This window comes from Rhinolophus ferrumequinum, chromosome 22, assembly GCF_004115265.2.
Source record: "Rhinolophus ferrumequinum isolate MPI-CBG mRhiFer1 chromosome 22, mRhiFer1_v1.p, whole genome shotgun sequence".
NCBI classification, from domain to species: Eukaryota; Metazoa; Chordata; class Mammalia; order Chiroptera; family Rhinolophidae; genus Rhinolophus; species Rhinolophus ferrumequinum.
Genome location: NC_046305.1, coordinates 6,258,574 through 6,386,404, shown reverse-complemented (window position 1 = coordinate 6,386,404; position 127,831 = coordinate 6,258,574). Strand labels below are relative to the sequence as shown.

Here is a 127,831-nt window from a genome sequence, read left to right as displayed (position 1 = left end):
GTCAAAATGGCTTGGGATTCACGAAGAAAAGTGGAAACTGAGGATGGAAAAAATCCCCAAACTCAGGGCGATTAAACATGTGGGTTTGAATCAGTTCTGACCCTTTAAATGACAGCAATCTGAGGTTAGTGTCAGAAATGCAACTTTGACAGAGACCCTGCTGCAGACTGGCCAACCCTGTCTCCATGTGGTGGGGAGACGCCGAAAATGCCTGTCCATGGGGCTCACCAGTGACTGATCAGTTTCTTGTGGACTTCGAGTTAACAGACAGGAGGCACGTTTGATGGTGTGAATGACTTGTACAATTGTGCTAGTTACTTCTGGAGCATTGTATGAACATTCTGGAGAAATCGGTATCTCTTTAGAAAAAGCATCGACCCACAGGAGTAGTTTCAAAATTTTTCTATGATGAGGATCACTCATTAAAATTTAACAAATTAAAGGATAGTAGTTATTTTTACTACTCACTAATGGAGAAAATACAGATGTATATATGGATGAGCAAAATAAAAAACTTCTTGCCTGGGGGTAAGTTAAGGCCCAGAGATTAGAAACGACTGCTTATTCCCACGCTATGCAATAGCTTTAAAGAGCCCAACGTTAGAATATCAGGATTTTCATCTCCATTAGATTATGTATTTACCAGTAATCCCCATGCAAAAAACACTTTCGCTTGATTTCATGGATGAACATATGTGGAACACTTCACTTAACAATTAGCCAATTCTACTACCTGTGAAATATGTACAAAAAGAAATCATATAATAGGTGGTAAAGCAAGTGTCAATAAATTTCAAAGAACCAGACTTATATAGATCAAATTCTCTTCTATACAAGTTAATAAGAAACAATTAACTTTTAAAAATCCCAGAATGCTTAATCACTTTTAAAAATTTAATTCAGGTCAAAAAAGAAAATCACAAAGAAAATTTTGAATTATCATTAAATAATATTAAAAATACTATGTATCTGCAATTGTGGAGTATCAAGGAAAATTTATAATTTTAATGCTTATATTAGAAAAGCAAAGAAGTCTAAAAATTAAACACCCAACTTAAGATGTTAGAGGGGGAAAAAAATAGAATAAACCATAAGTAAAAAGTGGGAAATAATAAATTTAAGAGCAGAAGTTAATATGTAGAAACAAAGAACAATAGAAGATCAAAAATAAACACTGATCAAGGAAAAAAGAAAAATAGCATAAATATACAGAACTAGGGGTACAAAAAAGATATATCCAAACATATCACAGATTTTAAAAATAATTAAACTGAAAAGCTTCTACACAGCAAAGGAAACCTTCAATAAAACAAAAAGGCAACACACAGAATGGGAGAATATATATTTGCAAATGAAATATCTGATATGGAGTTGATATCCAAAATATATAAGAAACTCATATAACTCAATAACAACAAAAAATAAACAATCCAGTGCAAAAAATGAGCAGAGGACATGAAAAGACATTTCTCTAAAGAAGACATCCAGATGGCCAACAGACATATGAAAAGAGGCTCAACATCATTAATCATCAAGGAAATGCAAATCAAAACCACAATGAGATATCACCTCACACCTGTCAGAATGGCTATCATCAATAACAATCAACAAATAACAAGTGATGGCAAGGATGTGGAGAAAAGGGAACCCTTGTGCACTGTTGGTGGGATGACTGCAAACTAGTGCAGCCACTATGGAAAACGGTATGGAGGTTCCTCAAAAAACTGAAAATGGATATACCATACAACCCAGCAATTCCACTTCTGTATGCACCCTTATGTTCATTGCAGCATTATTTGCAATAGCCAAGATGTATACCAACTATACTTAAATTAACAATAAATTAAATTTAAAAAAGAAAACATTAGGAACAACTTGATGAAAATATATTTAGTAATAGACAAAATAAACAAATCTGATGAAAAAATTTACTTGCCAAATTTACTCCTGAAGAAACAGAAAGCCTGAACCAGGTCTCCTATAATCATTAGAGAATTTGAATGTGGAGTTAAAAGTCTTCCCACAGAGAAAACATCAGGCTCAGATAGTTTTACAGATGAGCTCTACCGATTAAAAAAATTTTCTCCAACTATATTTAACATTTTCTAGAGATATAAAGTGAAACACGATTCCCCAATTATTCTGAGGCCAAAATATCCTTGATTCAAAAACCAGACAAAGAGTTTGCAAGAAAAAAAACTCATAGTCCAATCTCACTTATGAATATGTGTGAAAAAGTCTTAAACATAATATTAGCAAGCCAAAGATAGCAGAAAATAAAAAATATAACCTCATGCTCAGTTTAGGTTTATTTCTGGAATATAAGGGTAGAATTTACATAAGAAAATCTCTAACTATAAATCACCATACTAATAAATTAGAGAAGAAAAACCACATAATCATCTCAAGACTGCAAAAAAAAAGAAGAACAAGAAGAAGGAGAAGGAGAAGGAGAAGGAGAAGGAGAAGGAGAAGGAGAAGGAGAAGGAGAAGGAGAAGGAGAAGGAGAAGGAGAAGGAGAAGGAGAAGGAGAAGGAGAAGGAGAAGGAGAAGGAGAAGGAGAAGGAGAAGAAGAAGAAGAAGAAGAAGAAGAAGAAGAAGAAGAAGAAGAAGAAGAAGAAGAAGAAGAAGAAGAAGAAGAAGAAGAAGAAGAAGACTTCATGGTTTTAAAAAGGAAAAGGAAACCTTTTAGCAAGCCAGAAGTGGAAATTTATTTAATCAAAAAAAGAAAGAAAAATAGATGCCTAGTAAACACTGCATATAACAAACATAATCCTTAATGGCAGATTGTAGAAGTTGTGCCACTTTAATCAGAAGTCACTCATGACTGATCAACTGGGTAGCCACAAGCATCACCACTCAGGGACAATCCCACCTGCTACCCCTCTGGAGTCACCACACTTCATGCTGAGGCTACACACCCCTCAGGCTGCTCCCAGCCAAAGACTGGCAAGGTGTGTGACTAGTGCAAGCCCATTATACAGGTATGCTACTCCTTTAATGGACGACTTTGCCTCAAGGATTCCCTGTTGCCCTGGCTGAAACTGTCTCAGGGCTGTGCGGTAATGTTTCCTACCCTTCCCTCTCCCTCCCTTCCCACTTTTCCTTTTATAGGTGTCCTGCTCGCACCCCATTCTGAAGGCTCTCCCTACCTACCTCTGTGCTTCGTTCCCTTTATCCTTTACAGTGTTTCTCTCAACCCAGCTCTCGACTGTCTACCCATCTAAGCGCCTGTTTGTTGAAGAATCTTAACTGACACACCATCAATGCTTCTAGTCATCCTTGTGCTGTGCCATGGAGGTCTGGCCAGCGCAGTCTCTGATCCTTGACTCAGGTTCCAGACACACTCTAGCAGTTGCCTTTCTTTGAAATCCTCTATGCTTTTCTGCTTCCAAATCTCTCCTTGAGCTGGTGCCTCCACTCCCCCCAATCTCCATTTACTTACGTCTCACCCATCCTAACTTACGACCCAGTTCATGAAAGGGGATTTCTCCCAAATCCCCAAGTTGGAGTAATCTCTTCCTCTACTAAAGCTCAACTGCACTTCATGGGACTATAGCACTGGTCACAGCGAGTCACACATAGCTTATTTATGTGTAGAATTCTTCTACCAGATGATTAACTCCTGAAATATTGACCATGGCCAGATAACTAACTCCTGAGAACTGCCTGTGGCAGTAAATGTTAGAATGAACTCAAGAACGAAACCTAGCCCACGGCCAAGATATAGAAACAACAAAGTGTCCTTCGATAGATGATTGGATAAAGAAGATGTGGTACATATGTGCAGTGAAATATTACTCAGCCATAGGAAAGATGAAATACTGCCATTTGCAGGAACATGGATAGATCTCGAGATTATCATGCTAAGTGAAATAAGTCAGACAGAAAAAGCCGAGAACCATGATTTCACTCATAGGTGGGATGTAAAACTGAATGCAACAAATGAACAAACAAGACAAACAAATGAAAACTCATAGACACAGACCACAGTATGGGAAAGGGGGTGGGGAAGAGGAAGAAAAGGGTAAAGGGGGTCAAATATATGGTGATGGAAGGAGACTTGACTTTGGATGGTGAGCACACAAATATACAGATGATGTATTACAGAATTGTACACTTAAAACCTATATAATTTTATTAACCGATGTCACCCCATTAAATTTAATGAAATTAAAAAATCTAATCCATCTATTTATGCTTGTAAGTAAGAATAAAAACATACTAATATACAGCATTTCCCTTATTCCACCACACTTCGTTACAGAGATAACAGAGTAAGTCCGTGTGGCTCCAAACCCGCAGACTGTAAGACCCTTCCAGCTTTCCTTCTACCAGAAGGATCCTGCCCTGTTTTCTGAACAAACAGTTCCAACAGATAATTAAATTAGCATTCAGGAAGCTCTTTCTTACATCTAGCCTAAGTTCCTCTTGCTGCACCCTCAGTGTATTTTCTCTCCTTTAGGGGAACTGGTGCAGATGATACTGGCCGTCTTCCACACAGGGAAAGCCAATATTCTAGTCAAATTTAACCCAAGATCATTTATGTTTGCCAACATTTGAGTGTTCTTCCCGTTTTTAACAGGATCTGCCAGTGGTCCTGAAGTATTACCCCTGGGTCGGGGTCCGCTTCTCCTGGTTAGGCACTGCATTTCTTCTCTGTCATCTGTTCTAGGCTGAGCCACAACTTCCTCAGAGCAGAGAGCCTGGGGATGGTTATCTGGAAAAATTCCCTGAGGTTACAGGTCACACTTCCCCTTCCCGCTCTATTGAAATGCAGTGCCTGGGCTTGGCCAGACCTGGCCAGGCCCCAGGTGGAACCTTTTGTGTGCCAGCCTATGATGACTCACCAAACACGTTTTCAGATAACACCCTTAAGAAAATTCTGGGGAAACCAGAATCAGGGATGAGATCCTGATTCACACATCAGCAGCAACAATAGCAAATGGAAACTAGATGTTTGGGCAGCAGCCTGTGTTGGTGTAAGGGAAGATGAATTTAGCTGTCAGCTTTGTAATGCTGACAAGGAAAATGGCAAGAAACTCATGTTTCCTTAGAAGCAACTTGTTATTGCCAAGTGACCCATGCGTCTGACTACAGAGGAGGGTCTGTTTGTGTTCCGTAACGCACTGAACTGCTGTGGAAACCAGTTGACCTGAATCCATGCCAGGATGCAGGGGAGGTTTGGGTGCAGAACGGCCTTGATAGCCCTTAGCCGCAAAGCATCTACCTGGCCGTGGCTGGATGATTGGTAAACAGCACACAGCAACAACACCAACGCTACCTTGTTTATTCAGGGAGCTTACCTTACCCTTCTCCCTCTGTCACTGTATTTCCTCGGTTTTAGAGAATAGTAAACAGAGAATTCAAAAGGCTTGAGCTTAAACCCAGGTCCTGGTTTATAGTTATGTCTTATTTTCCATGGCTTCAAAATGAGAACATCACCTGCAGAGGTCTCTGCAGCTGGTATCAACCCTAAATGGCTCTTATGGGTCACAAGTAACCCAACCCTGAGAGTCTCTGATAAAGGGCTACTCTGTAATATTATGAACTGTGAAGTACACTGTGGGTACAGTGGGACCCCAAACTGTACGATTTCAGGGGTCGCCGTTTTTGTTGCATTCCACATGAATAGTATACCTTGGATTATGCAAAGCAGTGCCTCTGGATACTATAATGTAATATTTGTACAAAAATATCTACTATTCATCAATAAATTAACACAGTTATCTCAAGTCTACATAACAACATTGCAAGAAAGAATTGTTATCTCCATTTTATAGAAGGGAAATCAGAAAAGCTCAATAGCACACCCTTCCCCCAAAACAGTCCATACATAGTTAAGGATAAGGAAATCAGGCTTTGAAATCTGTCTGCCTGATTCTGAAACTTGGGCTTTTCCCATCTGTCTATCAATATCAAATAACAGAAAATGAGTGTTCCTTCACCCATTCAGCTAATATTTACCGAATACCATTAATCATAACAGTTAACAACTACTGACCACACACTGTGTACCAGGCTGAGGATACAATGGAGAAGACCTCCATCGTCCCTGCATAGGTGGAGTTTAATGGAAAGAAGGACATTCGGGCAAATGCGACAATAGCTAACCATTGGGCTTAATATGTGACACAGTGTTCTACGGGCTTCACACACATTCCTTTCAGGCTCACGCCAACCCTCTGAGGTAGATATTATCTTTGTCTCCATTTAACAGATGAAAAAGCTGAGTAACTTGCTCGGATTACACAACTGGTCAGTGACAGAGCTGGGACAGAAATCCAGGGAGTCCAGCTCCCGAGTTCACGGACTTTCTTCGCAATACTAACAATGACCGTGTAAGTCATTATGCCATGACTGCTGGGATAAAGGCTGCAAAGGCATAGTGGTAAGGCATCCAGCACTATATGTATTTGTTTTTTACTCAAAGGGTGTCAATTGCTCAGTTTTTATTAAAATCTATATATGCATTTATACAGAGGAAGAAGTTTAGGAATTGTGTGCGTGTGTATGCGTGAGTACATATGTACATATTTTATATCAAATTCTTGACCACTGTTATCTCTGGGTGGTAGGATTTCAAACTATTTTTAAAGCTTTATTATTTAGGATTTTTTTGTAATATCTAATTTTAAAAAACAAGAACCATGTATTAATTTCACCAATGTAAAAAAGATAAAGCTATTTTCATTTTGGAAAAAAATATACCATGTACTATAAAAACTAGGTTTTGACTTTAAAATTATCTTTCTGTGGGGCTGAGGGTTGGGGGAAAGCTGATATCCAAAAGGAAAGAAATTCGTAGTGAGCATTTCCACGACTTATCTCTGAGGTGAAAACACATAAAAATTGAGAACCATATCCATGAAATTTCTCAATTAAACATTGAATAAGAGTTCTTTGGCTTCAGAGGAGCTCACACTGTACTCAAATCTTTGATCATTTCACAGAAAATCTTACATATTTAAACAAGTAATTGCCTGACTTAAATAAGAGAGACTCCACAAAGAGCTTACTCTTCACGGGAGGCCCGCTATAATGCAGAAAGGGCAAAGCCTTCCGACCCATGCACCACTGCGTCCAAAGCCTGACTCTTCCACCTCCTAGTGAAATGACTCTGCCCCGCTTGTGAAGCACAAGAAGTCTAGGATGTACACACACACACACACACAGCACATATCTAGCACATGTGTGTGCATGTATGTACTTATTTATATATCAAATTCTTAAGTACTATTATCTCTGGGTGGTAGGATTTCAAGTGATTTTTCAGAAGTGCCTTCTTACTAAGGTGACTTGCATTTACACTTGACTTAGAAGTATTAGGGTGACTTCCATGTGTGCTCCTGTGGGGAGCCCTCCCTGGCCCGAGCCAGGGATGAAGAAGCAGCAGCAGATGAGACAGTTTCCAGCGACTTAGGCAACGGATCTGGAGAACACAGAAAGGGAAGTCTGGAACTTCCATCCAATGGCATACATTCATTTATTGTCAGACTATTTTTCCCCGGCAAGTTTTAAATACTTTCTGCTATATCTGAAAGAAAATAGAACGATATTTCTCCTGCCAATACCTTGTCCCTGTTTACCAGGTGTGACAAAGGCCTGTATCAGGTGTTGGAGGCAGAGATTATCTTCTTAGAAGAAAAACACAAGGGTTGGAATCAAGGAATAAACCCATGTTGCTATAATATGCAGAGAATAAACCTATAAACTTAAGAAACCTATGACCAATAAACCTGCCTTTTGAATTTTTCACCCCAATCCCCCCAAATTTGCCCATTCTTAAAACGATTGATGGCTTCTTTTCTGCAAAGGTGAAATCATGATGAAGCCAGAATGCTAACTGCTGTTTGAGCTTTTTTGAAGTACAAAACACACAAAGAAAAGGGAAACATCAAGAATGTACAGCTTGATGAATTTCAACCAACTGAACACATCCATGTAAACAGCGCCCAGATGAAGACACAGGTCAATACTATGCCCCAGAAGTTTCCTTCACGACCTTTTCCAGCCATTAACTGCCCCCTCCCCTCCAGGGCCACACCTGAACTGATTTCTGAGAGCACAGACTGGACTCACTGTCTCTGAACTTCATCTACACAATCGTCCAGTATGCCCTGTTTTGGGAAGGGGGCTGGTTTCTTTCACTCAGCACTGCATCTACGAGACTCATTCATGTTGCTGTGTATAAACTGTTCACCATCATGGCTTTTACAGCAACCTGTTAAATGTGTAAATGCTTTGACCAGATATTTGTTGTCAACACATGAAGTTAAAAATACTTATGCACTGGTTGTTAAGAAGACTTTCTTTTCCCAATTTCCTAACCTCCCAAAATGGAGCTTCCTAAGAGCTTGGCAAGGAAGCCTTTCACCCTGGAAAGGAAGATGTTGGATTCCTGTTAATTCTGGTTTGTTTAGATTTGTCCACAATGGGAGGTGTTAACAGGGGAAGAATAATGCTGCCTGGGAAAGGCATCCAGTGTTTATCTTCCAGCTATGCCAGGGCCGTGTAACTGACTTCCTGTATGACTCTCGAGGTGCTTGATGACAGGAAGAGACAAGAGACACTGCTGTCTTGCGGCTCCTGTCGAGGTGCCCCAACCAAAGCTGGGGACAGCCCCAACTGTGACCTCATTTAAACTGGTCTCTGAGGATGTGCACATTCTCCTTGCCACCATCGGCCTCTCCGGTGGCTCATTAAGGAACTGTGGCCCTCTTCTCACCAGTAGGTTCACACCACTTGGTCATGATTTAACTCGGTGGTTTGCCATGGTTCCTCCATCACTCATCAACACGGTTGGGATCTCAGAGATATATGCATAAGACGATTTTCTTAGACCCTGCCATGATGCTTTATATGTAGCTCCGTCTTTATATCAGAGATATGTGGAGAGGAGTATCTCCTAAGGAGAGGAATGTGAGTTGACCAACCTAAGAAATGGATATGTGAATATGAATTTTCTACAGGCAATGGAAAGCAACTGGGGTCCCGTACTCAACAGTGGGGGCTGCTAGACCCACCAGCATTCCTGGCTGGAATTATGTGGCTGGAAGGGTGAGCTCAGTCATGTGCATGGGAGTGCGGGGGGAGGGGTGTGTGCCAGAAATCGGGTGCCTCCCTCCGTGTCACCCTTGACCTAGTGTTTTTATGCTCGACAGTGGGAGACTCAGCTTGTCTCATTCTTACAAATGATCATCTCTTCCCCTTTCTTAGGCGGTTGTTTCATAAACTTGCCTTGTACAAGCAGGTGGCACCAGTATTGATAATACTGTCATTCTACTTCTCGGCATTTTAACAGAGGATCCTGAGTGCCTAAATCCAAAGACTAAATGTCAAGTTTACTGGTTAGAATAAAAATAATAAGGGGCGTCATTTGATGGGGCATTTCCTACATGCCGGCTACTATGGTAAGCACGATAAATGTATTATCTTGTTTAATCCTATTATTCTCATTTCGCGAATGAAGCATAGGGCTCCAGTCAACTTCTCAAGGTCAGAGAGCCGATAAGTGGCAGAACTACAAGCAGAGCCAAATCTGACTCAAGAGCCAAGTTGTCAGTCATTACAGCATAGAGACTGTCTAGCGTGTTGTACGTTTGCTTTTCTGCAGTAATACTTCTGCCATGATTTTCTTTGCTCTGCCACATATGTCACTGAACTTGCTTTTCTCTTCTCTGTCCCTGACGCCCTGCCCTCCTCCTTTATCTCACTGAGCATAGTAAACAGCCAGTTGTACATTTTTTATTTTCCGATTTTTCAGATTCATGAAGTAAAATCCTCTCTGGAGAAAACCCTTTTCTCAGCTCGTGGCTCGGTTCTTCTTCATTATGAAGCATTTCTTTCCTTTACTGTTTAGTCTCCACGATTTTGGCTTGATGCCCATTGTCACTCACAAATTGCCAACCTGCGTGGTAACATGGTAAGATGAAGGAACAGGGGCTCTGAAGTCAGACTTCGTGGCCTTGAATTGAAGAAGTGGCTCCAGTTCTTACTTGCTCTGGGGTCTCAGACAAGGCAACCAACTTGTTTAACCTTCAATTTCATCACCTGTAAAATATCACTCCCACAACCTCTAATCAACATTTCTTGGACACTTGTCTTATCGGGGAGACCACTTCATGGACAGTGTAGATGCCTGACCACTGTGCTGTACACCTGAAGCTGAAGCTGAATAATAGCGAATGTCAACTATAATTTATATATATATATGGTCACAGGATGTGGAGTAGAGCAGAGGAATAGAGTCAGTATAACTGTAACAGCTATATGCGATGGCAGAGGGTAGTAGATTGGGGCCGGGGGTTATCACTTTGTGAGGGATGTAAATGTGTAAATATTATATTGTTTTGTACACCTGAAATAAATTTTAAAAAAACATAAAAAAAAATTTCATACCAGCAATTCCTGATTTTAAGTCAATTTCTCCCACTACACAAAGGTCCATAAGAACTGGGACCTCATGCCTTGCTCCTGCTATAACCCACCATGCCTCGTACAGGTCTGGCAAGTACTAGGTTCTTTCTAAATGCGTATTAATATAATAAGAAGCTCTATCATTTGGAAAAGGCTGGAGGATTTTTATTAGAATTACATTAAATCTATAGATCAGTTTTAGGAGTATTTACATTTTTATGATTCATAAACATAGTATACCTTTATTTTATGTTTCTGTAATGTTTTCAAAATTTTATAATTTTTTGCTCTAAAGGCACTGCATGCATATCTTTTGCTAAATTTATCCTTAGATAGCTGAAATTTTTGTAATACTGTAAAAGCCTTTTTATAAAAACATCACAGTTTCTAATTCTTTGTGTTGATGCTCAGAATTGCAACTTAATTCTGTGTATTGTTTCTTTACTGAGCCGCTTTTTAAAGCTTTTTATTAGTTCTAATAATTTATCTGTAAATTCTTTGAGGTTTCTACTCAATCATATTATTTGCCAATAAAGACCTTTATTTCTTACTTTCCAATCCATATATCGTTTATTTTATTCTTTCATTCCTTACTGCCTTGTCTAAGACAACTAGTACACAGAAGTAGAAATAGAGGGATTCTGACGTGTTACTGATCTTAAAGGGAGTGCTTTCAGTGTTTCCCCATTAGGTGTAATGCTTATTATAGGCTTTCTTTATAGACACCATTTATCACATCCTGGAAGTGTCCTATCCTTCTGCTTTTTTGAATGAATGTTGGATTTCACTAAACATTTTTTATGTATTGAGAAGATTACATTTTTCTTCTTTAATCTGTTAACACTATTTTATGTGTTGAGAAGATTAGATTTTTTTCTTCTTTAATCTGTTAATATGATTTTCTAATGTTAAAACCTATTTTGCATTCCTGGGATAAATCCCAGTTGGTCACGGGGCATTATGCAAACTTTTCATTGTTTACATAGGTCATAGGAGGAAAGTTAAACTCAGAGAAGTTGAATCACTTGCCCAAGGCCACACAGCCCAAACACTTGTAAAAAGCAGATTACTGAAACCTCGAAGTTATCCTAGATTGGAAGAAATGGATTTAGCTTAGATAGAGCCAGCAGAGCACTTCGTTCAGAAAGAACCACACTGCCCCTGGGATAATGGCACCTAGAACTAATCTCACCTGACAGTGCTGTTGTCTAGAACACGGGGTTCCATTTAGGGTCACCTCTTAAGTAAATCCTCAGGGAGGCTATCCGACATCTGGGTAAAGCGATTCCCTCTTTTCAGGACCCAGGATTATAGAATCATGTGAGGATTAAAATACTGGTCTTGATTGGATTTCCTCCAGCTACTCCAGTGACTTTATGCAGTTGCTGTTTTTCCATTTTTTTATGCTATAATCTACTGTTTAATATCACAGTTAGAGTATAAATGCATTTCTTTCAATGACCTATTTTGATAACCAAAATTATATGGATGCCAAATGTTCCAAAATACATATGGATTTTTTTTTTCTTTTTAAAAATCATTCAAGCTTATATGTTTGCTAGATTTCCCCTCTTTGAATTTAACAGGTTTCTCGCCAGATGGTCTCTAGCACACAGTAGTGAGGCAGGCTTCTTTCCTAAAAATGAGCCAACTGACCAACCCTGTTGAAGCCGGGCGGGCAGAGCCGAACCACCACAAAAGAACAGGACCAAAACCCGAGAAGCAGTCCCTGTTTGTGTCTTGAATACCTATCTTTTCATTTATTTTTCACCTTTGTTGAGCCTGTCACCACCTTTCATGCCTCACTGCAAGTGACTGTACCTAAGTCCCCAGGCTTGCAAAGTGGCAGGAGGTGACCTCTAAGGCATCTTGGTGCAGTGTCCTCATTTTCTGTGTTACTTCTCAAGACATTACATACTCAGTAAGCTCCATCGTCACCTAAGTCATAAAAATTAGAAAAATGAGATTTTTGTTGTTGTCTACCAACTAGGCCAAGTTTCTTCAAACTGACAAAGCTGAGTGTTGGAGTAGGAGTACGGGAATGGCATGGTCATACACCACTGGTGAGAGTTCAGATTTATGGTTTTATATGGAGGAAAAGGAAATAATATCTGTCGGCATTTTAAGTGTATATGTGTACACACTTTGGCCTAGTAAATTCACTTCTAGTACTTTCCCTAGAGAAATTATAGGAGAATGTAGGCAAAGAGAAGTATCCAGGACGTTTTGCAGAGCTGATTATGATAGCAAGGAATTACAAATAGCAAGATTTTCATCAATATGAACTATTTTAAATAAGCTATGGCTCATTATACAATAATATATAATGCAGCCATTATACAGACTGATGTAGACCTGTATTTATTAACTTGAAAAGATGGCCTTAATATATGGTTTAGCTTTAAAAACTAAAATACAAAAATAAAACTTGAATCTATGTCGTTGAAAATTTAGTCGGGAATATAGGAATTCAAAAAATTCTGAAAGCCTACCAGTTAACAGGGCTTGTCTTTGGATGGGGTGACATAATGGACAATTTTTACTCCTGCTTTATGCTTTTCTGCAGGGTATGCATCTTTTATAAGAGAATATATTACTTTCATATTTTCATTTTAGCAAAAAACTATTTTCTTGAGGAAATTTATTTTTCTTAATCCCATTGTCAGGTGAGCTACAGAATTTCAGTTTTATTGTAATAATGCTAGCTATAGAAAAGGAAAACCACTTATTAAGCACAACTTAAGTACAAACAAGTCATCCAAATTAAACTCTCAAATGTTGCCTTTTCCTGTCACTTCATTGTTAAAAAGAAAACAAATCCCTTAGAGGCTATCAAACCTCTGGGTAAGACAATTCCCTTTCATCAGGAGCCAGGATCATGGAATTATTTGAGGACTAAAAAACTGGACTTGATTTGATCACTTCCAGCTAAGTGACTTTATACGGCTGCTATTTTTCTGATTATTTTATTATAATCTATTGTTTAATGTCACAGCTGGAGTTCCTTGTGTATTTCAATAAATTACCCATTTTGATAAACAAGAAAAGGAAGCAATTTTTATACATATATGCCAATTTTGAAACAGTTTAAAATTACCTGTCCACTTGTGGGACTCGCTCAGGGGCCCTCAGGCCACTGGACGGTGCCATTAAACTTGAAAAGCCCCTCCTCTCCTACCTTTTGGCTTTGATGTGATCTGTGGCCTCTGGGTTTTGACTCTCAGATTTTCAGACTTTCCCCTCTGCCGCTTTCCTCTGAGGGCCTCCCTCATTCAGTTCCCAGGGAACTGGCCCACACTTGGCCTCTTAAGAGGGTTCAGACCCTTCCTGTCAGTACAAGGCAAGGGTCTCAAAGGAAGTCTTACATTTTTGAGTCTGAATTTAGGAACCTATAATAGGGGCAAATACTAAAGAAGATGGAAAAATTCTATATTCACCTGAACCACAAGAAATGCATTCTAGCTGAAAATAGTACTCTTTTATTTTTTTCTAAAGAGGTGCATGTGCAGATTGTGTGTGTGTGGTGTATGTGTCTCGGGAGGAAGTCTAGGACGCATTTCTCCCTTGTAGTTCCTCTGCTTACGCTGCTCGATGACAGAAGAACCTGCCCTGAGATGAGATGTGTCCCGACATGGGTGTGGGAAGCGGCCTGATTTTAGTTTTACTCTTGATTCCTCTCCAATTACCAGAGCTTTTGAGCACAGTCTACCCACCAGAAAACCAAGAGAAGGGGGTCAGAAGGACCTCTTCTTCTCTTCCCAGAAAGCACTTTTTCACGAGTTGAATGATAAAACCCAGGTTTCAGTGTAGTGTTGCTTCAGCTGGACTTGGATGCAAATTCCATCTTTTCTACTTATCAGCTCTGTCATGTGGAGCAAGGCGTTTAACCCTCCACACCTCAATTTCCTTTTTAACAAAATGTACGTCCGAACAATCTCTAAGGAGATGGGCCAGCTGTGCAAGTGGCATCTGCCTCTCCAAGTGTGGGGAGAATTAAATGTGATACAGCTTCTAAAATGCTTAGCACAGGGCCTGGCCCAGGAATAAGTGCTCAGTAATGTCTGCTTCACTTCCTCAGTGACTTTTAAATAGTCGATTCATGGTGGCAGTCGATTCTAAGCAGGTCACCCATTTCACTGCATCTCGTGGTCTAATGTAGGTGAGAACCCGTCTGTGGTTATCACAGCCTCTAGTAGTCAAACGGCCCCGGACACAACACGCTGTTGGATTAGTAAAAGTACTCTAATGAGAAAAACCACTTCCTAATTCCTCCACCGCGTGCAGGGTATTTTCTGTGTGTGTATGTGTCACCACTGAGCTTGCACAGAAGAATCTGGCTCATTCCACACAGCCAAAGGCTCATGTCCTCTAAGCGCCCTTTCCAACCACCTCTGCCCTGCCACCATCAGACGCAGCGGGCTGTCCTCTGGGCGGGGGGTGGGGGCCCACCACAGGGCATGAGTTACACTGCCTCCTTCACACTGGCCATCATTATCTGTTTCAGCCTGTCTCTCCACTGGTCTTGGGGTTCCTTGAGGACCGGGACGTGTCTTCCTCACCCCTGTGTCTCCAGAGAGTAGCTTAGATGAAAGTACAGAGCAGGCCCTCACAAAGACGTATAGGTTGCATCAACGAATCCCTGGAAGGGGCCAAGTGGGCATGAGCACGGCCGTGTGGAGTGTGCCCGGAGACCCCAAGCCCTATGTAAGGCCATGTGGGTGGAGAGTTCTGTGAACGCTCATATTTACTCAGCGGAGATGACAGATTCCCTGGCCTTTCCTTCCCCTTCAAACACTGGAGCGCACAGATAGAGAGAAGAAATGCTTGATCAGAACACCACAGACCAATTTAAATAGAATTGCAGCAGGAAGAGTTAGAAACGCACGAAACTTGTGTAAGATATCTTCCTAAAGCTGCATGGGGCGAGCTGACGTCTTTGCTCCTGACAATGTCAGCCGCCAGGGGAGGGACAGACACTTCAGCCCATGGCCGAGAGGCTCCCACGTCTGGGACATTTTGATAAGGCCATTTAAGTCGTGGGAAGGTTGGATTCATCCTTCATTCCTCGTCTTCATGTTGAATCTATGTCTATACTGACATCTACATATATAGAGAGGTTTTTTTCAGTTGTAACTTGAGCAGCAATGTATTTTAAAACATCAGAAAGGTTTATGATATATTATCAAATGAAAAAAGCATTGCCTTGAACATACAATTTGATTCTAATTCCAATTGGTGACAGTGTTATAGGTGATGCTTCTTTCTTCTGCGTTTTTCTGAAATGTCTTGTTTTCTTCAAACAAACATGTATTATGTTAACAATAAGGGGGAATCGCTGTATGTTGATTTGCTTTCAGTTCTAACTTGTTCATCCTATAGCCTGTTCCGTAGTGACTTGCCTGGTCTCCTCTGAGTAGAGGGACCAGCTGTGCGGTGAGCTTCCCTGAGGAATCACCTGTCTTCTGTTTGATCTGATGACAGACAGCGCAGAAGAAGACACAGCCCCAGCGTGGCCTGGGACCCCCTCCCTCTCCAGCCTCCGTGGCTGTCAGGAGGCTCCCAGGCTGCTCCAAGCCTCGCCGGGCCTAGAATGTGCCGGAAGCCCCCCAGTGTGGCAACGCTTATTGACATGAAGACCTCGGCTCTGAAGTCACTCAGGAACGGGGCGCCTTCCCTGGGTCCGGCTCCCATCGTTCCCTTTCACGGCACCACATGTGTTTCTTCGTGCATTTACTGCTGTGATTTTTATTAATGTCTTGATGCCCCACCCCAAAATACAACCACCGTGAGCGCCACGATAGTTTTGCTCACTACCGAGACCCCAGTGCTGGCACCTGCCCGCAGCTTCAAAGGCACTTAACTATTACTTGTGTCTGTGAATGCACCACGGTAATCAGAGAAGCAGAGTGCAGAGGGACGATGGAGGGGACACATCCGTCTTGCCTGCCCACAGCCAATAGTGTCTTCAAGGCATCCACAAGTGTCTGCTCTCCGCTAGATGCCGCGGGAGAAGCAGGACTCACAGAGGAAACGGCCCTGCCTCCTGGGGACTTGTGGTATAACGTGAAGAGACGAGCAAACATCCGCAAGACAGATAATCCACTAATGAAGCTCTATTGGAAGTATACTGTACGTTTAATGGCCCCATAATTAGCAACTACCTAAGCTCTCCACATAGACTATCTCCGTGTGAGCAAAGGGTGTTCAGCCTGCTGCTTTTAAACAGTCAGATGGTATTTCCCTCCCATTCCTAGTCCTAGGAATCCTTTTCTCCTTCCCTCAAAATCCCTAAAATGTAACACTATCCAACTTACAACACATTATCAATAACAACCCAGGGTCTACATAGCACTTTCCCTCATACCCATCTGAGAAACTAAAGGAAAAAAAAAGAAAAGAATGAGGCGTTGCCAAAAAGAGGGGCTGCAGAGTGAGAATAAGAACAGGAGAAGTGGAAGCAAGTCTTATAAAAAGAACAGCTAACGCTGACATTGCACCCACAGTGTGCCGCGTATTGTTCTGAGCACTTTATATGCAAATCCATTTAATTGTCCTAACGCGCCAAGGCGGCGACTATGGGTGACTGTTCCCCTTATTTATTAACACAGCGGAGGGGACTGAGTCACAACGATGACGGTAGGACCTTGCCCAGGTCACACAGCTGCTGGCTGGTGGAGACAGGGTGTCTGGCTCCCCGAGCCGGGCTCTGATGCCACATCATGCTGCCTCCAAGTCTCCCATCCTTTCCTCGCTCTCAGCGTCCCTTGTCCCCACTCTCCTTCCTTCATCGCCACGTCCTTTCTACGTCCAATTATGTAACTCTTCCTCTCCTCTCGGTGCCAAATTGCAAAAGGCACATGCAGCCCCACCCAAGCTCCCTAAATCATCTTCATCTTTGGGCTTCCTTCCATTTTATTCTCGTTTTAATCTGTCCACGAGATGCCCCCTTTCAAGCTGTAACAACCGTGGCGTGGGTGAAGAATAGCACCCACGAGGGCACAACTGGAATTCCGAGAGGATGCCCGGGAGTAATGGTTTCCCTGACTCGGCACTAACTGTATGGATGCGTGATTTTATTGTCAGACCATAAATCTGACCCTAATAACGGCTCACACCAGTTCCGCGCCAGCTGTATACCAGGGGTTCTCTAGTCCCCGCCACGGATTAACTCGTTTAACCACACAACAGTGCTCTCAGGTGACTTCTGTTGTTGTCGTCATTCTGTTTCAGTTGAAAAGTGGAGGCGCAGTGAATGTTGGTACTTTGCCTAATGCATGGCCACCCAGAGCCAAGATGAGGCTCAGACAACTGAATCCGCCCGAGTCCTCTGCCACACGGCCGTCACTTCCACACACGAAGCCTCCCGTTTCTTCATCTTTCTTTCTGATATAGAAGCAGAAGTTCCTTTCTAACAGTGAGCCACGTCTGTTTCACATTTCATTTCAAAATGGTTTCTAACACCCCCCCCACTCCCCGCCACATACACACACACATTGCCAGAAAACCCTCCGTGGCTTTTTCCTTTCCTACCTAATTATTCTTGCTGCTATTTTTTGCTCCTTTCCCTCAGAAGGCTGCTGGAATAGTCAACATCACCAAGATTTCACAATAACTGGAAAATGAACACTAGAATATTATGATTAAGACAAAGCATGTTTTCCAATGATCTGACCTTACATTGGGGTTCAGATCAGAATCAAAGGAAGCATGACCCCTGGGGTGTGGGTGCGATTCCTGCACTGCTCAGCCTGGGATGTCCAGGAGTGAATCACACTGGCCTCTGGCCCCAGACCATCTCCCGTGGAACTGGGTGACCCCCCTGCCCCTCGTTGACTGCCAGCATTGCTCCCGTGTTATCAGCATTCCAACTTCATGGGAAGGGCTGTGGTAAATTTCTGGAAGGAAGTTGCTTTTCTAAATAGCCTGACATTGAGGGGAGGCAGAGAGACTATAAGAAGTCTGGGCTGGGTGGACGGCAGAAAGCCAGCCGAGTGTCAGAGGAGATGGTAAGTTCATTTCTCTTTTCTATGGGAAGGGGGTGAGAGGTGAAGTGGTTTGGGGCTGAATCACGCAAGTTCAGGTTTAGAAAATGAGGAATAGCAGTAGTCAGGGAGCTTTACGTGGCATAGACCTTTAGGGTTTGCAAGCATTTAATAACCTGCTGTCACTCTGGCCCTTCCAACCTCCTCGTGAGCTGGGATCATTTCTGGGTTGTGATGAAGCCGCTGTCCCCTCCAAGGCTGGGTGTTTCACCTAAGGCTGCATGGCAGGCTGGACGCTGTCTGCCTCTGGACTCCTGTCCTCGGGCCCCCTTGGGGCTCACAGGGACTCTCTGGGAGCAGATCTTGGTAAACCTGGACCTCTTTCTCCAGGGTCGCTCTTCTCTCTAGGTTAAATCCAAAGCTGAACAAGAGCCTGGAACAAGCCTAGGGCTGCCCAGTGTCTAACCCCCAGCCTCCTGTTCCTTCTCTGAGCCCCAGGAGCCTGCTGGGATTGGTGCGGGGTGTCCATGTGGTTTCTCCATCTAAGCCTCAATCCTGTCGGTGACTCAGTTTCCTCATTTGTAAAATGGATATAATAAGAGTATTCTATTTTAGAGTACCATTGGGAGGATGAAATAATATTACACTGAAAGCATGTAGCTCTGAAGCTGGCACGTAGTGACTGGTTAGTAAATGTTAGCTCGCATTGTTATGAGAAAGAAAAAATTCTTGGATTGAGAGGAATTTGGGATCCCAGGAAGAAGGCATTCTTGAACTCATCGACATTATTCTAGATGCTAAGACACACACAGCTTTCCCCTCAGCTCACCAGGAGCACCTCACACAGGCCCAGGGTCCCAAATCCCGCACCCTGTGGCCAGACAGGAACCGGCTGTCTGTTTGTGAGTCTCTTTCTATGGGATACCACTTCCACCTGATTCACCCACCTCTCTCCTGTACCGTAGTGCACTTTTCCAATTCTTATAATAAGGATTTTCTATGTCTGGAGAATAGAAGTAAGAGGAGAATGAGGAGAAGCGGGAATGACGTAAGACTATGGATTCCTTGTCTTATCTTTTGTGTATCACACTTCTCCTGGACTGGTCAGCTTGAATCTATGAGCGGTTCTCCCCCTCTTCCTTCTGTTCTCTTTGGGGTCCTCCTCTATTTCTGGGCTATGTTAACACATGGGATCACAGAGTTCACTGAACATCGTCTTCCCAGATGAAAATGCAAACATCCCCTTACACAGCAAGATTCACAGACAATCATAGGGGGTTCCCCCACCTCCCTGTGGGTCCCAGATGAAGAGCCCAGCCTGTCGTCATGTAGGCTTTATGCTCAGAAGCTCCTGTGGCATCCCCAAGTGAGGCTGGAAGTCTGCAATGAAGTGCTAAGGCCCCAAGCCCAGAATCGTTTTTAAATATTCCAAAGGCAAGACCGCTTCCTTTGCTCTTGAAGACAGTTCACTTTCGGGGATTCAGGAACCTCAATGCCTGTGTGCAATCAGGTTCAGAGAGTGGCTGCAATGAACCTCTAGGGCCCAAGGAGAGAGATTAAGGTTTATTGGTGGGGTTTTTCAATCAGGTAGAGTTGGGGGGTTGGGGGAAAGGGGAGCTCTAGACTGGGAACTTCCAGTAAAATGATGCTGGTATTAGTTAAGGTTTTAGGAGCTAAGGAGGAGGTCGGGATTCTCTTCCATTTATACCTTTAACCATCTTTAGGTCTGTGGCTTCTAGTTCTGACTCTTCCTCCTATTACCTGTTTCTCAAAATGCAGCTAAATGGTTCTCACTCTCCTCTCACTAGCTCTTAGAATGTCCAGCTTCAGAGTTTCGTAAATACTAGCTTATCAAGCATATCTATCCTCAAAGGGCAAAACGACTTACTGCGAAACAGACCTGAGAAAAGACCCCGGGCCTCACCCTAGAGAGTAGGCACATGGTGGTTTCGTAAACGACACTCATGCCATTGTCTTCTAGATGTTTAACTTCTCTGATTGAGAAGCAAAACAGAAATTTTATTACATCAAATACAAAATGAATCCTTTGTATTTGTAGGGATATAGCTCAGCCATGATCCAACAGACTGTTAAAAACTTTTAGGCATATTCCTTTATTTTGAATCTAATATTTCACCCTAAATAATGGTGACCGATTGTCTAATTTAAATATAGGCTTTGATTCTTAGTGTTGATGTCCTGGGTTTCCTCCTGTCCCTGTTTCTAATTTGCTGTTCGGCTTAGAGACCTCTTTTTCTTCATTGGGTTTCATTTTCTATGTTTAAGCTGAGGCTCCTAATATGTGTGTTAACCCACCACCACCACCACCCAGAAACTGCAGGGAAATAATAGTGTGTCAGCTGTAATGCCTTGACAAATCTGGCCTCTGCCACCGCCAAGTTGTATAGCTCGGCTTCCTCACTGACTGTCCCACCTACCGCCCCCTCTGCATCTCCATTTACTCCAGCTCAGGCCAGGTGTCTCTAACTCCCACTGGGATTAGGGCAGTAGCCTGCTCTTTGCAGCGTGCAGCCTCCCTGCTTCTAATTCATCAAAAACACCACTGTTAGATGCATTTGCTCAGCTGCTTCTCTGTTCAGAACCCGGGCGGCTGGATTCCCAAGTGCGACGGTCATTTCAGACTCACGAGATCTGGCCCCAACCTACCTTTTCAGGTAACCTCTAGGACGCCCCCCACCCCATTTCAACATCAATCAGACCGGGTCACCACCTCTCTTCAAATCCTCCCTCCGTCCCACCCCCAGCATCTCATTGCACTTAGAACAAAATCTCATCCCCTTGTTTCAGTTCCCAAAGCTCAAAGTGGTCTGTCACCAGCGTCATCTCATCTCCTTCCTTCCCCTGTTCGTTTCACTTCATGTTCTTTGAAGACTCCACGTTTTGCTTCCACCTTAAAGCCTTCAGATTAGCTTTTCCTTCTGTCTTTAACGCTCTTCTTTCTGATTCCTGCTGGCTGGTTTCTTCTGGTCATTCTGTTCTCAGCTTAAATGCCACCTCCTTCGAGAAGTCTGCCCTAACCCCCCTGTTCTATAATGTAATTGCCCGATTTATCACATAACCCCACCTTAATTTCCTACCTGTCACTTATAACTATCTTATAACTATTTTTCACGTGTACTTGATTAGTTCTATTGTCTATTTATTGGTGTTCATTTCATTGTCTGTCTTCCTCAATAGAATGTACGTCCCATGACGACAGGAATTAGGTCTGTTTTTATCATTTTGACATCAGTGCCTCGAACAGAGGCCAGCACATTGCAGCATTTACTAAACCAATGGGAAGGCACCCAGGCAGTACTAAGCAAGCGTCCATCCTGGTGTGTGTGGGTGCGGGGGAAGGGATAGGCGACAGGGCAGGCTCCTTTGAGGAGGAGATTTTTGAACTTGAAGAGCTCGACATACACAGAAGGAAAGGGTGCTCTGTGTATAAGAACATACGGTTTTTCCCTGAAAATAAGACCTACCCCGAAAATAAGCCCCAGTTAAGATCGTCAGCCAGACGGACGCATTTAGTACATTATGATGATGTCCCAGACGAAGATGACATGACTGCATTTGAATAAATGTAGATTGTTGTACATGAAAAAATAAGACATCCCCTGAAAATACGCCCTAATGCGTCTTTTGGAGCAAAAATTAATATAAGACCCGGTCTTATTTTCAGGGAAACATGGTAGGGAACACATAGTGCGTTCTGGAAACTATAAAACGTTTTGTTATAAATGCATTGTAGAATTATGTGGTGGGGGGCATTGAGTTGAGGGGTGATGGTAGGAGATGAGACTGGACAAATAGGAAGAAACCACATCTTGAAGGGTCTTGCAAGTGTCATCTTGAAGAGTTTGTATGTATTGCTCAGGAAGTAGGAACAGCTGATGGATATTAAGTGGTGAAGCAATATGATCAGATGTTTGTGTTAGAAATATCATTCTGACTGCGTTATAAACATGGGAGATGGGTAATCTTGAGGAAAAGAGACAAGCAGAGGACTGCCCAGGTCCAGAAAAGAAATGATGATGTCTGAACTAGTACTCTAGCAGTAAAGTGGAAATTTGGAGAATGGCCAGTATCTCGTCAGAAGGTAAAGTCCAGAGGATTTGATGGCAGATTCATGTCAAGGGTTTGGACAACGCAGAGATGTCTGGTCTTCCCTCCCTGGTCCCACTTGATGGAGGACTTCAGGGTCTTTGTGGGCAGGTAGGTTACGGGGCTTGGGTAGGTGACACTGTCTGGTAGAGAGCACATACGTCCCTTTGATGAGCCCCCTTGGGTGCTGGAGATTTTCAGAGTCACACCCATCGCAGAGTGAATGTTGGTGGAAATTTGCTTTCTCCTCCCCCACTTCTCAGAGCTGCGGTTATCTGATGCCCTTCCAGGCTTTCCTGAGACACACCACCTATGGTAACAGGTCTCGATTCCCGCACGTTTCCTCCACTGACCCCTCCATCCCACTGGCGTGGAGTTAAGAGAGTGAGTCCTCCTCACTGTTCTCTCGCATGGGATATGAGCCTTCATGGCTCTTGTTTCCCTTGCACTCAAATAGAATGAGACAAAGGGCCAAGGACATTTTTTGGTTTTTGCACAGCCAGTTTATGCTAGTCTACTTATCATAATGCACTTTTACATTTGATACAATCACAGCTGTAACCATAATGTACTTAGCTATACCTACCACCCATTTCCCCAACATTTTCCTATCCAGCACACACTTCTATCTTACTTTCAGTTATTCCCCTGCCATTGTCATCCAGTCATTTGTCCATAAAATAGTTATTAAGCATTCGGTATCTGCTCTCTGCTACGACCGGGATTCAAGACCCAAGTAAGTCTAAACCCCTGCCCTTGAGAAGCCTCTGCAGCATTTCCCTGCAGCCGTCTGCTCAGATGTTTGCTTTGCATTTGGAATCCAGACCTCGTGCTCAGGAGGGAAGTCGGGGCTGGAGATGCAGACTGGGGGTCACTGGCAAACAAATGAGCAGAAGGAGCCCCAGGAAAGCAGGTCATGGTATCGGGAACCCAGGGAAACCTTTGTCGCTGCAAGCGATGGCAGAGGGTTGAGGCGAATTCAGAGGAAAATCAGAAAAATTGCTCAAGATATCAGAGAAAAATCAAAAGAAGAATTAAGGGAAGCATTTTAAGGAAGTGGTCAGCAGTATTTGTTGCTGCAGAAAGGTCAAGGAAGAGTGAAAAGTCTTCATTGGATTTGCTAATTAGGATATTAATGGTAAAGTTAGCAAGGGGAGTTTTGTAGGCCGGTGGGGTTGGGGTGGGGTGGCTGGAGAGTAGAGGGGAGATGAGTGAAGAAAGCTGAGCTATGGAGGAAGATGAGAAACTGGGCAGTATCTTGGCCTATGACAAAGGGTTTGGAGAGGGGCACTGTTCAGTTCTGCTTCTAAAAGCGCAAAGCTGTGATCTACAACATAGAACAAAATCTCCTTGGGTGGCACCATTTCTGCCATCCTTGTAAGGCCCAGGGGGACCCTCGCAGCCACGGGACTTCCTACTGGCATCCAGTGCTTCTTCCTATGCAAAGTGAGGTCCAGGGAAAAACACGTGCTCCTTCCACTTTCTCTTCACCCTGCCATCACTTTCAGTTCTTTGGAAAAGTAAAAGGAAAGGTACCCAAGGTGTGAAGCAGCCCTGATGATGGATATACATAGACACAGGGTGTGATTCTGAGGACCCAGTCTCTGATTCCTTCCCAGTTTGAAGTGGGCTGCCAGAGAACACTAAAACGTAGAAATCAGCAGAGCCCATGGCCGCTTCTCCTAGAGAGGGTTTCCTCTTGTTTCAACACTTAACTTGCTTAGTAACACAAGGACAAAGTCCTTAACTCTTCAGCAGCCTAGACCAGTACTGTCCCAAAGACGACACTGTAGAGAGAGCAGGAGCAGGTGTAAGATGGTCTGCCCACCCCAAGGAAGTTTTGGAAGAAATTATTACTCAGAACAAGATTTTTCAGAGTCATCCATCCTCCCCACCCATACACAAAACCCTTGTCAATTGCCAATGCGTCAAGGTGCTGCCTTACAGTTAACACAGAGATTTGAACTTGGGGTCCATTCAACATGGACAGACTTAGTGGGTCCATGAACCTTCTGCAATTGTCTAGAAAATTCTAAGTGTGCATTTTTTGAAGAATCCTGACTATGGCTTTTACCAGACTTTCAAAGGAGGTCATGAGCCCTGTGAGAGTAAGAATCACCGTGTTAACCTAACACACATTCATTCAGGCGAGCGAGCCTGGCCATGTCACCAAACTCACTGCGTCTCAGTGGTGGGGAGTGGCAGTGGCCCAGTGGCCCGCTGGAGAGCTCTGGGGAAATGCCAAATTGACTGGGCATTTGCTCTTTAGGGTCTCTGACAGCTCTCCTCTCAAATAATCTCTGAGAGGTGATCCTTGGTATTTGGTGATTTTATAAAACAGAAAGTACGGTCAAAAGAAAGCAGAGGACACACATGACTTGCGTTTCCCTTTCTTAGAGGGTGTCCTGGATCAGAAGCGCCTCCCCGTCTTCTAAAACCTTAGTGTTTAAAACCAGCTCACTCGCATTCTCTCGCAATTGAAAAGATTCAGTTTTCTGAAATCCCGAGTCTCTATGTGTTAAATGTTTTCCTTTTTGATGGTGTTATGGTGTGACGATTACTTTTAGGAAATAATTAAGTAAAATAGCATAAACACACTACAAATTTGGATACGTAACTTAGACTTTTATATTTAAAATGCTGTTGAAGATGCAGCTCTAAATAAAAAGAAGGGCTTTTCCCCTATTTGTTCACGTAGTCGTGCATGGATATCATTGATCGACACAACAAGGTAAGTCCAGCATCAATCCTATTCCTATATTTCATTTTTAAAGATTTAAATATTGAGGACCTACATTCACATGAATAAGTCAATTCTTTGAACACCTTCCAAGTTATAAGCCCATAATTACATAGTGATTTATCATCACCATTTACTCAATGGTTGAGCGTCTGACACACTAACTGGGTCCTCCATCAAAGTTGATGAAAGGAGAGGAATGGAAACCACTGGACTTGGAAAGGATTTGTCACGCGATCGTTTGAAGCACTCACGGTCTCAATTCCTATACCGATATTTTGGATTGTCTCTGTTTGGCACACTAGTGTTTTTTAACATACAGGGGCAGGGCCCCATAATATATAAGAGTCAGATCAGCAAAAGGTGTGGTTTCCTTTGTAAAATGGGAGATGGACACCCACGTTCTCAGGTACATTGGTTTTAAGAGAAGTATACTCTGGAAGCTGGAGATCTGAACAGAGACAGACTTAAATTTTCCGTGTCTGTGTCCCCTTTGGGAAGTCAGGCTCATCCTGGTTTAAAGATTTCAGCTGTCGCACCTGGCATGGTACTTGGTGAGTACTGGGCAGAAATGTGGTCCTACTATTAGCTGGTGATACAACAGAATCCAGAGAGAACACAGTGGGATCGGTCCCCAGGAAGGGACTGTCAGCACACTTCCTGTGCAAATAAACAGGCCATTCATCATAACATCATGATACTCTCGGTGTTTAACCAGAGGTCACGCAGCAGCCAGTTCGTTACTGACCTTGCTCATGTGAACACAAAGTATGCCGACTTACCAAAGCCAGTGTTCAGGAACTCCTAGAAAGAAGGGTGCCAGGCTCCCTCATCACAGAGAACCCCAGGATCTGGGACACGTGCCGGCTTCAGTTATGTCTCCCCCACTATCTGGTCAGGCGGCAGTCAACCGTGCACGTGCGCGCGCGCGCACACACACACACACACACACACACACCACCCCATACACCCTATATCATCCATCACTGGAGCATGGTGCATGGCAATTCAGAATTTCTACATAGCAGGTAGCAGTCTGGCTGGGAGAGTGATAAAGCCTCAATCGGATAAATGCACCCTTTTTATGTTGGCGGTTATGTTGGGGTGGCTTTGGGGGGGTACCCGTGCGGCAGCGAGGCTTGATGATGTCACATCCTCTGTCATCTCCGACGGCAACGCATGGAATCGGAAGCCCGGAGGTTTAGGGAGGTAAACGAGTCACATGGAAAAAGTTCTAGCTTCACAGTCAGGCTCTACGGCTGCCGTCTGGAACATGTTATGTTAGACCCTCCAGCCTCAGTGTTCTCATGTGTCACAGGAGGGAGGCGGATAAGATGAGCATGTAAGAACTTACTTGTCTATAAACATTTTGTAAAGGTTAATAGGGTTAATGGAATCCCTACAGAAGGGAGCGCATGAGAAATAATACTTGCTATAGATCGGGGGGAGGGGCACGCTTATTATGTATGTTAAGAAATATTACATATAGACGTGCACATTCACATATGCTACACTTTGAATAGTATTATAGATACATGCTGAAATGGTAAAGCAAGCGGACAGAATGTGGATCGATAAGACAGAACAGACAGTATAACAGACCTGGCCTGATTAGCGATTTTCACTGTATAGGTCAGATGTTATCTGTGTGGGCCAGGGAGAGTGTTCATGTGACTTCCTATTATTCTAGGGTATGGCACACCAGTTCAAAAAGAGAGATTATTTCATAATAACAATGACAGTATTTTTCTTACACGCAGATTACAAAACGTACTATAGAAAAAAAAGCGTTAGTGGCACAAACTAGTTACTCAATAAATATCAGTCAGACGCATGAAGAAACAACACAGTCTTGGTGCAGTGTCCCACTAGGGGAGGTCTCGAAGCAGAGCAGGGACAAACAAGAAGGGGAAAGAGGCCATGAGCTGCCCCTCCATGGAAACAGGTGGGGTTCTCACTCACTAGAATGATTAACTGAAATATTTTTGGCCACGTTGATTGCACATGAATACTAAAAGGAAGTGTCCTTTCCTTGCTTGTTCCAGGCTGGCCGCCTGAAAACCATCGGGAGCTGGAGAGTTCAGAGCGTGGTCTTCGGAACTGCCCAACTTCTTTACTTCGGTGCCCTCATCTCTGGTAAACGTTACGCTAACCCTTCTCGTGGCCCTGAGTCATTACGGCAACTTCTACCAGGAGGAGGGATTAAGGAGGGTAGCCCGTTGTTCTGAGTCAGGGGAAGCTGCCCGAGCCCAGTTCCTGGAAGAAAAATGCACCTAACACCATCATGTTGGTAGAAAAGACTTCAAGAAGGAGTTAAATGGATATATCCAGGACTGACTTATCCATTAGGGACAGTGGGCACAGGCCTACGTTACTCTCAGGGACCCACAGAAATGTTTTCATTTCTCGAAAAATGATTTCCTTCTAGGTCAAAGAAAATGTTTTACTATATAGTATTAGTATATTCATCTTTACACCAATGCAGTTGTGAAATATAGTTTTTAATATATTATGATGGAGGAAGGAGTCTGCGAAGGCCAAATGACCTAGAACCCATGAAGGTCACAATCAGAGAAAGTCTTCTGGCAAAACAATGCAATAAAGGTGTCAGTGAGGGAGGGACGGCCGTAAGGGATTCTCACGCAGGCAGCTGAGGAGAGAGTTGAATAGGAAGAAGACTTTATAAACAGGAAAGGGAGCCATTTCCAGGCCCGACTGCTGCCATTGTACGCCTCTGCCTCTTCGTGTGGGAGCTGGCCTCTTCTGGGGGGGCGGGGGGGGCTCCCACTGCCTCCTAAAGACGTACTGCCTCATCGTGCAATCCTTGGATGCTCCCGAAGGGCCCATTCTTTACTTCATTTGATATCACAAACCTCTCTTTAAAGGGACTCTTTAAAACCCTGTTCTAACAAGGGACTAAGCAGAGATAGAGAAAGTAATTTATCAAAGACAAACAGCCAAGAGCAGTCGAAGGATTGTACGATTGCCAATTGGGAAGTCTGATGTCTAACCTGCCTCTGCCACAGACTTGCTGTGTTTCACTCAAGGAGTATTTATTGAACAGCCAAGCTCTATGCTCAGGGTTAAGGATCCAGAGCTAAAAAGAGACCACCATCAGGATTCACAATCTAGCAGGTGTGGACCATGTCATAGCACCAGACATTACAATACACAGCTCCAAGGGAGGTGGAGGTGGGAGCATGGGGGAGGGAACACCAAGCCTACCTGGGGAAGTCAGGGAAAGGAGAGGAGGGAACGTTCAGCAGGCATCAGTGGGGCGGGCAGCCAGAAGAGCTGGAAGAGCACTGAAAAGGCATGGAAGCGGGAGTTCTGTTTTGCTAAGAAAGTAAATATGGCAGGTGATGAGGCTGGGCCAGCCGTACGCTCTGGATCATAAAGCATCTTATTCTCCAGGTGAAGAGGCAGAACCCCTAGATAGGACGCAGCCATCAAGACACTGTATGGGTCACTTGGCTAATTACTTACTATTTCCTCCATTTATAAAAGGAGGAGAAAATTAGATGACTTGGAAGGTCCCTTCCGACTCTGGTATCTTATGATTCCAAATCTTTTATACCAAGGGTCCTCAGAAGAGGACATTTTCCTTCGGTAACTTCATGTACACTTTTAAGTGAAAGATGGAAACCACTCCCTTTCCTTAAAACAACTAGATTAGACATAAAAGAGTCGCGTTTGGGCATTCGTCTCCTGGTCAGAAACTCATCTGACTACACAGAAGTCTACTTAGGCTCACAGCCCCGCTTCCGGTTAGGGGTGCTAACCAGGTCTTCACTCTCCTTTACTTAGAGCTCATGAACCAGCAAGAAGTGGCTGCATGGACCTATAATTACAGCAGCCATGCCTACACATGGAACGTCTCCCGGAGTTTCTGCCAGAAGTACTTCACAGACTTAGTGGCCATCCAGAATAAAAACGAAATCGCCTACCTCAATGACGTCATACCTTACTATCGCTCTTACTACTGGATTGGGATCCGAAAGATCAATAATAATTGGACCTGGGTGGGAACCAAAAAGACTCTCACTGAGGAAGCTGAGAACTGGGCCGAAAACGAGCCGAACAACAAAAAGAACAACCAGGACTGCGTGGAAATCTACATCAAGAGTGTGTCGGCCCCCGGCAAGTGGAACGATGAACCCTGCGGGAGAAGGAAACGGGCACTGTGCTACACAGGTAGGGTCTTCTCTACTCTGACATGTCTCTGTGTAAAACAAGTGCTATCCCCGGTTCGTTGACGTAGCCACTGAGTCAGGAACAGGGAGTCACAAAATCAGAGACATGTAAACAGGGCACACTGTGAATCCATCAGCTTTACTGAGCGCCTCGAAAAGCAGAAGGTCGGGATTAGAGAAAACTGGACTTTTGAAATGAGAAGGAAATTTTGACCCCATCCAGCCCACTCTTGTCATTTTAAAGCGGACGCGATAGAGGCGCAGGAGGTTTTTGTCTCCTAAAATGTATGCCCAGAGCTCTCTGTACCCCTATGGCCTCGTAGAAGAGAGAACAGGCGTTGAGGGGGAACTTGGCCCTTCCCCAGGAGACACAGTTGTAACTGATACGTATTGGGCGTCGTTTTTAGTTCACGTGTCATAAATCCAGTTTGTATCAGTTAGTCCCCGTGAGAACTTCATCAAGCACGTCCTGCCGTAACTCTCATTTTGCAGATGAAGGAAAGGCTCAGAGCTATTAGGAATCTGCCTAGGGTTCTAAGCTACTTGTTGGCGGAGCCAGTTTCAAACTCACGTTGACTCCAGAGTGGGTGTCTTTTAGCCACACAGGCTACCGTACCCTTTGCTTTACATTCTCGTGAGACAATTTGGGAATGTGACCCAGGATCACAAGGGCCTTATAGATTACCTTCCATGGCAACACATCTTCAGGTCTGTTGGACTTTGGTGGGGGTTGGGGAGAAGGAAAAGGAAGAGGTCAATGAAGGTGTGATCCTGTGACTAGATTTGCTTCTCAGTCTCCCGGTTCCAGACTAAGCGGACGTGCACGAAGGCCTGCTCTTCCTGTGGCCACGCGCCTCGTGCCAGAACGGATGCCATCTTTCTCATGTGGCTTCCCATTTGGAAAAGCCCCTCCCACCCTGAGCGGCCCTGGGACACGGTGATCGCCCTGAGCAAGGGAGCCCCGGGAACTCAAGCTTCTTCTGTAATAAGTCATCTTACAGATGCCACACTCTGCTATATACGTTTGACACACTCTCGATTATAAACACCTCCTCCCAGAAGCCCTCAACAATAGGGAGCAGAAGGCACAGTACAGAGTATTCCCCCCATTTTATCCCTCTCCTCACCCAGGCTCCTAGCTGAGGGAAAACACCCATAAGTAGTTGTCATGCAGTCAGGTCTCGTTTTATAAATAATTTATTTCTTATCAGATTAAGTAATTAATTAATTAACGCCCTGGTCTGCAAAGGCCAGGATGGATGATGTTACCGGGGTATTTGCTCATCCACCCACTCTCCCAGTCAGCCCCCACCCTTCCTGGGCTACGCCTCCCTAGAACTGTCCCTGTCACATTATCTTGGCTTCCACCACATGCTCCGGCCATCGCTTCCAGTCCCCACCCAACCTTCAACATCCCTATTGGCAAGACAGTCTTTTCCAATCAAGGGAGCAAACAGTTACAAGACAGAAAAGAGATTGAAATCACGGGCATGAATGATGCCACGCCAACCTGCGCCAGTGGCAGACATCACTAGTGGGCACCGTTTCACCCGAGTGGCTTCCATCTCCACTAACAACACCCCAGGCAGCCTGATTGGCTATCACTGATTGGCGTCTGCCATTCAGGATGTACAGCGTGTGGAGAACCATCAGTTCTCTGTACGAGATAGAAGAGAAGTAGATATGTACACTGCAACAGGAAATTAAGCTGGAACAATTTTTTAAGTGTCAGGATTTGTTAGACCTCAGAACAGGCTATCGAAAAAATATTTATTAAGTGAATCATCTCTATATTCATTCTTTCCCGGAATTCCAAAGGAATAGACAAGTGACTAACCTGCCTGGAAACTCTGAAATGGAGTAGAATACAGAACATAGGCTGTTTTTTCAATCCTAGAGTCCCGGGATCTTGCGAGCACTACAATCTGAACAAAATTTATGTGCACCAAGAACACAGGGCAGGCAGGTGCTGCTGCGGCAAAGCACTGGTGGGGTCCTGGTGACTGGGGTGGAAGGTGTGGACGAGACCTCTGTCTCCCACTCCTGCTCCTCCCACATGTGCTTTACTCAGACCCTACCCAGTGCCCTGGTGCAGCTTCACCAAACGCTCTGGCTGTCAGGGAACAACTCCTGCAGAACCATGCATGGCTTATATGTTTACAGCATCTCAGAATTGAGAGGAAACGCTACGTTTCATCTAGTGCCGTCCTCTATGTGACCTATGCATCGCCTCTCGTAACAGAGCCCAAAGAGGGCCAACGTGTGGCGAGGCCTCCGTGCAGAGGACAGCCCACGGGAACACAGTGTAGACGCAGACCCTGGTCCGGCTCTGACCTCACCAGTAAAAACAACCATGAAAACATTCTTAGTGCTTCCACAGCATCCGTCCGAATACTAACGCTCCGCCTCCCCCATGCCGCAGGCCCCTCAAAGAGGCCCTTGCAGGAAAGAAGCGCTGGCCCTGCGCCCTTCTGTCGTCACCCAAGTGGCACAGACTCAGTGAGGAGGGCCTGGCAGGCCCCGCACTTGCAGACCTGGGAAAGGTCTCCTCCTACGATTGCTTGTCCTTTACTGAGTGGGCTTTAAACAGCTCGTTTGGCTCTGCTGCTCCTGCCTGGGGTACTGGGCATAGATTTGAAATGAAGAAAAGGGAGAAGGGCATTGGCCCCAGCAGAGGACAGGCTGGGCTCGGCAGAGTCACTGGCTTGAGGTCACATACTCGTAGGCGGCAGAGGAAGGAGGCTGATCACACGTGCATGGCCCCATGTCTGGCTCCTAACTGCTGTACTGTACTGTCTGTCGGAGGGGCTTCTGGAGTAAGACGCCTCTGTAGGAACCTTAGAAAGCCACAGCCACTTGTACCACACAGAGGCGTTTCTCTGTCTACACTGCCATCGGTGACTCCGTTTGTCCCTCTGTGTCCACACACAGCCATTCCGCCTCAGGTAGCACTACATGCAGCCTAAAGCAGAAGCCATGCGAAGCCCTTCATGGCTGATATGCTGGCTCTCCGGAGGACACTGGGTTCCGTTGTCTAGCTACCTCTGTCTCACCGCAGAGGGACTGGGTCTGTGCTTGAAACAAGAATCCAGCTTTTCTTCACACGTCCTGCCAATGCACTCGATTCTGACCCTTCTGTGTCTATGCAGCCTCGTGCCAGGACACGTCCTGTAGCCAACAAGGAGCGTGCGTGGAGACCATCGGCAACTACACCTGCTCCTGCTACCCTGGGTTCTATGGGCCAGAGTGTGAATCCGGTGAGGCAACTGTCTTGTTGGTATTACAGTGCGGGAGGTGATGGTGGGAAAGAAATCACACTGGAGAGGTCAGTGAGCAAAGGCTCATCCTGGGTCCTCGCTGCCATCTGTCAGTTGCTCCTAGACACCCACTCTGGGTTGCAACACTTTATTCTTAGAGAGCACGTTTGCTTAGAAAAATCTCAGAAGGGAAAAGGGGAATGTAAAAGAAGCAAAACAAAGGCCAGTTTCACTTCTTTGAGAGAAAAAAACAGTGAAAGAACGATTATTTCCCAAGATGCAGCCCATCCAAAGGGACCAAGATGACCGGGTTGGGTTAGAAGCCTAGGAAGCCGGGGATGACAGAGTTCCAGCTTTCAGCGAACCTGACCTTGTCTTCAGGCTGCAATGAAAACACCCTCTTTTGTCCCTGCAGTCAGAGAGTGTGGAGAACCTGATGCCCCTCCACACGTGCTCATGGACTGCCAACACCCTCTGGGGAGCTTCGCTTTCAAGTCCCAGTGCAGCTTCCACTGTGCCGCAGGCTACACACTGACCGGGCCCCGCCAGCTGGAATGTCTGGCTTCTGGAAGCTGGAGCAGTCCACCCCCACAGTGTGTCGGTACGTAGACCCTTTCCCTTCCATCCCACTGACAACTTGAACTTCAGAGGGGAGGATACGCTTTCTCCATCAAGAAACGTGGGGAGCAGCGAGGATCCACGTTAGCTGAGGAATTCGGGTCATTACTATTACCCGTCGTCAGGGTAACACTAGTTTTGATTTTCAAGGTATCGTGTATCTGCAGAGTGAGGAAATCAGTTTCAGTCTCGATTCTCGGGCGAAAACATCACATCCTCTCTCCTTTTGTTACTTGCAAAGCAAAGTACAGTAATGGGGACGTAGGGGTCGAGTGTTAATTTGATCATTTTGCTTTGCTTTTTTAAAAAGGTAAATAAACATAAGGGTGTTTGGCTCTTTAAAATAACGGCTACCGGAAGCACCCTCTCACCACCCAAGTTCATGGTCCTGCCTGTCACTCTGCTGCACTGTCCTGAGGCTCCCCAGGTCCTTACACCATTGCTCTGCGGTTGTTGTTTGTAGCCACCCAGTGCCCTGCGCTGAAGCCTCCGGAGCGGGGAAGCATGACCTGTCAGCACCTTGCAGAAAGCCCCCGACACCAGGACAGCTGCAGCTTCAGCTGTGAGGAGGGGTCTGCCCTGGTTGGGTCCGCGGTGCTGCAGTGCACGGCTGCAGGCATGTGGACAGCCCCTGCCCCAGTGTGCAAAGGTGAGTCTCAGGCTGCTGGGGATGTAGCATGTCCACTGCATCCAGCTTGTGCTGGGAATACACATGAAACCAGCCTGCTCACGGAGAAGCTGGCCACCCTTCTATCTTCCACTCAGCTGGATGGGTATAGCTGGGGTACGAAAAGCCTACCAGGCTCTAGGGAAAAGGAGCTGATTTTACTACAAGTGAAATTGAAGAGTCGTCTCTTCCCCCAAATTCACAGCCCTCAGGCAGGTTCAGAACGACCTCATTCAGAAACTGCACATAAGTACAAAAAGGGTGGTGTCCACATCTATGGCAGCTAGTAGTTTCCTTTTGGAAAAGCGAGGTTTTGGGGTTCTGAACATCCTGGTAATGTGGGTAGAAAGATGTAGCTGATCTCTCTCTCGGGGGGCTCTCCGGAGACAGAACTGACCCCTCCGTTACCCAGTTTCAGACGATGCCTTTGTCCGTTTAGCCATTGCGTGTGAGCCACTGGAGAGTCCGGTCCACGGAAGCGTGGCTTGCCCCCCGTCCCCGAGAGCTTTTCAGTACAACGCCAACTGCAGCTTCCGCTGTGCTGAGGGGTTCGTGCTGAGAGGAGCTGACACAGTCCGCTGTGCTGACGGGGGACAGTGGACAGCACCAGCCCCGGTCTGTCAAGGTACGGTGACATCGTGACGTCCCTTCTGTGCCTCCTAGCCTATCAGAGGCGCCAGCATCTGTCTTCCACTTACTCATCAGACATTCACTAAGGACCTACCACGTGCCACGCCCTTTGTGCTGGGCACTAGGGATGAAATGGGGAGCAAAGCCAGTCTGAGGCACGTGTCCACTACCGCCTATTGGGCCTCAGGGTTGGGTTGCATTGATCGGCACGTGTGGGGTGGGTTGGCGTGAAAGAGATGGGGGCGCGGGGATGGGAATGGCACATGCGGAACGGAGTCATGGACAGATGTGGGGTCCAGTCCTGTCATTTCCTGGCAACAAGTTTCTGGTCTCTCTGAGGCTCCGTGGCTTCTGTAACGCGGGAACACTATTTTCTGCCTTACGTACGTGCTCACGTGCTTGTGAAGTAATTAATGTGCGTGTAAACAAGCTTAAAACTGCTATGAGCTTCAGAAATGTAGATAAGGATAATAGCCTTATCTTATAAATCGTATATCTGTGATCTGAGTTTACAAAACGATCTTTCAATGGTTCATGTTTTCAATTTGTTACTCTTACATGAGAACTAAGGCATAGGATTATTTTTGTACAAGGGGTGTCCCACACAGAAGCCGTGTCCCAAAGTATAATACTGGCATCTCGTGTTGCCATTTACTGGGATCCTTGGACAGTTTATGTGAATCCCTTGGCTCTAAGCATACCGTGATTTAAAAGCAAGGCAGTGGTTGACAGCAGGGTCTTGAAGAGACATTAGCACAGCAATGTTCATAACACATTATTCATAACAGTTAAAAGCTGGAAACAACTAAAGCATCCATCTGCATCTGACGTGTAGCTCTAATGAGATTCCCACTATCGATTGCTACTACTTATATTAATAATCAGAGCAGGTGGTAGTCTAACTCCACGAGGTGGTCATAATTATTGTTCCCATTGTAAAGATGAGGCTTAACAGATACAGAATCCACGTGTTCTTTCCACAGGTGACTAGCTGTTTTGTGTGATGTAGATCACACAATTTATATTCTGCTTTTTCACTTAACAACATATACGACGACATCGCGCCTGTCTTTCCAAAGTAAAATAGATCATTTTTAGTGACCTTTACTCTTCCTTTCATGGATCCACCATAATTTATTTTTAGCCTCTGATACGTGGCATTTGTGTGTTTTCAGCATTTTTGCTCTTACAAATAATGTCTTGATAAAAAACACACAAAAGTCTCTGCACTCATATGCATCTTGATTACACAGCATAGATTCTTGGGTCCAAAGTATGATGCTTTAAAAATTATTGACACATATTGTGAAAATACTTAACAATGGCTCTCAGCATTTTTGTCATAAAATCCTTCATGTGTCACTGTGATTATTTTGTCATCCCCCAGGTTAAACATGCTCAGAAGTCCCCGTTCTGGCACTAGAATGGGTTAAGGGGACAGAATCAGTGAGTACTGTACATTACTGTCTCCTCACAACCTTTCTTCCTCCCTTCTTCACCCCCTAGCGTTGCCGTGCCAGGATCTCACGGCTCCAAACAAGGCCCAGGTGAGCTGCTCCCACCCCCTGGGCACCTTTAGGTACCAGTCCACCTGTCGTTTCACTTGTGACGAAGGCTTACTCCTGGTGGGAGCGAGGGAGCTGCGATGCTTGGCGACCGGGAACTGGAGTGCTCCTTCTCCAGAATGCCAAGGTAAGACGGATTGTTGGTGGGAGTTTAAAAGGCTACGCAGCCGCCTTCAGGGCTGGGCCAATAACACGAGCAGCAGGGCGTTGGGGGGTGAGAACAGCCCTGCCAACAACAGACCGGGGCCGGTAGCAGGACCTGGGCTCCCTCCATGAGCAGGCAGGCGAATTGCTTTCAGTTGGCTGAACACAGTATTTGGAAACGCCAGAGCAGAAAGACGGCTTGAGGATGGCTGTCCCAAGGGAGACCTGGCACTGTCCTCCTGGGGATCACAGAGCATCGTATGGAATGGGGGCTCCCTCCCAAGGGGGTCACAGTAAAACAGGAGGGGCAAAATTTACAGGTGCCTGCCTGCAAGCATCCTCCAGTTCTGTGTAAGGCTGGAGAAACAGACTTAGGATACATGAAAAAGTGATGAAAAGAGGAAGAAACTAATCTATAAACGCAGGTTAAAAATACTCAGAATAAAAAAAGTACAGATTTCACTCATGTGGGATATAAAACTGAAAGCAACAAACAAACAGAAACTCATAGACACAGACAACAGTTTAGTGGTTACCAGAGAGAAAGTGGGGAGGGAGGAGGTAGAAGAGGGTAAAGGGGGTCAAATATATGGTGACAGAAGGACATTTGACTTTGGGTGGTGAGCACACAATGCAATAGATGATGTATTACAAAAGTATACACTTCAAACCTACATAATTTTACTATAATATAATTTTATTATATTTTTATTATATAAATCTAATTAAAATATAATAAAATACATTGACAAAAGTGCATATTCAGCATAAGCATTTATATCTGCTTTGTACATGATATAAAACAAAACCAGTGTGTTCTATCAATATCGTATGAAATCCATTGGCTCTAGTCACCGTGTTTGGGGTCTAAAGGATGGCTATATGCTTTTCATTTTCCTTTCCTTTTTCCATTCAATGTTTCCATTTCTGTTGGCAAATACTGCTTTTAAAATGCGAGATTTTCATTTATAAAAGCTAGAGAAAAAAAAGAAAATGGGGAAATAAAAATCCTCTTAAATACCCCCACCTGAAAATACATACAGTTAGCATTCTTGTAGGAAGCCTTCCAATATTTCCCATCCACTTTCTCCTCCATGCAATTAGGATTTTTATGACACTTCCACAATTTTAATAAAATTAAACAGGTAAAATACCCGATAGTTCTGCATTGTTGGCTGTTGCCTGTCACTTTGCATAGGCTCTCAACACGGGAGTGAAAGCAGGCAGATACATGTTTTTCATGGAGAGGAAAGCCACTTGCTATTCAGGTTACACATAAGCACACACACACATAGGCACCACTGTTCAGTTAGGTCAGTGAATAAATGAGTGAGTGAGTGAATGAATGAACTCAGCAGCACTGGATGTCCTTGCTCAGCAGCACTGGATGTCCTTGCTCCCCAGGCAGACAGTGCACAGAAAGCCATTGGAGCTGGGGTTGGGGACACCTTCTGAACTGGGTCTGGATAGACCAGGGTGAGGCTTGCGACCTCAGCTCTCATCCTGGCTCCACTGAAGCCTGGATATGTGACAAAGTCCACACAGCTTTGGGGAAGAAGGTGGGGTCCCTGGAGAGGGCTAGTGCAGTGACCAGAATTCTCCTGGACCACCTGCTGTGCGGGGCACAGATTACAACTCATTGCCGCATGCTGCCCTGGTTGTGGGCATGTCACAGCGAGGAGGGTGACATGCACCATGGCTTCCTGTGAACTTCCAGTTCCCTTCTGCTTTTAGAGCTTTGTTTACTCTGATTGAACTTTCTCCTCTTGTTGCTGGGTGAGCATCAAGTAAAATACCCACATGTGGGCTGGGCAGAGAGGTGCCGGGAGGCGTGCAATCCACTAGCTGTTGTAATACTTCTGAGACAGCGTATCAATTTCCCTTTTCAGTGCCCCTCCCACCCCTACGTACCCACCCCAGCTATCGGAAGGCATGGCCACAAAAGAGCTGGAAACGGACTCCGTGGCACAAGACCCTCCCAATTTGTCCTTACAGATTATATGCTTCTTAACTTGCTACCCCCCCTGCACCACCACCACAAACACACACACACACACACACACACACACACACATACACACACACACACAAACAGAATACAAAAAGACTTTTCAAGTGGCAGAAAATAACTAGGTCTTCGGAGAAGTTGATCAGATTGAGGGAAATGTGGTTGGAGAGGGGAAGTGATGAGGGGAAGAGAAAGGTATAGAAAATGCTCTCGAAACCTCAGGCCGCTCGTCAGTGGATGAAGATTCAGCCATACTGCCACCGTCCCTGGCCTAAAGCCATTGCACTGCTCAGTCAGGTCAAACAGTGAAGAAGAAATACCCTACACCAGGTGTTCTCTTAATCTTCACTTTTTAACGTCAACATGTTTAATCTGGGCTTTCTAGTTGCATTGATTAGCAGAGGGTCATCTCACCAGCTATTAACATTTGCATGCAGTCTTTTCACTTTTGACCCTTGTAAGAATCGTGGGAGCTATGTAATGCTATTCTCCATATTTGAAGGGAAAGCTACTGAGGCTCTGAGAGGTGAAGTGACTTGCCGAAAGTCACAGAGCAAGTCCCCTAGCACCTCAAACTCTACAGGTATAAACTGTGGCAAAGAACTGGAAGATCTAATTTACCTTTTTGTGCAAGTCATTTGAGGCTGCTTACTGCATGCAGGATGAAACAGGTGGAAAGAGCATTTGCAGGTGGTCATTTCTATCAAGAGCCTATGTTGTGTCCATGAATTAAAAACTATTTTTAAATTTAATTTTTACATCTAATTTAATTAGCTTATTTTGAAAAAAATAAAAGTAAGGATCCCTTCAAGGCAAGGATTATTATTTTCCCAATTTCCTAGATGAAGCAACTGAGGCTCAGAAAACTCTTTGTGCAGAGACACACTGCTAGTCAGTAACAGAGCCAGGATGTGAACCCATGGTGCGGACACCACTTGATTGGGGAAAGGAAATTTGGAGGGGAAGGAAAGCACTGGACTCCATTTTCCTCTTTCCAATCGCTTGCTTTTGTGTTCTGGTAAGGTCACCAGGTCTGCTTCCGAAGAAGAAAGTAGTAAGGAAGCAGCCACTTTCACTCCTGTCCAGAGGCCACTGAAACGAGTTGCATCACTCTTTGCAAACAAAGCACCAGCTCCCTTTTAAAATTACTGCAAAAGCTCTTTGAGGGTGAGCGTTTCAGGATATCAGTCAACTGTAAGCTGCTGCTATGTTACATGAACTGGTGATAAAGCATGACCAAATTCAAACAGTGGTTTCTAACCAAATGCTGCCCTGTGTATGAAGCGCACACACACACACACACACACTGATTTCAGGTTGCTGAGTTCTAAAACAACCTCTTTTCTCCTCCTCTGCCACCTCCACGGTAGCCATTACCTGCACACCTCTGCTAAGCCCTCAGAATGGAACGATGACCTGTGTCCACCCTCTGGGAGATTCCAGTTATAAGTCTACCTGCCAATTCACCTGTAATGAGGGATTCTCTTTATCTGGACCAGAAAAACTGGACTGTACTTCATCTGGACGCTGGACGGGTTCCCCACCAATGTGTGAAGGTAGGATTGTGGGTCTGTGTTTTCTCATGGCTTCTCAGGTAACGCCATAGAATGGAGAATCATTAGGGATTTGTGTAAAACTGTCTGCAGCTTAAAGGAAACACACTCTCCACCAAGCATGGTAATCTCGACCGATAGCAGCTTCTGTCTCTCTCACTCTCTCTCTCTGTCTCTCGCATAACAACTTCAGTAAACATTTCATAGTTTTATTAACTGCCTGCACGTCATATGGCATGAGATGTTTACCACAATTCTGAAATAACGAGGAAAGCCAGTATCATCTCCATTTTACAGATTAGGAAACAGGTTCAGAGAGGTTAAGTAACCTGTCAAAATTTACACTATGAGTGAGGGATAATGCTCAGCTGCGTCACTGGAGCTTCCATTTCCTTACAGTCTTTCTCGACTACACTCGTCATCATGCTTTCCTACATTTGCCTGCACCAAGCACACTAAACCCCAGGCCCTGAGCCTGTTCAGGGTGGACGTGATTTCATCCCAGCCCCTCGAGACTCTCACAGCCTAACCCCTGTGTTCTGCTCTCCCTCCCCCACTTCCATATGGATTATAAGTTCCCTCAAGGAATTGAAGTTTATCACTCACTGGTAGTATTTACTCAAGCACAAGCCCTACTGATAGTGAATTCGTGGAATTGTCAAAGGTGGGGCCTAGATCTTATCAGTCTTTGATTTCCCCAAAACATCTGGCTGACGCAGTGCCTAGTATACAGTACCCTCTAAAATAGAAATGTACTGAATTCATTAATTCACAGCTCATGTTACCTTTCCAAAAGCACCACCGTGCCAATTTATTGTTCAGGCTACTCAGCAATAATGAGACCAGCACAAACAGCTCATATTTATTGCTTGTGTAATAAGTACTGGCTGTTTCATATACATCACCGCCTTCAATCCACACAACCATGTTGAACATGGTTGTTTTTATCTCCATCTTAAAGATGAAGACAAGGAGGCTTTGAGAGGATAAACAGCCGGCAAAGGTCACACAGCTAGGAAGTGGAGAGCGAGGATCCAAAGCCACGTCTAGTCTGACGAAAGGGCTGGCGTGTTTACCACTACACGACACTGCCACCCGGTGGCAGGGCTTCTAAACCCTGGGGCAGTCACTTGTCAGTTTTTTCTTTTCCACTCCCCAGGGTACAAATACAATTGCTGAAATGAACTTTAGAAAGAGCAGTGCCTGGTGATCAGACGAGAGAACGTGTTGATAGAAATTCATTAGCAATATATGGAAAACAGCTAAAATATTATATATTGTTCCGTGTGGAATAAGCACTAGATGAATATCCCAAGATCTGTATTGTTCTTCCCTGCCATCAGGTGCCATTTTAGAAAGGCATGTCACGCCTTTAGATGCTATAAGAGTAACGGTACTATACTAAAGATACTATAAAGAGTAAGACACTATAAGAGTAACTATGCTTATTGGTTCCAAAAGGAAAGGAGTGGACAAGGTTGTCTCCGGGGGCTCTTCCTTGGTCAAGAATTCTGAAGGTTAAAGGGCATAAAGTGCTACCATCTGCTGTCAGAAAGATAGGTTACAAGCCGCCCAAGACAAACTCAGGGGTGACGGCATGAGGTCTTCGTCACTCACTCACTCACGTTTCACTCGACATTTATCTTGAGCTCCATTGTCCCACATTCTGCTTTAAGGTTCAAGATGAAAATATCCCTAAGAAGGATCTCACTACAGTTTTAAGTCGTATATGCAACCAACATGGTTGTTAAATCTGTAAGCTTTGAAGCCCCTGTTCCCCCTTATGCCTTCTGAGCCCCCCTTTCTCCATGAGAAGAGGCCCAGCTCTGCCCAGCGTCTTGAACCAACCGTGACCATGGACAGCGGTTTAAGCCAACGAGGGGCCTCAGCCCTGTCAGCTGTGTCCGAGCCCGATCTGGGGCTCCGGCTTTTATACCTGTGCTTCAACCTCATTCTCCATTATTTGTTTCTTCACTCCAACATTTCTCTGACTCCATGGGGATTCCTAGTCTTGATTTTTAAAGTTTGAGTTGAGAACGCCCAACTTAAATTTATTAGTTACACCCTATCTTGTTTCCAAAAAGTTCTCAACAAATCTGTGTCCAACTCAAGTAAAAAGAGACCACAAAAAGAAACAGAGAAGAGTTGACTAAATCTATTTAAAATAATAGGAACCAATACGTTGTAAGGTGATGGTGGAGTGCCAGTGAAGCCTAGAATTCACACCTACTTCAAGGATTACAGAAAAACACGAGTACAGACGCTGACGGTAGACAGCACTGCCTTGAAAATCCATGAAAACAGAGCGCTAAGCATGTGATAAGAGCAGCCCTCGTCTGTCTGTTATTTGTCTTATAGTTACTCAGTTTTTGGTAAAGTTTTACAAGAGGCTCACGGATATGACCACTTTTAAAAGTCACTCCCAGGGCTCATGCCTTCGTCAAACGTCTCTTCCTCTCCGTCTGCAGCAGGCCCCTCCCCTCCAACAACGCCCTTGGTAAATCCACAAATTTATTTCAGCCCGTGTGTGCTGGGTGCCCACCAGACACCACATCTGAGTGAGGCTTCCATATACCTCACTCAGCAAGGCTGCCTCCTGGACGGGAAAGTCTGCTTCCTTACGTGACTCAATGTCAAACCCTTAAGGTTATTTAGAGGCCTTTGGTTGCATAAGGTTGGTTTTCACATAAGAGGGTCCAGAGACTTTCACAGATACAAAGGGCTGTATCTATAATCTTGGCAGAGCGAGACCGACAAAACTGAGACCAGAGAAGGATCTCCCAGGTGACAGAATGCTGTCGTCATTCTCTCTGTGTACCAGGGGTTGCTTGAATCAATTTTTTAAAACAGTAGTTGTTCTTGGTTCTTTTCTCACCGGGTAAAAAAATTTGTCAGAAGGTATCCAAATGAAGTTGTGCCCACTAACTTATTCGTTCATTTGACAAATATTGTTAGAAGTCCTACTATGGGCCAGGCCCTCTTCCCTGGAAAACAGTGATGGAAAGTGCTGACAGGGTCCCCACTCTCAGGCAGCTAACGTTACGCATTTTCTTGGATTTAAATATGAAATCCTGGGAGATTCTTAAAAAGTTATTTTAGGGAGAATGTTCATAGATGATTTAATGTCTATGACTTACACCAACAGATATATTTAATAAATGTTTAATAAATGGAACTGATCTGCCACATAAGCATTTATCAATGACTCAAAAATCTGAGACTACTAAACTGAAATTCAGTATGTTACTTTGGTTTTTTGAATGGATTCACACCGTAAGCATCCACAATCCTTCGGTGAAGAGCTTGTCATTGAAAAGCCCATGAGCCAGTATATAAAAGCCAAACATATCACTTTTCTTTTTTCTATTAAAATTTATTGGGGTGACAATGGTCAGCAGAACTACATAGGTTTCAAGTGCACAATTCTGTAATACATCATCGATATATTGCATTGTGTGCTCCCCACCCAGAGTCAGTTCTCTCCATCATCATACATTTGACCTCCTTTACCCTCTTCTATGTTTCCCTCTCCCCACTTACCCTCTGGTAACCACTAAACTGTTATCTGTGGCTATGAGTTTCACTTTTCCATGAGGCCATGCTTAGGACTTCAAGAAGTTTGTTTTGTTTGCAAAGCAAAATAGCTAGGCAAAATGAGCCTTATCTGATGAAAGCATTGCTTTCAGAATAGCCTTGGATTTAAAGAAAGAATAGTCACTCCATTTATCAACAACCCTATATTTGTTGCTAAATAATAACCTTATGTCAGAGAATTTAATGGGGAGATAGACATGATGCTAAGAGAAATATGTAACTGCAATAATTTATAAAAGACATTTGTGGGGGAAGTGGTAAGTAAATTAAGATTTTATTTATTCATCCACTTTGGCAAATGTTTGTTGAGCACCACTTGAGATCTTGCCATGTGAGCTGCAGGACACACAAAGATTTATGGTTCTTGGGTTTTAGGAGATTTCCAACTAGTAGCAGAGGGAAGAAAAGACATGTGATATGACAGCATATGTGTCCAAACACAAAGCTGATGTGCTCAGAGGAGAAGAACTCAGGCTGCGGTGGTCAGCAGAGGCTTTGGAGAGGCTGTGTTCAGTTGGATCCTAGCGGATGGGTGTGATTTTATTCAGGGGAAATAGAAAGGAATTAAGGGCAGTGTGAGCCAAGAACCAGAGGCAAGAACCCAGGTCAGTTTGGGAAATTCCCTACACTGATCTAGCTTGGCCGGGAGGTTCTGAGCTTTCCTGCACCTCGGAGTTGTGCTGGAAAGAAACAGCCTGGGGATCCAAGTGGAGGAGGCAGTGCAGGACAGAAGACGACTGCTGTGGGTTTGGATAGGTTGGATTTGAGGAGACGGCAGGAAACCTAAGAGGAAGTAGTGTCCGGCAGAAGTGAAATCCTGGACTGCACTCATACAGATAGGACAGTGAGAGCCGAGGGAGCGCCGAGGTCTCTGGGGCACGAGGTGTACGGGGGAGGGGAGGAAACTGTGAGCTCCTGACTGCTCCAACCCTAGACCTCTTCACTGTTGCATCTCCTCCCTGTACTCCCCATGCCAAGCCCGCCATCCCTCCTCCCGTCCCCTGCAGTAAATGATCTGTCACATTGACTGTGGGGTGCCTGCTGCCTAGCGAGACACCTGACAGTAGGTACTCAATAAATATTGAATATACGAAGGAATGACTTTGGTGTGAAACAAAGCTTCTGGATAAACTGGAAGACTCTGACGTTCCTCATTTGATTCTGCAGCCATCAGGTGCCCAGAATTATTTGCCCCAGAGTGGGGCAGCCTGGATTGTTCTGACGTTCATGGAGAATTCCACGTGGGCTCCACCTGCCATTTCTCGTGTCAGAAGGGCTTTAAGCTGGAGGGGTCCAACAATGTCAAATGCACAGCTTCTGGAAGATGGACAGCACCTCCTCCAACCTGTGAGGGTATGTAATATACATCCGAGAGGACAGCTCTTCTGGAAATTTCTTCCACAATAGTAGCAAATACTTCTTACTATGTGACAGGTTTATATTATATTATATTATATTATATTATATTATATTATATTATATTATATTATATTATATCATTGTTATTATTATTATTATAGCACTAATTCTTGGTATGCAATAGGGTCCAGGGAACATAGAGTATGTATTTTAAAAATGGATAGGGAGTGACAGGACTTTTTTTTTTACATTTGTGATAAAAGATGCATTGATTCTTACGCAGAAATGTTCTTTCATGACTTTGGCCTCTTTTTCTCAAAGAGTTTCATTGGGTAGATGGATTGGTCTCCATTGCTTCGTTGCGAGGAGAGAGTACAGGGGTGGAGTCACTGGCCCAACTTTTCAAAGCACTGCAGTGCAGAGAAGTCCTCTCTGTGTAAGAAAGGAGTGGACGGCAGTTATCCCACGACGGCCCTCCCTCTGTTCTGCGCCTTTGGCTCGGAAGCTCTCTGAATGGAAACATTTCCTCCCAACAGGTGTAGCACCAGCTCCTCCGGCAGAGGTGCGATGCCCAGCTCTTGTCACTCCGGGCCAGGGAACGATGTCCTGTAGGCATCGCCTGGGGACCTTCGGTTTGAATACCACGTGTTACTTTGGATGCAAAGCCGGGTTCACGCTCCTGGGAGACAGTGCCCTCAGCTGCCGGCCGTCAGGACAATGGACAGCAGCCACGCCGGCCTGCGGCGGTAAGATGAAAGGAGGGGGCGGGGCCGCCGCTACCTGCGCAGGCGCACACCACTCATTGCACCTGCCGCGGAAATTCCGCCCCCCCCCGCGGGGACCACCTCACGTGTCCGCTCCTCCATGAAATGCACACGGATCCCAAGTAGAAGTAATATACGGCTAACACCTCGCTTCTCTCCTTTTCTTGCATCGCAAACGAATGCCCTGGTACTCAAAGGCCTAAGAGAGAAAGCATTTGTAAATGCCTGACAATGTGTCGGAACCATAAGCAAGCTAAACATGAAACCAGCTGCATGCATTATGCAATACCAGGTGCGATTCTATTAATTACGTGACAGTGTAGGCATCCATACTTTAATAGCAGGGAGCTAAATGAAAAGACCTAGCACGCGGTACTCTGAAGAGCTCTGATGCTGCAGGTGAAGGACCGTGTCTCTTCCACCTGTGCGTTCCCCACAAAGCACCGCACGGTGCTTCGCAAACGTCACTGCTGCCCAACAATGTTTATTTGAATTAAGTTTAATACCCTGCGCTTTGGTTTCCTGTCCACAAATTAGGGAGAAGAGCCTGAAGTTCCCTGAAAAATAGTTTAAAGAGGGTGGTGGTCTCTACTTCTGTCAAACTTCCAGAGTCCAGCTATGCTGAACACTTACTGAAATATTTTAATAAACACGTGCTGACATGCCAGCGAATTGCCAGCTGTAGTAATAATAACCGTCACAATAGTATTTTCGAGAAGGAAGCTTTTATCAATAGTGTTTGTGTAGACAAGCTCGATCGATCCCTTAGCAGGTATTTGTTGGATGGTGCTATGCGTCCACCCTTCGTCTTTGGCCACCACACTCTGAGTGGATGTCTTGGTCTGCGTGACGTCGGCCGAGCTTGACGGAGTGTTGGAAGTGCCTCATCTCCTTTCTGACCTTTTCTATTCTACCTCACCTGCCGGCAAGGCTAGCCAGGTTACAAACAAAACCGTAATCTCTTTTACCGTCACTCTATATGTTTGTTTTTCCTGCATTCTTTTTTCCTGCAGCTGTCAAATGCTCGGAGCTGCACATCACTGAGCCAATAGGAGTGAACTGCTCCAACCCTTGGGGAAATTTCAGCTATGGATCAACCTGCACCTTCCATTGTCCAGAGGGTCAACTACTGAATGGCTCGGTGAGAACAGCATGCCAAGAGAATGGCCAGTGGTCAACTACTATGCCAACCTGCCAAGGTATAGTTTTCATACAGTTTAGGAAGTCACATGTGGAAAATAACCAAAGCAGTGTTTTTTCTCTGTGTGTTCCTGACAGTGGTCTCACTTTCCATCACTGGGTTTTCCCTGCATTTACACATGTCACATGAATCGAGCAGAATCTTGCCTTATCACAGCAGAGGGAATGAAAATCAGTGACTCTATGCAGACGGTTACCACTCCTGTTTCAGAGCTCAGATTTGTGATTAAAAACCCTCTCATTTCTTTAAAGTCTATGGGTAATACATCTTGAAGTTCCAAAATGCTTTCAACTGGAGGTTATTTCCTGCAGATCCCTAATTTATCTCAGAACTTTAACGCATCTCTAAAAACAGAGATCTTCCTTAATGAAGTTCCCTCTGTTTGTCAGGTTTCTTTCATCCTCCATCTTTCTTTTTTTTCTCTCTCATTTTCCGCCCCTCTATAGCTTGTCATGACTACTTTTTGTTTGATAACATATCTTTGATTGCAAAAAAAAAAAATTAACTTCCATTTTTGTGTCTACCATTTAATCAGTTAACTCCTTTTATTATATCCTTAGCACAACTCCTCTGGAAATTATGCTTACTATTTACATGTTAGGGATGAAATACGGTTTTTATGACCTTCTCTCATGCCAGGCTATCGGCAGCGCCAGGACCTTAGGCGATCCTACCTGATCTCACCGCTTAGAATTCTTGGCACCTTTCTGGGAGAAGGATGGCTTTTTCCACAATACACGCCTAAGTCTTGCATGTGTGTGTGTTTGCTTTGCAGCAGGGCCGCTGACCATCCAGGAAGCCCTGACTTACTTTGGGGGAGCAGTGGCCTCTACAACAGGTTTGGTGATGGGTGGTACAATCCTGGCGCTGCTGAGAAAGCGCTGCAGACAAAAAGGTAAATAGGAGAGCGTCTTCTCCTTATTTTCTTCTTTCATGTGATTTGGGATGGGGTGGTGAAAGCCCAACTTCAGTTGTTCGTGTTTGAAAACATTTGCATTAGAAGAAAACAAGGCCATGAGAGGTGATCCTGAGAACTGACTGCCCATCAGAATCACCTTTATTAAAATCCAGGGAGATCTGGAGATGGGCCTGCAAGTCTGAACTGGTCAACACCCTCCCATTCACACGCACCTCGGCATTTGGGGGCCTCTGGTGTGGGTACCCTTCGTTGTCACCCAAACTAATTTAAGTAGTGCCACGCGTCTCTCCTTCACGCATTCTCTCCACCATTCTTTCATGCATCAGTCACTTATTGACCGGGCGTGTTAGGTAGTGGGGCCGCGAATGATGGCACCTGAAATGAAGGAACAGATAACCCAGGAGGGACGATACACACGTGAAATCAACGCTAATATTGAAAAATAAAACTGTGTTAGGACACAAATACAATCCGGCTGTCACTGGAACACAAACTAGAGGCGTCCCAACCAGACGGATAGGTCAGAAAGGGTCTTTTAAGCCTAACTTTGAAGAATAAGAGAGATTTTTGCCAAGGGAAAGAAAAAGAGTGGAAACAGAGTCCCTCCCAGCAGAGAGAACGGTGTGTAAAAAGGCCTAAGAGGGTGCAAGAGGTGGGAACGTGCTGTGCGCAGCAGTCTACTGCATCTGAATCAGAAAAGGCTTGTGGAGGAACCGAGAAAAGCAGCGAGAGGTGTGAAGAGCTGCTGCTTTATTTATGACTTGCTTTGAAACGCTAAGAGACAAGCATGTGCTCATGCAAACGTGTGCATCAAGTGTAGGATGAAAGCAGGGAAGTGACCAAAGTGGACAAAGACCCTGTAAGGGAAACTGTGCTTATCAGACTGTTCATCAAAAAGAACGCTAGCCAACGAAAGAGGGGAACCGTGTCTTTGGGGTTAAAACATCCTTAGCCTGTCTGGCTCACATGCGTAGCCTGTCCGTAGTTTAGAAACTTCTCATAAGCAAACGGGGCTGTTCTTCGTCATTCCTCATGGAAAGTAACCAGGGGCCTCAGCGGGGTGGGGGATGCGCAAATGCAGTGGCTCTGTCAGAAGTCGGTGACACAGTTGCCATGGAGTTGAGGAGTTTCAACACTTACTCTTAACTGCTCAGGGTGGAGCCACGTGCTCCCTTCCCTTGCGCTCTGACCACTTACTAAGCCACCATTGCACGGAGGCTGGTTTGCTAAAGCGCCTTCCTTCATGGACTCTCCTGGGAGTGGGTGAGTAGCACAATCAACAAAGAGTGACACTGTTTAAACATCCACGCAACATTTGTGGTTGCTTCCCCCAATCCCAAAGGCAGAGGCAGCAGTTGCAGGGACAGGGACTCTAATCTCCGTACCCAAGCATGAATGACACTGTGCCTGCACTTCCCCCCAGCTCTTTCTTTCATCTTAAGACATTTCTAGGGAACCCTCTGAACCATGAAGAGGGACCCCCAGCCACTATCTTTACTCGTGAATAAATTCATTTGTGAGGATGGGTAATTTTTCCCTTGTCCTGTCCCAATTTGATTTTAATGTTTCTTGGATTCTGTGGTCAAATAATAAGGGAAAAGCTGCCTGCTATGTCCTCCTCCCGCAAATCCAAACGGCACATTCATTATCACTTTAAAGGCTCAATAATGCCCTGTAACAAATATAGTTGTTCACATTCAATTGACCTAATATTTCAAAACATTTTTACCCACGAGACACTTTGACCGACAGGCCTGCTGTCATAGTTTAAGTGTCTACTCTCAGAGTTCATGGTTTGGATTAAGACAGGATGCCCCTGATCACATGTGTCACCAGGGAACGAAAACTCCACTGCCATGTTGGTATGGACTTGTTCATGGGGGTAAGCGTGCCCAACTGATGGCTGAGGGAGTGTGACGCAGGATGCACTGAGGGGACTTCAAGGGCCAAAGAAATGGTTTTGAGAACCAATGATCTCAACAACAACCAAACAGTCAAGAAGCTGAAGGCAGGGACCCGACATAGGAGGAGACGCTGTTATTGAACGGGAAGAGGAGAAAGACGAGAGGACTCTGGATTACACATTGTCAAAAGTTTAGTTTAGCCTAAAACAGGATCGACCTCTCAGGGAGAGAGGGTTCCCAACACACCTCTTCCAACGAGCCCATCTGAAAAACCAGTCTACCTACTGCCTTTCCCCAATAATTCCTATTACGGATGACCTTTCTCTTTTATCTTGTTTTTTTTTTCTTTTAAATCAATCATTTGTGTCTTCTTGCTTATTTCAGATGATGGGAAAAGCCCCTTGAACCCTCACAGGTAAGAGGAAAATGTTTTATGATTGAGTACATTTTTCTAGTTTGACTTTTTACTGTAATGTATCAGGATGATTATACATAATGCCCCTTTTTTCGCAACAAATCTTTTGCAAGGTCCCCTTTTCAAATTCTGAAGTAAAACACACAGATAATATATCCTCTCTACACATTTTTAAAAAGCAGTGTGCCCTAATGATACATAAAGGAGAAACAAAAGGGACAGTGGTTTATAACAGGAACAAAATCCTAAAGCTGGCGCACTACTCTAGAAGATGCTATGAGGTCATCCCAGCTTGCACCTTTGGGTAGAATCTGTACGAAGCCAAAAGCCACCGAGGCCAATTGACAGGAATATCGTATCAGTGACGCCAACAGAATCGGAGGCATTGCCAATCTGATTTTCTAGAATCATTCACAACTCCGATCAAGAGTTGGAAATCCTGTTATAATCATCCCTCTCAGTTCACACAACAGTTGCATTTTAAAAGATGCAAAAACAAAATACTTAACGGTGAAGTTCCAGGCTCAGAGATTTGTCGCCTATATCAATAGTGAGTAGATAGATATTCTAAGTTGTATGGCGTGTGGGACAATTCTTTTGCGTCCAGGCCTGTTAGGACATGGAGCGCCCTGGTCCCTGCCCATAAATTCTCACTTAACTCCTGACCATTATGAAAAATCAAACACCGCCTGTAGGGGGCAGTACTGCCACTCTGTGAAAACCACTGCAATGCCAGATAATCAAGTATGGTGGCTGGGCATTCTGTAATGACTTCCTCTCACCAAGAACAGGCTGCAGCCCCATAAGGGCATGGCAGGTATCCAGGCCCTAGAGTATCAGCAATAACCTGACTTGGGCGGAAAGTGCAATGCAAATTTCCCAGAACTGGGAAGTGGGATCCAAAAACCTCTCCTTGGCAATTCTCCTTCCCTTTTTAAAGCAGAATTCTGGGGGTGGGTGGTAATCCGTGGTCCTGGAGGAACTAAGTGCTGGACTGGAACCAAAAATAAGTGCTCTAAGGACCAAGTGGGTCATTTTTGTGTTTCTGTTCTTTAGCCACCTGGGAACTTACGGAGTTTTTACAAATGCTGCATTTGAACCAAACCCTTAAGGTAAGTTACCTATGAAGATATTTTTAAAGGAAGTAGGACACAAGGGGAAAGGGGGAAGATATAAAACTTGAATTTTCTTTATATAATCATGAGTTAAATTTTGAGCATGTATTAAATTTTAAAGCCATGAAGGAAACTGTTGGCGTAGGACGTAGCGATGGCAGCAGAGTGACAATAGAAAGTGAGTTCATGTGAGGATCTCCTTTTCCTCCAGAGTAGAAAGGTTCTAATGGGACCTAACTTATTTCAGGATGTTTGACATCCCCACTAATGGCTGCTAGGTAGTAGTGACACTGGCTTGATAACCAGAAGTCACGACTGCTGGAAAAATTTTACAAACTTTACGGAGCCGATTCCCTGCGTGGCCTGCTGGGAAAATAAAAATATTCCTGACACCTTCTCTCTCCCACAAAGCTCAGTGAGTAGTTGAGCTTCCTAAGAAAGGTAGCATAGATGGCGGAATATCTGGAGTCTAGAAAGAGATTATGCCGAGGAGGGGATGGGTATGATGCAAGCTTTCTTTTTCTCCTTTACTTTTTAAGGGAATACGGTCATTTTCATTTCTTTTGGCTCATTTTCAGAGAGCTGTCCTCCTGATCACCGCACTCAACCTCAGGATTCTATTGTTGGACATCAGGCTTCCTGTTAGACTTGACGTTAACTGGAGTGTATCGACTGCAGTTTTCTGTAAATACTTGTGAATAAAAGACCTGGAATTTCCTTTAGATTAGCTCTGGAGCAGAGCAGGATTATACCACAGTCTGAGTGCAGACTCCCCACTCACCACCCCTTCCTGCTCCACCTCTCCTCTTCCTCCAACACCACTTCAGCACTAAATGTTTCTGCGGTGGTCTGTGGGCTCTGGCCCGGCTGTCACTTGAAATCCTAATTAGCCAGAGACTGGAATGAATGTCTGACTCACCAGGAGCCCAGACTGTGGAGGAATAAAAATGCCTCTTGTTTCGAACTGGGGGAAGGCATCCTCTCCTTTGTAGAAAGGCACGCGGTGTCTCTGACGTGACGGAATTTCTGTAAGATCTCCGGGGTCTCCAGGGCTACCGTGTGTGACGCCTGTGAGCCCTCTGCTGTGGAAGCTTCCAGAGAGGCCTCTGGATGGCACCAGAGGCTGCAGAAGACCGAGAATCAAGACAGGAAGGCACATGATGTCATTGTGGACACTTTCTCCACTGGTCACTCTCTCCCAAAATTCAATATTCAAATGAGTAATAAAACGGACTCCCTCCAAATGGCATATTCCATTATTTGATGTCTGTTTACTACGGTCTGTGTGCGTCACTTTGTTTACATCCATGTGATACACAGTTACTGTTGCCCCAGTCACAGGTCTACCTTTCAATCAGTCAGCAAATTCATGTCGTACCACCTTCCCACAAGGAGAGAGTCAGAGGAGCTGAAAGAGTCTTCACCACCCATTTGACATCGAAGAACAGATGTCTTTTACACGTTTCATAACTAGGTTGTTGAAAGTTACACAGTAGCTACCTGGAGCTAATGCAAAATTAGAGAACCAAAGAGTATGGCTACCGTGTCTCTGAAATGTGAAGCAATGAACATGTCACGCAGACTGAATGACACATAGGCAAATGTGCAAATAAACGTGGTGAAACAATCTCACTAAAGGTCACAAGAATTTTGCAAGAATTTTGGTAGTAGCCTTGGGATTTAGGGACACAATGCTTTTTAAAAGGTTTCTCTGATACACTGTCAAGGACCCCTCTGACTGACGAGGTTATAGGATGACGGTTATCACCCTGGCTCCTGAGACAGAATCTGCATTTCGTAAAAGCTTCCCAGGGAATTTGGAAGGTTTACTAACAGACACTGGAGATCCAGGAGAGTAAAGCACTGTCCTCTCCTGAATAGTTTACAATCCAGGGGGGGAGACAATAGACACCCAGCCAGTCATCAACGTGAGCGTATTGTTTGAACAGTGTTGTAGGAGTTCACAGAATGGAAAAGCCCACGTGAGCCCAGGATCAAGGAGACAGGTAGGACTCTGAGTGGACTTGAAAGAGTGGACAGCAACGAGGAAGAAAACGCGGAGTTGACAGGATAATGCCAGCAGAGGAGCAAAGACGGAAGCTTGTGTGTAGGGGAGGAAGCTGCTGAGACCTTACACCACTGTGACCTCCTGGGAGGGGCCAGGTGCCACTATGCAATCTACTGAACAAATCCTAAGACAGAAGCCTAGAGGCGTATAGGTTCAAGAACCCTGGGACAGGTCACCACAACGCTTCAGACAATACCCTTCCTTCTCAGATTCCTAGGAAAAGCAAAACAAGATCTTAAGGCAGTGTGGGACAGCCAGACCCCCGGAGAGACATAGGGAGCCCTGGAGGCAGGAAAAACACACTCGTAATAATGAACACGATGTGCTCAGTGCTTTCCAGCTGCTAGGAGTTACACACTTTACAGTATTATTTTATCCACCCAAACCCCCTATCACAGACAACTATTACTATCATCCTTATTGTGCAGATGTCAAAACTGAGCTCCAGAGAGGCTGAGTAACTTACTCAGGACCACACAGCTAGTAAGTGGGATGGGAACCGGGTCTAAGCCCGTCTCTAAGCCCCCTGCTCTGCGCTGCAGCCTCAGTGGCCGCAGGCCCTGATCTAGAGGGAACTGTGCCGCCTGGGAGTCGGTCAAGTGGCGCAGGTCGGCGGCCCGGCCTCCTCACCACCTGAAAACATGTTTCTGAGCCAGTAACAGTCCATCACGCCCTTTCCCTCAGATGGAGACACTGGCGTGGCAGTGTGAGGTCTCACGGAGGGCGGTGAGGGGCTGCGGGGGCCGCGGCACAGCGCGTGGAAGGCCTGGAACACAGCTCTGCCCGAGGTTTGGGAATCCCTGGGCACTGCCCACCTGCGCACAGCCTCTGAGCTCGGCCCCGTCTTCGCCTGTAGTAAAACAGCCCCGAATCTGCTTCCTCTCCCCAATACCTCTTGTCACCGGGGCAGTGATGCAGCCAACCCAATGGCTGGAGAGGCCCTGGGAGGCGGGGACAGCCCCAGGCTGCAGCGGCGCGGGGGAGCCGCCGGGAAGGAGGACACTGCCACCCGCAGCCTCCCGGCGCTCACTGCAGCTGGGTCAGCAGACCCCCGGCGGCACCGGGGGCGATCGCGGCTGCGGGGAGCCCCGCCCAGGTCCCGGGGTGGAGGCGGGGGGCAGGAGCTCGAAAGGAACCATGTTCGCAGGCTGCCCCGGCCTCTGGGTCCTGGTGGTCCTGGGCGGCAGCTGGGCAGGCGCGGGGAGCCTGGGCGCCCAAGCCGCGCCGCTGAGGCAGTTCTACGTGGTCGCTGAAGGAATCATCTGGAACTACCGCCCTGAGCCCGCCAACCAGAGGTACGGCAGGTGTGGGGGCCACGGGGGCTTCTCGGGGAGCGTGATCTGAGCCCTTTAGAGACCATTCCCTTCGCAACTCCACGGGTTTTTTTGGTTTGTTTGTTTTTTAACATCAGGTAAGTGAACAGAATTAATAGAAGGGGATAACGAGTAAAATAAACTTGGTAGGTGCTAACGTTGCCTCCAAGATTAGTGGATCATTCTGAGGATGTAGAAAATACTCAGTTTGACTGGCGGGATGCTGCTTGCAAGAATTTGTTGTTAACACAGTCTTGTTAGTGTGAGTCATTGTTGGTTTGCTGTATCGATTCATTCAACAGCACCAGGCGCCCACACTCCCTCATTAGCCTTTCTGCAAACTCCTGTTCCAGGTTTTTAGTAGTCTAGCCTTTTTATGGAACTTCTAGTTACAGATCCTTTATTCCACTTTGGACGTAGCTTCATCTTCTAAAACTAAAGATGTACACCTCGTACTTTATTATAAGCAGGTTATTCAATAAATAGTTGCCATAATTTTGATGTTTTCTTATATGTAAATGACTTTCAAAACATCATCAGTCTATAAAAATGCACCATTTTTGTTCTTTCATTCTTTTCCTGTTTCATGTGACTCTTCTCCCATACTTAATCACTTCCTGGGACATGGTCTACCCTGGCTATTTTGGTGGGGTCGCTATTGAAAGGCATCTGTAAATAAGAGGAGGTTTACATAATAGAACGCTATCTTTGAGTAGCAAACTATTTTTCCTAATTGAAAGGCTGAAAATAAAACTTTCCAGAAACGAGACAAATTATAGGATCTACTCAACATTTCCAGTTGGTTATATTTTGACTTGTTTTAATAGTAAGCCGCTTAGTGTGACTCAATTTTTAAAAACTTAGCATTGCACTTTCAAGGATTGTGAAAGATGAGTTCCTCTCTTACAATTACAAACCGATCTACCAAGAAATATTGTAAGAGCCTCTTACCATATAACATTAACCCTTTTAAAGTTTTCTTTGTAACTGGGTTATTTTGGAGGGCATTTGCGTACTCTCTTGGTATTGTAATAATAAGAAGTCCTTCTTTTAAAAAAATCATTTTAAATATTGCATTTCAAGGTGATAATCTAGGTCCCTTAGGGAACTGCCAAGAACTAAAACCCCAAGGAAAATAACAGTCCTTCCAACACTAATAGTTCCTGCTCCTGAGTAGAACTAATTTGGTTGCTGGCTTTCCTGTGGCCTGCTGTGTTTATGCTTGGAAGTTTGGTCTTTCTTCTATAGTTAACACGGAAAAAAACATGCAGGAAACTGGAGGCAGAATCACCCAGGACAAAAGCCTGATTCAAATGGTGAGTCTGTAGGGAGCCACGATGGATCATCCCGTCCTCTTACTCTGTGGCTGAGTTTCCAGAATTCTAGGAAGAGCCATTCCTCGGGTGTCAATTATTGAGTCAAAACCACAGAATGAGACCCCAGACAACTCGCAATATTTTTGAGCCTCAAATCATGTCATTTCTCTCTAGTACTTTCATGTGAAAAGTCTAACCTTCTTAAATGAAGAACTTATTCGAAATTGTCTAGCACCTAGAGCTGTAGGATACTCACTATAGGAAACTAACACAGATGATGCCATCTTTTGGCGAAGTGTGTTTTTTAGCACGAAGATCTTTCATTTTATTTCATCTAACATTAGCAAGACAGTGCCTTTTAGAGGTGAAATGTTTCTATTATTCTTGCTCCAGGTCTAAAGTAAGGATTTTGACAATTTCCCTAAGGAAATCACTTACACGCATGTAGTAACAGATATTGAAAAAAAAGATTTTCCATCCAGGGCTCTAGCATTATATGACTTTTACCACAAATAAATCATCTTTAAGGAATCCTCACAAATGGAAAATTCATCATGCACATTATTTGAATTCCTATCATTTTTAACTTTCTGTTCGGGTTATTTTCCAATAGCAATTCAACTGTTCAAAATCAAAACAGATACACCTCAGTATGTACACACAATATATGCAGTGAAATATGTTAGGAAACACCCTCTATTAAAATTACTCCACGCAAAAGACTAATTTTTCTTAGTAAAGCTTTTACATCATCATCTTTAGAGCTATATTTAAAGATCTGAAGCGGGGGAAGAAGAGAAATTTTCAGTTTTACTAAAAATAAAATAAAATAAAAATGGAATCCCACATTAGGGACTAAATCGACACCTAGAATCCTAGGCTGCTTGGACTCTAAGAACTCTAAGAGGTCCTTTAATTCATTTTCAAATGCTGTGTTTTCCTTTTCTACTTTCCCCCACAGCCAAGCACCAAGACAGCTACTATGGTCCCTGAAAATAAGACCTAACCAGAAAAGAAGCCCTAGCATGATTTTTCAGGAGGACATCCCCTGAACATAAGCCCTAATGTGTCTTTTGGAGCAAAAAGTAATATAAGACCTGGTCTTATTTTCGGGGAAACACGGTACCAGGTGGTTGCCTAGTTTCTCCTTGAATGCCTCCCGTGACTGAGAACTCACTACTTCTAATAGCCAGCCATTCCAAAAAGACTTAGTCATGCTTTCTTTCATTCTCCCTAAACTATCAACACTGCTCTCGAATCCCATATTTAAAATGTTATGACAAATACCATTGTTACAGATTTTTCTGCTTTCTGGGAAAACCTGAAGGCTAAAAACCAACTCTTATTACACTTTTAAAATATGACTCTCTAACATGTATTGAATATTTACGACGTGCCAGCAATATGCCCTGTGCAGATATCAACTTATTTACTACTCGTAACGATTCTGTCAGGGAGATTTTACGATGATTCCCATCTCACAACTGTAGCACCTTAGGCACAAATGGTTTTAGTATACCTCTCAAGGTTATACAGTTACTAATACGTGATTTAAATTCAGACAGTGAATCCCCACCCTGTTCTCCTGGCCACTGTGCTACACAGCAGTCCCGGCGAGTGGGGCTGGCGTCCTGCTCTGTCATGCCCTGGTCACAGCTGGGCCGCTCTCTGGCTGAGGAAGTTTAACCGTCAGTCTGGTCAACTGGTTCAGACATTTGTAAGAAATGCCCCCAATTCTCTTGCCTTTTACCTTCGTCTTTGGGTTTAAGACAGGGAGAGGAGTGAGGTACCTGTCTTTGGAGACACAGAAGCAACAAGACCGGAAATTATCCCATTCTCCCTCTCTGAATTCTTCACCACGAATACAATGGTTTCACCTTTTTGAATTTTGGCTCTGCCGTCTATCAGCAGTTTCTTTGGACAAGTTACTTAAACTTCCTGAGACTTAGTTTTCCTTGTTTCTTTGTCCCCAATAAGAATACCAGGGCTTTTCCTCCATTAGCCATCACCAGCCTGTCGACCGGAAGTAGGGTCCCCCAGCCAGCAGATCTTTACAATGCCCCCAGCAGTTACTACTGTATTCGATGGATCTGTTAAAAAACAGCCCACATACTGATTCATAAAGGATTTGGTCATATTTTCAATCAGTTAGAATCTAAACCTAAAGTTTATGATCTTGGGTTCTTTTTTAGAAAATTGATTCTGAGTAACAGGATTAGTTTGGGAAGACTTAACTGTGATAGAATGATTATCACAGCAGAATATTCTTCAAGAGAACAATTATTTATTAACTTCATTTATCATTCATATTCATAAAACCGTGGGTTTCTGAAATACAATTAAAAATACTGTTACTGCTAATGCAACTCTGAGGACACGAGAGATCTTTTTTTTCTTTGTAATGTGAGAAGTAGATGTCATATACGCCTTAAAAATTAATTTTTGTATTTTATTTCCAGTTTGAATCCTTTTGCAACTTCCTTTAAGAAAATTGTCTACAGAGAATATGAAACACATTTTAAGAAGGAAAAACCACGATCTAGAAATTCAGGTAAGCCTGAAATATATTTTTTAATTTAAAGATAAATCTCTACAAATAATTTGGTATTTATATCCAGAATATCCATTTAGTGACATTTTATAGAAATGTGTGCTTTTGTTGCTTTTAACCAGTGCAAGCTACATAATTAGTGGGGCCCTGTGCAAAATGAAAATGTGGGGGGCCCGTATTCATAGTATTGAGAATTTCAGAACAATGACAGCAAAAGATTAAGCCAAGCAGGGGGCCCAGTGCAATTGCACTGGTCACAGGTCACATGCCCATGAAGCCAGCTGTTTTTAACCTGATTAAAAAGCTAAAAAAAAAAAAAACAACACACCACTTTTAAGTGTTTGCATTTTTAGTCATTCATCTAATAAACTACTGTCAAGCACGTGCTATGTGCTGGGCATTGAACTAGGTTCTGTGGACGCCATAAGAGACAAAACAGACGCCTATCCTGCCTTGTTGGAGCTTATGGTCTAGTTTGGTGAGTGCAAATGAGCCTCCACAAATGGTCTTTTGCTTCCATCTGGCTCCCTGCACTCATTCAAAGGAGCAGCATATGGCTGGTTCTTTTGTATTTATCTTCCCCAACCCTTCTCCTGTTTTATTCAGTGTGAGGTATGCAATAGCTATCATCTTTGTAAAAGAAAATCTCTCCTTTTTTTCTCATCTCTTCTTTATTCAAGGAAAGTAGGTTGAATGGGTTTGGGGATCTTAAACACGGTGCCATACTCCACGGGAGTGAGAGAGGCCATTAAGAAAAAAGTCCCTCCAGTTGCGTCCCCTAGTCAATAATTCACTCATCCCTCCCCCCAAACCAGGTAAAGACCAGTCATTTGTGCTGGACTCATCCTTCCACCTTGCAGCTTATTCTGTCCTGCCTCCTCTGTTCTCCCTGTGTCTTCAGTTTTACCCCGACCGAAGCCTTCCCTCCAGTCAAAACTCAACAATAAAACCAAACAACTGTGTTTCGGTTAACCTCTATCTAGCAAAAATGTCCCCTTGCCTCTCCCTGCCTTTCCTGTTTCTCTTTCCTTCACTACCAATTTCCCATGTCAATGGTCCATTTCGTTCTCTGTCTTACCATTTCCTCTCCTTACGTTCCCTCCCTAATCTGCTCTAATATGAGTCCCCTAAAATCACCCCCAAAAGAGGGCACCCACGACTGTCTAGATGCCAGAGCCAGTGGTTTCTTCCCAGGTCTTTGCCGACCTGACATGACTGGGACATTTAATGCTCTCTCTTAACCTGCTTCCCCTAGTGTCACTTCCCCTGGTAAATAGAAGTGGATTGGAAGTGAACAGAGATAAAGAAATGGAAGCAGGACGAACTGATAAATAACTCCTTCCTGCAACTTGGCTCCACACGGGAGGAGACAGGGTACTTCTGGAAGGGAACAGAGGTTTAAGGATATTTTGGAATTTTTATAAAAAAAAGAATACAGTGACTTAAAATATCCAAGTGCCCAAGGAAGAATGTAATACAAAAGGAGAGGGTAAAGACATCTGAGAGAGAATCATCGATAGAGCCAGAGTCAGAGGAAACAGGAAGTGATGGGATTGAAAGCTTGAGCTGGGTCAGCCTGAGGAAGAAGAGACAGGACCTTCCCTGGGGACCAGGTAAAGGGATGAGGCAGTAAGGTCACTAATAAAATTCAGTTTGTCATTGTGGGCAGGGAGCTAAAGGATCTCCTGTCCTCTGTCACAGGCTCTTCTTTTTCATAGCTCCACCTCCAAGTTTAGTGTGATAGATACCTAAGAACCATCAAATTAAAGGCGTTTGTAGGTGGGTGAAGGTAAAATGAGCCGGGAAGCATATTCATTAGGCCTGCGCAAAGAACTGGGCAGACATTTAGAGCCCTGCCTGTGTGGCTTTTGCCAAGTACACTGAATTTGAAGGTCTGTGCTGTGTAAGCCGTTGTGCAGGTTACCTGCCTGGAGTGACAGGACCATTCGGTAAGCAGTAAGCAGGCATGGCTAGTCTGGGGAAGGAGAGAGCTGGGATCCAAATCCTTTCAGATGAGAATCTTTGGTAGTGATGTCTGATTCAACCTCATTCATTGGAAGGAAACCCTGACAGTTGATTTATGGTTAACCCCTGTGCACTTAAAACATTACGAGAGTGTGCAGGTCAACAGATTTGGTTTACATGAGCTCTGCAACATTTTACATCCATCTGTATGCAGCTTCTTCCCAGACTCCCAAAGGCGCTTAATGAGAAGCCCCTGAAGGGCAGGGGTGGTAACTTACTCCTGCTCGTATCCGGACAGCAGATGAGACAAGGTGGCCAGGCCGGTGGATAGGAGAAGCCTCAGATGCTAGACGAGAGTACTCGCTGCCCTGGAAACACCCCATTGCCCAGCCTAGCTCTGTGTCACGGGCCCGTCCCCACTTCCCTGCTCCACTCCTCTGCTGCGGATGATTGTACCTGAGCCCGAACCGGCCACGTGCCCACCTGTTTTTGCTGCAGGAGTCGGGGCCTCACCGTCACTGCAGCGGGGCTCGGCCGGTGAGGCTGGTGGCCGTGTGGACAGGTGGACGGGCTGTGCTCATTTCCAATTCTGTCTTGGGCTTTCAAAGGGCCAGTTTTGAGTCTCAGCATCTTTTCAAAGAAATTATGAAACATTTGTCCCTGAAGGAGCTTTTAAAAAGCTGCAGCCATGGGTCGCCCTGTGCTCTGTAACACTTTGTTCCCCTCGCCACAGGGACTGGGTCCGCTGGTCCCTGCTGTCCTTCCCACCTCCAAACCCCTATGGCATGGGGCATATGCAGTGCGCCACCCTCCTGGTGTGGAACCCAGCATAGGCTACTCCTTCCCCCAGTTTGGCTCTGGGCCCCTGGGGACAGAGTAGGAAAGGTCTTAGGATACCTGACTGATGGAGGAGCTGAACAGCAGCTCAAACAACATTCTTCATGCATGAAGGTATTTGATTTGCATGTATGAAAACATTCCTTTGTTTTGCCTTAGTTCTGAAGAGCAGAAAGGGAGGCTAACTAATAGCCCCGAATAGTCACTGCAGCAGGAGGTCTTATTGGGGTACATAACTTGGGAGACTTAATTCAGGGCATCCGGCACCCGCAGCCATGTGATGCCAACCAATGCACCAAGCAAGGTAACAGGGCAGCACACTGCAGGGCACACTGTGCCCGCACAGGCAGCAGCCTGCTGGGACCAGGGGCACCCCGGGCAGGTGGGAGTGGCCAGCAGAGCTGCCCTGGGAGCCAGGACTGAACATAGCAGCCAGGAGCGAGGGGTCAGCCAACCGATCAGAGGTGGTCAGGAGTCAAAAATGGTGTTGTTGACATTGGGGCTATTCCAGGAAAGTGGGGGTCTGAACCTGCCCTGCAGGAAGTGACAGAGAAAGCTTTGGTTCAGGAGTCCAGAGCGGAGTTCCAGTCCCAGCCCTGCCACCCAATCACTGGCTGACCTTGGCCAAGACACCCTCCCTGCTCCCTTCAGAAGCTTTATAAACACGGAGACAGCATCTGTTTTACTCACCACTGCAGTTTGGACCTCTAGGATATCGTGGGCACCCAGTTAGTATGTGTTGAATGAATAAATGCATGACCACAAGGTGCAATATAAAGACGTGGTGAGAAGCTCAGGATCTAGAATCAGACAGATTTAAGTGTCAACCATGGGTCTGCATCTTCATTTGCTGTATAAAATTGGGTAAGATATGCAAATGCTCTGAGGCTCAGCTCCTTCATCTGTAAAATGAGGATCATAATATCTACCTTAAAGATTTGTTGGAGGGATTAATGTAAGAACCTACAGTGCTCAAACATATTGAGAGGGACAATAAGTGGAAGGCCTACGATTATAATTATCGTCACGACTGCCAAGGAATGCCGGACGAACTCCATCACTGCCGAACTGCCGTCTGCTCCGGTGATTCTTACAGCACAGAGCTTACGGGTGGTTTGGAAGTGGGGCCGGCAGTTCCGTCACTTGTCTGAAGTGGGGTTTTTGTTGACAGGTCTTCTAGCTTTAAAGGACCTCAGCATCACACAAGAACATATGCTAACAATGCAGGTTCCCCCACTCTACCTGCAGAGACTTGGGTTCACTGGGGCTGGGGTCCCTGAGCCTATAAGTTGGACCCCAGGTGATTCTGATAGAGAGAACCCAAGGGCTACACTTTGGGAAATTCAAAATGTGATTCTTCAAAATTCTGACTCAGATATCAACACTTCCCCGAACTCCCCAGGCGGAGCTGGCCCCCATCTGCTCTGCCCCTGTAGCATTTTCCCCGTAGCTCAGCACAAGCTCCTCCCATATGTCTATCTCCAAAGTAGCTGGGAAGCTCCTTGAGGTCAAGGACTGTCTGATTTATCCCTGTGGCCCCAGGACCTGGCACAGCGCCTGGCCGGCAGTAAGCGAAATTGTCCTCTTAGTTTCTGCACCCCTCACCCACTGTCCCCGCTGCGTTCCCCACTGAAGTAACTGATAACATTATTTATCCAGTTGCTCAGATCAAAAACCTCAGGGTCATCCTTGACTTGTCACTCTCACGTGCCACATCCAACCTGTCAGCAAATCCTGCTGGCTCTACCTTCAGCGTGTCCAGAATCCACCCCTTCTCGCCTCTTCACTGGCCCCATGTCTCGTCTACACCACTCAGTCTCAGGCTTCCACTCTTGTCCCTACACAGCAGCTAGGATGAATTTTTTGTCTTTTGGGGTTTTTTTAGGGTGAACTCTTAAAACATGTCAGACCCTGTCTCTCTGCTGCACAAAGCACCTGTGCTTTTCCATTCCTCTTAGAAGAAAATCCAGAGTCCTTACTGCGGATGGGAGGGGCGGACGTGACCTACCCCCACCCCCGGCTCTTCTCACTCTGCCCAGGCTGTTTTCTTAGTGTCCTTTGGATACCTCAGCTCTCTCCTGCCTCAGGGACTTTGAACTTGCCTCTGGAACAGAGAACTGGGTGATGTGCTCCCTCCCTTCATTTAGGGCCCCGAGGTCTCCCACCCCAGGGAGATGGAAAGTCGCCAGTCACCCTCCCTCCCAGCACCCTGGACAATCAAAAGTGAACGTCCTTTTCTTGACCAAAGACGGTGGATAGTTTCTAAAGAATGACAGTGCGTCAGCAAGGGTGGACGTGATCAGAACAATTTCTCCTACTCTCTTGATTTGCTTTGGGCCCAAGCCAAGTGTTTCTACCTTCCTGTCCTTGTCTGACTGCGTGTAATGTAGAGTTAATGAGCTGGCTAAACCTTCTAGATTGAAAATGAGCATGGGGACCTCAGCTCTTGGAGGAACAACAGCAATTGCTCCCGTGGTTTTCCGCACAGTGTTTTTTGTTTGTTTTGTTTGTTTTGCTTTGCAGCTCTGTTTTTGTTGATCCTGACGTAGTTTAAATCTTTGCTTCCATAGGACTTCTTGGGCCTACTTTATATGCTGAAGTTGGAGACATCATGAAAGTTCACTTTAAAAATAAGGCAGACAAGCCCGTAAGCATCCACCCTCAAGGAATTCAGTACAGTAAATTCTCAGAAGGTAAGAGGAGTTTCATATCCCTCCAACAAGTAATGTACAACTCCTTAACACCAGTGGCAAACATTACAAACCATATTATTAACCACATGTCAGAGAACTCTCCTGTCCTACAACTAATCGTTATAAAAATCGTTGCCTTTGTAAGTTTCAGAGAGGAAATGAAAAAGTTCTGGAATCATCTAGACCTCAGTTTTTCACTAGGTTCTTGTTCTTTAATAGCTGGATGAAATAAAAATTTACCCAAGACATTTTGAAAACAATTGGGAAATTAGAATAGGGGCTGGGTATGGCTTATATTATAAAACTGTTAATTTTATTAGGTATTATAATGGTATTGTAATTATAAAGGGGGCTGTCTCTATTCTTTTTGCGGGGAGATGTCTTAGAAGGTGCAGACTGAAATGTTTAGGGGTAAAGTATTATGGTATCAGCAACTTATTTTCAAATAGTTCAACAAAATGTTATATATTTAAACATAGAAAAAAAGCAAATGTGAAAAAATGTTAACTGGTGAATCTAAGTAAAGAGTTTATAGGTGTTTATTGTATGATACTTCAACTTTACAGTAGATGTAAATATTTTAAAATAAAAAGTTGCGAATAAAAAAAATAGTTGAGTGGGCAAGTTACCTAATCTCTCTGAATTCCAATACGTTCATCTGTAAAACGAGAATAGTCATACACACACTGTAAGATGGTTTAAGGCAGGGTCTGCAAACTTTTCTGTGAAGAACCAGAAAGTATATTATTTTTGGTTTTGTGGGCCATGGGATCTCTGTTGCAACTACTCGACTCTACCTTTGAGTACAAAAGCAGCCAAAGGTAATATGTCTGTAAATGAATGAGCAGGGCTGCACCCCAATAACATTTTATGTGCAAAGAAATGGGAGATGGCTGGATTTGGACCTCCAGCCATCATTTGAAATAGTGACATAGGATGAGCCTGACACTGGGATAGATGGCATAGATGACACTTATGGCATAGATGACACTTAATAAGTAGTATTACAATTTTGGACATAGTGAAGTGGTTAAGAACATCAGCTTTGAAGACAGACTTAGGTTCAAGTTCCAGCCGTGTCATTGCTGGTTCTATGACCCTAGCATCCCTGAGCCTCAGTTTTCTCGTCCGTAAGGTGGGAATCGTTATACCTAGTCCATAAGGGGGCTTTGAGATTAAATGAGATCATGCAGGCAGTATAGTAAGCATCGCTCCTGGAACCCGGTAAGCCCCCAATGAATGAGACAGCAATGATGATGATGACGTGAGACCATGAAGGTGACGTGGATAAAAGTGACCACATTAGCCACAGGACAATACGCGCCTTTGTTGATATTGTTCTGATTATTTCCATTATGCTGATGTTCAGATCACAATAAGCAGAGTAGAGCCCTGGGAGGAACTGATATAAGAAAATAGTATCCATATTGTAATGGATGTTGGTATAATAATATTTAAGACTAACTTTAGACCTTCCACGACTCCCAAATCTTCTTTCTACCATATGTTTCCAGCCATCACACCTTGGAAGAGAGTAACTGAGTAGGAGAGTGGTTTACAGAGCAGTTTCTGGAACTAGACTGCCTGGTGCAAACCCTGCCTCAGACTCTTACTAACTGTGACTGCTTAACCTCTCAGTGCTTCACCTTTCTCATCTGTAAAATGGGAACAACAATCATACCTGCCTCATACAGGTTTGCAGTCATGAAAACTTAGAACAATGCCTAGCATATGATAAGCCCTTGATAAATGAGCTATGATGGTAAAGGTGATTCTTCAATCAAAATGTGTCCAAATTATAATGTTACATATCAATGATATCTCCATTAAAATGTTTAGAAACGTTTCCAGATAACGTAATCTTTGACAATTTATGGATTAGAACGTGACTTTTACATTTCCTGTTTCCTGTGTAAACGACTGTGACACTCATTCCGCCTGAGACATACACGACTGATAATAGGTCAGTGACCTGCCTCCCGCCGGAGCGTTTGTGTTAGTATTTAATCTTTGCCTTGAGGCAAAACAATGGAGCATTAACTGTAAAATTTCAGGCATCTTAAAGAGCCAATCTGCCGAACTCTGGGTGAGGGAGCATGCACAGGAGTCTTTCCCATGTTCCTAAAATCATATGGTGCCACAGAACGAGCACGTAACCCACGTAGGAGCCTTCCGGGTGACTGTCAGGAGCTCCGCCCCGCAGTGCCAGAGCGACTCAACATGGTCCATGCAGGTTCCACTTCCACCGTGGGAGGAGTAAGTGGTGTGGACTTTGTATCTCACGCTGCGCTGTTTGCACAGGAAGTGAACCTTGTTTGCACAGGAAGTGGACCTTGCAACATGAGTCCCCTTCCTTTACTGTTTATTCGTCCCCACACCCCACAGCCAGCCATCATTTATGACCAATTGTTTAAAATGCTCTCCCACTTCCATTGGTCACCTGATTATTGCCCAGCTCCACGAGTCTGAGAAAGGTAAATACAGATTGGTGGGGAAAGTCAAATTCTGTCTTGGAAATGAGGCGCAGACCTGGTAAATACAGAAAGAGTATCCCTTATGGCAAAAGACAAGCCTTCTGTTCATTTTATTGTGCCCTTTGCATTAAAACACATTATCTCCTTCAGGTCTGAGGGAGCCTCATGCATAGCCTCCCCCGGGGGTTTGAATTATTTTTTCAGGAGTGGAGATAAACGAACTACATGCTGAGCCAGCTACCATGAGAATCTAGATTTCTTTACCTCAGAGGTAGATAGGTATTTGAGAGATGGATGGTGGGAGACGACAGAACAGGCTGCAGAGAGGACTCAGTCCCTGCCCATGAGGCCGCCCCCTCTAACCAGTGAATGAGCCAACCTAGACAGCAATCCTCCTTATCTGGGAGTTAACGCTTGAGCCCCGCCACGGATTTGGGGATCTTCTCTCACCCGCTAGAAGGAAAAGATAGCCATGGAAAGAATGCTGGCGTTAGAGACAGAATGTCCTGGATTTGAACCTTATGTACACCTTGGCAATTTCCTTTACCACTAACACTCAGTTGTGTGTCTGTAAAATAGGGACCGCAATTCTTCCCATGCCATGCTATTGCAAGGATTAGTCATAATATATGTACGTTGGCACACAATAATGAGAGGTGTTGTTGCTATAGTTATTTCATGGCTATTTAGTGAAGGCGCTACATTTTATTTCTCAGAAGCTTAGATTGAATGAAAGCCTAGACCTTGGATAGCGCTCATCATTTTATTTCTACTCGAATGAAATAAAACTCTCCCGTAGAACTTAGATGCCAGAATGAAGTAAACTTGCACAGCAAACCTCAGTTATCCATAGTACATAAGGAACGAGTCATTTTGAATAATTATATTTTCCAAATAGTTTGAGGTTTACTTCTTTAAGTGTCTAAGACATTTTCTTTTAATCACTCTGGGTATATTTTTTTCTAAACGTTATACTTCCCAGACCCTTTTAAAACAGAGGATGAGAAGCAAAATTCTAATTCCTTTCTAAACCATTCTGTGAGATTTTACAGATATCCACACATGTGAAAACTGTATACAGTCTAAGAGTAAACAGAATCTAAATGAAAACCTATATGCTGTCCATGGTATTATTTACCGGGAAAGACACTGACCTTTCATTCGTGGGTTTTGCACATAATTCTCTAACTGACATTACCCATGAGGCTTGTTGCTTTTTGAAGTTTTGGTTATGCTATGGTTAGGAGATGGGTGGAAGTCTGGCCAGGAAAGGCGTTACTGTACTCAGTATGGAAGTCTCACGCTGGCCTTTCCTCCATAAATTGGCAGCATCTGACACAAACACCAAGTTGTAGGCTGGTGTTTCCCGACTGCTCCCAGAGGCACCCCTCCCCAGGTGTGCCTGAAAGAAACATTGGTGGTCCAGAGGGCAGCGATGAGTTACCCTTTTGACAGGACGGACAAATGGTGATTTGTAAAACTGTTACAAAAACATTTCCTTCAGAAATGAATTTCAGAGGAGGATGTTTAAGCTGCAACCACAACTGTACCTAATCATTTTAAAACTCGTGATCACTAAAAGTTTTGATTTGAGGCTCAAATTTCAGAAACTCTGTAACTAACATGCACTGACTGACCATAATGCTGAACCTTCAAGCAAATTTTGTTGTCCATTGAGATCATTGAAGTTCTTTGTACAGTTACCTTCAAACATTTGTATCAGAGTGAATCTTACTATTGTCCTTTGGTTTGATTTATATTCTCCTATTTTAAGTGTGTGAGTTGTGTTATAAGTACTAGATCACAAAATGAGTTCTAGAATGTTCCGCAGTCTGCTGGTAAGCCAACTGTCTGAATATAAAATTAAGAAGTAAAGCTTCCACCAGAGATCATTCTTGGCATCTAAGTATTGCCAAATTCTCTACATGAAAACTTAGTCTCCTACGTTTTCCCCACAAGCGTTCCAGTGTTTGACATGACGTAGGCAATTGCATTTTCCACTTTTCATCTGAATAGTTTGGCCTTACATAGAAAGTTCTTTGAGTATCTGATCAATACCTGGAACAAACGATAATGGCTCATATAATAATTCTCATTCATCTCAAAAGCGCAGACTCCCCTCCAAAAGGGACTTGAGCGCCCCAGGAGTGGCACCAGGTGCTTGAGGAAACATCAACATTCTAATTTGTCTATCACCTAAGTCATGGTGTCTAAAAGAATGTTCTCAATCTTTACATGGGCACTGAAGCATTCCCTGAGTTTATTAAATGGAGAGGAAAAGAACTGTTCAAAAACAGAAGCAACAAGGGAGGATTTCACAAAGGAACACCCCAAGGGTGGACCAAAGTGGCTCTTTGTGGAATTTCACTTTCCCAAAGCTGGTAAGCAAGATTTTACATTTGAAACAAACAAACAGAAATCCACTGACAGCCTTTTGGCAAATAATTAGTTCATCAAGACAAGAGTAAACACATTACAAAGCTGACTATGGACTGGGCAGGAAGTGAAGGGAACTGAAGAAATACAAAATGAAGGGCTACCTTCATGTAAAGAACTGACCGAACAAGGGCTTTTTGTGCTCCAGCCCAGTCGTCTTTCCGGTCCCTTTCTCCTCTTTTTAGTTAGGAGTTTTAACTGATTGTGATTCCAAAGTCAAAGTTAGATTTACCAAAACTGCATTTCATAAATGCTTCCCCTAAATATTAGCTGTTTATAGCTCATGCCTCATATTATGTAGGTTGCAAAATCAGATACAACATGCCTATTTTATTCCAAAGGTAAAATAAAATACTTTGAAGTGAAAAGAAAAAAAGCATTGATAAAATGGTCCCCAAACTATCTTATTAGTAATCTTCCCTCGGTATAATTACAGGATCTAGCCCCTTGTACAAATCTATATGGTTTACTATTTGTTTCAAGACACCCATAATTCACCTTTTGTAGATTGATGAAAATCATTCATTCAATCATTTGGAATTTATCTTATATTTAACACACAAATGTGAAATTCTCGGGAATTTACTTTGGTCAACTAGGTGGACATTGAAAAACCACTATGCGTTCCAATAAGCCTGCATATGAAACCTTGAGCATTTAAAAAGAAGTCTGATATTATCAGGAAATCAGTCACCCTCCTCTGTCTAGCACGTGTTACAGCCTGCTAGGTGATTCTTAGATATTTATATTGGTTGGTTCTCCTTACAGATGGATAATGTGTCTAATTGTGGCGTCCCCACTGAAGTGGCCCTAGAAGAAATCTAGAGGTGAAATCCATCACAATTAGGGCACCAGCAGGTACCCTACTGTTAACTGGGCTGTGAACCCCCCAGGGTCTCAGGCTCCTTCTCTACATTTGTGCCCTGGCACCTAGCACAGAGCCTGGAACTTAGATGGTGATGATGATGATGGTGGTGGTGGTGGTGACTGCAGCAAACTGAGGGACTGTGGGCTCGATTAGAAAGTAGACACCACATGTTATTTTCCCTTGCTCTGAAATTTATGAATTTCACTGGTGATTGTGAGCCGTTACTTAATCTTATTACCAGTTTTTACCACCTTTAGAATAGAGCACCACCTCAGTCTCCCTCACGTGTGTTCAGAGAACTCAAGAACACTTTAGATACATCTTATCAGAAGTAAGATATGAGGAAAGAGGCTGTATGAATTGTAAAATGGCTGGGAAAGGAAATAACAGGTTGCCACAAGCACTGGTTAGGTGCCTGGTCCTCATAACCCATCAAAAATGATTATTATTGCTAGAAAAGGGATTATGGTAAGTTATGAATGAGAAAACTGAGGCAAAAAGGGGTTTAAGAAACTTCCCCAAATTCACACACTTAGCAAGTGATACAACCAAGAAATGCCAGTTCTGACCCCAAAACTCACGTGCTTTCTCCCACAGTGTAACAGGAGAAAGTATCATTAATCACACAATCTCCCAAATATTTAATTAACACTGTGATGAATCCTGTACGTATATAATGCTGTAGGTATACGATATATACCTGCATATTGTATAGATGATATGCATACGTACACATACCTATATCGGGTTATACATATAATCAGAGATCAGGGAATGAGTAAGCTGACATTTAAGCTGATACCTGAGGGATGGGCACACACTTACCCAAAGAGAGGAAGAAGTTGAAAGTGCTCTCTCACCCTACAAAGAATATTACGTCTTGTCCTTTTGAGCGTTTGTGAAGGCACTGGAAGGAATGCTGTTTTCTATGATAGGGATCCCCTGTGCTGTTTTAACAGTTGGAACAGTGCAAGCGTCATGTTCAGAAACATCATTTTTTAACTTTTCAAGGCCACAAAGTATGAAGCATTGACTACGGGCCGGCTTGCTCAATTTGAGACAGAGCTGGCCAGCAACTTGCTACCCAAGTTCCAAACAACAGATAAGGTCTGGCCCGAGGACAGCTCTCCATATCACTCCTGCCTGCACTGTTTGGCAACTTTACAGAGCTAATCCTTCCTGTTTAGTAGCAGAGGCTCTTCTTCATAAACGCTTTTTTCTTTTTTATTTAGATTGGAACAGTATTACTCACTGGAAGTTACTGAAGCTTTTAATATTTTTCAGCTCCCGATAATTTTAACACTCAAATCCTTTTTTATCAACAGAGTGAAAGTTCGGCCTATGGTAAACATTGGTGATCAATATCAAACTATCTTTTGGGGAAAAGATACAACAGAATCCCATGTTAAGCCTTTTACTAGCACAAGGGTCACAAACTCAGATACCTACAGTATCCAGGAGGGCAATTCAAGAACAAAATAAGTCCATAGGGACTGGTGATCAGAGAGCCAGTGTCCTATCTGAAGGGGGCGTGAGGACTCAGGTCCAGCCAAATTCTATGCAAGAGTTTGGTCCAGTGTCACCAGATCTCCAGGGTTTGTTTGTTTTTTAAGAGGAACCAGCAATCCAGGTTCTTATATGCTATCTCCATAGTATTATTGTTGGAATTTAATCTGTTTTAATATCAGGAAATCCTAACAAAACACACCCATGAGCTAAGACTTGATGACCGTGGTTCTAGCCCACAGGACCTCACATCCTAAGGTTTCCATAAACATTCCCTGAGCATCTTGCCTGTGCCAGGTACTGTGAAAAGCACCAGAGATGCTAAGATATGTGCAGGGTGCAAATCATTCTTATCGAGTAGGACAAAAAGAATTGAATCATATAACATCATACATACTTAATTATAAACTGTGATAAGCTTGCATTCAGGTGACATCTGAAGGATGAGCTCGCATTTATCCAGAGGAAGAAAGGGAGGCAGAGCACTCTAGGCAGAGGGAATAGTATCGGCAAAGACCCTAAGGGAGGCTGGAACTGGCATGTCCAGGGAACTAAAAAGGCTCGAGTGACTGACACATAATATACAAGGGAAAGAGTCCCACAAGACGAGAATGGAGAGAGAAGTACAGGTAGGTCATACCTGGACTTGTGGTTCCTGTTACAGATTTTGGGAAATAAGAAGCCACTGTCAGGGTTTTAAACAGGACCATGGCAAAGAAATCTGAGGTTTTACGGGCTCATTCTGTTTACAGGGTAGGAAACAAAGCAAGGAAAATAGCCAGTAGTGGAGATAAAAAGGAATCAAAAAATACTCAAGTAATCCAAAAGAAAGCAGGAAAGAAGAGAAAAAAAAAGCAAAGACCACATGGACAAATAGAAAACAATAGCAGTGTGGTATAAACCCACCCGTACCAATAATATGAAGAGCAAATGGGAAGAACCCTATAACCAAGAAAGAGATTGTAAGATTGGATAAAAAGCAACACCCAACTGTGTGCTGAACTCAAGACATCTACTTTCAATCAAAGGCAAGATAAGCAAAAAGTAAAGGATAAAACAAGATATACCTTACTAAAACTAATCAACTAAAAGGGGCTTTTCCATTTTTATGGCATTATAAGAAAACAAAATATAGTGACAGAAAGCAGATCCATGGCTGTCTGGGCCTAGAGGGTGGGAAGGTATTGACCATGAGTGACGGACATTTGGGAGTGATGGAGGGAGCTGGTCTGTACCTTGACGTGATGGTAGCTATAGGACTGGATACTTTTGTCAAATCTCACCACAAATAGTACACTTAAAATTGGTGGACTTTATTGTATATAATTTATAACTCGATAAAGATGGTAAAAGGAAGGGGGGACGATTATATCTATATCTATATCTATATCTAGAGAGAAAGATTGGAATAACGAGAAGAAAAGGAACAGGAAAAGGGAAGAGAAGGACAAAATTTAAGCATTTCTGGTTTCAAAAAGTAGTTACTTCAGTAAGAATATTTTCCACTGCCTTTTGCCTCATCATGTAAAACATTTTAGCTTCTTCTTTTTTTTTTTTTGATCCTTATTGTCTGCCTGTATCCACACTCTGCTCTGACGGTCTCACCTTCACCTCAAGGAATTTATCAAGCTGTTGTACCAAATAAAGATAGTTGTATCCCAAAGAGAAATTCTGGCACCAGCTGATGATGGTGTAACTTTCACCCAGTTAAATGAGACATGCCCCAGACAGGGAAGCTGCCCATCCTACATGGCCATCGATGACACTGGCCTCTCCCTTCCTGACCTCACTTGCTCCATCACTGGCCACTTCTTCCTTTCATTGTTGAAAGCCCCACCCAATCCTCTGCACTTTTTAAAAATCTTCAGAATGTCAGTTCCCTCTCTTCAGTATGGAAGACCAATTTCTACATCCTACCCCTCTCCCACTAGCAGAAAATGATGAGTGTACATAAAAGTGTTAATGGTGGGTATTTGGGAACACAAAGGACAGAAGTAAAACATCTCAACGTCGGAGGGTAGACACATTTCACACTCACTAGACAACTAGACTGCATATAGAAGCTAGCTTCTAAGCCTCTGGGGAAAGAGTTGGGATCGGCAGATGGTGGATAAAGCAATATGATAAAGTAATAAAACAGGGCTGAGGGTGGCAGCAGTTGGAAAGAAGATTTGAAGTACTTACAGATCAAAACAAAACAATACGTAAACAGCTCTGAGCATAGTTATAGCCCATGCTAATAGGGGGTTAAATATAAGATGTCTTGTCAAGGACCGCAGAGAAAATATAACCCCCTGTCATGATCTGAGATGATTTACTGATCAAAAGTGATTCAAGTCTCTGATTATATTGAAATAATAGTTATTTAGAGACCCTGGAAAATTAACTTGCGAAACCTTAAATAATGCACTAGTAACGTTGCCTATTCACTTCAAATCACCATGGACTGGAGGCCTTTATAATTATGTAGATGTGGAAGGGGACATATATGAATCTTTCCAAATAACAGAGGTCCATTATGGAAAGGCACATGTATCTCTATGGAGAAGTCATGTTCCCCTGGAGAGTATGAAAAGGCGGGCGGTGCTCGCCAACTGTGCAGACGTCTTCATGGCTTTTCCTTCTCCAGGTGCTTCCTACCCTGACCACACGTGCCCCGCGGAGAAGATGGATGACGCAGTTGCTCCGGGCCACGAGCACACCTACGAGTGGCATATCAGTGAGGACAGCGGGCCCACCCCCGACGACCCGCCGTGCCTCACATATGTCTATTACTCCTATGACAATCTGATACAGGACTTCAACTCTGGGCTGATTGGACCTCTGCTCATTTGTAAGAAAGGTAAAAAAAAAAAAAAAATTAAAAAAAAGTCAACTACAGCCAAGGTGTGGGGTGCTAAGGAGTACTAGAACGCAGGGAGGCCTGGGAGAACCCTGGAACCTTCTGGAAGTCAAGCAGAGGGAGAAGGGTGCGGAAACCAGACCGCTGCTGGACACGGGCACTGAGGGCTTGGAATCTTGTTTCTTGCAATCCCTGCTTCCTCGTGGTCCTGGAGCGGCTCCCGAGTACAGGAATCCCTGCCTGAAAGCATGTGCTGACGTCATGCCTGTGTGATGCGTGATGCGCACCTCACGGCAAGGGCTTCTGAATGTGTCCAGCGGCCTGCACTCTGCTGAACGGACTTGGAAAGAATGTTCACTAACATTTCTGAGGTTTGGGTTGCTAATTTGGTCCACAAACAGGCAGAACTCTCGCTCACTTTCTTAGGGAAGAGCTGAACACTTTGGGTGGCAGGTTTCAAACACACTCAGCTGACTTTTTAAGAAATCTCATTGGCTGGGCTTCTTTGGAACAAGCTCGGACTCTCATTTTACCTCAGAAGAATTCAGCTCATCTCTCAGTAAAACAAACAAATGGCCACAACAAACTGCACTGTGGGAAATAATGCGATGGAGTCATTATCTGTCTACAGATACATGCATACCACCCCTACATAGATTCCTAACTCATTAATTCACTACACAAATACATCTTTTCACTGCCTGGGATATAGAAGATAGTGTGATGGCACGAAAAAGTTAAAACTTCTAAAAAGCTCTTCTTTCATTTTACTTCAGCTGCATTGTTTCCTCATGTGCGAATGGATTGATCTGGATCCTCAGTCAGTTCTCTCGTGCCCCATGATATGTACAGACAAGATAGTTGAACTAGACTCAGAGCGTGACGCATTTACCAGCTGAGCTACAGTCCCTACGTAGCGGCCTATTGACACTGGGAGGGATGGATATTTTTATTAAAGCCTTGACAGTCACCAAATGCTTTTTTTTTCTCTCTCCATGTGCCGGATCAAATTTACCTTTAAAACCCCATTTCTAGGGGGCATGTGGGTCCATTGCATGTGGGTTCTGGTGAAAAAGCAAGGAGGTGCCCAGAGAAAACATTTCATGTGGCACCAAGATTGGAATAATCCTCCAATCGTCACTACTTGATAAAGATGCTGTTTCTCAAAAGAAGAACTTCTTAAAAGTTGGTCTCAGTCTGCTTGGCTGCTGGCCTGAAACTCTTTGCTGTCTCGGACCAGCAAACGAGAGTCTCCTCTCTGGGACGCTGTTAACAATTCTTTTCCTTCCCAGGCACCCTCACAGAGGATGGGACTCAGAAGATGTTTGACAAGCAGCACGTGCTGATGTTTGCTGTGTTTGACGAAAGCAAGAGCTGGAGCCGGGCACCTTCCTCCCTAATGTACACCGTCAATGGCTACGTGAACGGGACGATGCCAGGTAACCTGTGGACCGGGCCCCCCCCAACGACAGGGGAACCATCAGTAGCTTTGGGCCTGCGATTTTCTCCAGGGCACTAGGGAAGTGGATCGTACTCACTATATTTCAACTCTAACTCAGAAAGGTAACGTAACCTAGCTCAGTGGTTCTCAAAATTCTGTCAGCTCTTTTATGAACTGGCAAGTACAACAGACAAATTGGAAGCAGCCTGAGTGAAGGCTGGGCAGCCTCAGAGACGCAGCGTTCTGAGCAGGTGTTGCCGTGACCTCAGCAACCTGCAGGGCAGCAGCTCAGTCTATTTCGGTGAATTCTGGGGTCCTTGCTGCACAGTGACCGGCATGGTCATGGTTTCCACAGAGGAAGCCTTAGAGGACAGAAGTTCAAGGTCAACCCCTAGCCAAAGGGTCAGCAGGAAGAATTCAATAAAGACACAGTAAAGATAACAGGAGCTTGAGAGAAATAGCCAACATACAAAAATAGTAGCGGCATTTCAAAAGGTGATGGATGAGGGATAGTCAAAGGCAGGCAGGATGTTTTCTCTTCCCGTTTGCATGTGGGTTCTTGTGAAAAAGCAAAATCATAGCAGCAACTGTTAAGAGGAAAAACACAAACCAACTTCCACTTAAACCGCTTAACTTCTATTTGATAGAAATGCCTGAGGACGAAAGAGTCTGAGAAAAAAGTAGAGAAACGAAAATATTACTTTATGAAATAAACCATTTAAAACACTAAGCTTCTCGGAGGTCATTGTCTGCATCTGAAAATCACAAACGATTTCACTCACTAAAAACTTGTCTAGAGTTGAGGTCTGGACGTTGCCTTTGTGTTCTGTTTCCTTTGACTCCATCCTCCCACCTGCTTTTTACAAACATGCTCAGATGACTCTGGGCTTTGGTTCAGAGTTCCGAAACGTAGTTAGCATCTACCTTAGGAGATCCACGGTCAAACCTTGTTCATTTCTCTATGTTAGTGTGGTCCTTGGTAGCTACTAGCTGTCTCAAGGCGCTAAGCTACAAAAATGGATTAACCATCTGTTACAGAGGGCGTTTACAAATTGGTCGTCACAAAATAGTCGCGGGGATGTGAAGTACAGTCTGGGGAATATAGTCAATAATGTTGTAAAGATTACGTAGGGTGTCAGATGGGTACTGGACGTAGCAAGGGGATCACTTCATAGATTGTGTGGATGCCTGACCACTGCGCTGTACACCTGAAGCTGAAGTAGAATAATATTGAATGTCAACTATAATTATACACACACACACACACACACACACACACACACATCAGTACACACACAGGAATATATATATATAGTCACGGGATATAAAGTACAGCATAGGAAGATAGTCAATGGTATCATAACAGCTATATACGATGTCAGAAGGGTAGTAGGCTGGGGGGTTATCGCTTTGTGAGGGGTGTAAATGTGTAATCATTATGTTGTTTTGTACACCTGAAACTAATACTTAAATAATTTTTTTAAACATTTAAGATAGCATGTCCAGTACTAAGGGCCTTAGAGGGGAGTGGTCAAAAAAGAAAGTGTATCTGTGTCCTGGCAGAGTACGTCGTCTGTGTAAGTACATGGAAGCCCCAAAACGCAAGCCATATGCACAAAAATAAAACTTAATAACTTCCTCAGGGCATAAACTATATGAATTTATAGTTGAAAAAGACAGAAGAGTGGGGTTAAGAGTGGTAGGGTAGGGAAATGTCATTAGTGGAAACTGAGACAAGTTAATGCTAGTAAAACAGAATACAGAACAGCATACATTGAATAAACGTAACAAATGCTAATACAAATACATTAAAGGCTCAATTCAATATGAGTATTTCTTCCAGGTGGCTAAACGCTTCCACCAAAGCCTCCTATCTTCTAGCTTCTCATTCTCAGGTTCTGGCTTCTTGTTCTCACTCGTGATACCAGGAATCTCTGCCTTGCTGCCCCAGTGGTCCCCTAAAAACTAGTCCCTCAGCCCCTCTGTTGGTAAGGGACCGAAATTCAGCCCCCATGATCTGGTGATTATGGATCTAAAACGTAAAACCCCAGCCAAGGATAGAAGCCAGGGTTGGAATCTCCCACAGAGCCATTGAGCATTTTCCTGGTCACTATGGGAGCAAAGAAGGAGCCAAACTCCGCCCAGTTCTCATTACTCCATCCATGAAACGCTCCCAGTGACCTTGCATAATGGACTTGTCTGCTGCATTTTAAGGAGAGCCTGCGACCCACAGAATGATTAACTGCTATGTCATGAAAACAATCAACAAGTAGGAACAAAGGCAAAATGAAATCCTTAAATCACGTTCACAGCCCCTTCCCTTTAGGCGGAGCTTTTCCTCTGTTCAGCTGAGAGGATTAGGCTCTTGAACTGGGCCCTCCCTACCGGGGGCTCTGGTGGCTCCCTCCAGCTGAGCCCAGATTGACCAGCTGCCCAGGCTTGCCCAGGACTGTCCCAGCTCTAACACTGAAAGTCCTGCATCCTAGGAAACCCTCAGCCCCTGGTAAACCAGGGTGGTTGGTCCCCTCCTTGGCCTAATCCCTTGGCAGTGCTAGTTTGTGAACTAACGTCCATCCTCCATCTCTGGGCTCTGTTCTCACCTCTGTAGCACCACTTACTGCGGTGAGCTGTGACTGCTTGTTGGCCCGTCACTTAGACGTCTGCTTTTCTAGGGCAGGGACCAGGTTTAGGGAGCGTCTAAACCTCAGAACCAGGCACAATGCCCGATGGATGCCCAGCAGGTGCTCAGTACGTACCTGGTGAGTGAAGCTTTTTATCAGATGCTGACTGCCTGTTTTGCCCCCCATCTCCTCCTCTCTCTCAGATATAACAGTTTGTGCCCGTGACCACGTCAGCTGGCATCTGATTGGAATGAGCTCCGGACCAGAACTGTTCTCCATTCATTTCAATGGCCAGGTCCTGGAGCAGAACCGTCACAAGATCTCAGCCGTCACGCTTGTCACTGCTACGTCTGCTACTGCAAACATGACCATGAGCCCAGAGGGCAAGTGGACCGTATCTTCCCTCATCGCAAAACATCTTCAAGGCAAGAAACTTTTCCTACAGTCTTGCTTATGAATGTAGGATCCTTTCTTCCCGGGCACTAGTTCTCTCCTTCTCCTGTGCCTTTTCAAGCCACCCATACTCCAGACATACATGCCTTGGTCCCTGAGACCAGAATTTAGATTCTCCTCTCTTAGACTTGGAACCTTCGCTGGGGATGGAGGAAGTAGAGGAACTGACAAAGATTTTTAAAAATTAAGCAAAAGCTGAAGAGGTCTCTACTTCCTTGAAAGAAAAAGGAGGAAGGAAACCAATACATACATAGAGATACTCTTTTGGGGGGACACTTAGTGTGTAGCTAAAGGAAAAGACCTGGGTGTTAGAAGAAGACAAACATCTGCACCTTTATAGAAGCACCAAGGTACAGGAAGTATAAAAGTTGAAACATGAAGAGATGATCTGTTGTAATGAGATGAGCACAGAGAAGGCACGAAGAGGAACCCGATGGATGTATGTTGCATGGATCCAAAGTATAATCGAAGCAGCTGAGGCATGGCATTTAAAGAACACCAGCGAATTCTGGTGGTGAAAAACGTCAGCCTGGGTTGTTATGTGATGTCCCATAAACAAAACAACTAAGCGTTCTATTATACATCGTTGCTTTAAAGCAGTTGGGAGGAGGGTTCGTGTAAACAGAGACTAAAATGTAACTAAGTGATATTAGTATAGGAAATCATTCTGTTACCAAAGTAATGTGTATGAGCAAAACACGTAAGAAAGAGAGACTTCATGGGATCATTTCATTCTCGTTTTGCACTGAACAGGCAACATTATATTTGAAGTAATGAAACCATCACAATATCTCTGGAAGATAGAGACCTAATAATAACACAAAATTAACGTTATTGAGGTGAAATGGTGTTTGCATTAACTTATTTAATTTTTAACAATTTCATACACTGTGTCCTAGGATTATTTCCATTTTAGAATTACAGGGACAGATGACAGGAAAAATGAGAAATCAACAAGACCTAAATCATAAGGTTTGAAAGGGGCTGGCAATTACAAATGTTCCTTCTCTGGAAGAAACAAAGGAAACTTTCCAAGTATTTTCCCATCCTCTCTTTCCCTTGCTTTTATTCTTGGACCCTGTCTGTACTGCACTAAGAGCTCCCAACCCAAATGTCTAACACTTGCCCAAGCATTCCTTGCACTGTTAGTATTTAAACCTTCCACAAATTTGTGTAAAAGGTAATACATTTTGATGAGCCTTAATTTCTTCTCTCAAATTCTCTTCCTGTCTTTATGTACTAACTCAGCTGGGATGCAGGCTAACATAGATGTTCAAAACTGCGCCAAGAAAACCAGGAAGCCTAAGACGCTCACTCGCGAGCAGAGGCGGCACATGAAGAGGTGGGAGTACTTCATCGCTGCAGAGGAAGTCATCTGGGACTACGCACCTGTAATACCAGCGAACATGGACAAGTGAGTTCTGGGGTCTTCCCACGGAGCAAACGTTCAGACATGTTCTGCGGGGGCCTCTGAGCCCGGGGTGAAATGTCAGGAGTTGACAGCTCTCAGGAGAATATATGTTTTGGATTTCATTTAGGTCTTGTTCAAATCAATCTGGAATTACCCCAAACTCACCACAAGAACTAATAATAATAAGAATAGTAATAATACTAGTGGTAGTAGTCGTAATTGCAGCTACCACTTGTTGAGTATTTGCTACTGCAAAGTCTTGTGCTAAACCCATTCTGAGGGCTTCACTTTAACTCTAGAAGTTAGAAACAGCTCTTATTTATTTTGTAGATTAGTAAATGGGTCAGAGAGATGAAGAAATTTGGAAATTCAAATTGATCTTAAACACATGAAAAATACTCAAGCTCACTCACAGTGAGAGAAATGCAAATTAAACGTCTCTGAAATACTACTTTCCACCTATTATACAGTCTAGGCGACATAATCTGTTGGCAAGACTGTGAGAAACAAGCACTAACATCTTTTGCTGGTGGAAGAGTAAACAGGAAGAGCCATTCTAGAGAATAATTTGGCACTATCAAAATTATAAATGCCTACACCCTTTGACCCAGCAATGTCACCCTAGGAATTTACTAGAGAGAGATGCTTGTCCACAGGTGAAAGAGGTGAAACGATGTGTGTACAGGAGAGTCACTGCTGCACTGTTAGTAGCAGCAAAAGATTGGAAACAACCCAAAACATCCCTCAATAAGTTTAATAAATAATGGTGTATCCACACATGGAATACTGTGTATCTGGTTTTAAAAGGATGCAAATATGCTCTATGTACTAATATAAAAAATTCTCCAACACACATTGTTAAGTTAAAAAGTCAAGGGAGCAAGATAGCAGAATAGGAGGTCCCCCACTTGTATACCCCACAATAACAATAATTTGGCAGCTATCCACACACAAAAGTGCCTTTGTGAGAATCCAAGTAGGAACTTGCAAAATCCCAATGAAAGCCAAGACCAAGGAGGGCTCTTTTGAGAAGGCAAGTCCGTGCTCAGGTGATATAATAGGATTGCTGTGGTCCTGATTACAAACGTGGAAACTGCTTCATCCCTTATAAACTCAACTATAGCCCCACTTGGCCTTGGTCCTGCTACAACACCACTTGATAAGGGACCCAGGAGGAGTCACAAATGTCTATGACCCTGGAGGCTGGCCTGAAGACCTTGGTCCCACTGCAGATCTTGAAGTGGCCCTGTAGGCCAGCTCCAGCCCTCCCAACTGCAGTCCCATGCAGAGACCTACCCAGTGACTTGGTGAGAGCCCTCTCAAGGACCAAATGGGGACCATACCCACGTACACACCTGGTAACCAGCCCACCATTTGCAAACTCAACTGAGAACTTTGAAGATCTGTAAATTGGAGATCTACAAATTGCTTGACAAATAATTAAAAATAATCATCTTAAAGAAGCTCAATGAGGTACAAGAGAACACAAATAGGCAACTAAACAAAGTCAGGAAAACAACTGCATGAATAGAAGGAGAAGGTTAATAAATAGGACCCATTAAAAAATAACGAAACAGAATCCTGGAGCTGAATAATACAATGACAGAACTGAAAATTTCAATAGAGGGCTTTAATACTGGACTCAAAAATGCAGAAGAAAGATTCAACAAACTCAAAGATAGGTCTTTTGAAATTATCCAGTTACAGGAACAAGAAGAAAAATGAATGAAAAAGAGTGAAGAAAGAGTAAGCTCTCTTCACTCTTATGGGATATCATCACTCTTACGGGAATTATGGGATATCATCAAAAGAACTAATAAACACTTTGTAAGAGTCTGAAGGAAAAGAAGGAGAGAAAGGGGCAGTAAAGCTTATTTAAAGATAATGGCTGAAAACGTCCCAAATCTTGTGAGGGATAGGAATATACAGATTCATGGAGCTCAAAAGAGCTACCCAAAACATGATCAACCCAAAGATTACCCCAAGACACATTATAATCAAATTGTCAAAAATCAAAGACAGAGAGAGAGAATTCTGAAAGCAACAAGATATAAGCAACTTGCCATAGACAAAGGAACCTCCATAAGGCTATTAACAGATTTCTTAGCAGAAACCTTGGAGGCAAGGAGAGTGTGAGATGATACACATTCAGGGTGCTGAAAGAAAAAGGAACTGCCAATCAAAAATATGATACTATACTCCGCAAACCTGTCCTTAGGAAATGGAGAGATAGCAACATTCGCCCAGACAAAGGAAAGCTGAGGGAGTTAAATCACCAGACCTGCCTTACAAAACAATGCTAAAGAGAGTTCTTCAAGTCGAAATGAAAGGATGCTAATTAATAACATGGACCATCTGAGACCTAATATACAGCGTAGTGACTATAGTGAATAATACTGAACTGTATACTTGAAATTTGTTAAGGCAGTAGATCTTAAGTTTTCTCACCACACATACATACACACACACACACACACATATATACACATATACACAAAGAAAATAGTAACTAGGTGAGGTGTGATGTAAATGTTCATTAGCTTGAGTGGTAACAATATATATACATATATAAGGCATCACATTGCACACCTCAAATATATACAATTTCTTTTTCATCAGTTATACTTCAGTAAAGCTGGGAATATGCAAAAAGAAAAAAAGTCAAGGTGTAGCACAGAGTACATAAATAGCTGCCTTGTGTTAAAGGAGTGAGAGGATAAGAATATTTATATTTGCAAGTTAAATTTACATAAAGATTCTCTGGAATGATACACATTAAGACAAGTGAATACTTGGAAAATGCAGGGAGGGCTAGAGAGGTGGGGTTGAGGGGGTGTAGTAAGTGAGTGAGAGTTTTCTCTAATCAAAATCATTTTAATGTATTTGCTATTCAAAACAAGTAACTGAGAAAAAGAACTGCTCAAGATTATATAATAACTGACAGCACTGAGATAGGAATTCAGGACTCTCTGGCAAGAGTCAGTGCTTTTTATTATGCAAAATAAATGCATGAAATGGATACATTCTATCATGGAGCTTCTGCTTTTGCAAACTAAGGTAATAAAGAGAACCAAGGGGCAAGGTGGCTTTTGTTGCTGCCCCCAAATCATTTATCGCAGTGCTCTGGAAGATGGGCGATGGTGGATGATTTTCAGTTGGCATGAGGACTGGGTGGATGGGAGATGGGATAGATCAGCAACGCAGAAAGAACTAGTAAAGATAGTTCTAGTAAAGATAGTTCTAGTAAAGATAGTGAAAGTCTACTAAAGTCTAGTAAAGATAGAGAAAGCTTCCTAGAGTGGGAAAGTGCTTTTGGAGATTGAGAAATATCTCGAACACCCAATAAAAGTACCATAAAGTAAGTGACAGGAAAGACTTAAGAAAAATGAAGTGTGTCCTCTCCTTTCATCCAGGTAGAACTTTCCCCAGAGCTAACGAAGGTCTTCTTCAGCGACCAGAGTGACAGGAAGCCCCAAGTCGCTGCTTCTAACCATGACTATGACTTTATCTGGGTGAGGAGACAGATCACAGGTTTCCAGTTTTCTAACTAGAGGGAAGGTTTCAGGACTCTGCAAACCATATTAAGAACTTTTTAGGAAATGCTTAGATTTTCAGCTAATCCAAGAGCAGAACTTCTAAGCACAAGGGTTTCCCATCCTACTGGGTCTCTAGTTGAGAAAACAGTTTAATTTTTTTAAAAAAACTTTATTTCACTTAAGAAAATACAGATCTCTGCATTTGGATAACTTCTCAAACCAAATTGGAAAACATTATAAGAAGGTTGTGTACAAACAGTACCAAGATGAGTCCTTCACCAAACGCCTGGAGGACACCACCACCCAAGAAGATGGGATCCTGGGCCCTATTATCAGAGCCCAGGTCAGAGACACACTCAAAGTAAGTAACAGAAACATAGAACCGTGTGGAAGAAATTAAATAGTGAAAGACAGTTTATAAATAGTGGTGATTTAAAAAAGAAACATGTGTCCGTATAATTTTTAAATCAAATGCAGCTTGTAATGCTTATTTAGTATTTGTACTTATTTATAGCCTACCTCATAATACAAAGAATCTGAGACAGTTTATTAAATTATAAAGGAATGGAACAAAGAGTCAGTGTACTTGGGGTGGATAATATAGGGACAAAGAAAATAAAAGCAAGGATAAGGATAGTGACATACCTACCACTTGCTCCTATAAGGCTGTCTGCAAATTTTGTCCTGAGTTCTCTAGCAGCCAAAGCAAGAGGGGAAGTATGCCAGGACAAGAGTCAGAGTAGTCACAAAAGAAGCAGAGAGACCAGAGGAGAATTTCTCCCACAGATTCTTGAAAAGAGGATCCTGTGTGATACAGTGGATGGAATCCTTGATAAAATGCCTACAATTGGTACAATCAATTAAAAAGTTGCATAGTCCTTTAAAATAATATTTCTCATTAGAGCTGAGAACATCACAGTAAACACAGCTGAGCAAAAACAATTCTTCACTGTGGTCTAGGTATGTAGTTCGCTGAAGACTAGTCTCTGATGAAGGTAAATTTTGATAGGTATAAAGAGCACCGAGTGTTCTTCAGACAGTTTTCCTTAAATGTTACGGCACATCATCAAGCTTTTTATATGAACTGGGAAGCAGAGACTTGAAGGTTCCGATCCTCGGCAAGATTCTAGAACGCAGTTAATCTATAGATGAAGGGTGGTGATCCCAGTGCTCTGGCAACAACCAGGCAGGAGATTAAGGCTCTTTTGAAGCTGGAGGAGCCTAACTCACTAGGACTGATGTATGAGTAATGCTCCTCCCTTCAGCTCTGCGTGGGGGTGAACTAAGGGGATATCTGCAGACAAGGCCAATTCTGTTCATTTAAGAAGAAAAGGACGGAGAGCAGCCTCTCTGTTCCTCTAGAGTCTCTTCCCCCATTTCTGAATCCTTCAGGTGCTCTTAGCGAGTATCAGTACACCTCACTGCATGTTTAGGCCCCGGCTCTTCGCTGTGCTCCTCAGGAAGATGGCTTCCAGGACAGTGGTTCGCGGAGCTCTGGCAGGCTGGACAAGGGGTCGTGGTCTAGCGAGAAGGAGCAGATGTGAAGGCAGGGGCGGTCCAAGCTGAAAGGAGAGGGCAAGGGGGTGGGGACCAGCTTGGAGAGGGTGATATACTGTGAGGAAATGTCACTTCTAAAGTCAGACTGCTCTTTCCATTTTCCAGCTTACTATGGGAGTGAAACTCTCAAATGTTTCTTTTAAGTAATGGCGGAGGTTGTTGCTCAGATAAACAGAAGTAGTTTATACACACACACACACACACACACACACACACACACACACAACCATCCAACAAGCAAATGTGCAAACTTAGCATCCTCTGTTAATTCTCACCTTAAATCCTGAAATAATGAACTTGAGTTCACTTTGCAGATTGTGTTCAAAAACATGGCCAGCCGCCCCTACAGCATTTACCCCCACGGAGTGACCTTCTCTCCTTTTGAAGATGAAGTCAACTCTTCCTCCACCTCAGGTTTGACCCTTTCACTTCTATTGAAACTACTGACCTCTGAGAGGCTGCCATATTTCTCTGATGCCCTCGTTGCCTAGTATAACCGCATGGGCAGGTAGTGGTACCCTAAAAGTCACAGCCAAACCCTGCTCACTCCAGGGTTTTGTTTACCGTGGTGGTGGTTCCAAAACATGGTGTCCGGTTAGTGCCACAGTGGCCTCTAGTGGAGCAGTATGTGATGACTGATGACATGCTATCCAGGGTTCTATGAAGTAGAACTTCATCTAAAAAGAACATTCCGTTCCCAGTATTAATTGGCTGTAATGAGAGCTCAATTACATTATTTATTCATTCATTTATTCATTTTCATAAAATAATTTTGAAAACGAAAACAGTCCTGACCATAATTTCTTTCAGGCAGTAACACCATGATCAAAGCAGTTCAACCAGGGGAAACATACACTTACAAGTGGAACATTCCCGAGTCTGATGAGCCCACAGAAAACGACGCCCAGTGCCTAACGAGACCATACTACAGTAACGTGGACATCAGCAGGGACATCGCTGCTGGGCTGATCGGGCTACTTCTAATTTGTAAGAGCAGATCTCTGGACAAGCGCGGCATCCAGGTATTTTGTCCTTGACATAAACTTTCAGAAATGCCAGGAATTCCTTCTGGCTGCAACAGATTAGATCTCCTTGCTAAATAACTGGGTTGTTTTAGAAAACAGAAAACATGAAGTAATCCTCTTTGGTGTGAATGTGGTTATGTTTATTGCTTTGGTTACTTTTTTGCCTTGTTTATTTTCATGTGGACTCTCACTGCAGAAGTCAAGCCTACAGTGGGACACTGTATTTTGTTATAGTTTCCAATTCCGGGTCTGTTGGTATTGGCTGTGGGATAAGCAAGTCGCTTAGCCTCTCTTAATTTCTTCCATTTATCAAATGGGTAAAAACCATCCTAAAAATGTTACAGGGTTATTTGGGGTTCAGTGAGATACCACCTGATAAAAGTGTAAAGCCCTGTACCAACCCTTGTTATTTTTAGATGTCTGCACTAGAGAGGTGAGAGAGAGATAATGGAGACGTTGCTTCTAATGAGATTGGACCTGACGATGGTTCATCTCTAATGAGACTAAATTATACAGAAGAATGTGAACAAAATATGGATCGTCTGACTTAATGTTCACTGACTAGTCTCATATTACTAACTTAAAATTCACAGACAATTAGGCTAAGTTATAAAAACAAAAGTATCATCCCCAGGCATATGAAATACATATATGCCTAGAAAAATCAGAAACGGACATTTGGAAAGCCCTGGTTTGTTGAGCTGGGAAAGGAAACAGGTGGAGAGAGGTAGAAAGCTTTCCTCTTGCAACCTCCTGTTTTATCTTCTGCAACTAAGAGGAGCTGAGAGGTGTTCAATCACCGAGATAAACAGAATTCCAACTGCCATGATATAATGGGATGTTTCTGTTAGGATATTTCAGTCTCTGAATTTTATGATTGGCTGTTTGCTTTCGCATAATACCTTTGGCTTCAGGGGTTCCAACGGCTGTGCCCCTTCGGTTTCTGAGAAGAGCTCAGGGTTGCAGGTACTGGGCTGGCCCGTGACTCACTGCACATGCGCTTTTACCCTGCAGAGGGCAGCAGACAGGGAGCAGAAGGCCGTGTTTGCTGTGTTCGATGAGAACAGGAGCTGGTACATTGAGGAGAATATCAACAAGTTTTGTGAAAGTCCTGAAAAGGTGAACCGGGAGGATCCTAAGTTTTATGAATCGAACGTCATGAGCAGTAAGTCATGGACTTCTCATTCCGTGGTGGAAGCATGGCTGTGCCTGGAGGTGGGCAGAGACGTGGGTTAGAATCCACTCACCTCTTGACCTTGCTTCCATCCAGGCATTTGGTGATGAAATCACTGGGTGACATTACACAACCTTTTGACAGCAAGAGGTCCAAAGCTTGTTATCCTTACAAGTCTTCTTGGTTTCCTGCTCTGTGTGTGTGCACGCTCGTGCCCACGTGCCTGCTTTGGGCAGAGGAACAGAAGGAGGGCCGGGGGTGGCGAGAGAAGGGGCTACAGGCCTTGGTGGGCGGTGGCTGGGAATTCACACTGGGTGCAAGATGAATCCTCTTTATGGGCAGGCCAGAAACAAGGTAAGTAATCCAAAACTGGGTTGTCAAATCAAACCAAGAGGGTAAGTGCGTGTGCGAGCCAGGAGCTTTGGAAAGTGCACAGTAAGAAGTTCAGAAGCGAAGGAATTCCCGGAGCCACGGCTCAGGCATGTGCTGCAATTTTCAGTTCAGTGCCCAGAGGCCCTGCTGTGGGAAGTCAGTTTGATCTTCCAGTCACGTGTTAGACCTGGTAAAGCTTATCTCAGATAATCACTGCTTTGATGCAACCAAATTAACATTGGGACATTTATTTCACATATAACTAGACACATGCCCTTGTGGGGATAGGCCTGGTGCTTTAACAGGTTTTATTGTTTCAGCTATCAACGGCTATGTGCCTGAGAGCATACCCACACTAGGATTCTGCTTTGATGACACCGTCCAGTGGCACTTTTGCAGCGTGGGAACGCAGGATGGCATTCTGACCCTCCACTTCACTGGGCACTCATTCATCTACGGGAAGAGGCACGAGGACACCCTGACCCTCTTTCCCATGCGTGGGGAATCTGTGACCGTCTCGATGGATAACGTTGGTAAGAGCCTGGACACTGCGAGAGGACTCTCTGGTCGCTGAAAGTCTGCTGCAGCTCCCTAGACTCCTACGGCGCTTGGGCTTATCTCCTGGATCCCTTGCAGGCTTTCCTTTCAATACTTCTATTTGGGGAATTAATGACTTCAATGAGTCCAGTCCTTTCCTGTGGGTCCCATGTATGCTTCTCTGGGCTCAGTGAGAAGTAAAGACACACACCCACAGAAAAATCAGGCATACCTTGGAGGAAGAAGTATGGGCCTTCAGTCACAAAAGAACATTTCTTTGATCAAAATGCCCTTTTCGGTTTTTTAAGCCAGCCACCCCACCCGAGGGTTAATGATCATCAGATATGGTGCCTCTGGGGGGCATCACTGCCAGCACCGTGTCCTGGAAACACGGGGGCTGGGAGCTCATCAGACGCAGGTACGGGTGGTCCAGGTTCTGCTCTGCCCCTCAGCATCCTGAAACCTTGGGCAAGTGACTTGATTTCACTGAGCCTCAGTTTACTCATCTGAAAAACAGAACAACCACCCCTAGGGACTCGCTCTGACCGTAATTGTGGTATGCGCCAGCCCTCAGGAGACGCTCAACAAGTAGTAACTCCCTGGGCCTCCTGGGAAGTCTTCGCAGTGCCAGCAAATCAGCATTTCAAAGAGATTCAACTGAAGGATCTGAATGATGCACTACTTAGAAATATATCAGTGTCTCTAATTTCGGAATAGACATCACCCTCCTGCCCCCAACCCTAATTCTCAAACAAGATGTTTATGACTTTCAAAGTCCATTTTGTTCTCAGTTCATCCCTTTTTAAATATATTTGGAAGCAGTGAATCTCAGACTACCTATGCTAAAAGCTTTTTTCTCCCTAATCTCCACTGACTGCTACTTTTGGTCTCTATTCTGTTAAACGAGATAAGGGCACTAATCACCTCCTTGGGTGTCACAGCAAAGTCAAATTGCTCAGAAGTTCCCTAAACGCTCCTCTCCATTTTCCTCCTTCTGTCATTGTGGAACAGGCAGTAATCGACAGTTCTCAGACCAGCCGTGGCCCACGGGCCACACTTGAATGTCCCTGACTAAAGTTCCCTGGAAGGTACCTGCCACAGGGGGTGCTAAGGTTTTCTATATCTTTCTCTGGCCTTAGAACTCTCTATTCTTTGTCTCTCTTCTATAGGAACCTGGATGTTAACCACCATGAATTCTAATCCAAGAAGCAAAAAACTACAGCTGAAATTCAGGGATGTTAAGTGTATCCGGAATGAAGATGACGATGTATATGAGATATACGAGCCTCCAGCGTCTACCACCATGAGTACACGGAAAATGCGTGATTCTTCAGAAAACCAAGGTGAAGGGGTTGATGACCTCTACGATTACCAGGACACACTGGCTTTATCACTAGGAATTAGGTCATTCCGAAATTCATCATTGAATCAGAAGGAAGATGAGTTCAATCTTACTGCCCTCGCCCTGGACAACAGCTCTGAATTCCTTCCTCCAAATACAGAAGCAGCTGTTGGGTCAAATTCTTCTTCCCCTAGTAACGTGAGCAGTGCTACTAACTTTACAGAACCTCACAAAATCCTTCCTCCCCCAGAAGCCACCACAGCTGGTCCCCGCGTGGGACACATGAGCTTAGAAAAGAACTCAGTTTTCAACCTTTCCACAATAGAGCATTCCAGCCCTTATTCCGAAGACCCTATAGAGGACGCTCTATATTCAAATGTCACGGGGATAAGCCTACTTCCGCGTGGTGCAGAAGGAGTCAGAAGTCAAGAACATGCTAAACATAAGGGATTCGAGGCAGGAAGAGACAGAGGAGCAAAGCACAGGTTCTCCCAGATAGAATTTCCAGCACACAAAACTGGGAGACATTTAAGCCTAAGCAACTCTACCCCTTCCAGAATGGGGCCGTGGAAGGACCTTCCCAGTCATCTGGTACTCTTAAAACAAATGAACCGATCTAAGATTTTGAATGGGAAATGGTATTTGGTTTCTGAAAAAGGTAGTTATGAAATCATCCAAGATGCTGGTGAAGATATGGCTGTTAGTGAGCTGCTGAACAGCCCCCAGAATGCCTCAAGGACTGAGAGAGACAGGGTCCCTCTCACAAACAAGCATGGAAAGCAGAGTGGCCACCCAAAGTTGTCTGGAATTAGACATAAATCTCTACAGATAAGACAGGCTAGCGGAAATAGTAGATTGAAGAACAGCACTTTTCTCATTAGGACACGAAAAAAGAAAAAGGAAGAGAACCTTGCCCACCATGTTCCTCTATCTCCAAGGAGCTTCCACTCTCTAAGAGGAGGGGCCAACACATTTGCAGACTTACTTCCCAAGTCTAATGGGACATCTCTCCCCACAGAGCTCAATCAGACATTCCCCTCTGTGAATCTCAGCCTGATTGCCTCACTTCCTGACCATAATCAGAATCCCCCAAATGACACCAGTCACACGAGCTCCCCTCTAGATCTTTATCAGACAATGGCCCCAGAGGAACGCTATCAAACGTTCCCTATTCAAGACCCTGATCAAACACACTTCACCACAGACCCCAGCCACAGATCTTCTCCAGAGCCTGGCCAGATTCTCAACTATGACCCAGGAAATAAGTCCCCCCCTACTGACATTGGACAAACGCTCCCTTCCTTAGAACTTGAAGTCTGGCAGACGACCATCTCTCTAGAACTCGGTCAGCCATCTGTCTCTCCAGAACTCAGTCAGACAAGCCTTTCCCCAGACGTCAGCCAGGAGACTCTCTCTCCAGAACTCAGTCAGACAAGCCTTTCCCCAGACGTCAGCCAGGAGACTCTCTCTCCAGATCTCAGCCAGGCAACGCTTTCCCCAGACATCAGCCTGGAGACTCTCTATCCAGACCTCAGCCAGGCAACGCTTTCCCCAGACATCAGCCTGGAGACTCTCTATCCAGATCTCAGCCAGGCAACGCTTTCCCCAGACATCAGCCTGGAGACTCTCTCTCCAGATCTCAGCCAGGCAACGCTTTCCCCAGACATCAGCCTGGAGACTCTCTCTCCAGACCTCAGCCAGACAACGCTTTCCCCAGACCTCAGGCAGACATCACTTCCTCCAGACCTTGATCAGACATCCTATACTTCTGAATCTAGTCAGTCGTTGCCTCTTCCAGAATTTGGTCTGACTTTCCCTGATAGAGACCTTGGTCAGATGCCATCTCCTCTGCCATCTCTTCCACTAAATGACACTTTTATACCACCAGTTGTATTAGGCTTCAGTGGAGATGATGGAGAATACACTGAGATTATTCCAATGGGAAAGGAAGAGAGCAGTGAGGAGGACTCTGTTGAATTTGATTTTTTGAGCTATGATGACCCTTACCAAACTGATATTAGGACGGATATCAACTCCTCCAGAAACCCCGACAACATTGCAGCATGGTACCTCCGCAGCAAAAATGGAAACAGAAAAAATTATTACATTGCTGCTGAAGAAATATCCTGGGATTATTCCAAATTTGCACAAAGGTTTGGCCAATTTTCTCCTTCTATATTCTCATTTTTCCACTATTTCTTAAAAAAAAAAAAAAAAAAAAGTAATTACGACAGTCCAAGGAGATAATTCTGAGCAAATTATGCTAAGTATAATTAGTTCCCATATTGCCACTGGGCTTATAACTATTCCCTTTGTCAGTTCCAAGAGTAGCTTCTCTCCTTCAGATGGCATCAGGACAATATAAGAACAATCATTGTAAGAAGTCTCAGATGATCTATAGTTAAATAAGGCCTCACTTCCCTCTTCTTCTCTCTTCATGAATGTTCCTACTCCCTCCTCTTGCTGTAATGCGGTAGCCCTACCCATCCATAGCTACCCCCGCTCGCTTTCACTGAAGTTAGCTTGAAATACAAGTGTGGGATGTAGTCATCTCCTTTTGCACTTACTTGTTTACCACAAACATTTTTTAAATTGTTTACTGACCATTATAAAGTATACAGCACCTTGGTAAAGTTTAATTTAAATTCCATGAGATTCCAGTAGCGGAGGCCAAGCAGATAGACCAGTTTAGAAACAAAAAACAAGTTTATACCCTCAGCTGAGGCAGTCATTAGATAAATGATTTATCTTGATTCAAACTTGATTTTTAACTTGGTTTACAGAATCACTCATTTAATAACTCTTGGGTGAGTGCTTATTCTCTTCTAGGTATGGTGCTAAGTGCTGAGACTATAAGAGAATATAAACACACGTGACTCTTACCCTCATGGAACTTATGTCTAGGTGTGCAGGTAGATGTGAATAAATCCTCCCGTGAAAGTGTAAACTGTAACCATGATAAAGACTAAGGCGGGAAAGTAGCTCTATGGTGATATGAGAATTAGGGAAGCTGACTCTGAAGAAGTAGCATTTTGAGTTGAGATATGAAGACGCACAGGAGTGTACCAATCGGAAAGTGGTTCTAGACGGAGATTCTAGCCAGAGAGAACGGCATGATCAGGCCCTGTGGGAGAAGGAAACCACGAAGCTGCAGGCTGTGCAGCTGGAGCTCAAGAAGAGGGTGGGCAGTAAGAAAGTATTTGGCTAGCTCTGCAGAAACCAGGTGGCATTAGGCTTTGAAGGCCATCAGAAGGATTTTGGTGTTTATCCAAACAGCAAAGAGTAACCCTTCAACAGCTTTATGCCATTCCTAGCGTCCCGGAATATGTTAGTTTCTTTCCTGGATCTTCTTACTTTCATCTTTTAAATGAATGAGTTATACCAAAGGACCCCCAAGGTCCTCTTCGGTTCTAACATTTTAGGGTTCCAGCCACTCTTCAACCATAGAGTTGAAGGAGTTGATGCAATTTTGTAAATGGCCTGACTTACAACAGAGAGTCTGTAAGGGATCCATATACATTTTAAAAATATGATGTTCAATTAAATTTTGCTTCAGGGTGGAAAGCCATAGTGGGCTGGGCTCTACATTCTGGAATGACAATATAGAGCAAGAAGAGAGAGAAGGCAAGGAGCAAAGCTTAGTCATGTACAGAGTCTCAGGGACATGGCGTGATAACCATGCTTAAACCATCCAAATGTAGTCAACGGCTCTTATAAAAGCTAACTGTCTCCAAAACTGTTTCTGATTAGTTCATTCACTTATTCTTTTCTTTAGATTCCGCAAATAAGTGAGATCATATGGTACTTATCTTTCTCTGTCTGACTTGACAAAGAGGAAAAACTGAGGGTTGCTAGATGGGCGGGAGGGGTGGGGGGTGGGGGAGAGGGTGAGGGGATTGGAGGGCAGTCGGTGACCACAGGATGGCCACGGGTTTGAAAATTATTCTGGGGAACGTAATTTGGTGGTTACCAGAGGGTTGAGGGGGTTGGGGGGTGGGGGATGAGGGTGAGGGGGATCAAATGTATGGTGATGGAAGGGGAGCTGACTGGGTGGTGAACACACAGTGTGATTTATGGATGATGTGATACAGAATTGCACACCTGAAATCTATGTAATTTTGCTGACAATTGTCACCCCAATAAATTTAAAAAAAATAAAATTAAAAAAAAAAAACCCTTGTCCGTAAAAAAAAAAGCTAACTGTCAAACGCATAAATTATAAACCAAAGTGCAATTAGAATAAGCAAACACAGAGTAATGTGACTCACAGAAATGACTTCATTAATCTGATGCCTGACATTTCCGCATCAGAACTCTATTAGTTTAAAACACCTTCACCCATGACTTCCTATTTAAATGAGTACCCATTACTATATGAGAATAACCAGTTCATCTGAGGATTTCTAAGCAAAGCCCTAAGGGAGTAATATTTAGGGCCTTGCTAGAGTAGGAAGTGACGGAATTGGTTCCTTCAAATCTTACATCCTGTTCCAGATATGCCACCTCCATTGATGGCAATCAGTTGTTTTCATTCACATGTGTTCTACGAGACTCTATGTTATGCTTGGAGTCTGGAAGGATGAGATTAATAAAGGGTAGAAAGGCTGGGAAGAAGGTAGAGTGGGATTCTCTGTTGGTGACTCATGGTATATAACAAATACTATGAGACTGATGGATAAGCTTTTAGTCTGTTCCCAGAGGCTTGGGAAATTTAAGAGTCAATGGGAAAATTTGATGTGCTCTGGCCCCAGACTGACCAGCTGGTAAACTACATGAGGAAAAATGTGGTTTAGCAAAAGGAAACGTGAGAAGAGTATAAAACACCCATCCATCCAGTGGTCTTCACAGGGGTGGCCTTCTAAGTCAGCTAACCATGGTTACCTGACGGCCCCAAGCCCTGGCAGTGTCCCATTGCATGGCTTTGTCTGTTTGTGATATTAAAATCTGCTATGCTAATATATGATTATATTTGATCACTAAACAAGTATTTATGAAGTGCCTACTATGTGCCAGATAAACCTGCTAGGCACTGGGAATAAAATTATAAGCAAACTAGACCAACGCTGATATCATGGGGCTTCTACTCTAGTGTCAGAGTCAGATATTAATAGATAAACTCCCAAATGAATGATACGTCATTTACTACATCTCCTCCAGAAATAGAATAAGAATACCGTAGGAATTTAACGTACATATATATTATGTATATAACATTATGTATATACACACACGTATACACACAACATACATACACACTGCCATCATACTATAGGAATGCTAGAGAGATTTGACCTAATCTGGAGGATCAAAGGCGGACTCACCTAAGAAACGATATGTGAGCTGGGAGTTGAAGGATATTTACTGGCTTGTGTTTTCAGTCATTTATATTTTCATTTATTTGTTCATCAAATATTAAATATCTTCCTTATGCTAGAGGCTGTATTCAGAAATGATTACTCAGACAATCTCCTAAATGGTGAGAGTCGTCACCATTGTTTAAAACAAATTGTTTTAAACGAATGCCACTATTATCGTTTCAGTGATGTGGACGCTGAAAACACGGATGATGCCTCACAGGGCACCGTATACAAGAAAGTCGTTTTCAGGAAGTACCTCGATAGCACTTTTACCAAACGTGACCCCCGGGGGGAGCATGAAGAGCACCTGGGCATTCTCGGTCCTGTCATTAGAGCTGAAGTGGATGACGTCATCCAAGTAAGTCAGCTTCTGAGCGCTGCTGAGGTCATCAAAGGCTTTGCCACAAGCACCACAGGGTTGTAAAGACGAAGGTGGCAGGACCGCTATACGCTATTTATTTATGTTCCAAAATTAAAAATAATGACACTGCTTCTCAAAGACTGCTTGCCAAGGAATTTGACAACCTTCAAGAAAGAAAAAAAAATCTCATAATTTTATTTCTCCCTCTGCTAAGCTCTCGCTCATTCTATAGGTTGGTGCGAAAGTAATTGCGGGCTAGAAGGTTAGAAATAATTGCAATTACTTTTGCACCAACCTAGACACGGGCCAGTTCCATTTCCCCCAAGACACTTTCTTTAGGAGACACGGTCTGTCTCCTAAGCCCCGTTGCTCCTGCCAGGCACCCCCACTCACCCCACTCACGCATTGCTTACAGCACCCTTTGTCTCCAGATTTGTAACTTGAACTCACGTGTGCGCGCCGGTCTTCATCAGTGTGTTGAAAGCTTATTGTGAGCAAGGACCAAGCCCCATTGCCTTCAGATGTGCAGCCCTTCCCAGGATCATTTTATTTGTAATGGCAACACTTTCGCTTTGAGCCTACGAACAAACATGTTTGGGTGCTTCTGGGGAAAACCACTTGGGCCCTATCTCACGGGATGGTAGTAAAAATGAGACGAAATAATATACACAAGTCTCTTGCAATTTTAAGCATTAGGTCTCCTTTAATTACCATGCACTTTGGCATTCAATGCTGACTTTTTGGTTTGGAGTTTTGTCAAGCTTACGTCCATGTGTGGATCACTGTTTTCTCTAGGTTCGTTTTAAAAATCTAGCGTCCAGACCATATTCTCTTCATGCCCATGGGCTTTCCTATGAAAAATCATCGGAAGGAAAGACTTATGAAGATGAGTCTCCTGAGTGGTTCAAAGAAGACAATGCCATTCAGCCAAACAGCAGTTATACGTACGTGTGGCACGCCACCGTGCGGGCGGGGCCAGAAAACCCCGGCTCTGCCTGTCGGGCGTGGGCCTACTACTCAGCAGTGAACCCGGTAGGTACCTCATCCGTTGAAAGGGTTTGTCATTCCCCAAAGTTATAACCCGAGTCCACCAAGTGGAAGGGTCAAGATTATTTCTTGTTAAATGCCCGTCTTGCCAGCCACAAGGAAGGTGTAAGGAATGTGGTCAACCGTCCACAGTGACCGCGGCCACATCTGCAAAAGACAGTGAGAGCTAAGCGTTTGTTCAGTGAAGGGGAGTGAAGATTACTGAGATGGTTGGCCCCTGTTAGAGTGACTACTTTACAGACGCAGACGTTTGTTTGCAATGTCCTTGAACAAGTAAGTATTAGCTTTCTTCTGCTCCTTCTCTATGAAAGAACCGCCAAGTCCAGACGCTTTCATTTTGGGTGTGGTAGAGACTGCACAGACCTCGATTTCCATTCCTGTCCTGTCACTTACTGCGTGGCCCTAGGAAAGTTACTTGCCCTCTCTCAGCCTCAGTTTCCTGAGTTAAACATGAGATAACAACAGTCTATAGCACATAGTAGGCACTTGGCAATATTTGTTTAGTAAGTGAATTCTTTTTACCACATAGGATTGTTGTCAGAATGAGAGGCGATAGGCAAAATGTTGGATATAGTAGTAGATGCTCAATAAATAGTATCTGTTATACTCTCAATATTATCATCATCATTATTACTACCACGTTGAGATAAATGATTAATCAGAGAAAGGGAATATGAATGCCATAGAATTAGATGATAAATATTCAGCCTTATTAAGCTACTCATTTATAATCCTCAAATTCAGAGCCTCTAAGAAGGTTTCCTTTCCCATGGGATCAGTGATTGTCAGAGGAACAAAGAAAATGCTGAGAAAGAACGTTTGCGATTTGCTCCCACTGTCTTCCAGGAAAAAGATATCCATTCAGGCCTGATAGGTCCCCTTCTGATCTGCCGAAAAGGGACACTTCATAAGGAGAGCAATATGCCCGTGGACATGAGGGAGTTTGTCTTACTCTTTATGGTCTTTGATGAAAAGAAGAGCTGGTACTATGAAAAGAAGCCCCAAAGGTCTTGGAGACGTGCATCTTTAGAAGGAAAACACTCCCATGAGTTTCATGGTATGTTCTGACTTTGATCTAATCTCTGAACTTAATCCCACTGGGCGACAGTGACTGGGCGACATCTGCCCTCAGGTCTCCACAAGATTAGACAAGAGATACTTCTGAGGAGCCACGAGTTACAAGACTAGGTCCTTAAATGTTTCAGGGCTGATGGTGACACCAACCCAGCCAGCAGGTGACACTGCAGGGGAAGGAGAAGAAAGTCTGACAGACAGACAAGGAGGCTGCTGCAAAACGAAGCCAACAATCAAAAAAGCCAGTGTGTGTCAGTTAAACATAAATTGGAAAGGAATTAGCATTATTCTGCAATTTAAGTAGTTAATAAACCTGTTCCTTGACCTCTATAGGAAAAGTATTTCTATAGAAGTGACCACCCATGTGTACTTTCTAGAATAAGAATGATTGTAAGTTTTAGCATTCAGCAGTTCCCAGGTGGAACCAAGAGTATGAGACTCAAATGGGTAGGCAGAAGGATCACAACTCCTCTCCCTCTAAAAAGTCACTTGCTGGGTTCCTGAAATTCCACGGCGGTTTCTTTAATTTTAGAAGAATAAACAACAAAAACTTCCCTCCCTTCCCAGTCAAAGGCACGGAAGCACTAAGCTTTATCATAAAAATGTTGTATTTTTAAGGGGATCCAATTTACCAGGTGCTTTACACACACACACACACACACACACACACACACACACACACACACACTTCACTGAGCAGGGAGTGGATAAAGTCAGAGAACCCTGGACATCAAGCTGGGCAGGGGACAGAGTAGCTGCCACAGGAAGGAGAGAACAAACAGGCGTCACTTTGGCTGTGGGTACCACCAACATGAAGTCCGACTTCCCACATTTGCCTGGAAGTACCTCTTAATTTAGGAGGCCCTAGGGTGACAGGCTGCGTGTCCCCTCGCATGTCTCTTTCCTCTAAACACTGGAGTTCCCTTTCCTGGCTCATGCTGGTCTGTATCTGTTTGTAGCAGAGGCACAATCATGCTGTAAATGCAAAGGGCAGATGGCTGAAGCCCAGAGCAGGAGCAGTGGAAGGTCTGCGGAAACGTGGCAGACTGCTGGGGAAGGGCGCTCGTGTGCGCAGGAGCTGGTGGTTCCCACGAGACCGTGACACACCAGGGCTCTGGGAGCTGCGTGCTGAGCGGGGCCCCTCGTGTCCTCGCCAGCCTCTGTCCTGGGGCACAGATTTTTAATTGATCACCATTGTCTGTCCTTTCAGCCATTAACGGGATGCTCTACAACTTGCCTGGCCTGAGAATGTACGAGCAAGAGTGGGTGAGGCTGCACCTGCTGAACCTGGGCGGTTCCCGGGACATTCACGTGGTTCACTTCCACGGCCAGACCTTGCTGGAAAACGGCACTCACCAGCACCGGCTGGGGGTCTGGCCCCTTCTGCCCGGTAAGACCTGGGCCCTAAAAAGAGGTTCCCGCTAAAAAATGGTGAGAGAAGGCGATTAGTGTCCGTAACTCTCTCTCATTCCCAACTTGGGCCTTTGTGCCAAAGGGGTCGGGCATGGGTTTGGGCACAGGCAAGCCACACCCAGCGCTGCGTGCCGAGGACCGAAACATCGGCTAGGACACGCACTGGTCTGCAGTCCCGCCCAGGCTCCGTGTGGCCCTGATGGGTCTCCAGAGGTACTGTGTCTACTGCAGGTTCTTCCAAGCCACCTACGTCACACAGGCCAGGGCTTCAGCAGATTACAAAAGGAACCCCACAGGGCTCAGGCAGCCAAAGCTTTCTGTTGCGGGGAGGGAGACGAGAAACTTACTGGGGTTTGGGGATTCTTGATTTCTTGACTTCTCCTCACTCTCTCACCCTGCTTTGCTGGCAAGTGACTACAGGGATCTTAAACTGACTCATGAGCCTGTTTGGAGGGAAAAAACAACATTTTTTGTAAATGATTGTAAAAGCTAAAGAATAACAAGGGTATTCAGAGATTTCCATGTGCAAAACAATGATACGGTTGAAACACACTACAGTCAGTTAAAAGACTGTTATGTGCCAATGAGTTCTTGGTAGACGGGTCTGTGCATCCCAGGTATGTGCGTGGGGGTGTGAGTGCTGGAAGCCGCTGACTCCCAGGTGGTCGTGGGCATAATGAACACCTGGGCAGTCGGTGAAAACGCAGGTGTGAGGCAGAGACGAATCCTGCAGGTTTGGGCAGGGGCCCAGGAGTCTGCATTTCTAACAAGCAGCCTACCTTCCACAAATGACGTGGCAGAAGCTAGGTAGTGAAGGTGGTCCCTTGACAGGGCTTGGGTGGGAGAGCTGCTGTGTGAATCCGCCTCAGAGGGAGGCACAGAGGTCCAAATGGGCCTGGTTTGGTTCAAGGTACAGAAAAAGAGTGTGCTTGTTTGTTATAAACATGCCAGTGACTCACTAATAAAGCTATAAAGACCCACTCTGTTAAAATCAGGACAGAGCGGATTAGGTCAAACTCACTCCTTGCTTTTCACCAACGATTACCAGAACAGCCAGACTCTCCACGAGCCTGCGAGAAACACTGAGAAGCTGGGACTGGCTGGTCCCTCTAAATCTTCAAACCTAAGTACCTGCGTCGGAGAGGGGAAGGCTGGAGACCTTTCTAAGTGTTTGAGGAGGAGGACCATCCACTATTCATTTTTACTCACAATCTGGGAAATGGTCACAAATTATAGTCCGCAGAATTTAAGTATTAACTGGCAGTGGGTAATATTCAGTACCAGGATGGATAATCATCATTCTTTCAGTAATGTTCTGAAACACTTTATGTACATCTCTATCCAGATATGTAAACTTTATCGAAAATTTGAAACATGGGAGAAGGATATTTTATTTTCATTTTATTATATAAAAAAGAAACACTAATGAAATGACGAGAGAGAAAGGAAACATGGACAATATTTTTGAGGCCCAATGATGGGCCATTGAAGATTGCTTTGATACTTAGGACTGTGAAGTATTATGTGTAGGGTAATTTGTAAGAACGTATTTAATTAAATGAAAGCTTATTTCTAGTAAGGGGTGTTAGAGATTTTTTTTTTAAGTCCTGGGGCGATTTACTTGTAGTAATGTGTGTGTGTGTGTGTGTGTGTGTGTGTGTGTGTGTGTGTGTGTGTTTTGTCATTATTGGTGTTTTGATCTGTTTGGTACACCTCTAGTTCTCCCTAAAGAGAAACAGATATCTCTTAAGTTCTAAAGCTTCTTGTGATGCACTGATATTAGGATTCTTTGATAGCAGTGAACCAATAGCAATTTGTTAGCCTTTGAGTATGTAATGTTGTCCTTCACCCTCTATTTCAGGTACATTTAAAACTCTTGAAATGAAGGCATCAAAACCTGGTTGGTGGCTCCTAGACACAGAGGTTGGAGAAAACCAGAGAGCAGGGATGCAAACTCCATTTCTCATCATAGACAGAGGTATCAGCCAAGAGCCACAGGATATTTTTTAGCAGCAGAGTCCTATTACTAGACTATTACCAACTTTTAGACAGAAGGAAATATTCAACTCAGAACTCTGACGGGACAAAGACACAATCTGTAGCAGTAATTGCTTTCCTTCCGGCTATGGTCTGATTACACCGCACACATTAGTCATCTAGGAAACTGAAATCAAATGATCCAGCCCAAAGGGATTCCCCTCAACGGGGAAGCAGTGTAAAGCATCCTCCTTCGTGATTTGTGATCCACGGGAAAGTGCTAAGAAATTCCCCAGATGCCTAGCACAGAAGAGGGAAAAGATACCGGGAATTCAACAACCAAGACAGTCACTGGACTTGGCATCTCAGTACTTGAGAAACACAGTTTCCATCTGTCTGTCCAACCATCCATCCAGCCGGAATTTCTTAAGCACCTATGGAGTACCAAGCACTGTGTCCACATCCAGTGGCTGGTATTCCCGTGGTTGCTATTCCCTTCCGTGATCAGGATGTAAATAACCCTGTAACTCTCAGGTGAATTTTTTTTTAGGACATAGTCTTTTCAGGGATAATACTTAACGCTATAAAATGGCTTCTTTTAAGATATAGGCATAAAGGGGCAGCCAGTTAACTCAGTTGGTTAGAGCGCGGTGCTCTGAACAACACGGTTGCCGGTTCGATCCCCACATGGGCCACTGTGAGCTGCGCCCTCCACAACTAGATTGAAACAACTACTTGACTTGGAGCTGATGGGTCCTGGAAAAACACACTTAAAAACAAATTAAAAGTTTAACACAAGATACAAGCATATGGAAATCAGCTTAAAAATGAATTGCATTTGAAGATGTCAGTTGTTTTCCTCTAGGATGTCACTCTTTCTATTAAAGCACCAGTCTTGTTAGTGCATTGACCATTTTATCAGATATATTTAAATACGTGCTACACAAAGCCGATGACAATATCTAATTACTGACCCACCAGAGGTATAACCTAGCCATGGAGCTTTTCTCTCATTAAATGTATTTTCCAAGCAAAAAGTATTCATTGTTCTGTTGTTTTGCAGACTGTAAGATGCCACTGGGACTGAGCACTGGTGTCATAGCTGATTCACACATCAAGGCGACCGACTTTCTGGGTGAGCAGTAGACTCATAGCCTGTGAAAGGCACCTACAACCGTGCAGCATACAGCCAGCCAAACCATACACGACAGCCCTGCCTGCTGAATCTATGCATCGTTGCTCCTCTCTAGGCTTTTCTCCATCACAAAGTAGTGGAAAAGCAGCTCCATGCTAATCTGGTAGAGGAAGGTGCCAAAAGCCAGTTGGCACCCCCTTGTCACTGCCACCCCCTCCAGTGTATAGTGTTCCCAAAGAGTGCCTCCCAAGGAAGACCAAGAGCTAGGGGTGCTTGGTCGCTGACGCAGGCAGGCTGACCGGTCAGCAGACTGGGCAAGAGTAGGTAGCTTGCTCTTATGAGCACGTGCCCTTTTCCAAAACTCTCCCCCTTCACTCCCATTCTGGGTTTGACCACACATATAATATTGCAGCCACATTCCCAGGGTCTTACGAGCCATGTGTTAGAGTCCCCATTACTAGGGTGCTTTGCTGCGTTAACTATTCATCTATTCAGGAAACTGTGTTGATCACACATTGTGTGTCAGGAACTCCTCCTAGTTTCCCTCACTCTGCTCAAAGCCCTTCCAAAGATCAAGAGGTCAATTGCAAGGGACCATGAGGCTCCCATAAATCCCTCCCATGTCTTCCTGTTAAGCAGGCACACTCAGCAGCAAGCACATCCACATAACCGAGAAAAGATAAGCATGACCTTTGTGCAAGAAAGTGGGTGGGTGTTAGTTGACAGCTGACCAAGCACGGACCTGAAGCTCAGATTTCATCACCATGAAGTCCGTGTCTGAGGCCTCTGTCAACTGCCTGGTCTCCCTAACTGCCAAGAAGGCCCTCTGAGGATCTGGTTTTCCTTGGGGACTGAATTCTCTTCAGATGTTGCTAATTGTAAGTTTGTTTGTTTTAATTCAGAACAAATGTTCTTCTTCCTTTGGATTTAGGTTATTGGGAGCCCAAATTAGCAAGATTAAACAATGGTGGATCATACAATGCTTGGATCACAGGACAAATGTCAGTAGAATTTGACTCTAAACCTTGGATCCAGGTATGATTTACTACTCTGACAATACTTCCTTCTATTGTAATAATACAAGTGACACTAATTTAATAATTTCTTCTTGTTGTTCTTGTAATGTTATTAGGGGAAAAAGCAATTACTAGGTGTTAGGCATTCTTCTAAGCACCTAACATACGCAAAATGAACCCTACGAAGTTAGTTCTATTCTGGTGATATCCCATTTTACAGATGAAAACACTGAGATACAGAGGCACTAAGGAACTTCCCAGCGTCACACAGAGCTAGTTAGCGGTTGAGCTGGGACTCAAGTCCAGGCACTCTGTGCTCAAATATGAGTTGCATCTAGCCATTGTATTAGTTTGCTAAGACCTCCGGGGCTGACTCTTTAGTTCTAAAGAAAGCTGGCTGCACAGTGAATTCAGGCATTGCGTGACTTGTTGACAAGGACAGTCTGTTTAATGGCTTTGCTCCATCACAGGTGGACATGCAAAGGGATGTCCTGTTGACGGGGATCCAGTCCCAAGGTGCCAAACACTACCTGAAGTCCTACTATACCACTGAGTTCCAAGTGGCTTACAGCTCCGACCAGGCCAACTGGCAGATCTTCAGAGGGAACAGCCCAAGGAACGTGATGGTCTGTGTTCACGGTTTCTCTCTGAGTCCCCAGAATCACCCTGGGGTTACTATGACTATGTCCATGACTATTTCTTTTTAAAAAAACACTTTTCTGGGTGTTAGAAGTATGAATGGCCTTCGTAGGACCTTATGAAGAAAAGTGGTACAATGATGAGTCTCTATATTACAAATTAAAGGGATAAGCTTGACTCCTGACTCTTCCAAACTCCACAAAACTTTTCAAAATCACTTCATCCTCAAACTAAATATGCAGACTTCTCAGACTGGCACATGGTATACAGCTGAGGGAACATCTGCTCTTGTGCCTAAGGAGCTGACACTAAAAATATGTCACTGAGAGTTGTGATTTTTACTACCTTTCTATATTCTAATTTTTTATATTATCCATACCTAATTTTCTCTATTGTCACTTAGCTATTTCTAGTAATAATTATTTGCACCATACCTTAAGACAGAACAGAAAAATGGTAAATTATGGTTCTTACTACTAATCAGTATCGGAGAGAGAACACAGATTAGTTAGAGTCTGCCGCTTAAAGATTTTTGCATCTATATTCAAGAGGGATATTGGTGTGTGATTTAATTTAGTTTAATTTAATTTTTGTACTGTCTTTTCTGATTTTGATATCAGACTAATACCAGCTTCATAAAATAAATAGGGAAGCATGCTCTTTTACTCTATTTTCTAGAAGAGATTGTCTAGAGTTGGTGTTTATTCTTTAAACATTTGCTAGAATTCACCTGTAAAACCATGTGGGCATGGGGATTTATTTTCTAGGAGTTTTAAAATTACAGATTTGAGTTATTTAATAGTTATAGGCTATTCAAATTATCTATTTCATATTGGGTGAGTTGGGATAGTCTGTTATTCAATAAATTGGTCCATTTCCTCTAAGTTGTTAAATTTATAGGTGTAGAGTTGTTTTCTAGAATCACCTGATTTGTCCTGATGTTGCAGGGTCTGGAGTGGAATTGCCTCTTTCATGTCTGTCTGATATTGGTAGTTTGCATCTCTTCTACTTTTGCTTTGCTAGTCTTGCTAGAGTTTTGCCAATTTTCTTTGTCTTCTCAGAGAACTGGCTCTTTGTTTCATTGCTGTTATCTATTGTTTTCCTGTTTTTAATCTTACTCAGTTACTTAGTTAGTCTGCTCTTATCTTCTGTTTTGGCTGCATCTTTCTGCTCTGCCAGGGGAAGGAGATGGGGCATGGCCTCATTACTGCCAGGTGGAGTTGAAGTCCAGGTTCCCCACCGAAGGGGGATTATGCCTCTTTGCTGCCGGGTAGGGATGGGTGCTCTCCACTGACGCTGCAGGGGTGGGAGCTGGCGAGGAGGAGAGTGCTGGGTCCCTCTTTGGCCTTCTCTGCCACAGGCCCAGTGAGGGTATTGAAGCCTCAGCACAGTCTCGCGACCGTGGAAGCCAAGACTCCGCCCTTGGCCTTTGCTACTGTTGGGTGGGCAGAGGCCATAGTTGTTCCTAGGGTGTGTAGCTTGCAGTAGGTCAATTGTTGTCTCACACTTTTCTGTATTGCTAGGCTGCCCTTCCTTGATTGTGAAGCTAGAAAAAGCAGGTTTTTCCTGGGGCTGTTTTTGTCTGTACCTATTAGTGTTTCCTGGTTGCTGGCTTCTTCACTTCCAAGTCTAGGATATGAGGCAAAAAGGAAACCCAGGGAACCCAGGACCATGTTCCTTGGGTCGTAGAATCCTGGCCAGTCTCCCTTCTTCTCTCCACCTTTCAGAGTCTTTTTATGTTCTTAGTTCTACTTAACAGGAGGGTAGGCTCAAGTACGTCTATACCACATTCCTGAAGTGAAAGTATCCCCAATTATTTTTTTAAGACCAAATTGATTTGGTTCTGGCCACATGAAAACTTAACATTACAATATTAAATTAGACCAAAATTTTAGTATAAAATCACTTTATAGAGAATTTTTACACAGTTAAGCTTTTCTCTTTTCCTCTAGTATTTTGATGGCAATTCAGATGCCTCTACAATCAAAGAAAATCGCTTTGACCCGCCAATTGTGGCTAGATATATTAGGATCCACCCGACTAGATTCCATAACAAACCGGCCCTTCGATTGGAGCTGCAAGGCTGCGAGATTAACGGTAAGTGGAAAAGATGCACGCCTATCTTGCCGCCACTCAGAGAATCAAGATTTGCGAGGTGTGGGAGGGGGGTAGAATTTTTAATTCTCTTCCATCACTTAGGCTCCTAGAAAAACCTTTGTGAAGCAGAGGTTCCACTCAGGGAAACTCTCCTTGTGACCTAGACCGACACTGGTTCTGCCAGCCAGAGGGCAGGCACCATCTCTCTGAATAACGCCCGGATGATACGGACACCATCCTGACTCTCCAAGGAAGGGCCCCAGCTTAGAATGACCTCCATTGGCCCATTTTCAACAGGAACCGAGATTCAAACTAGACCCTACTCTTCCCAAGTCCTCCAGGTCGCACACACTTTAATGTAACAAAAGTATCTAGCGACATTTCTGGCATGTACTAGGTGTTCAGTGAATGTTTTGGAAATCTAAGTCTGCCTCCCAACTCCCTGAAACCTGACGGTACTGTACAGTCTGTCTCACACCCTATGGAAGTACCACGACTTTTCTATGCAAGCCACTATTTTTCAGGGGATGTAATGAGACCTGCAGTATAAATAAATCCAGGTAACCATAAATGGCCATAATGAAATTCTACTCTAGGTAACAGATGTTTAATAAGAGTCTGAACAACCATTCTCCTTCTCTGACTGTTAAAGGAGTGCTTTCCAAAGGTTTTTCACTTCATAGCACATACAGAAAATACTATTTGTCTAGCAGTCTTAGGTAAAAGAACAAAGCAGGTGGCCCAGGGCTGGGTTCATCCAGACACCACGTGGCTGCTCAGAGCACAGGGGGGAAGGAGATCGTATATAGGCACACCTGAAACCTGCGGTGACCCACCTGCTGGGGAGCTACAGTACCTTCTCTCAGGTGGAGGGAAGAGCCACGGCTCACAGCGGAGAAAGTGGCTGAACCTTGGTATCAGTTTCCCGAAGCAGATAAGGTTACAGTATACTCTTGATACCCGTGAGGAATATGGACATGGGCATTTTGCCAATGCCCAGATAGTAGTGATGTAACGTCTCCCCATGAAATGCACGATTCATACAGGCAGGAGCGCTCCCTGAAACAGCTCTGTAAGTCATTGGGTTTTTTCCTTGCCATACGGTATAGGATGTAAATGGTAGTTTCTTCAGATGATAGAGTCAAGCTACCCTAGAATGGGACGTTCAACTCTGTTCATCTATTAACAACCTCTATTTTCTATATAAGAAGCATTACTTTTTAAAAAATCTCTTCACTTTCTTGATACTTAGACCATTAGCATTAGCAATAGCCTGTCTTCTTTTTAAAGCTTTTTTTTTTCATGGAGAAAGTGATGTATCACTTAAAGAAAACACCCGCGTGATTTACCAGCAAGAACAACGTGTCACGGAGATGACAGGATGGGCTGTCAGCTGGGCCCACTCACTAGCGACGGTTCTTACACTCACAGATCAGTCTCGCTGCCTGTGACATTCCAGCTCGCAACTTGGCAAAATTCTAAAGGGTGTGTAACATGAATCAGCCTCCAAGGGCTGAACATAAAGTACTAGATGTGACTACCAAGTATCCACTCTGTCTTCTGTGTAGCCGTTGTTAGAAGAAGAAATGGAGTTTGTTTTTACACACAAAGATAGGAGTATTGTGTACCTCAAAGCAAAAACTTAAGGTTCCATGACTGTGAAGGAAGGAAAAGAGTTTAGACGCTTAGAACACGGTGCTTGGTGTCAGGCTGCCTGGCTCAAATTTAGTTTCTGATTCTTCTAGCAGTGTTACTTTAGGTGTGTTGGTTTTCTTGCCATGCTTTTCTCCTTTGTAAGATGGAGATAAACAGGAGCATTAAACAGCAGTACACATAAAGCCTAGAAACAAATGTGATTTGTGCTTGTTTTTGCTGTTTCTTAGCAGACTGGTATGCCCCACCTCCCTGCAGCTCACAATGCCGTGCAGAAGACCTGGGGGATGGGTTTGTATGTAGTCACGTTACTTTTCTCTTAACAGGATGTTCCACGCCGCTGGGGATGGAAAGTGGGAAGATAGAAAACACGCAAATCACAGCTTCCTCCTTTAAAAAGTCTTGGTGGGGAGATTACTGGGAGCCGTTCCGTGCCCGTCTGAATGCCCAGGGCCGTGTGAATGCCTGGCAAGCCAAGGTGAACTAGCCCCTGGGAACAGAGTGCTCTGAGCCTTCCAGAAGAAAACACAGGCTCTCGCTACAGGGTACATGGGGGGCTGGGAAGACAGACGTCATCTGTTTCTGCAGATTATGACCCTAGGTCTGAGGATCTAGGATGATGTCTTGATAGCTCTAGCTCTAACTTTGGCTCACAGAGAAATTATTTATCATTTCTGTGTTGCTTCGTCTCGCCTTGATGTAGACCAGGAGTGGGTAGTTTTTCTGCAAAGCTCCAGATAGTAAATATTTTAAACTTTGTGAGTCATGCATTCCCTGTCATAATGACTCAACTTTGCCACTGTAGCAGGAAAGCAGCCATAAACATTATATAAATGAATGATCATGGCTGTGTTCCAATACAACTTTATTTACAAAAACAGGCAGTGGGCCAGACTTGGCCTAGGCCTGCAGTTTGCAAATCCTTCTTTGAGACAATTTACATTAGTGATAAAGATTCGCAAGATCTTTTTATCCCCCCACAATTTAGCAATATTTTTCATTTTCTAAAGAATGCCACTTAAATTTTTTTTGTTCCCAGTTTTTGAGAACTTTGTGACATTCCTTTAGGGCATTGGCAGCATGGTAAAATGCTACAGAACCAGGGTTATCAATCAGTGATCTAAGCTGAAGAAATAGCTACCAGAGAGTTCTACTGCCTCTAATATTAGCCCATAGAGTAATTCAGGCAACTTAGTTTTAGGACAACTATTAATTGAATCACTTCTATTTCACTCTTCAACCGACCTGAGAAATCAGAATGGCCTCAGAAATCAGAACAATCCCAACAACCGACCTAAGTGAGGTCCCTATTTTCTATCCTCCTAACTCCCTTCCTTAAGATGGGGACGCTCCACCTCGCTGGGCTCCTGTAGATTTCCACATCCTACCCTTACATCAGGTCACCAGAAAAGAAAAGGCGGTTGTGGTGCGAGCAGAGCAATGGGAGGCGCCTGGACCCCATACAGACAGCCGTGGGAATGAATGCACGTCTATGCTTGAAACTCATGTCTGGGCCATCCTAGAAACCACAGAGGGTCAGAACGGCGAGGGATTCTGCAAGGCATCCGGTCCAGACTTTTTAAGTCTTAGCACAGAGGGGATGAAAGAATTTTAGCTCAGTCTGGTGGCAGAACCAGGAATCCCATTCTCCCGAGACACAGGTCAATGCTCCTTCCACCATATGAAGCAAATCAAACACCTCCATTGTGCAGTTTTGCAGAGGGGGAAACAGAGACCCAAAAAGTTAAAATAATAAAACTAATAATGTTACATTATATTTATATAATTTAAAAAATAAAATAACTAAGAAGTTAAATAGAGAAAGGATGTCATCGAATTCTTTCCCAGGTGACCCTTTAGACCTGCTAATGGGGTAACCCCTGTCACCCCACCCTCCATTTTACAACCTTTAAAAATAAATTTGCTCCATATGTAATTTGCTGTTATACTTTGTGACGTCATGAAGGCTCCAAAGATGAAATGCTAATTTTAATTTTTAATGCTGTCATTTTAAATCTGGAACTATTTGTTTCACTTAATCTATTGGCATGAAATGTCTTTGTAGGGTCTCTTTAGAGAGGCTGAAAATTGAAGCTACGCATATGCAGGCACACAGGCGGCCTGAAGTGTCTCCACCTCTCTTATGCCTACAAAACTCCTCTAGCTACCTATGTTCTGTATCACTAGTACAATTTTGACTTGCAGACACACTAAAACACCACCAAATGTCACTGGAGGGTGTTATAAAATTAACAAAAAATGATCTCATACAATCATTTTAATGTGATTGACTTTCTTTAAAAATACATAAAGCATGTGACTATATGTATACATACATGTGTGTACATATGTACACAGATAGCCATGGACATATGAGTAATGTTGAGAAAATATATCAATATTCATTATTTCATGTAGAATTGAATGAGTATACAGGGCGTGATAAATCTCCCAAAGTTGAAAATTCACCTCAGATTACTTCTGATCCTCCTTCTCCGAGAGCATATCATCAAACATGTGATTAGGCATTTTGTTAGGCCAGAGACAGGACAATTACCATTATCGAGCCTGAAGTACAGCTTTCTTAGGTTTCTCAAATATGATATTTATTTGAAAAATCAGAAAACAAGAAATTGGACTACTTCCCCTACTTGACGTTAGCAGTAGAATGAAAAGTGGGACTTTTCTAAAATAAATAGAGAGAGGATACTATCCAATTTTTCCCAGATAACCCTTTGGTAATATCAGTAATATCGTCACAGCATTTAAACAAACTCATTTAACAGAATAATATTTACAGATAGTTTATCAATGCAGTATTTTTTTCCTCAAATAACTTTCATGTATTTGTTTACCACACATATTTGTAGAACACCAACTGTGTGTCGTACATTGAGGTAAGTATCTGGAAACAACTAAGTCAGTCCTTATTCTCAAAGAGTAAGGGACACGCACAAGTAAACAAATAATGACTGCAGAATGTGTGACATACTCCAGTAGAAGCTAATCTGTGTGCTGGGACAACACACAAGAAGGAGACAGGGAACCTAAGGGATGAGGCGAAAGAACTCCTTTGAGCTCTGTGCATTTCCGAGTATCTTGGTCTAAAAAAGCCAAGGTTTTAGCTTCTGTCTTATGCGTGTACTCTTATCATGTTCACAGGCAAACAACAACAAGCAGTGGTTACAAATTGACCTGCTCAAGGTCAAGAAGATAACTGCGATCGTAACACAGGGCTGCAAGTCCCTGTCCTCTGAGATGTACGTGAAGAGCTACACCATCCACTACAGTGACCAGGGAGTGGCATGGAAGCCGTACAGGCAGAAATCCTCCATGGTGGACCAGGTACAGGGTGGCATCTGGGCAAGAAGAAAACGATTCGAAAACGGTGCGATGATGAGCATGGCCCCTGCGTTTGCAGATAGCTCTTCGCTATAGCTAACCATTTATTGGTGCCACAGTCTGGCACTTACTCGGCACTTGTCGTATGTTTACATACGTTTTTTTAATCCTTACAACTTCTATGAGGTAAAATTTTATTATCCCCATTTTGCCAATGGGGAATGGAGAATCAGAAAATACAAGTAACTTGCTCAAAGTCACACAGCTGCCCAGGGCCTGAGGGCAGAGATGGTTGTGAAGCTGCTCTACTGCACCACATCAAGTGTCTGTTTTTCCCTCCCTCAGCTCAGATCTCGGGTGAGGTGAAATCCCTCAAGAGGTCTGCCTGGAGTGTGAAACCATAATTCATTCAAGGTCATCTCAGTGTTAATGTCGTACGTTGTGTGATGCCCTCAGTTTGAACTAAAAGGATTGAAAAAAGGATCTGTAATATTTTTATACCCTTTATACCATCGTTAAGGACTTTCTCATATTTTGCTTTCAGATTTTTGAAGGAAACAGTAACATCAAAGGACACGTGAAGAACTTTTTCAACCCGCCAATCATTTCTCGGTTTATCCGCATCATTCCAAAAACGTGGAACCAGAGTATTGCTCTTCGTCTGGAACTCTTTGGCTGTGATATTTACTAGAACCAAATTCTCAGAGACAGGAAGGACTTGTAAAGGTATTGAACCAGTTAGAGTGGGCAATGCATTTTATAGCTATGTTAAACTCTCTATTAGAGAATAAAATTTATATATGAAACTTTTATAAGGTAACTCCTTGCTACTATTAAATAAGATGACAGCTATTACATCTGCATTAATTTGAATATAAATGGGAAAATATCAAGAACCAACAAGAAAATGGCTTATCTTTCACAATGATTAAATATGCTGTATAAAGTAATATTCATGTAGTTAAACCTCCCCATGGTAGTTCTTTTAAATCCTAAACACATTAATAAAACAGATATTACTTTCTTAAACAACCTCTAGACCTGGATAGCTTTCACTCCTACGTTTTTCTTTAAAGAAACTATGATTTAAGAGTAACAGAAACAAATTCGATTTTTAAATGGTTGACTTTTCTTGACAGTGGAGAGAAAAACAATATGACCATGTGAAACAGAGTGCTTACAATGCTGTCTCACCCGCATGACAGTGATTTTTCTGACCCTCCATGAGGAAAGATACAAGTAAACATATTTTCAGTAGTCCTGGGGGGACTTGTGAATCTGGCCTGGTCTCCCTTGGGCCTGATGGCACATATTGATGTTCAGATCAGGGGTCGTTAGGCACAGAACAGAAATAACCACAGGAGAACTGAACAGGAGTTCTTGGCTTCATTCTAGCTGACACTACATGGCACTGTGTCCCACATTTTCAAAATATAGGTTTGCCTAAGGGAAAGCAAATACCAGCAAAAGAGGCATTTTTCACTATATAATGGGCCCCACACTTAATATCGCTAGTCCTGGGTCCCTCTACTGAAGAAATGGGTGGGCTCTCTTCTGTTCTAGAATCTACCGAGGCATAACAGGGGCAAGAAAATCATGCGGAATGCCAGGGAGGGGAAGAAATGAGAATGTAGCCCAAGATCCAACTTCCTCATCCAATATATGAAAACATGAGGTCACAAAGGCTCAACAACGGCCTGAGGCTATTTCTTGTTCCTGTCAGGGCTGAAACCAGAAAGCAGACGATCAGACTCCCAGCCTCCCTTTCAGTCTGGTCTCTCTGGCATAAAACAGAAATTATAATGACTATGATTCATCCCCCCCAGACAGGTAGACATGAATATTAATTAATGAGAACGATTAATTGATCTGCAAATTATTTGTTTGGGGACCAATGAGATATTTGGGTTATATCCGATCTGTGTAGCAATAGTATAACCCCTCTTATTTTGAAATAAAAATATATGTTTTTATTCCTCTCTTTGAAGTCCTTTAGATGAAATCACAACTTTTGCCATATGATATATTCTCCAATGACATAACACCAGTCCACTGTTTGCTATATCATAAGTAATTGCTATGGAAAAGAAATAAATGACTCAGTAGAATCATGACATGGAGGAAGAAACAAACAGATACAATCTAAGCATTATTAATCATTCTAACTGAGAGTTGGAAAATACAGAAGGGTCAGAGGAAACACACAATTAGTTCTCCAGGATTTTTTCAAGTTGTTAGAAGTTCATGCCATGTTTTAGAATAATTTTGAATAATTACTCTATTTTGAGTTCAGGACCGTGTTGGCAAATTCAGGGCAAAAGCATTAATCAAATAGCTTGGATCCTCCCAAGAACCATGCATGTTTCACCGTTTACTTCACTGGATGGACCAAGAAGAAACAAGTCATGGACAGTGGACTTTGGTTCGACAACTGGCACATGCCCTAAAGCAGTAGACCTAATACACACCTACAAATATCCGAGTTCGTGCTACCATTTTTTTTTTCTTTCCCCCCCTTATGGAGAGTTATTTCCTGGAAAATTCTGAATGCCTAATTCTAATAGATTGGAGATAGGGAAAGCCGTAGGACATAGGCAGACAAAACAACTGTGTGTGAAGTGAGATTTGCATTGTAAATGTCCAGGAAATGAGAAAGTTTCTCATATCCAGGTACTGTGCTGGGAGAGATGAGAGATTTAAGATTTGCTATCTCTTGGGTGTATGAAATGTGCTCACCAAAAGATATACAGTATTTTGCATTTGGTATTTGGAAACAAAACAATAATATTATCCTCCCTAGAGGTACCACCATCTTAATTTAAAAAGTATATGTATTAAGCATATTCTATCTACACAACAAAGCACTATGGCAGGCATTGTAGGGGAGAATATATAAAGAAAATAAAAGACACTGCTCTGTCTCTTTGAACACATACCATCTAGTTGGACAGAGAAGACAAGCGTAAGAAGCAAATACAGTCCATGGGCAGATTACACACCAAGTGGTACAAGGTCAATCAAAGGAGTAATGCATGTAGGATGGAGACAGGCTGCGAAAACTTTCAAAGAAGGTGATTTGACCGAGACCTTGAAGACATTGGACACATATTAAGACAACCTGTGCAGAACCCCAAAGAATTGGATGGGGATAAGAAAGGGCAATGAAAATCGGAGAAGTATGAGGTGTGATCAAACAATATGGTGAATGTTTAAATAAAAAATATATTAAAGTAAAAGACACATTGCCATTAATCCCCTCGAAATACTCCTCCTCGATTCGAACACACTTATCCCATCATTTTTGCCACTTTCTGAAGCAGTTCTGGAAGCCCTCTTTCCTGAGTGTCTTTAGTTGCCATGTGGTGGCTGCCTCGATGTCCTGAATCATTTTGACTTTCGGGAAAAGCCAGAAGTCACACGGTGCCAGATCCGGTGAATAAGGTGGATGATGTTTTTATTTGACAGAAATTGCTGTATCAGAAGTGTTGTGTGACACGGAGCATTGTCATGATGGAGGATGACTTATGGCTCACTTTAAAACACTCCTTCTCGCAACAGTAGCTCACACCTGACTGACTGTACCGAACAAGTTGAAACTTGTCACACACTGTTACTAAGGTTCAATGCACCGCTTCCCATGTTGAAGATCCCTGCCTTTCCAGTGGATGGCATTAGGCTGCAGCATTCACCATATTGTTTGATCACAACAGAAGGGCTCTGTGTCACACATTGCTTCTAGTATACAGCAATTTCTGTCAAATAAAAACATTACAGTGTGTCCTCATCCACTTTATTCACCAGATCTGGCACCGTGCGACTTCTGGCTCTTCCCCAAAGTCAAAACGACCATGAAAAGTAAACATTTTTGAACTGTGTCAGGACAGTGAGGCAGCCACGACAGCACAACGAAAGACCCTCACGAAAGAGGACTTCCAGAACTGCTTCAGAAAGTGGCAAGAACAATGGGATGAGTGTGTTCGAAGTGAGGGGGGAGTATTTTTAGGGGGATTAATGGCAACTGTGTCCTTCAATACATTTGTTTTATTTAAACATTCACCGTGTTGTTTGATCACACCTCATGTAAGAGATTTATGCTTAAATTCAGGACCCTGTAAGTTTTCCCTGACATACCCACGCATTTTCCCTACTCCCTGGGTGCACAGTCTGATAGTGGCTTATCTATTCCCCCCCCCTCACCCCCCATCTCCCACACCGTACCTCTAAGTCCAGTGTATTTGTAAGGTCTAAAGAAATAAAAACAACAGCTACCTGGAAGGACCTGACGACCTCATTGTGGGGTAAGAGAAACATACAGATACAAAACATATCCCCAACCTGCAAGCTGTGAATAATGGATGGTGGTGACCGAATTAAAAGTGGGTCACTTTTCGTAGTGTTATGGAAGATTCCACATTGGACAGGATTCATTCTGACTTGCTCAGGGTGAGAAGACACGGCGTGCTGATCAGAGGGCTTGGCAATAGAGTAGGGAGACGGTGGGTAAATGTGTGTCATATGTGGGAATCTGACTAATCGAGAGATGAGAATCACACGGGTATATTTGGATACGATTTTGAAGTCCCTGTGAGATTGTTCTCCTTTGTTTTGTTTTCCACTAGCCCACACTTGAACCACCTCATTCACCTGCACTTTCATATTTTACATTTAGGGGCAGCTTCTCAATGTCCCAAGAATGATGTGCAGACAATTTTATACACTCACCTAGTTTTTTTGACAAGAAATTTGGTAGTGGGTTTACCTGTTCTATTTATCTCAACTGCCTTCTATCAGAGGTCCACCTTGTTGACTAAAGAGGTTTTCGGAAAGTCTGGAATCTGGTAACCATGTTTACAGATGTGACAGATAAAGATGTAAACCTTTCATTTTCTTTGCAGTCTTAAGGAAATAGTGGCAAAGGCTCTATTTCCATGTGGAGTGCTTAGACTGGTCCTTGGCACATAGTAACTATTGATTATTGTTAATATTAACATTGTTAATAACAACCATAGTACAAATATGATTTCTATAATATCAATATAATGATATTATTGTGAACAACTGTTATTAATTTCTGCTGTGTTGAACACCTTGTTTTCTACCACTGATTGCTTTTTTAAAAATTGTGGTTAAATGCATATAACAAAAATGGTTGGAATGGTAAGTTTTCTAAGTGTGCAGTTAAGTGGTGTCACGTGTGTTCTCACTGTTGTGCAGCCATCATTACTTTTTATAGCTGCTCTATTTTCTACCTGTAACTCCATGCTTTTCCCAGTAGGTGGCAAGTCTGGTTCAACTGTACATGTAGCCAGAGTTCTGAGGGCTTCCACACAGAGGTTAAGCCTTAATTATCCAGGCTAAACAAAGAATTGAACATCTTGCATTGACTTTTTTCAGTGGACTTAACTGAACTAATTATGTTTTTCTCAGGGGTAGGGAATGGAAGATTTTTAATGGCAGACGTAAACATTAGCATTACGTCCTGAGTCCACAGGCCTAGAATGGGATTCAGAAATTACTGAAAATTACCCACAGACAAATTGGATAATTTAAAACAGAATTAAGTAGAAATTTGCTCAACAAGAGAAACTAATTGGTTGCGGATTGGTTTAAGGAGGCGTAAAACAGGGAGAACTGAGTTGCACCAGAGTCTGACTTAGAAAGAATTGTTGATTATATAGTGCTGTGTAGAGTCACGTGCACGTTGTGAAAATTGTGCTTTTCTGCAATGCACCAAATAGGTCTTTAAAAATTACTGGCTGGTGATATTGTGGTTTGATATTTGCCAGGTATCTTCTCTGCCCTTCTAGCAGCTAACATTCTAAATCAAAGGTTCTCATGCTTCTTCAGGAGGCAAAATAATTGGAAAGCTCTTAACAAAAAAATAAAAACTCAAATTAACATCACAGTTTTATGTATATATGAAAGAATATATTAATCTCTCATCTTGTTCTCTCAAAAGACTTAAAATAGCTTTTTTTTTTAATAAAAAGGAACATAAACTACTAGTAGATAACAGGCGTTAGATGAAAGCAAAAACAGAGTTAGGAACATAAACAGGAAGCAAGAAAGAGGCTGACGTGAAAATGCATACCATAAAGCCCTACGTCTTGCTATGGGTGGGCTTGAATTTAGCAGGAAGTTTTTTTCAATAGCAGATGAAAAAGATAAAGCTTATCAGTTATACAACAGAGTGTCCCCCCAAAAAATGTTCAAAAGAAGCACTTTTCTTGATACCAAAATTAAAAATAAATTCCTCCCAAAGGTCCACAAAAAGAGGTCACCATATGAGCACCTGTAACAAGAGCAGATTTTAAAAGGCTGTTTCCTATGCATCCCTCAGGAGAGGTGGATGGGTTCTCACCTATCCAGTGAGAACAAGACTTCAAAGCCTAGTGCTCTGTGGTCCAAGTGCATGGTTCTGCTGGTCTGGCTGAAGCCACAGGTAGATTTTACAGTTTCTAAAGGAAAATAGTTTTCCTTCAGACAACAGCTCTTCTCATAAATATTTTTTCTAAGTCATTCGGTAGCAATGAGTTCAATATTGCATACTCTGCAAAGCAGAGCAACTCAGTTTTTGCAATGGCACTATGTTCCTGCACCAGATTCTATTAGAAGCAAACTGTGGTAGAAGCCAAATGGTTCAGCACAATTAAAGGGAGAAAAAATGTAAATTGAGAAAATTATTTCCATTCATCTCATTTTTTCCCGTAATTTTGGAAGAGAACACCATTCTATTTTGGTAGTAGAAGACCTTAATCCGACTCACAGAAGAATACCTATGTTAAACACATCAACATTCAAACATAGTATAGACATCATTTGATTCTTATTTATAATTTGTTTCATTTAGTAGAGATTAATCATTTCAAATAATCATCTTTCCTGAAAATGAATATAGCATGTTTGGCAACTTTCAATTCAGTTAAACGAATATTTATTGTTAACCATTTATAGAAAAGGAAGCTTTGGGTACTGCAGAGATGAATAGCACTCAAGGAACTAACAGAGCACCTGTAACAAATTTCTACTTATTATTATTTACAAATTTCTACTTATTAAGGCCTGGTTTCAACAATCACATGTTAATTTCTGCTTAATATTTTGTAGTTTGCTGTCATATTAACACTCAGTACAATGGACTCTAAATAGTTTCCCCCAGAATGTGACGTCGTTTGGACTATAGCCTGGATTTTGAAACATAAATATGTTAGGAGATACCTGGACCAGGTGTTTGCTTTAAGTAGGTGCCATTTATCAAGATTATAGCTTTGCAAACAAAGCCAGGTTTATATTTAACTACCTCTCCCCATTCTCCTCTCCAACACACACCCCTGTTTCCCTAACACTTTACTCACTGTGCTTTTTCAGTGCTTACAAGACGCAGGTTTGTTTTTTTGTTTTTTTCTTTTTCATATTATAAGAATTTCTTCTGAAGTTCTTTACTGCCCACAAGCTCATCTTGTCATCCTGTTTCACCCCCTTTTTAAAGTTGTGAACCTAAGGCCACACTCTTAAAAACACCCTTTCGAATGACGTTCTGCAGTTTCTTACACACTAAAAGTGTATGGATGGGGAGGAATGTTATATTCGATTGCCGGCTTTTCCTTGAATATATACTTGGAGTAGGAGGCTTCCGGTTGATTTCTGAAATCCTCATCCTTCCCCTTTATTTCCTCCCTGACCTTTGATCTGCCTCAGCCTTTGGACTGTTAAGGATCTGTTAGTAAACATTAGGAGCTTTTGAGTTTTTCCTTTCTTCTTTTTCATTTTTCAGAGAAAATGGCTTTTTTATCATGTCTTTTTCTCCTTGGTCTCTCTATGTAAAGCTTGCATTCAGTTAAATTTCGCCCTGCGGTCACGAGCAAATATCTCTTCAGTCAATTCATCTGATTGCTCATGAAGCACCAGGCACTGTTCTAACAGGTACCGAAGAAACCGACAAAATCTCCACTGTAATAGCGTTCCCCGCCCCCCACGTTGAAAGAGACAGACAACAAACAATAAGACAAAAACATAGGATGTCAGACAATAAGTCCTAAAGCAAAAATAAATACAGGAGGGAACAAGGTGTCTGTGGAAGGGAGATAATGTTAAATAGGATGGCCGGGAAAGGCCCTAGAAAGAAAGCTGACATTTGAGCAAAGACCAGAAGGATGTAAGGAAGTAAATAACAGTTGTATGGGAAGTAAATAACAGGTGTATGGGAGAAGTGGGCCAACAGAGAGAACAGGAGTGCAAACACCCAGCAAGAGAAGCTCACAGTGGGCGGTATAGGAATAGCAAGGACAGCAGCTGGAGATGGCCACTGAGCAAGAGGGAGAGCGGAAGGTGAGACCAGAGAGGAAGTGGTAGGAAAGGGTGGGTTCGGGGAGGGGGAAAGTCCTTAGATGTTTACTGCTGAATGAAATAGGAAGTTGTCCTGTAATTCTGAACCAAAAGTGACATGCTGTGCGTTATGCTTTCCATGAATCTTCCTGGCTGCTGTGTTGAGAACTGACCCTAGGGAGCCTGGGTAATCACAGGAAGACCAGTTTGGATGCAACTGCAGAGCCATATACACGGGTGGTAGCGATGCAGGTAGTGAACGTGGTGGATTCTGGACATATTTTAAGCCAACCAGATTTGTTGCCAGGTTGGACAGTGTTCGACATAACAGCTGTGTACCCCGAACACGATGGGGAAACCCTTCCCAGTGAAACCCGGGCCGTGCTTTTGGAAAGCCCAGCTTTGCCTAAATGATAGTGTCTTTGTGTCTTGATCAATTGTTAGCTGATCACTCTGCATTCCACTGGATTTCAGCAACCCATTCCCGTGTGACCTGAACGCTGTCATCTCTCAGAACAGGTCTACCTGTGGGATGTTAAACCCAACCAGCCAGAAACTCCTGGTAGATCTTATCAACTCCCACCCACCCCCTGAGGCCGCCCAGCCTCTCAGGCCCTACCTGCATTGTCTCCTGCCTCTCTACTCCCTTTCAAGGTTCATCAACGAGACTTGCAAGCCCTCAGAACACTCTTCTCTGTGGTCTGTCCCTCATCCACACCCCGAGAAAGGCCCAGCTATGGATGGTCCATGCCCACAGCCAGGCTGAGCTGGCCATCTCTCGCCATACACATCCCTGGTCAGTCACGCCTCACATAGGCTATTTTAAACTTTCATACTGTATGGCAGAACTTGTCCCATTCCTGTTTACCTTTTGCTTAGCACATACCGGCCTCCCACCGCACAGGAGAACAGATAACATCAGGGAATGCTTTCAGTGTTCCCACCCCGCCCCAGTGCTTACTTATCTACGTTTCCATCCACCTACCCTCTTTCCCTGGGGGAAAAGAAAAGCTCCCTCTTTCTTACTCTAGGCCAAACCTTGCATTTCAATTCTAAATCCCAGTAGCTTCCCTAACTCAGAGGCCTGTTTCAAACACCCTTGAATCTCATAGCGGTAGTTATCTGTTTTGTATAGTTGCTAAAACTCACTGAACTATACACTTAAAATGGATGATTTTTATTGGATGAAAATTATACCTCAATAAAATGAAGATTAAAAAACAAAGCAAAACTGAATCTCTCCTGTTTTGTTCTCCTCTGCTCATAAATACACTCCAACTTCTAACAAAATGAACAAAAGCTAAATTTGAAAATGTAATCTGCATTTGCTGTCTGCACAAGCTCCTACTGGGTGCCAAGCTCTCTCCTACTTGGAAGTTGATCCACTATGGTACTTAGAAAATAACAGATCTTACTGTTTCAGATCAATTTTGCCAAGCATTGTGCAAAGCACTGATCATATCTACCATTATGTAATCCTCCCCAACTACCCTAAGAAGCAGGTGGTATTGTCTACAGTTTACTTGAGAGAATTGAGCCTTAGAAGGGATGGTCCCTTGCCCAAGGTTGCCAAAAGATGCCGTGGAGGCTGGGCCCGAAGCCCGGGTCTCTCTGATGTACCTCTCCACGAAGCTTTTCATGTAATGTGCCAGGTAATGAGGTTTCAGGTAGAGTAGGAATGGAGAGGTAAGACATCAGAGCAATCAGCTGCTCACAGTGTTGTGCGTTTACTCTATCCCATGTGCAGCCCTGGTCCTCATTGCAGGGCGTACATCTAAGTGCTGTCAAACCAACTACCCCCAGCCAATATTATGAGTTAGAGCATGGAGTTCTTGGCGGACCACCGACACAGTATCTTGAATCTCTGTATCCTCTCTCATACTTCAACGTAGGAAGAGCTTTTGCCCTGGATTGCAGAGCTGGACAAGGTGAAGTTAGAAATATAAATTGGTGTGAGTGATAAGCAAAAGCATGAATGAATTGCTCCGCTTAAAGAAAATTCATGTTCTAATAGAGAGACAGGCCTTTTTCAACTTGTGGTTCTTAACAGATTCTAAAGTTTTATTTCATTTGGAACCAGATTAGATCTTTACATCAAGATAGAAACACTGGGCTATAAGCATAGAATGCTTCTGCTATAGCTAAGTGTGACAGTATAATATAAACATACCTCCTTTTAGTTCATTTCACTTTATTGCACTTCTCAGACATTGCATTTACAAATGGAAGGTTTATGGCAACCCCAAGTCAAACAAGTCTATTGGTGCCATTTTTCCAACAGCATTTGCTCACTTCACGTCTCTATGTCACATTTTGGTAATTCTCACCATATTTCAAATTTTTAAATTATTATTGTATTTGTTATGGTGATCTGTGATCAGTGATCTTGATGTCACTATTATATTTGTTTTGGGGCAGCATGAACTGTGCCCATATATGATGGCAAATTTATTTGATAAATGTTGTGTGTGTTCTGACTGCTCCACTGACCAGCTCTTCTCTCTTCCTCTCCTCGGGCCTTCCCGTTCCCGGAGACACAACAATATTGAAACTAGGCCAGCTAATAATGCTACAATGGCCTCTGAGTGTTTAAGTGAAAGGAAGAGTTGCATGTCTCTCGCTTTATAGCAAAAGCTAGAAATAATTAAGCCTAGTGAGGGAGGCATGTCGAACGCTGAGACAGGCCAAAGGCTAGGCCTCTTGCACCAGTTAGCCAAGTTGTAAATGCAAAAGAAAAGTTCTAGAAGGAAATGAAAAGTGCTACTCCAGTGAACGCATGAATGTTGAGCAAGTGAAACAATCTTCCTTGTTGGTGATCTGGAGAAAGTTTTTGTGGTCTGGATAGAAGATCAAACCAGCCACATAGTCTTGAAGCCACAGCCGAATCCAGAGCAAGGCCCTGACTCTCTTCAGTTCTGTGAAGGCTGAGAGAGGGGAGGAAGCTGCAGAAGAGGAGTGTGACGCTAGCAGAGGATGGTGCATGAGGTTTAAGGAGAGAAGCCGTTTCCGTAACAGTAAGTACGAGGTGAAGCAGCAAGTGCTGCTTATCCAGAAGCTGCAGCAAATTATCCAGAGGATCCAGCTAAGGCCATTCATGGAGGTGGATACACTACACAACAGGTGTCCAATGTAGGTGAAACAGCCTTGTATTGGAAGAAGATGCCATTTAGGACTTGCATAGTTAGAGAGGAGCAGTCAATGGCTGGCTTCAGAGCTTCAAAGGACAGGCTGACTCTCTTGTTAGAGGCTCATGCAGCTGGTGACTTTCAATTGCAGCCAATACGCGTGTCCCATTCTGAAAAATCCCAGTGCCCTTAGGAATTCTGCTAAGTCTACTCTGCTTATGCTCTATGAATAGAAGAACAAAGCCTGGATGACAGCACATCTGCAACGCGGTTTACTGAATATTTTACGCCCAGTTTTGAGACCTGCTGCTCAGATAAAACAAGATTCCTTTCAAAACATCATTGCTCACTGATAGTGCACTCGGCCACCCAAGAGTTCTGATGGAGATGGACAACGAGATGATTACTGTTTTCATGCCTGTTAACACAACACCCATTCTACAGCCCAGGGATCAAACAATAATTTTGACTTTCAAGTCTTATTACCTAAGAAACACATTTTGTAAGCCCATGGCTGTCATGGAGAACGAATCCTGTGATGGATTTGGGCAAAGTAAATAGAAAACCATCTGGAAAGGATTCACCATTCTAGATACCATCAAGAACATTCATGATTCATGGGTAGATGTCAAAATATCAACATCAACATGAGTTGGGAAGAAGTTGATTCCAGTCCTCATGGATGACTTTGAGGGGGGTCAAGACTTCAGGGGAGAAAGTAACTTCATATGTGGTAGAAACAGAGAACTAGAATTAAAAGTGGAGCCTGAAGATGTGACTCAGTTGCTGCAATCTCATGATAAAACTTAAACAGAGGAGGAGTTGCTTCTCTTGGATGAACAACGAAAGTGTTTTCTTGAGATGGAATATATTCCTGGTGAAGATACTGTCAAGATCGTTGAAATCACAGCAAAGGTTTCAGAATTACTACATAAACTTATTTGATAAAGCAGCGGCAGGGTTTGCGAGGATTGACTCCAATTTTGAAAGAAGTTATACTGTTGGTAAAATGCTATCAAACAGCATCTCATGTTATAGAGAAATCATTTGTGAAAGGAAGTCAATTGATGCGACAAACTTCATGATTTTGTCTTATTTTAAGAAACAGCCACCCCACCCTTCAGCAACCACCACCCTGATCAGTCAGCATCCATCAACATCAAGGCAAGGCCCTCCATCAGCAAAAAGATCACGACTCACTGAAGTCTCAGATGATGGTTAGCATTTTTCAGCAGTAACGTCTGAGGTATGTACAGTGATTTTTGGGCATAACGCTATCGCACATTTCATAGAGCACGTTAAGTGTAAACATAACTTTGATAGGCACTGGGGCACCAAAAATTTCATATGACTGACTTCCATGCAATTTTTTCTTGATAGCAGTGGTCTGGAACTGGATCCGCCATATCCCCAAGGTATGCCTGTACCTATTAATAAGCTGTAAAAAAAAAAAAATAAAAAAGTATGACCGAAGATTGACAGTGCAGCTCATGAGGTCTAGGAAACGTGTCCACCAACAAACATTTATTGAACCACTTCTATGCTCAAAGCACCAGAGTAAACCCAGGGAATACAGAGATAGAGACAACACTCAGTGATCACAAAAGCCCAGTTAGCGAGAGGGAAGTCATGTACCAGAAATGATTTCCCAGGACGGAGGTGACAAGGGCTGAGCACGAGTCCATATGGTTTGAGTAGTCGAGTCCCCTGGTACCTGAATATCCCACCAAGAACAGAAAATGTCCTCTTTATTATCAGGATTCCAGCGAAGACCTCTCATCCTCAGAATTGGGAGAAGATGAAAATCTTAACAGGAATTTGGGGTTATGAGAACCAGGACAGGAGGTCCTGAATTGGTGTTCAGATTAAGAGTTGGGAAGAACATTTCCTTTCTAATCTCTTCTATCTGGATCTTCACATAATCTTCACTCTTAATCTTCACATAAAATGTTTTGAACCCTTAATTTTCCCTTGGAGAGAATTTTAAAATACTTCACCAAACCACATGGAGAATACATAACTATTAAATGAGAGGAGAGAAAATAAGTGTGTGATTGTGTTTGTATGTGTTTATACATTGTTGATAGGGAGGGAGGAGAATTACACATCAGAAATATTTGAATAGATATGGCCTGACTGTGGCCGTGAGAACCGCATCAAGCACTTGACCTATTCTACGGCCAATTACATTGCCACAAATGAGTATCTCTGATGAGAGAAATCAACACACCCTTCAGTTCATCCGGGATTTCCTAATTTATGACTCACTCACATGTGATCGTGACTGCTGGTTTTGGAGGTTGTCATAAAAGGCCACATGCTTTTATAAAACAGGACTTAACATTTTTCTAAATGTTCTATGCGTTCTTTACAAAAGATAAAGTATATCAGAAAATAAATTATTTCACCCCCTGGCTTGGCTAAATAGTTTAGTCAGTTCTGGCCTCAGGTCAAATCCACTCTTTATGGTTTGTCTGATCTGAGGAGGTTCTCAGCTGAGTCACAGCCAGGAACCCCCAGGACTGCTGCCTCACAAGTGACTGTACCCAGGAAGCCTCTGGCAATCTCGACTGCCCCCTCCCTGGGAAACGCTCCCTCCCTGGGAAACGCTAAAGGACAGGCCCTGAACCCTGGGCCATGTTGACTCTAGTTCTCAAGGAAAAAGCCAAAGCAGATCTAAGACAACCAGCTCAATGCCGGCAGGTTTGCAGTCTCCTGTTTCAGCTCTTCTCAACTATGCATATTGCTTAAACCCCGCTAGAGAGGCGTCCCCACTCCTCCGCTCTTCTCCGGTTCCAACTTGGTGGGAGCCCAGCTGCCAGAAGGTTGAGGAAGGCAGCTGTGTCAATAGGAACAGGAAAGCAAATGGGATTTGAGCCTGGGTCCAGGGTCTGCCAGGTGTCAGACTGCTGTCACACCCTCAGCATGCGAGGTCATTGGCAGTGAGAGATCATACATTCCTTTCCCAGGCTCAGTCGATTCCTGCCACTTGGCTACAATCTCCCACCTGACAACAGACAGCACTTTATCGCTGGAAAGGCTTTTGGAGATCTAGTCCCACTACCCGTGATAGAGGAAACAGAGATGCCAGGTGCAGCCACCAACCCAGGCACATAGCCCGTTTGTAGAAAAACTGGAGTTAGAACTTAGGGCTTCCAACTCCCTACCCAGCGCTCTTTTCTGCTACAAGAAGTTTTAGATTGGCTCCTGCAGTGTGTATGATGTCCAGACTCCTGTTGCCAGGCGCAGTTCTAGCAAACGAAAACAGTCACTACTTTTACGGAACTCCCATTCTAGTGCTCATTCTGGGAACCAGAGAGTAAACACATACACACGTGATACAGCGAGTGGGGATGATCTGTAAGATCTGTAAGCCGGGGAGAGAGCCGAGTCCTGCCGGGATAAGGGTATGTGCTATTTTAAGGAGGGTAAGGGGATAATTGGGCAGAAACCTGAAAGCAGTGAAGGAGGGCATCAGGCAGGAATCTAGGAAGAGACTGTCCCAGGCAGAGGAACCTGCAAGTGCGAGAGTCCCGCGGTGGGTGCTTGGTGCCTCCAAGGGCCCCTGAGGAATCCAGTGTGACCGGCCCAGAGTGGGGAGGTGGAGTCACAGGAAGGAGATGAGGTCAGAGATATACTGAGGGGGAGTAAGCAGATCCAGCAGGGTGGCCAGACAGCCAAGGGGAAAGCTTAGGGTTTAATTCCAGATGCAATGGGAAGCCATTGGAGGGATGTGAGCAGAAGAATGGCATGATTTGGGTTCGGCGTTAGGAAGACCACTCTGGCTGCTGTGCCAACAGACTACAGTGGGGGGAGGGCAGGGTCAGAAAAACAAGCTTGGGGCTGGCTAGTGTAGTGTCCCAGAGAGGAAATGGTGGTGGCTTGGACGAGGGTCGTAGGGGTGGAGAAGGAAAGCTATCTGAGGAGCACCTTGAGAAATTGGTGGGTACTGTGCAGCCGAACACAGAGTGTGTATGGGCCCGTAGTGGAGAATGAGACTGGAGGGGTCCGCGAAATTCAGAAAGAAGTGCTTTCTACTTTATTCAGTAAGCACCCCAAACTCTTAAACAATCAGAGGTAAGAACAAGAGTAATATTCGATATTAGGAAGATCATTCTGACTGTTCTGCTGGGGCTAGGGAGAGACTAGGGACAAGAAAACTACAATGACATAAACGCAAATCAGAGGATGAAGGTAGTGGTTTAACATCTGAATTCTCCGTAACAACAGGTTTGCTCTCGTAGGGTGCACTACTCACACAGGATGGGATTTTTTAAGATTGGTGAGTGACTGTAGCATTAGATGTCAGAGGATGGCCGAAGACAGGCAGAGGCAGGGTGGAGGAAGGCTTCCACGGAGTATACACTGGGCAAACCCCATTGCTCCTTACCGAGGGGCCTCCATGGAGTGGCCATGTCCCACCTGTAGAGGCGAAGCAAGCTGATGAGTAGGCAACGCTTCAGATGGGCTGTGCCACGACACAGCTCAGCAATGTCTTGACGACCATGTTGAAAATTCTGGGTCACGGATTTAAGAAACAGTGAGGAGAGTCACTTGCGAGCTGAGTTGGCCTTCTGCTGAATAGCACAGCATGGTCAGTTTGTCTATGATTATTGTCAGAATACAACTTGCTTCTGTTTGCGATAAAGGTCATCAGTGTAGGGGCCTTTCAGGGGCACAGCCTAGAGCCGGACTTGGGGGACTGAGTCACCACTGATTCGGCCTATGAGCACCCCGAGGTGGGGGACTATCTTAGCATTGTTTCCCTGTGGCACCAAGTCCCACGCCTTGAACAATAGGCTCTCAATAAACTCATGCTGAGGGAATGAATGTGACTTAAAGGACCGAGATTCCCTGTCCCTCAGTGTTCCCATCTATAATCTGAGAAAAATGTCTATTGTACCTAACATACTTACAGGAAAAAAGTAAAAATAGAAGTTCTAGTAAGCACATTTGAAAGGCATTTCAATACTCTGCTTTCTAGAACTGTTTTGTGGCACAATATGTTGAAAAGTAAAGAAATAACAACAGACAAAGCAAACAATCTGATTTAAAAAATGGGCAGAGGAGCCGAATAGGCATTTCTGCCAAGAGGACATCCAGATGGCCAACAGACATATGAAAAGATGCTCAACATCACTAATCATCAGGGAAATGCAAATCAAAACCAAAACAAGATACCAACTCACACCTGTCAGAATGGCCATCATCAATAAATCAACAAACAAGGGTTGGCGAGGATGTGGAGAAAAGGGAACCCTCGTACACTGATGGTGGGGCTATAAATTAATGCAGACACTATGGAAAAGAATATGGAGGTTCTTCAAAAAATTAAAAATAGAGCTCCCCATAGGATCCAGCAATTCCACTTCTGGGTACTTATTTGAAGAAATCCAAAACACGAATTCGCAAAGATAGATGCACTCTTATATTCACTGCAGCATTATTTACAATAGCCAAGATATGGAAGTAACCTAGGTGTCCATATAGATGAATGGATAAAGAAGACACGGTCCATATATACAATGGACGATTACTCGGCCATAAAAAAGAATGAAATCTTGCCATTTGTGACAACATGGATGGACCTAGAGGGTATTACACAAAATGAAATAAGTCAGACAGAGAAAGAAATACCATATGACTTCACTCATATGTGGAGTCTTAAAAAAAAACAAAATGAATAAACAAAACAAACGAAAAAAGAAATATTAACTAGAAGGGAACAGAAAAGGCTGCCTGGCGCGGTGGGTCTGCACAACCAAAGACTATTTGGAG

The 127,831-nt window shown here is 43.8% G+C and overlaps 2 protein-coding genes across 5 annotated transcripts; both read left to right on the top strand.

The window, feature by feature from the left end:
- Window positions 1–18,234: 18,234 nt before the first annotated feature.
- SELP (selectin P) lies at window positions 18,235–52,413 on the top strand. 2 transcript variants are annotated; one of them, XM_033092411.1, is made up of 16 exons: window positions 18,235–18,425; window positions 27,294–27,384; window positions 29,056–29,442; window positions 32,591–32,698; window positions 33,114–33,299; window positions 33,780–33,965; window positions 34,423–34,608; window positions 36,120–36,305; window positions 39,701–39,886; window positions 44,645–44,830; window positions 45,373–45,582; window positions 46,614–46,799; window positions 47,580–47,696; window positions 50,009–50,039; window positions 51,096–51,151; window positions 51,733–52,413. In XM_033092411.1, exons 1-15 carry the CDS (start codon window positions 18,423–18,425, stop codon window positions 51,148–51,150), a joined length of 2,304 nt encoding a protein of 767 aa, XP_032948302.1. In that variant the 5' UTR covers window positions 18,235–18,422; the 3' UTR covers window position 51,151; window positions 51,733–52,413. The 2 variants fall into 2 exon arrangements, with proteins under 2 accessions (XP_032948302.1, XP_032948301.1); XM_033092410.1 differs by having other exon boundaries at window positions 18,237–18,425; window positions 47,577–47,696.
- A 1,769-nt stretch (window positions 52,414–54,182) lies between these two features.
- Window positions 54,183–112,579, top strand: F5 (coagulation factor V). Of its 3 annotated transcripts, none has more exons than XM_033092408.1 (26): window positions 54,183–54,517; window positions 58,311–58,402; window positions 63,775–63,897; window positions 73,811–74,023; window positions 75,316–75,462; window positions 78,289–78,510; window positions 79,787–79,952; window positions 83,669–83,846; window positions 85,357–85,456; window positions 85,853–86,064; window positions 87,082–87,232; window positions 87,934–88,146; window positions 89,320–91,645; window positions 95,033–95,207; window positions 96,006–96,242; window positions 97,104–97,314; window positions 98,542–98,721; window positions 100,606–100,722; window positions 101,785–101,856; window positions 102,788–102,891; window positions 103,343–103,498; window positions 105,464–105,608; window positions 107,588–107,739; window positions 110,424–110,606; window positions 111,148–111,329; window positions 112,167–112,579. In XM_033092408.1, the coding sequence occupies exons 1-25, from the start codon at window positions 54,360–54,362 to the stop codon at window positions 111,292–111,294; spliced, it is 6,180 nt and encodes a 2,059-aa protein (XP_032948299.1). In that variant the 5' UTR covers window positions 54,183–54,359; the 3' UTR covers window positions 111,295–111,329; window positions 112,167–112,579. The 3 variants fall into 3 exon arrangements, with proteins under 3 accessions (XP_032948299.1, XP_032948298.1, XP_032948300.1); XM_033092409.1 differs by lacking the exon at window positions 112,167–112,579 and having other exon boundaries at window positions 54,185–54,517; window positions 89,320–89,493; window positions 91,381–91,645; window positions 111,148–111,635; XM_033092407.1 differs by having other exon boundaries at window positions 111,148–112,576.
- Window positions 112,580–127,831: the final 15,252 nt, after the last annotated feature.

Bases quoted from the DNA above. Each gene is read 5' to 3' on its own strand.
- SELP (XM_033092410.1), top strand. The intron at 33,966-34,422 runs GTGAGTCTCAGG...TTGTCCGTTTAG, and splicing joins CCCTGCCCCAGTGTGCAAAG to CCATTGCGTGTGAGCCACTG. The intron at 36,306-39,700 runs GTAAGACGGATT...CCTCCACGGTAG, and splicing joins TCCTTCTCCAGAATGCCAAG to CCATTACCTGCACACCTCTG.
- F5 (XM_033092408.1), top strand. From the start codon at position 54,360: ATGTTCGCAGGCTGCCCCGGCCTCTGGGTCCTGGTGGTCCTGGGCGGC. The intron at 58,403-63,774 runs GTAAGCCTGAAA...TTGCTTCCATAG, and splicing joins ACCACGATCTAGAAATTCAG to GACTTCTTGGGCCTACTTTA. The intron at 98,722-100,605 runs GTAAGACCTGGG...CCTCTATTTCAG, and splicing joins GGTCTGGCCCCTTCTGCCCG to GTACATTTAAAACTCTTGAA.